The following is a 144,179-nucleotide window of genomic DNA, read 5'->3' as shown; positions in this document are numbered from 1 at the left end:
ACCCCCTCGACCGCCCGCTGCCTGGACCGGCTGATGGCCCCCTTGGCCGTGCCCAGGAGCAGTCCTACGAGGAGGCCCTCGGACCTACCCGCTCCCCTCCGCACAGGGTGCCCAAAGATCAGGAGTGTGGGACTGAAGTGCAGCCAGAAATTGAGGAGCAGCCTCTTTAAATAATGGAACAGGGGCTGCAACCTCGCACAATTCTGTAAAAACATGGAACACGGACTCCTCCAGACCTTCAACAGCTCTACAACACCTGTGAGCATATTCACAGGTGCATACATTGCAGAAACCATTCTGCCTAATTGCGTGAGGCTCAATACACAGTATTTCCTTCCTGAAAGCAGAGGCCTTATCTTGTGAGATGACTATAGCAGCCATAGAACAAGTTAAAAGATTAGCTGCCCCAATTGAAGTAGCTTTTGTCTGATGAATCACACAATATAAAAGCAAGACTTGCATTTAAAGAGGGCAGACGGGGTCTGGGTCTAATATCTTATCTGAAAGACATCATCTCTGACACTGCAGCACTCTCTCAGTATTGCATTAGAGTGTCAGCTAAAACTTTTGCACGTAAGTGTCTGGATTGGGGCTGTGAACCCACAAACTTCTGACCCCAGTGCGAGAGTGTTACCCACTGAGCCTCGGCTGACACTTCATATCCCATACGATGGGCTCAATTTTCCCCAGCGCTGTTTTTTTGGAGCAGGCTGCTCTTTTTGGCCTCAGTTGAAAAAGCACAGTTTCCCCGATCAATTTGCACCAGTGCAACTCAGTTAGTTATGATTTATATAGGCTAGTTTTTTTTTCGGCCAAAGTGGGGCATAACCAGCCACTTGCGCCAATTCTGGCCATTTAGGGAAGTTTGGTCAGCCGAGTGTTACTCTAGTTGTGCTTAGACCAGCGTATGTGGCCTATCCAGAAAAACCTTCCTTAGAGTTAAGGAAATCGGCGCAGCAGATGCCCGGACACACTAAAAAAATTAAAAAAACACATCGCAGCAACTTACCTCCAACCCCGCCCGAAGACTGTCCGGTCCCATGCTCAGACCCCGGTTCACAGAGAGAGAGAGAGGGGAGAGAAGAGAAGAGGAGGAGAGAGCGCGAGATGGCAAGCCCTTCGGGCGGGGTTGGAGGTAAGTTTCTGTGATGTGTTTTTCAATTCTTTTCATGTGTTGGGAGCTGGCTGTATGCGTCACTTTGCAGCCTCAGCTCGCATTGTGTCCCTGGTTACCACGGCAGCCTGATCTTTTTGGCGCAGATCAACGCTCTACCCCCAAAACTAAAGGCCGGGTTAGGCCACGCCAAAATGAAGAAATCCAACGGGGAAACGTAGAACATTGTTTTTTTGGCGTATTTAGGCCCCAAAAAATCGGGTGTAACTCTTCAAGTATGCCAATAAAATGCTTTGGGGAAAATTGAGCCCAATGTCTGTGCATGGGGTATTGCCATGTAAATATGTTTTAGCCCTTAATCACACAGCAGCCACCGCCCCCTTAAATAAAGTTAATTCTTCTCCAGAGTCATTTTCTCCGAATAATGTTAAGGTCTGCTGCTTTCAGATGCCACTTAGTTAAAAGAAACAACTTGTGAAATTTGACTTCAATACAGGAACTATTTTATTACCAGAAATGACGCCTACAGTATAGCTGGAGGCTAACTATATCGTACTGCTGAGATAATGATCTCAAATGACAGAATCTTGTTAGTCATTTTCCAGTAAGCTGAAGATTCACTTACCTACATGCATTTGTTTTAATATAGCTCCTCAATCACAATGTCGCAATGCACCACAGCACTTCACACAATGAAATACTGTTTTTATGTTGACAAGGAGTTACAGCTTAAATGTAGGAGATAAAACATGACGTGAAAGGCCAGTCTAGCTCCAGGCTAGGATTTGAGCACATAATCTAGGCCGATACTTCAGTGCAGCACTGAGGGAGCTGGCTGTAGGCTTCACTTTGCAGCCTCAGCTCGCATTGTGTCCCTGGTTACTATGGCAGTCTGATCTTTTTGGCGCAGGAGGGGCCGTCTTTCAGATGAGACGTTAAACCGAGGTCCTATTTGCCTCTCTAGGTGAATGCAAAAGATTCCCTGCGAGCAATGTCCTTGCTAACATTCATCCCTCAGTCAACACCATCAAAAAGAGGAGAACTGGTCATTTATTTCACTTGTTGTTTGTGGGACTCTGCCGTGTGAACATTGGCTATTGCACTTGTCTACATCTCAAATGTCATACATTGGCTATGAAGCTCTTTGGGGAATGTTGAAGAAGAGAAAGGCATTGAGTGCAATCCCTGTTGGCAAAGTGCGGACATTGGGTGAGGAGACCTTTGGGCTAGTGTTGAGTAACTCAGTGTCTAGGTCCACCTGGGGCGGGGGTGGGGGGGGGCGCATAGGGGGATTGGCAGATGAAGTATAATGTGGATAAATGTGAGGTTATCCACTTTGGTGACAAAAACAGGAAGGCAGATTATTATCTGAATGGTGACAGATTAGGAAAAGGGGAGGTGCAGCGAGACCTGGGTGTCATGGTACATCAGCCATTGAAGTTTGGCATGCAGGTACAGCAGGCAGTTAAGAAAGCAAATGGCATGTTGGCCTTCATAGCTAGGGGATTTGAGTATAAGAGCAGGGAGGTCTTACTGCAGTTGTACAAGGCCTTGGTGAGACCACACCTTGAGTATTGTGTACAGTTTTGGTCTCCGAATCTGAGGAAGGACATTCTTGCTATTGAGGGAGTGCAGCGAAGGTTCACCAGACTGATTCCCGGGATGGCAGGTCTGACATATGAAGAAAGACTGGATGAACTAGACTTATATTCACTGAAATTTAGAAGAATAAGAGGGGATCTCATTGAAGCATATAAAATTCTGACGGGATTGGACAGGTTAGATGCAGGAAGAATGTTCCCGATGTTGGGGAAGTCCAGAACCAGGGGTAAGCCATTTAGGACCGAGATGAGGAGAAACTTTTTCACCCAGAGAATTGTGAACCTGTGGAATTCTCTACCGCAGAGAGTTGTTAAGGCCAGTCCGTTAGATATATTCAAAAGGGAGTTAGATGTGGCCCTTACAGCTAAAGGGATCAAGGGGTATGGAGAGAAAGCAGGAATGGGGTACTGAGGTGAATGATCAGCCATGATCTTATTGAATGGTGGTGCAGGCTCGAAGGGCCAAATGACCTGCTCCTGCACCTATTTTCTATGTTTCTATGTACCAAAGAGTAGCTGATGCCAGATAAACAAACCTCGGCTTGAATCAGCAGTGTCTGAAGGATGGGAAAAAAAATCAAAAACAAAACTGCCAAGATTAGAATACACGAACAAGGTCCCAATGGAAGCACACCTAGTGAAGTTGTTGCAGTAAAATCTCGCTGCCAATTTGACATATGCTGATCTTGGTCCAGACTTTCCATAAAGGCCCTCATCACCCAATTGCCTGCTGAGAAGGATCACTAACGCTCGGCGAAAAAAACGGGCGAGAATTTCCATTTTGAAGGTAAAGGTGTGTGAAACTGATCGCCCGGCGAAAGGAGTCAGCGTTTCACACTCATGCTCAGCGGTCTCTCGGCATCTGAAAAGTTAGCCAAATGGGCGGTCATTATCGGAATGGACAGTAAGTACAAACATTTCGGCCGAAGCTGTGATTGAGCCTACAGAGGGGGGACAACTTAAAGAAAATAGTATAATTATAAAAAAAACTCAGACAAAGCATTCCCGAGGCAGTTTTAAGCCTAATCGCCGCGATAACATTTTAAATAAATAAAGAACCGTTAACTTACCTTTTTTTGCAGGGTCCCCCCTCACCGCCCTGTTTAAGCAGCTTTTACAGGGCAGGTCTCTCGGCGATCCCGACGTCAGCGGCTGAGCCCAAACTTACGCCCTGGTGGTTGTTCTCGGCGTTGCACGTGGGCGGTTTGGTCCCGGCGGGCGACTTCTGATGTGGGCGATAACAAGGAAAAAACTTGCGTGCAAACTCTCGCCGGGCAGAAAAACCAGCTGTAACACTGAGAAAATCGCCGACAATGAAGCAAAAAGTCTGGCCCATAACCTCTGAGCTACATTGTGAAAATGTTATCTCATTTCCAATTGCTGAATAATGTATGCGTCAAAAATTGTCATCATCATTCGGCCTTTGGTATTGAAGAAGACAGACAGAATATCATCTCATTTTTATGCAGTGAGTTCCTTGGTGACCGATGAGACCCATGTTGGCCCGGAATTAATGACCCAGATTGAACAGTGGATCTCGGATACACCAGGTTTGGAGATCTTGATTTTTCAAGTGGGACTTCCTCAGCTCGTGTTTACATTCAGCATCAGCGAAGCAATGAGTCTCATCATAGGATGTGCTACATGGATGGTTTTGCACCAGGCTTTCTTACCTTGAGCAAGTTGCTCCCACTTATGTACGTCCATTTTGCACTGTTTTCAGAATCACTTTAAAGCAGTCTTTATATCTCTTTGCATAGTGCCAGCTGTGTCCCAGTGGGTAGCACTCTCACCTCTGAGTCAGAAGGTTGTGGGTTCAGAGTCCCACTCTAGGGACTTGAGCACAAAAAACTCTCGGCTGACGATCCAGTGCTGTACTGAGGGAGCATTGCACATGTCGGAGGTGCCGTCTTTCGGATGAGACATTAAACCAAGGCTCCGCCTGCGCTCTCAAGTGGAGGTAAAAAGATCCCATAGCACTATTTCAAAGAGAAAAGTTGTAATCCCCGGTGTCCTGGCCAATATTTATCTCTCAATCAACATAAGTGGTTATTATTACTAATGCGCAAATTGGCTGTCACGTTTCCTACATTATAACAGTGATTATACTCCTGAGTACTTCATTGGCTGTAAAGCACTTTGAGATGTCTGGTGGTCGTAAAAGGCGCTATAGAAATGCAAGTCTTTTTCTTTTGCTGATCACCATGAAATTGCTTTCCAGTTATCAATACTCCATTAAAAGATCTTAAACAGAAATATGAGATGAATGGCACCGGTGCGTGACGTTGATTTAAGCAAGGGAAATTTGGGCAGAGATTGCCTCAATCTCGCACCCCCCCCACCGCCCTCCCCGCCCCCCACACCTGCATCCAGTGGCAAGACGAGGTTGAGATGGGGAGGGCTGCACTGGATAGTCTGCAATATCTAATACACCCATACAGAGGACCTGAGCTCTCCTTACAACCATGCCTTCTTAGCAAGAGAAGTTAGCCCAGCTTCCCAGTCTGACTGATTGGTCACAGCAGGCCTCGTGCACTGAGGAGATGGGTGTCACTCTATCACCCGCTAGTTTCCCTCACCTAGGTTAGCCGGCAAGTCGACACAGTTCCTCAGGGTGCGTTCATTACCCCAGGCACAAGCGACCAGCTGGAGTCCCAGGTGAGCGTTGTGTACGCAGAGATAACCAAAGATTGGGAGCCATCTGAGGGATGTGGCATGCCCCCAGTCAGAGGTACAACTCCTTAACACTACACCCAAGAAATAACATAGGGCTGAGTGTATATAACATTACAGAGGAGGTAAAACACAAATGTGTGTCAGGTTCTGAGTTAGTCTCCAAAATAGCATGAATATTTAGCCACATTCAGGGGAAAATAGGTTTTTGTATCATAGGGCTCGACTTTCTGATGAGCCCCTCAATGCCCAATTGCCCGCCCAGAAAAACCGCTAACATTTGGTAAGTGACGCTGATGAGAATTTCCACTTTTAAAAGTTAAAACTAATTAAAACGAATCGCCCGGCGAGAAAATGGATCTTGCACCATTGTTCACGGCGGTTTTCTCGGCAGTTAAGGGGAAACTAAGTAAAACGGGCATTTTAAAAGAAAATTTAGTCCAAGGCTGAGGTTGGACCTAGGGAGGGGGGAAATCTTAAAAAAAAATTTCACTAAAAAAAAAAGTTAAAAAAACATTCCCAAGACACTTTTACATCTAATCGCAGTTTAATTTTAAAATAAATAATGAACCTTTAACTTACCTTTCTTTGTGGGATACTCACCTACTGCCCAGCTTATGCAGCTTTTACAGGACGGTTCCCCTGGCGATCTGGATGGGCTTCCGTTGAGGCCAAACTTACGCCCTGGTAATTTTCTCGGTGGTGCACGTCGGCGCTTTGGTCCTGGCGGGCGTTTTCAGATTTGTGCGATACCATTGATAAACAAAAGGGGAAACTATTGCCAGGCAGAAGAACAGCTGTACCACTGAGAAAATCACCGAGAACCCGCCGAAAATGAAAGGAAAGTTTAGCCCATAGACTCATACAGCACAGAAGGAGGCCATTCGGCCCATCGTGCCTGTACCAGCTCTTTGATAAAGCTATCCAGTTTGTCCCACTCCGCGCTCCTTCGCCATGGTCCTGCAAATTTCTCCTTTTCAAGTATTTAACCAATTGCCTTTTGAAAGTTATTATTGAATCTGCTTCTACCACTCTCAGTGCATTCCAGCATATTTAACAAAAATTTCTCTTTAAAAGAATCCCCCAAAGTCTTTTTATCAGGCGTGACAGCTGGTGTTCTGTTTAGCATCAAGCTGTGCGCTGTGTTTGTACATTTCTTCTCATAAACACCGTGACCCTTTCTCATTACATTGCGTGCAATCAGTTGCAATTCTCTTCTTGACACCCCCCGGTAACTGCAGGCTATTTACAACTCGCCCTCTGTCCACTGGGGCAGGACGAACACTGCTTCGTGGGGAGTTGGCGTAACTGCCTTTTAAAAATGTTCCTTACCCTTTGGCAGAATAACTGAGCAGATCCCCATCCGATGTATTACCCAACAGTGGCCATTTCAGACACTGATGTGGTGCTAGTCATCAAGGAATTTGGGAGTAAAAATAGGGAACAAACAACACAATAACAACTTGTATTTATATAGCGCCTTTAACATAGTGAAATCTCCCAAGGTGCTTCACAGGAGTATTATGAGATTAAAATTTGACACCAAGCTGTATAAGTAGAAATTAACGCAGGTGACCAAAAGCTTGGTCAAAGAGGTAAATTTTAAGGAGCATATTAAAGGAGGAAAGAAAGGTAGAGAGGTGGAAAGGTTTAGGCAGGGAGTTCCAGAGCTTGGGGCCTAGCAACAGAAGGCACGGCCACCAATGGTTGAGCGATTATAATCAGGGATCCTCAGGAGGGCTGGATTAGAGGAGCGCAGAGATCTCGGGGTTTTGTGGGGCTGGATAAGATTACAGAGATAAGGAGGGGGCGAGGCCATAGAGGGATTTGAAAGTAAGGATGGGAATTCTGAAATCAAGGCATTGCTTAACTAGAAGCCAATGTAGATCAGCGAGCACAGGGGTGGTGGGTGAACGGGACTTGGTGTGAGTTAGGACATGAGCAGCCGAGTTTTGGATCACCTCTAGTTTAAGTGGGGTAGAATGTGTGAGGCCAGCCAGGAGTGTGTTGTAATAGTCAATCTAGAGGCAACAAAGGTATGGATGAGGGCTACAGCAGCGGATGAGCCGAGGAAAGGGCGGAGACGGGCGATGTTACGGAGGTGGAAATAGGTGGTCTCAGTTATGCTATGGATATGTGGTCGAAACAACCGAAAGCTCCAGCCAGGTGAAATGTTTTTCTTAGAGAGGGAGCCCATCCTAAAGTCTGCACGCGGATCCCAGCATGTAGCTCCGGTATTTCCAAATATGGCTATTTGAATCGAGGTGACGGAGATGAAGCGACAGTAACTGGGATGATTGGCGGATCCAAATGTGTAAATCGGTTTTCTTTTTATTTTGTTTAGGAGTTAGATTCATAGTTCATTTCTTCAAAACCCTGGGAGATTTCTCAGGCTTGCACAGATATGCCGCGGTTTGTGCAAATCACCAGTGTACTGACTTCCTGCCACTTGGGTCATCATGGAACTGTATCCCAGCAAAAACCAGCACCTTGTGAAGAGGAGGGAATTATTGTAGTTAGGACTACAGCAGCAATGTGGCCTCAGTGTCAGCTGTGGCTCAGTGGGTAACACTCTCGCCTCAGAAGGTGTGGGTTTAGGCCCTGAGCACATAAATCTAGGCTGACACTCCAGTGCAGTGCTGAGGGAGTGCTGCACTGTCAGAGGCCGTCTTTTGGATGAGACATTAAACTGTGCTCCTCTCTGCTCTCTCTTAGATGGACGTAAAAGATATCATGGCACGACTTTGAAGAAGAGCTCGTGAATTATCCTGGCCAACATTTATCCCTCAATCAACATAACAAAAATAGATTATCTGATCATTATCACATTGCTGTTTTGAGAGCTTGCTGTGCACAAGTTGGCTGCCGCGTTTCCAGTGACTACATTCCAAAAGTACTTTGTTGGTTGTAAAGCACTTTGAGATGTCCAGTGGTTGTGAAAGGCGCTATATAAATGCAAGTATTTCTTTCTTTAAGGAATAATGCACATCCAGATAGCAATGATGGAAGCAAGTTGCGTTTATGCAGTGCTTTTTCCTTTGGAGTTTATATTCCAGTGAATGTGGTAGCTTGTTGCTCTGAACTAGTGGGGCAAACACTTCTCTCAGCTAATAGCAAATAGTCTCCAAGTTTACTAATTGCAGTGCTTCAAGCATTGACCTTTCACAGCAGATACATCCATTAAGCTTTAGCCCTTTGTCCCACAAAACATGTGACCTTTGCAATTGTGTTCCTCGGTACCAGAGATTGATGTTGAACAAACATGGGGATTGTTGCTGGAATATTGCTTTTCCAAAGAGGCCTTTACACTTAACTGCAGCCTGTTCTACAAACGTCCTGTGCCATATGATTGGACTGTTCTCTGCATCCTTACTTGAGGAGTGTTTAGATGAGCCTGTCTGTCATTTCCCATTGCTGCTGCTTGCTACGACTGACAGGTCACGTAGAATAGGGTTTGTACACTGCATTTTCTCACAGTCACTTCAATGCTGCCAGGGGCAGAGATACTTGTCTTCAGTCTGCCTTGCCTAGAGACGAGATGGATTAGATCCAACCAGAGCATTTTCTGCCAATCCTTTCGTCTGTGTCCTTTCACACGCTTGAAACAGTAATTATGACATTATAACAGTGACTACACTCCAAAAGTACTTTATTGGCTGTAGAATGCTTTCAATGTCCGGTGGTCGTGAAAGGCACTATATAAATCCAAGTCTTTCTTTTCTTTATGTGTTGACCCCCTATGTGATGCCCCCTTCCCCCCTTTCCCCCACTCCCCTCCCCACCACCCAAGCCTGCTTCACCTTCTGCTATTGGTGGTTTGTACCTCTATCGGAACATAGGAACAGGAGTAGGCCATTCGGCCCCTTGAGCTTGTTCCACCATTCAATGAGATCATGGCTGATCTGCAACCTCACTTCATATATCCTTTAATACCTTTGGTGAACAAAAAGCTCCGATTTAAAATTAGCAATTGATCGAGCATCAACTGCCATTTGCGGAAGAGAGTTCTAAACTTCTCCCACCCTTTGTGTGTCGAAGTTTTTCCTAATTTCACTCCTGAAAGATCTGGCTCTAGTTTTAGACCAGTCCTACTCCCCAACCAACGGAAATCATTTCTCTCTATTTACCCTATCTGTTCCCCCCTTAATATCCTGAAAACTTCAACAACAACAACAACTTGAATTTATATAGCACCTTTAATGTAGTGAAACGTCTCGAGGTGCTTGACAGGAGTGTTATGAGATAAAACATTTGACTGGGCCACATAAGGAGAAATTAGCACAGATGACCAAAAGCTTGGTCAAAGAACTGTTTTAAGGAGCGTCTTGAAGACGGACAGAGAGGTAGAGAGGTGGAGAGGTTTAGGCAGGGAGTTCCAGATCTTGGGAACTAGGCAACAGAAGGCACGGACATTGTGCTTTGATCAAATCACCCCTTAACCTCCTAAATTCTAGGGAATACAACCCATAATTTGTGTAATCTCTGTTGCACAGAGGCCAATTTTGCCCACTTTCATCTTCAGATCTTCATACATCGATCTCGTTTTGCATCATTTGCACTGTTCCTCGATTTCTCACAGAAAGGTTGTGCTCCACAACACAATTGTCTCATCGAGAAATCTTTGTGCCAGTGCAATCACTGTGTTGTAGTTTCAGTAGAAAATTTATAGGCAGTTTCCAATCTAGTTGCTATTTGATGCATCCTAATGCAAGTGATCTTCCAGAAAGGGCACAAAATGTGCAGTCCATGAAGGAAACAGCAATAATTTGAACTTAGGTTTAATCAGCGCCTATACACTCAGAATAATGTCACCAATTGCATGGCATCAGCCATGGCCCAGTGGGTAGCACTCTCTGCCTCTGAAGCAGAAGGTTGTGGGTTCAAGTTCCTTTTCAAAGAATTGAGCACAAAAAATCTCAGTGCAGTACTGAGAGTGCCATCGATCAGATGAGGTGTTAAATGTCTGCCTTCTCAGGTGGATGCAAAAAATCCCATGGTGCTATTTCAAAGAAAGGCAGGGCAGTTCTCCTTGATGTCCTGGCCAATATTTAACCCTAACCAACATCACTAAAATGCTTTATCTCGTTGCTGATTGTGTTGTGCGCAGATTGGCTACCAAGGTCCTAACATTACAACAGTGACTACACTTCAACAGTACTTCATTGGCTGCAAAGCCCTTTACGGTGACCTGAGGTTGTCAAAGGTGCGATGTAAGTGCAAGTCTTTCCTTTTCTTCCTATAATTGTGTACCTTCTCTTTACAAATATCCTTCAGCAAGTGAAAAGCAGTGATTGTTGCTCTATTAAATATGTCATGTACTGTCTGGGAAGGATCAATGCTAACTATGCATGTTGACATATCATGTATCTTTTGTTTTTTATTGCAAATATACACAACCTCAGGAGCAGCTTTTCGGATGTTATCAGTAATAAAGCTCACCGTAGCACTTAGTATTGTCAAGACATGATCCCCGCGCTACCCCTGAGGCACACACTGCTGTCAGCAGTGATTCGGGAGAGGAAGTGCAAGGCGAGTCCCAGATCATGGACATGGAAGGGGCTTGAAGGATGGCTGGCTGTGTTGAGAAACATAATGTACATGCACCCTGTATAGTTGCTTCATTGAAAGTTGGCATACAGGTACAGCAGGCGGTGAAGAAGGCAAATGGCATGTTGCTCTTCATAGCGAGAGGATTTGAGTATAGGAGAAGGGAGGTCTTGCTGCAGTTGTACAGGGCCTTGGTGAAGCCACACCTTGAATATTGTGTACAGTTTTGGTCTCCTAATCTGAGGAAGGACATTCTTGCTATTGAGGGAATACAGCGAAGGTTCACCAGACTGATTCCCGGGATGGCAGGACTGACATGTGAAGAAAGACTGGATCGACTAGGCTTATATTCACTGGAATTTAGAAGAATGAGAGGGGATCTCATAGAAACATATAAAATTCTGATGGGATTGGACAGGTTAGATGCAGGAAGAATGTTCCCGATGTTGGGGATGTCCAGAACCAGGGGTCACAGTCTAAGGATAAGGAGTAAGCCATTTAGGATCGAGATGAGGAGAAACTTTTTCACTCAGAGAGTTGTGAACCTGTGGAATTCTCTACCACAGAAAGTTGTTGAGGCCAGTTCGTTAGATATATTCAAAAGGGAGTTAATTGCGGCCCTTATGGCTAAAGGGATCAAGGGGTATGGAGAGAAAGCAGGAATGGGGTACTGAAGTTGCATGATCATATTGAATGGTGGTGCAGGCTCGAAGGGCCGAATGGCCTACTCCTGCACCTATTTTCTATGTTTCTATGATTGTCATGGGCCAGCTATAGAGCAGTGAGCACAAATAAAGTGCACTAGTCACTTGCAAAACATGTTGAGAACTTGGTTTTTTACTCTTGTGGGTTTTACTAATCAGTTGTGTGGAGGAAACGTTGACTGATAGGCAACTGCCATTGAACAGCAGTGGAGCACCCGAGCACATAGGCAGCAAGCACAGTTGCAGCATCTCTATAATACAATAATAGCTTCAAAGCACTTCAGCCCCGATTTTAACCTAACCGTCCCAGAGGGAACGAGGAGAGTTCAGGTCAGTTCCCTGTTTTACACCCCACCTGATTTAATGCTGCATTGGATGTATTAGGTTGAAATTGGGGCTCATTGGTAAGCATAATGATGTGGCAATGGTCGCAGACCAAGTGCAAGGTCCACTGCCTGGTATCCTTTCCTGTTGAACATAAGAACATAAGAAATAGGAGCAGGAGTAGGCCACTTGGCCATGCGGGTCTACTCCGCCATTCAATAAGATCTGATCTTGCCCTCAACTCCACTTTCCTGATAACCCTTGACTCCCCTGTAGTTCAAGAATCTGTCTATCCAATGACCCAGCTTCCACAGCTCTCTGGGGCCAGAAAATTCCAAAGATTCACGAGCCTCTGCGAGAAGAAATTCCTCCTCATCTCCGTCTAATATGGGCGACCCATTATTCTGAAATGATGCTCCTAGTTCTAGATTCCCCCACGAGGGGAAACATTGTGACAAACTCCATGGAATGTTGCACAGCTGTTGGAATAGCTACACAGGTGCAGTCAGTGGCACCCTGAACCCTAGCAATGATACATCTTTTGAAAAGGCCTGGTTAGCCTCTCTTGCTGCTGCTGTGCCCTGCTACTGATTTCAATACATTCACCAACATGTCGAAATAAGGTATCTATATCCTGGATAATGGTGCAGTGAGCAGTTAATCTTCTGCCATTGGCATTTTTGATATTGACATTTAGAGTGTCAGCTGTGGCTCAATGGGTAGAACCCTAGCCTTTGAAGCTAGAAAGTTGTGGGTTCGAGTCCCCACTCCACCCACAATCTAGACCGATGCTCCAGAGCAGTGCTGAGGGAGTGCTGCACTGTCAAAGGTGCCGTCTTTCGGATGAAACGGTAAACTGAGGGCCTGTCTGCTCTCTCAGGTGGATGCAAAAGATCCCATGGCACTATTTGATGAAGAGTAGGTGAGTTATCCCTGATGCCCTGGACAATATTTATCACTAAAACAGATTATCTGGTCCTTAACTCATTGCTGTTTATGGGACCTTGCAGTGTGCCAATTGGATGCCGCATTTTCTACATCCTAACAGCAACTACACTTCAAAAGTACCTCATTGGCTGTGAAGCGCTTTGGGATGCTCTGAGGACGTGAAAGGCGCCACAGAAATGCAAGTCCTCCTTATTGCCTGAAAAGTGCCAGTGGGAATGCTGAAAGTTGAGTGCTGTTAATTTTATTGGTGCTGGCAGCACAAAGGTCTTTTGATTGAAGATCTGTTTCTAAGAAATGGCACAATTAACTGGTGGCTTTTGAGAGTAACATGTTGTTCCATTGGATGTCGAAGAAGTTTTGTTGCTGGCAGTAGACATGGTGCTGGGACAGGAAGAGATCCAGATCGTCTTTCTACAAGATCTTGGACTTTCACTGCCCTTCTCTTGTCTTCCTCCTCCTTGCCCTCATCCAATAAATTGAAGACTTACTGATGTCATTGTCAGGCTAAAACTGTCAACCCCTGTAGCATTTCCTGCACTGGCTTTCTCCTCAACATCTGCCAACTACCTTATTGCTGTAATACCAGCTTTATAATGAGCTTCATTAATGCAATGTGGGCCAGCAGGCAAGCAAGAGCAAGTTTGAACGGTGGCTGTTAATTGGTGCTTACTCGGTCCTTTATAAGCCAAAAAAACAAATCACTAGACTTGTACGTCCTAAGAGGAATTTGAGAAGCATGGTCTTTTAATACTAATGCAACAAATTACTACACAGTAATATACACTAATCTCCTTACTGTAAATCACAACCAATTTAATATCCATGTCATGATCAGTTATAATCATTCCAGCAGTTACAGGGAGTTGGCAATAACAGCGGAATTTTAAATTGTGCAAGAATGATTGAAACCTGGTTTCTTGTCCGATCCCGACAGAGATTTAGTTGTAGCTACTTGAGTAGGTGAAGGAGTGTGTGATTACAATACCATCATAGCGGTTTGTTTTTAATATACGCTAGGATGGCAGCTGAAGTCAACTGGAACAAGTATTAATCCCTCATAAATTAAAACATGGTGGTTTGTCAGGAACATAGAAAGAGGAGGAAGATCTCCGTTTCACCATTTTGCGTCATTGAATTGGCTAAGTCCTCAATCATGTCTCATCACATTGGGCTAGATTTTCATCTTTTTGTCCTACCATTGCTTTTCCGGTGGATTTTCGGTGCTATTTAAAAAATTAAATTTTTTTTTTTACCACCGAAATACCACTCTTACTCAAAAGACGCTATTTTCATCAAATAAAACCGGTGGTAGAGCTAACTGTATTTCATTCGTATTTTTTAACGTGCAACATGAAAGTAAAATGGGTGGTATTTTTACGCAAGCGTCATCAGTACCCGCCCGCTCTTCCTCTCCCCGACATGGCCTTACCGTGGGCTGCTCCTCCTCCCGCCGGCTCCATTGCTCCGAGGCCGGGATGGCGTGCTGCTCACTGCCGACTCCAGTGCCGACTATGTCCTCGGGCAGGCTGCTACTCCTCTTCCTGGCGCCTCTGGTGCTCTCTCCAAGTCCGGGGCGGCGTGGTCTCCTCTAAGTTCCCCCAATCTCACGCCCACCCCCCACCCCCTACACCAGGTGCTTACGAAGCTCACCCGCTGGGTGCGTCACTCCCCTGCACCCTTGCTGACTCGGTCCCTTCGGCCAGCCGGCCCTTCCCAATGGTGTCCATGGCAACCCTTGGGGGATGGGGACACTGTAGGGACATTGCAACATAGGGACATGGGGACATGGGACATTGGGACATGGGACATTGGGACATGGGACATTGGGACATGGGACATTAGGACATGGGGACATGGAACATGGCACATTGGGACATGGGACATGGGACATGGGACATGGGACATGGCACATTGGGACATGGGACATGGCACATTGGGACATTGGACATGGGACATGGGACATGGCACATTGGGACATTGGGACATTGGACATGGGACATGGCACATTGGGACATTGGGACATTGGACATGGGACATGGGACATGGCACATTGGGACATTGGACATGGGACATGGGACATGGCACATTGGGACATTGGACATGGGACATTGGGACATGGGACATTGGGACATGGGACATGGCACATTGGGACATTGGGACATGGGACATGGCACATTGGGACATTGGACATTGGGACATGGGACATTGCACATTGGGACATGGGACATGGGACATGGCACATTGGGACATTGGACATGGGACATTGGGACATGGGACATTGGGACATGGGACATGGCACATTGGGACATTGGACATGGGACATTGGGACATGGGAACATGGGACATGGTACATTGGGGCATGGGACATGGGGACATGGGACATGGCACATTGGACATGGGACATTGGGACATGGGAAATTGGGACATGGAACATGGTACATTGGGACATTGGGGCATGGGACATGGGGACATGGGACATGGCGACATTGGACATGGGACATTGGGACATGGGAACATGGGACATGGTACATTGGGGCATGGGACATGGGGACATGGGACATGGCACATTGGGACATGGGACATTGGGACATGGAACATGGTACATTGGGACATTGGGGCATGGGACATGGGGACATGGGACATGGCACATTGGGACATGGGACATGGCACATTGGGACATTGGACATGGGGACATGGGACATGGCACATTGGGACATGGGACATGGGACATGGCACATTGGGACATTGGACATGGGACATTGGACATGGGACATGGCACATTGGGACATTGGGACATGGGACATGGCACATTGGGACATTGGACATTGGGACATTGGACATTGGGACATGGGACATGGCACATTGGGACATGGGACATTGGGACATGGAACATGGTACATTGGGACATTGGGGCATGGGACATGGGGACATGGGACATGGCACATTGGGCATGGGACATGGCACATTGGGACATTGGACATGGGACATTGGGACATTGGACATGGGACATTGGGACATTGGGACATGGGACATGGCACATGGTACATTGGGACATTGGGGCATGGGACATGGGGACATGGGACATGGCACATTGGGACATGGGACATGGCACATTGGGACATTGGACATGGGACATTGGACATGGCACATTGGGACATGGGACATGGGACATTGGGACATTGGGACATGGGACATGGCACATGGCACATTGGGACATTGGGACATGGGACATGGCACATTGGGACATTGGGACATTGGACATGTGACATTGGGACATGGGACATGGGACATGGGGACATGGGACATTGGGACATTGGACATGGGACATTGGACATGGGACATGGGACATTGGACATGGGACATGGGACATTGGACATTGGACATTGGGACATTGGGACATGGGGACATGGGACATGGGGACATGGAACTTGGTACATTGGGGCATGGGACATGGCACATTGGGACATTGGACATGGGACATTGGACATGGGACATGGCACATTGGGACATTGGGACATGGGACATGGCACATGGTACATTAGGACATTGGGGCATGGGACATGGGGACATGGGACATGGCACATTGGGACATGGGACATGGCACATTGGGACATTGGACATGGGACATTGGACATGGGACATGGCACATTGGGACATTGGGACATGGGACATGGCACATTGGGACATTGGACATTGGGACATTGGACATTGGGACATTGGGACATGGGACATGGGGACATGGGACATTGGACATGGGACATTGGACATGGCACATTGGGACATTGGACATGGGACATGGAACTTGGGACATTGGGGCATGGGACATGGCACATTGGGACATTGGACATGGGACATTGGACATGGGACATTGGACATGGGACATGGCACATTGGGACATTGGGACATGGCACATGGTACATTGGGACATTGGGGCATGGGACATGGGGACATGGGACATGGCACATTGGGACATGGGACATGGCACATTGGGACATTGGACATGGGACATTGGACATTGGGACATTGGGATATGGGACATGGGGACATGGGACATTGGGACATTGGACATGGGACATTGGACATGGCACATTGGGACATTGGACATGGGACATTGGGACATGGGACATGGGACATGGGACTGGGGACATGGGACATTGGACATGGGACATTGGACATGGGACATGGCACATTGGGACATTGGGACATGGCACATGGTACATTGGGACATTGGGGCATGGGACATGGGGACATGGGACATGGCACATTGGGACATGGGACATGGCACATTGGGACATTGGACATGGGACATTGGACATTGGGACATTGGGATATGGGACATGGGGACATGGGACATTGGGACATTGGACATGGGACATTGGACATGGCACATTGGGACATTGGACATGGGACATTGGGACATGGGACATTGGGACATGGGACATGGGACATGGGACTGGGGACATGGGACATTGGGACATTGGACATGGGACATTGGACATGGGACATTGGACATGGGACATGGCACATGGTACATTGGGACATTGGGGCATGGGACATGGGGACATGGGACATGGCACATTGGGACATGGGACATGGCACATTGGGACATTGGACATGGGACATTGGGACATTGGGACATGGGACATTGGACATGGGACATTGGACATGGCACATTGGGACATTGGACATGGGACATTGGGACATGGGACATTAGGACATTGGACATGGGACATTAGGACATGGGACATTGGACATGGGACATTGGGACATGGGACATGGCACATTGGGACATTGGACATTGGGACATTGGACATTGGGACATGGGACATTGGGACATGGGACATGGCACATTGGGACATTGGGACATTGGACATTGGGACATGGGACATGGGACATTGGGACATGGGACATTGGGACATTGGACATGGGACATTGGACATGGCACATTGGGACATTGGACATGGAACTTGGGACATTGGGGCATGGGACATGGCACATTGGGACATTGGACATGGGACATTGGACATGGGACATGGCACATTGGGACATTGGGACATGGGACATGGCACATGGTACATTGGGACATTGGGGCATGGGACATGGGGACATGGGACATGGCACATTGGGACATGGGACATGGCACATTGGGACATTGGACATGGGACATTGGACATGGGACATGGCACATTGGGACATTGGGACATTGGGACATGGCACATTGGGACATTGGACATTGGGACATTGGACATTGGGACATTGGGACATGGGACATGGGGACATGGGACATTGGGACATTGGACATGGGACATGGGACATTGGACATGGCACATTGGGACATTGGACATGGGACATTGGGACATGGGACATGGGACTGGGGACATGGGACATTGGGAATGGGACATTGGACATGGCACATTGGGACATTGGACATGGGACATTGGGACATGGGACATGGGACTGGGGACATGGGACATTGGACATGGGACATTGGGACATGGGACATTGGGACATGGGACATGGCACATTGGGACATTGGGACATTGGACATTGGGACATGGGACATGGGACATTGGGACATGGGACATTGGGACATTGGACATGGGACATTGGACATGGCACATTGGGACATTGGACATGGAACTTGGGACATTGGGGCATGGGACATGGCACATTGGGACATTGGACATGGGACATTGGACATGGGACATGGCACATTGGGACATTGGGACATGGGACATGGGACTGGGGACATGGGACATTGGGAATGGGACATTGGACATGGCACATTGGGACATTGGACATGGGACATTGGGACATGGGACATGGGACTGGGGACATGGGACATTGGACATTGGACATGGGACATTGGGACATGGGACATTGGGACATGGGACATGGCACATTGGGACATTGGGACATTGGACATTGGGACATGGGACATGGCACATGGTACATTGGGACATTGGGGCATGGGACATGGGGACATGGGACATGGCACATTGGGACATGGGACATGGCACATTGGGACATTGGACATGGGACATTGGACATGGGACATGGCACATTGGGACATTGGGACATTGGGACATGGCACATTGGGACATTGGACATTGGGACATTGGACATTGGGACATTGGGACATGGGACATGGGGACATGGGACATTGGGACATTGGACATGGGACATGGGACATTGCACATGGCACATTGGGACATTGGACATGGGACATTGGGACATGGGACATGGGACTGGGGACATGGGACATTGGGAATGGGACATTGGACATGGCACATTGGGACATTGGACATGGGACATTGGGACATGGGACATGGGACTGGGGACATGGGACATTGGACATGGGACATTGGACATTGGACATTGGGACATTGGACATGGGACATTGGACATGGGACATGGGACTGGGGACATGGGACATTGGGACATGGGACATTGGACATGGCACATGGTACATTGGGACATTGGGGCATGGGACATGGGGACATGGGACATGGCACATTGGGACATGGGACATGGCACATTGGGACATTGGACATGGGACATTGGACATGGGACATGGCACATTGGGACATTGGGACATTGGGACATGGCACATTGGGACATTGGACATTGGGACATTGGACATTGGGACATTGGGACATGGGACATGGGGACATGGGACATTGGGACATTGGACATGGGACATGGGACATTGGACATGGCACATTGGGACATTGGACATGGGACATTGGGACATGGGACATGGGACTGGGGACATGGGACATTGGGAATGGGACATTGGACATGGCACATTGGGACATTGGACATGGGACATTGGGACATTGGGACATGGGACATGGGGACATGGGACATTGGGACATTGGACATGGGACATGGGACATTGGACATGGCACATTGGGACATTGGACATGGGACATTGGGACATGGGACATGGGACTGGGGACATGGGACATTGGGAATGGGACATTGGACATGGCACATTGGGACATTGGACATGGGACATTGGGACATGGGACATGGGACTGGGGACATGGGACATTGGACATGGGACATGGGACATTGGACATTGGACATTGGGACATTGGACATGGGACATTGGGACATGGGACATGGGACTGGGGACATGGGACATTGGACATGGGACATTGGACATGGGACATTGGACATTGGACATTGGACATGGGACATGGGACATTGGACATGGGACATGGGACTGGGGACATGGGACATTGGGACATGGGACATTGGACATGGGACATTGGGACATGGGACATGGCACATTGGGACATTGGGACATTGGACATTGGGACATGGGACATTGGGACATGGGACATGGCACATTGGGACATTGGACATGGGACATTGGACATGGCACATTGGGACATTGGACATGGGACATTGGGACATGGGACATGGGACTGGGGACATGGGACATTGGGACATTGGACATGGGACATTGGACATTGGGACATTGGACATGGGACATTGGGACATGGGACATGGGACTGGGGACATGGGACATTGGACATGGGACATTGGACATTGGACATTGGACATGGGACATGGGACATTGGACATGGGACATGGGACTGGGGACATGGGACATTGGGACATGGGACATTGGACATGGGACATTGGGACATGGGACATGGCACATTGGGACATTGGGACATTGGACATTGGGACATGGGACATTGGGACATGGGACATGGCACATTGGGACATTGGACATGGGACATTGGACATGGCACATTGGGACATTGGACATGGGACATTGGGACATGGGACATGGGACTGGGGACATGGGACATTGGGACATTGGACATGGGACATTGGACATGGCACATGGGACTGGGGACATGGGACATTGGGACATTGGACATGGCACATTGGGACATTGGACATGGGACATTGGGACATGGGACATGGGACATGGGACTGGGGACATGGGACATTGGGACATTGGACATGGGACATTGGACATGGGACATTGGGACATGGGACATGGGACTGGGGACATGGGACATTGGGACATTGGACATGGCACATTGGGACATTGGACATGGGACATTGGGACATGGGACATGGGACATGGGACTGGGGACATGGGACATTGGGACATTGGACATGGGACATTGGGACATTGGACATGGGACATTGGGACATGGGACATGGGACATGGGACTGGGGACATGGGACATTGGGACATTGGACATGGGACATTGGACATGGGACATTGGGACATGGGACATGGGACTGGGGACATGGGACATTGGGACATTGGACATGGCACATTGGGACATTGGACATGGGACATTGGGACATGGGACATGGGACATGGGACTGGGGACATGGGACATTGGGACATTGGACATGGGACATTGGACATGGGACATTGGACATGGGACATTGGGACATTGGGACATGGGACATGGCACATTGGGACATTGGGACATTGGACATTGGGACATGGGACATTGGACATGGGACATTGGGACATTGGACATGGGACATTGGACATGGCACATTGGGACATTGGACATGGGACATGGTGACAAGGGACATGGGGACATGGGGACATGGGACATGGGGACATGGGACATGGGGACATGGGGACATGGGGCTATGGGACATGAGACATGAGACATGGGGACATGGGGATATGGGACATGGCACATTGGGACATGGGACATGGGGACATGAGACATGGGAATATGGGACATGGCACATTGGGACATGGCACATTGGGACATGGGACATGAGACTTTGCACATTGGGACATTGGACATGGGACATGGGACATTGGGACATGGGACATGGGCACATGGTACGTTGGGACATTGGGACATAGCACATTGGGACATTGGACATGGGGACATGGGGACATGGGGACATGGGACATGGGACTTTGCACATTGGGACATGGGACATGGGACATGGGCACATGGTACGTTGGGACATGGGACATGGGACATAGCACATTGGGACATTGGACATGGGGACATGGGGACATGGGGACATGGGACATGGGACTTTGCACATTGGGACATGGGACATGGGACATGGCACATTGGGACATTGGGACATGGGACATGGGACATGGCACATTGGGACATTGGACATTGGGACATGGGACATGGCACATTGGGACATTGGACATTGGGACATGGGACATTGGGACATGGCACATTGGGACATTGGGACATGGACATGGGACATTGGGACATTGGACATTGGGACATGGGACATTGGGACATTGGGACATAGCACATTGGGACATTGGACATGGGGACATGGGGACATGGGGACATGGGACATGGGACTTTGCACATTGGGACATGGGACATGGGACATGGGCACATGGTACGTTGGGACATGGGACATGGGACATAGCACATTGGGACATTGGACATGGGGACATGGGGACATGGGGACATGGGACATGGGACTTTGCACATTGGGACATGGGACATGGGACATGGCACATTGGGACATTGGGACATGGGACATGGGACATGGGACATGGGACATGGGGATATGGGACATGGGGACATGGGGACATGGGGCTATGGGACATGAGACATGGGGACATGGGGATATGGGACATGGCACATTGGGACATGGCACATGGGGACATGAGACATGGGGACATGAGACATGGCACATTGGGACATGGGACATTGGGACATGGGACATGGCACATTGGGACATTGGGACATGGGACATGGGACATGGCACATTGGGACATTGGACATTGGGACATGGGACATGGCACATTGGGACATTGGACATTGGGACATGGGACATTGGGACATGGCACATTGGGACATTGGGACATGGACATGGGACATTGGGACATTGGACATTGGGACATGGGACATTGGGACATGGGACATGGCACATTGGGACATTGGACATGGGGACATGGAACATGGTACATTGGGACATTGGGGCATGGGAACATGGGACATGCACATTGGGACATTGGACATTGGGACATGGGACATTGGGACATGGGACATGGCACATTGGGACATTGGGACATGGGACATGGGACATTGGGACATGGCACATTGGGACATTGGACATGGGACATGGGACATTGGACATGGGACATTGGGACATTGGACATGGGGACATGGAACATGGTACATTGGGACATTGGGGCATGGGAACATGGGACATGCACATTGGGACATGGGACATGGGACATTGGGACATTGGACATGGGACATGGGGACATGGGACATGCGGACATGGGGACCATGGGACCATGGGACATGCAACATGCAACATGCGACATGGTACATGGGACATGGTGACAAGGGACATGGTGACATGGGGACATGGGGACATGGGACATGGGGACATGAGTACATGGGGACATCGGACATGGGGACATGGGGATATGGGACATGGCACATTGGGACATGGGGACATGGGGATATGGGACATGGGGATATGGGACATGGCACATTGGGCCATGGCACATTGGGACATGGGACATGAGACTTTGCACATTGGGACATTGGACATGGGACATGGGACATTGGGACATGGGACATGGGCACATGGTACGTTGGGACATTGGGACATAGCACATTGGGACATTGGACATGGGGACATGGGGACATGGGGACATGGGGACATGGGACTTTGCACATTGGGACATGGGACATGGGACATGGGCACATGGTACGTTGGGACATGGGACATTGGGACATAGCACATTGGGACATTGGACATGGGGACATGGGGACATGGGGACATGGGACATGGGACTTTGCACATTGGGACATGGGACATGGGACATGGGCACATGGTACGTTGGGACATGGGACATTGGGACATAGCACATTGGGACATTGGACATGGGGACATGGGGACATGGGGACATGGGACATGGGACTTTGCACATTGGGACATGGGACATGGGACATGGCACATTGGGACATTGGGACATGGGACATTGGGACATGGGACATGGCACATTGGGACATTGGGACATGGGACATTGGGACATTGGACATTGGGACATGGCACATTGAGACATGGGACATGGGGACATGGGGACATGGGGACATGGCACATTGGGACATGGGACATTGGACATTGGGACATTGGACATTGGGACATTGGGACATGGGGACATGGGACATTGGACATGGGACATTGGACATGGCACATTGGGACATTGGACATGGGACATGGAACTTGGGACATTGGGGCATGGGACATGGCACATTGGGACATTGGACATGGGACATTGGACATGGGACATGGCACATTGGGACATGGGACATGGCACATGGTACATTGGGACATTGGGGCATGGGACATGGGGACATGGGACATGGCACATTGGGACATGGGACATGGCACATTGGGACATTGGACATGGGACATTGGACATTGGGACATTGGGACATGGGACATGGGGACATGGGACATTGGGACATTGGACATGGGACATTGGACATGGCACATTGGGACATTGGACATGGGACATGGTGACAAGGGACATGGGGACATGGGGACATGGGGACATGGGGACATGGGGACATGGGGACATGGGACATGGGACATGGGGACATGGGGACATGGGGCTATGGGACATGAGACATGGGGACATGGGGATATGGGACATGGCACATTGGGACATGGGACATGGGACATGGGAATATGGGACATGGCACATTGGGACATGGCACATTGGGACATGGGACATGAGACTTTGCACATTGGGACATTGGACATGGGACATGGGACATTGGGACATGGGACATGGGACATGGGCACATGGTACGTTGGGACATTGGGACATAGCACATTGGGACATTGGACATGGGGACATGGGGACATGGGACATGGCACATTGGGACATTGGGACATGGGACATGGCACATGGTACATTGGGACATTGGGGCATGGGACATGGGGACATGGGACATGGCACATTGGGACATTGGGACATGGGACATGGCACATGGTACATTGGGACATTGGGGCATGGGACATGGGGACATGGGACATGGCACATTGGGACATGGGACATGGCACATTGGGACATTGGACATGGGACATTGGACATGGGACATGGCACATTGGGACATTGGGACATGGGACATGGCACATTGGGACATTGGGACATTGGACATTGGGACATTGGGACATGGGACATGGGGACATGGGACATTGGACATGGGACATTGGACATGGCACATTGGGACATTGGACATGGGACATGGAACTTGGGACATTGGGGCATGGGACATGGCACATTGGGACATTGGACATGGGACATGGCACATTGGGACATGGGACATGGCACATGGTACATTGGGACATTGGGGCATGGGACATGGGGACATGGGACATGGCACATTGGGACATGGGACATGGCACATTGGGACATTGGACATGGGACATTGGACATTGGGACATTGGGACATGGGACATGGGGACATGGGACATGGGACATTGGACATGGCACATTGGGACATTGGACATGGGACATTGGGACATGGGACATGGGACATGGGACTGGGGACATGGGACATTGGGACATTGGACATGGGACATTGGACATGGGACATTGGACATGGGACATGGGACATGGCACATTGGGACATTGGGACATTGGACATGGGACATGGGACATTGGGACATGGTACATTGGGACATTGGACATGGGACATTGGACATGGCACATTGGGACATTGGACATGGAACTTGGGACATTGGGGCATGGGACATGGCACATTGGGACATTGGACATGGGACATTGGACATGGGACATGGGACATTGGGACATGGGACATGGCACATGGTACATTGGGGCATGGGACATGGGGACATGGGACATGGCACATTGGGACATGGCACATTGGACATTGGACATGGGACATGGGACATGGCACATTGGGACATTGGGACATTGGGACATGGCACATTGGGACATTGGACATTGGGACATTGGGACATGGGACATGGGGACATGGGGACATGGGACATTGGGACATTGGACATGGGACATGGGACATTGGACATGGCACATTGGGACATTGGACATGGGACATTGGGACATGGGACATGGGACTGGGGACATGGGACATTGGCACATTGGACATGGGACATTGGACATGGCACATTGGGACATTGGACATTGGACATGGGACATTGGGACATGGGACATGGGACATGGGACATGGGACATTGGGACATTGGACATGGGACATTGGACATTGGACATGGGACATTGGACATGGGACATTGGGACATGGGACCTGGCACATTGGGACATTGGGACATTGGACATTGGGACATGGGACATTGGGACATGGGACATGGCACATTGGGACATTGGACATGGGACATTGGGACATTGGACATGGGACATTGGACATGGGACATTGGACATGGGGACATTGGACATGGGACATTGGGACATGGGACATGGCACATTGGGACATTGGGACATTGGACATTGGGACATGGGACATTGGACATGGCACATTGGGACATTGGACATGGGACATTGGACATGGCACATTGGGACATTGGACATGGGATATGGGACATGGGACTGGGGACATGGGACATTGGGACATTGGACATGGGACATGGCACATTGGGACATTGGACATGGGACATTGGGACATGGGACATGGGACATTGGGACATTGGGACATTGGACATGGGACATTGGACATGGGACATTGGACATTGGGACATGGGACATGGGACTGGGGACATGGGACATTGGGACATTGGACATGGGACATTGGGACATTGGACATGGGACATTGGACATGGCACATTGGGACATTGGACATGGGACATTGGGACATGGGACATGGGACTGGGGACATGGGACATTGGGACATTGGACATGGCACATTGGGACATTGGACATGGGACATGGGACATGGGACATTGGGACATTGGGACATTGGACATGGGACATGGCACATTGGGACATTGGGACATGGGACATGGGACTGGGGACATGGGACATTGGGACATTGGACATGGGACATTGGACATGGCACATTGGGACATTGGACATGGGACATTGGGACATGGGACATGGGACTGGGGACATGGGACATTGAGACATTGGACATGGGACATTGGACATTGGACATGGGACATTGGACATGGGACATTGGGACATGGGACATGGCACATTGGGACATTGGGACATTGGACATTGGGACATGGGACATTGGGACATGGGACATGGCACATTGGGACATTGGACATGGGACATTGGACATGGCACATTGGGACATTGGACATGGGACATTGGGACATGGGACATGGGACTGGGGACATGGGACATTGGGACATTGGACATTGGACATGGCACATTGGGACATTGGACATGGGACATTGGGACATGGGACATGGGACATGGGACATGGGACATTGGACATTGGACATGGGACATGGGATATGGCACATTGGGACATTGGGACATTGGACATTGGGACATGGGACATGGGACATGGGACATGGGACATGGGACATTGGACATTGGACATGGGACATGGGATATGGCACATTGGGACATTGGGACATTGGACATTGGGACATGGGACATGGGACATTGGGACATGGGACATTGGGACATTGGACATGGGACATTGGACATGGCACATTGGGACATTGGACATGGAACTTGGGACATTGGGGCATGGGACATGGCACATTGGGACATTGGACATGGGACATTGGACATGGGACATGGGACATTGGGACATGGGACATGGCACATGGTACATTGGGGCATGGGACATGGGGACATGGGACATGGCACATTGGGACATGGCACATTGGGACATTGGACATGGGACATTGGACATGGGACATGGCACATTGGGACATTGGGACATTGGGACATGGCACATTGGGACATTGGACATTGGGACATTGGACATTGGGACATTGGACATTGGGACATTGGACATTGGGACATTGGACATTGGGACATTGGGACATGGGACATGGGACATGGGGACATGGGACATTGGGACATTGGGACATGGGACATGGGACTGGGGACATGGGACATTGGGACATTGGACATGGGACATTGGACATGGCACATTGGGACATTGGACATGGGACATTGGGACATGGGACATGGGACTGGGGACATGGGACATTGGGACATTGGACATGGGACATTGGACATGGGACATTGGACATGGGACATTGGGACATGGGACATGGCACATTGGGACATTGGGACATTGGACATTGGGACATGGGACATTGGGACATGGGACATGGCACATTGGGACATTGGACATGGGACATTGGACATGGGACATGGCACATTGGGACATTGGGACATTGGGACATGGCACATTGGGACATTGGACATTGGGACATTGGACATTGGGACATTGGACATTGGGACATGGGACATTGGGACATGGGACATGGGACTGGGGACATGGGACATTGGGACATTGGACATGGGACATTGGACATGGCACATTGGGACATTGGACATGGGACATTGGGACATGGGACATGGGACTGGGGACATGGGACATTGGGACATTGGACATGGGACATTGGACATGAGACATGGGACATTGGACATGGGACATTGGGACATGGGACATGGCACATTGGGACATTGGGACATTGGACATTGGGACATGGGACATTGGGACATGGGACATGGCACATTGGGACATTGGACATGGGACATTGGACATGGCACATTGGGACATTGGACATGGAACTTGGGACATTGGGGCATGGGACATGGCACATTGGGACATTGGACATGGGACATTGGACATGGGACATGGGACATTGGGACATGGGACATGGCACATGGTACATTGGGGCATGGGACATGGGGACATGGGACATGGCACATTGGGACATGGCACATTGGGACATTGGACATGGGACATTGGACATGGGACATGGCACATTGGGACATTGGGACATTGGGACATGGCACATTGGGACATTGGACATTGGGACATTGGACATTGGGACATTGGACATTGGGACATTGGACATTGGGACATTGGACATTGGGACATTGGGACATGGGACATGGGACATGGGGACATGGGACATTGGGACATTGGGACATGGGACATGGGACTGGGGACATGGGACATTGGGACATTGGACATGGGACATTGGACATGGCACATTGGGACATTGGACATGGGACATTGGGACATGGGACATGGGACTGGGGACATGGGACATTGGGACATTGGACATGGGACATTGGACATGGGACATTGGACATGGGACATTGGGACATGGGACATGGCACATTGGGACATTGGGACATTGGACATTGGGACATGGGACATGGGACATGGGACATGGGGACATGGGACATTGGGACATTGGGACATGGGACATGGGACTGGGGACATGGGACATTGGGACATTGGACATGGGACATTGGACATGGCACATTGGGACATTGGACATGGGACATTGGGACATGGGACATGGGACTGGGGACATGGGACATTGGGACATTGGACATGGGACATTGGACATGGGACATTGGACATGGGACATTGGGACATGGGACATGGCACATTGGGACATTGGGACATTGGACATTGGGACATGGGACATTGGACATTGGGACATTGGACATTGGGACATTGGACATTGGGACATTGGACATTGGGACATTGGGACATGGGACATGGGACATGGGGACATGGGACATTGGGACATTGGGACATGGGACATGGGACTGGGGACATGGGACATTGGGACATTGGACATGGGACATTGGACATGGCACATTGGGACATTGGACATGGGACATTGGGACATGGGACATGGGACTGGGGACATGGGACATTGGGACATTGGACATGGGACATTGGACATGGGACATTGGACATGGGACATTGGGACATGGCACATTGGGACATTGGGACATTGGACATTGGGACATGGGACATTGGGACATGGGACATGGCACATTGGGACATTGGACATGGGACATTGGACATGGGACATGGCACATTGGGACATTGGGACATTGGGACATGGCACATTGGGACATTGGACATTGGGACATTGGACATTGGGACATTGGACATTGGGACATGGGACATTGGGACATGGGACATGGGACTGGGGACATGGGACATTGGGACATTGGACATGGGACATTGGACATGGCACATTGGGACATTGGACATGGGACATTGGGACATGGGACATGGGACTGGGGACATGGGACATTGGGACATTGGACATGGGACATTGGACATGAGACATGGGACATTGGACATGGGACATTGGGACATGGGACATGGCACATTGGGACATTGGGACATTGGACATTGGGACATGGGACATTGGGACATGGGACATGGCACATTGGGACATTGGACATGGGGACATTGGACATGGGACATTGGACATGGGACATTGGGACATGGGACATGGGACTGGGGACATGGGACTGGGGACATGGGACATTGGGACATTGGACATGGGACATTGGACATGGGACATTGGACATGGGACATTGGGACATTGGACATTGGGACATGGGACATTGGGACATGGGACATGGCACATTGGGACATTGGACATGGGGACATTGGACATGGGACATTGGACATGGGACATTGGGACATGGGACATGGGACTGGGGACATGGGACTGGGGACATGGGACATTGGGACATTGGACATGGGACATTGGACATGGGACATTGGACATGGGACATGGCACATTGGGACATTGGGACATTGGACATTGGGACATGGGACATTGGGACATGGGACATGGCACATTGGACATGGGACATGGGACATTGGGACATTGGACATGGGACTGGGGACATGGGACATTGGGACATTGGACATGGGACATTGGACATGGGACATTGGGACATGGGACATGGCACATTGGGACATTGGGACATTGGACATTGGGACATGGGACATTGGGACATGGGACATGGCACATTGGGACATTGGACATGGGGACATTGGACATGGGACATTGGACATGGGACATTGGGACATGGGACATGGGACTGGGGACATGGGACTGGGGACATGGGACATTGGGACATTGGACATGGGACATTGGACATGGGACATTGGACATGGGACATGGCACATTGGGACATTGGGACATTGGACATTGGGACATGGGACATTGGGACATGGGACATGGCACATTGGGACATTGGACATGGGACATTGGGACATTGGACATGGGACTGGGGACATGGGACATTGGGACATTGGACATGGGACATGGGACATTGGGACATTGGACATGGGACATTGGACATGGGACATTGGACATGGGACATGGCACATTGGGACATTGGGACATTGGACATTGGGACATGGGACATTGGGACATGGGACATGGCACATTGGACATGGGACATGGGACATTGGGACATTGGACATGGGACTGGGGACATGGGACATTGGGACATTGGACATGGGACATTGGACATGGGACATTGGGACATGGGACATGGCACATTGGGACATTGGGACATTGGACATTGGGACATGGGACATTGGGACATGGGACATGGCACATTGGGACATTGGACATGGGGACATTGGACATGGGACATTGGACATGGGACATTGGGACATGGGACATGGGACTGGGGACATGGGACTGGGGACATGGGACATTGGGACATTGGACATGGGACATTGGACATGGGACATTGGACATGGGACATGGCACATTGGGACATTGGGACATTGGACATTGGGACATGGGACATTGGGACATGGGACATGGCACATTGGGACATTGGACATGGGACATTGGGACATTGGACATGGGACTGGGGACATGGGACATTGGGACATTGGACATGGGACATTGGACATGGGACATTGGACATGGGACATTGGGACATGGGACATGGCACATTGGGACATTGGGACATTGGACATTGGGACATGGGACATTGGGACATGGGACATGGCACATTGGGACATTGGACATGGGACATTGGGACATTGGACATGGGACATTGGGACATTGGACATGGGACATTGGACATGGGACATTGGGACATGGGACATTGGGACATGGGACATGGGACATTGGGACATTGGACATGGGACATTGGGACATTGGACATGGGACATTGGACATGGGACATTGGGACATGGGACATTGGGACATGGGACATGGGACATTGGGACATTGGACATGGGACATTGGACATGGGACATTGGACATGGGACATTGGGACATGGGACATGGCACATTGGGACATTGGGACATTGGACATTGGGACATGGGACATTGGGACATGGGACATGGCACATTGGGACATTGGACATGGGACATTGGGACATTGGACATGGGACATTGGACATGGGACATTGGACATGGGGACATTGGACATGGGACATTGGGACATGGGACATGGCACATTGGGACATTGGGACATTGGACATTGGGACATGGGACATTGGGACATGGGACATGGCACATTGGGACATTGGACATGGGACATTGGACATGGCACATTGGGACATTGGACATGGGACATGGGACATGGGACTGGGGACATGGGACATTGGGACATTGGACATTGGACATGGCACATTGGGACATTGGACATGGGACATTGGGACATGGGACATGGGACTGGGGACATGGGACATTGGGACATTGGACATGGGACATTGGACATGGGACATTGGACATGGGACATTGGGACATGGGACATGGCACATTGGGACATTGGGACATTGGACATTGGGACATGGGACATTGGGACATGGGACATGGCACATTGGGACATTGGACATGGGACATTGGACATGGCACATTGGGACATTGGACATGGGGACATTGGGACATTGGACATTGGGACATGGGACATTGGGACATGGGACATTGGGACATGGGACATGGCACATTGGGACATTGGACATGGGACATTGGACATGGCACATTGGGACATTGGACATGGGACATTGGGACATGGGACTGGGGACATGGGACATTGGGACATTGGACATGGGACATTGGACATGGCACATTGGGACATTGGACATGGGACATTGGGACATGGGACATGGGACTGGGGACATGGGACATTGGGACATTGGACATGGGACATTGGACATGGGACATTGGACATGGGACATTGGGACATGGGACATGGCACATTGGGACATTGGGACATTGGACATTGGGACATGGGACATTGGGACATGGGACATGGCACATTGGGACATTGGACATGGGACATTGGACATGGCACATTGGGACATTGGACATGGGACATTGGACATGGGACATTGGGACATGGCACATTGGGACATTGGGACATTGGACATTGGGACATGGGACATTGGGACATGGGACATGGCACATTGGGACATTGGACATGGGACATTGGACATGGCACATTGGGACATTGGACATGGGACATTGGGACATGGGACTGGGGACATGGGACATTGGGACATTGGACATGGGACATTGGGACATTGGACATGGGACATTGGACATGGCACATTGGGACATTGGACATGGGACATTGGGACATGGGACATGGGACATTGGGACATTGGGACATTGGGACATGGCACATTGGGACATTGTACATTGGGACATTGGGACATGGGACATGGGGACATTGGACATGGGACATGGGACATGGCACATTGGGACATTGGACATGGGACATTGGGACATGGGACATGGGACATGGGACTGGGGACATGGGACATTGGGACATTGGGACATTGGACATGGGACATTGGGACATGCGACATGCGACATTGGGACATTGGGACATGGCACATTGGGACATTGTACATTGGGACATTGGGACATGGGACATGGGGACATTGGACATGGGACATGGGACATTGGACATGGCACATTGGGACATTGGACATGGGACATTGGGACATGGGACATGGGACTGGGGACATGGGACATTGGGACATTGGACATGGGACATTGGACATGGGACATTGGGACATGGGACATGGCACATTGGGACATTGGACATTGGGACATGGGACATTGGGACATGGGACATGGGACATGGGACATGGGACTGGGGACATGGGACATTGGGACATTGGACATGGGGACATTGGACATGGGACATTGGGACATGGGACATGGCACATTGGGACATTGGACATGGGACATTGGGACATGGGACATGGCACATTGGGACATTGGACATGGGACATGGGACATGGGACTGGGGACATGGGACATTGGGACATTGGACATGGGGACATTGGACATGGGACATGGGACATTGGACATGGCACATTGGGACATTGGACATGGGACATTGGGACATGGGACATGGGACTGGGGACATGGGACATTGGACATTGGACATGGGACATTGGACATGGGACATTGGGACATGGGACATGGCACATTGGGACATTGGACATTGGGACATGGGACATTGGGACATGGGACATGGGACATGGGACATGGGACTGGGGACATGGGACATTGGGACATTGGGATATTGGGACATGGGACATGGGACTGGGGACATGGGACATTGGGACATTGGACATGGGACATTGGACATGGGACATTGGGACATGGGACATGGCACATTGGGACATTGGACATTGGGACATGGGACATTGGGACATGGGACATGGGACATGGGACATGGGACATGGGACATTGGACATGGGACATTGGGACATGGGACATGGCACATTGGGACATTGGACATTGGGACATGGGACATTGGGACATGGGACATGGGACATGGGACATGGGACTGGGGACATGGGACATTGGGACATTGGGACATTGGACATGGGACATTGGGACATGGGACATGGGACATGGGACTGGGGACATGGGACATTGGGACATTGGACATGGGACATTGGACATAGGACATTGGGACATGGGACATGGCACATTGGGACATTGGACAATGGGACATTGGGACATGGGACATGGGACATGGGACATGGGACTGGGGACATGGCACATTGGGACATTGGACATGGGACATTGGGACATGGGACATGGGACTGGGGACATGGGACATTGGACATGGGACATTGGACATGGGACATTGGGACATGGGACATGGCACATTGGGACATTGGACATTGGGACATGGGACATGGGACATGGGACATGGGACTGGGGACATGGGACATTGGGACATTGGACATGGGACATTGGACATGGGACATTGGACATGGGACATGGGACTGGGGACATGGGACATTGGGACATTGGACATGGGACATTGGACATGGGACATTGGGACATGGGACATGGCACATTGGGACATTGGACATTGGGACATGGGACATTGGGACATGGGACATGGGACATGGGACTGGGGACATGGGACATTGGGACATTGGACATGGCACATTGGGACATTGGACATTGGGACATGGGACATTGGGACATGGGACATGGGACATGGGACTGGGGACATGGGACATTGGGACATTGGACATTGGACATTGGGACATGGGACATTGGGACATGGGACATTGGACATGGGACATTGGACATGGGACATTGGGACATGGGACATGGCACATTGGGACATTGGACATTGGGACATGGGACATTGGGACATGGGACATGGGACATGGGACTGGGGACATGGGACATTGGGACATTGGACATGGGACATTGGACATGGGACATTGGACATGGGACATTGGGACATGGGACATGGCACATTGGGACATTGGGACATTGGACATTGGGACATGGGACATGGGACATTGGGACATGGGACATTGGGACATTGGACATGGGACATTGGACATGGCACATTGGGACATTGGACATGGGACATGGTGACAAGGGACATGGGGACATGGGGACATGGGACATGGGACATGGGGACATGGGGACATGGGGACATGGGGCTATGGGACATGAGACATGGGGACATGGGGATATGGGACATGGCACATTGGGACATGGGACATGGGGACATGAGACATGGGAATATGGGACATGGCACATTGGGACATGGCACATTGGGACATGGGACATGAGACTTTGCACATTGGGACATTGGACATGGGACATGGGACATTGGGACATGGGACATGGGACATGGGCACATGGTACGTTGGGACATTGGGACATTGGGACATAGCACATTGGGACATTGGACATGGGGACATGGGGACATGGGGACATGGGAAATGGGACTTTGCACATTAGGACATGGGACATGGGACATGGCACATTGGGACATTGGGACATGGGACATGGGACATGGGGATATGGGACATGGGGACATGGGGACATGGGGCTATGGGACATGAGACATGGGGATATGGGACATGGCACATTGGGACATGGGACATTGGGACATGGGACATGGCACATTGGGACATTGGGACATGGGACATGGGACATGGCACATTGGGACATTGGACATTGGGACATGGGACATGGCACATTGGGACATTGGACATTGGGACATGGGACATTGGGACATGGGACATGGCACATTGGGACATTGGGACATGGGACATGGGACATTGGGACATTGGACATTGGGACATGGGACATTGGGACATGGGACATGGCACATTGGGACATTGGACATGGGGACATGGAACATGGTACATTGGGACATTGGGGCATGGGAACATGGGACATGCACATTGGGACATTGGACATTGGGACATGGGACATTGGGACATGGGACATGGCACATTGGGACATTGGGACATGGGACCTGGGACATTGGGACATGGCACATTGGGACATTGGACATGGGACATTGGACATGGGACATTGGGACATTGGACATGGGGACATGGAACATGGTACATTGGGACATTGGGGCATGGGAACATGGGACATGCACATTGGGACATGGGACATGGGACATTGGGACATTGGACATGGGACATGGGGACATGGGACATGCGGACATGGGACCATGGGACATGCAACATGCAACATGCAACATGCAACATGCGACATGGTACATGGGACATGGTGACAAGGGACATGGTGACATGGGGACATGGGGACATGGGACCATGGGACATGCAACATGCAACATGCAACATGCGACATGGTACATGGGACATGGTGACAAGGGACATGGTGACATGGGGACATGGGGACATGGGACATGGGGACATGAGTACATGGGGACATCGGACATGGGGACATGGGGATATGGGACATGGCACATTGGGACATGGGGACATGGGGATATGGGACATGGGGATATGGGACATGGCACATTGGGCCATGGCACATTGGGACATGGGACATGAGACTTTGCACATTGGGACATTGGACATGGGACATGGGACATTGGGACATGGGACATGGGACATGGGCACATGGTACGTTGGGACATTGCACATTGGGACATTGGACATGGGGACATGGGGACATGGGACATGGGACTTTGCACATTGGGACATGGGACATGGGACATGGGCACATGGTACGTTGGGACATGGGACATTGGGACATAGCACATTGGGACATTGGACATGGGGACATGGGGACATGGGGACATGGGACATGGGACTTTGCACATTGGGACATGGGACATGGGACATGGCACATTGGGACATTGGGACATGGGACATGGGACATGGGACATGGGGATATGGGACATGGGGACATGGGGACATGGGGCTATGGGACATGAGACATGGGGACATGGGGATATGGGACATGGCACATTGGGACATGGGACATGGGGACATGAGACATGGGGACATGAGACATGGCACATTGGGACATGGGACATTGGGACATGGGACATGGCACATTGGGACATTGGGACATGGGGCATGGGACATGGCACATTGGGACATTGGACATTGGGACATGGGACATTGGGACATGGGACATGGCACATTGGGACATTGGACATTGGGACATGGGACATTGGGACATGGGACATGGGACATTGGGACATTGGACATTGGGACATGGGACATGGGACATGGCACATTGGGACATTGGACATTGGGACATGGGACATGGCACATTGGGACATGGCACATTGGGACATTGGACATTGGGACATGGGACATTGGGACATGGGGACATGAGACATGGGGACATGAGACATGGCACATTGGGACATGGGACATTGGGACATGGGACATGGCACATTGGGACATTGGGACATGGGACATGGCACTTTGGGACATTGGACATTGGGACATGGGACATTGGGACATGGGACATGGCACATTGGGACATTGGACATTGGGACATGGGACATTGGGACATGGGACATGGCACATTGGGACATTGGGACATGGGACATTGGGACATTGGACATTGGGACATGGGACATGGCACATTGGACATTGGGACATGGGACATTGGGACATGGGACATGGCACATTGGGACATTGGACATTGGGACATGGGACATTGGGACATGGGACATGGCACATTGGGACATTGGGACATGGGACATTGGGACATTGGACATTGGGACATGGGACATGGGACATGGCACATTGGGACATTAGACATTGGGACATGGGACATTGGACATGGGACATGGGACATTGGGACATGGGACATGGCACATTGGGACATTGGACATTGGGACATGGGACATTGGACATTGGGACATGGGACATGGGACATGGCACATTGGGACATTGGACATTGGGACATGGGACATTGGACATGGGACATGGGACATTGGGACATGGGACATGGCACATTGGGACATTGGACATTGGGACATGGGACATTGGGACATGGGACATGGGGACATGGAACATGTTACATTGGGACATTGGGGCATGTGACATGGGGACATGGGACATGGCACATTGGGACATGGGACATTGGGACATTGGACATTGGACATGGGACATTGGACATGGGACATTGGGACATGGGGACATGGAACATGGTACATTGGGAGATGGGACATGGCACATTGGGACATGGCACATTGGGACATTGGACATTGGACATGGGACATTGGACATGGGACATTGGGACATTGGACATGGGGACATGGAACATGGTACATTGGGACATTGGGGCATGGGAACATGGGACATGCACATTGGGACATGGGACATGGGACATTGGGACATTGGACATGGGACATGGGACATGGGACATGCGGACATGGGGACATGGGACCATGGGACATGCAACATGCAACATGCAACATGGTACATGGGACATGGTGACAAGGGACATGGTGACATGGGGACATGGGGACATGGGACATGGGGACATGAATACATGGGGACATGGGACATGAGACATGGGGATATGGGACATGGCACATTGGGACATGGGGACATGGGGATATGGGACATGGGGACGGGGATATGGGACATGGGGACATGGGGATATGGGGACATGGGGACATGGCACATTGGGACATGGGACATGGCACATTGGGACATTGGACATTGGGACATGGGACATTGGGACATGGGACATTGGGACATTGGACATGGGGACATGGAACATGGTACATTGGGACATGGGACATGGCACATTGGGACATGCCACATTGGGACATTGGACATTGGACATGGGACATTGGACATGGGGCATTGGGACATTGGACATGGGGACATGGAACATGGTACATTGGGACATTGGGGCATGGGAACATGGGACATGCACATTGGGACATGGGACATGGGACATTGGGACATTGGACATTGGACATGGGACATGGGGCCATGGGACATGCGGACATGGGGACATGGGACCATGGGACATGCAACATGCAACATGCAACATGCAACATGGGACATGGGACATGGTGACAAGGGACATGGTGACATGGGGACATGGGGACATGGGGACATGAGTACATGGGGACATGGGACATGGGGATATGGGACATGAGACATGGGGATATGGGACATGGCACATTGGGACATGGGGATATGCGACATGGGGACATGGGGATATGGGGACATGGGGACATGGCACATTGGGACATGGGACATGGGGACATGGGGACATGGGGATATGGGACATGGGGACATGGGGACATGGGGCTATGGGACATGAGACATGGGGACATGGGGATATGGGACATGGCACATTGGGACATGGGACATGGGGACATGAGACATGGGGATATGGGACATGGCACATTGGGACATGGCACATTGGGACATGGGACATTGGGACATAGCACATTGGGACATTGGACATGGGGACATGGGGACATGGGGACATGGGACATGGGACTTTGCACATTGGGACATGGGACATGGGACATGGGCACATGGTACGTTGGGACATGGGACATTGGGACATAGCACATTGGGACATTGGACATGGGGACATGGGGACATGGGGACATGGGACTTTGCACATTGGGACATGGGACATGGCACATTGGGACATTGGGACATTGGACATGGGACATGGGGCCATGGGACATGCGGACATGGGGACATGGGACCATGGGACATGCAACATGCAACATGCAACATGCAACATGGGACATGGGACATGGTGACAAGGGACATGGTGACATGGGGACATGGGGACATGGGGACATGAGTACATGGGGACATGGGACATGGGGATATGGGACATGAGACATGGGGATATGGGACATGGCACATTGGGACATGGGGACATGGGGATATGGGACATGGGGACATGGGGATATGCGACATGGGGACATGGGGATATGGGGACATGGGGACATGGCACATTGGGACATGGGACATGGGGACATGGGGACATGGGGATATGGGACATGGGGACATGGGGACATGGGGCTATGGGACATGAGACATGGGGACATGGGGATATGGGACATGGCACATTGGGACATGGGACATGGGGACATGAGACATGGGGATATGGGACATGGCACATTGGGACATGGCACATTGGGACATGGGACATTGGGACATAGCACATTGGGACATTGGACATGGGGACATGGGGACATGGGACATGGGACTTTGCACATTGGGACATGGGACATGGGACATGGGCACATGGTACGTTGGGACATGGGACATTGGGACATAGCACATTGGGACATTGGACATGGGGACATGGGGACATGGGGACATGGGACTTTGCACATTGGGACATGGGACATGGCACATTGGGACATTGGGACATTGGACATGGGACATGGGGATATGGGACATGGGGCTATGGGACATGAGACATGGGGACATGGGGATATGGGACATGGCACATTGGGACATGGGACATGGGGACATGAGACATGGGGACATGAGACATGGCACATTGGGACATGGGACATTGGGACATGGGACATGGCACATTGGGACATTGGGACATGGGACATGGCACATTGGACATTGGGACATTGGGACATGGGACATTGGGACATGGGACATGGCACATTGGGACATTGGGACATGGGACATGGGACATTGGGACATTGGACATTGGGACATGGGACATTGGGACATGGGACATGGCACATTGGGACATTGGACATTGGGACATGGGACATTGGACATGGGACATGGCACATTGGGACATGGGACATGGCACATTGGGACATTGGACATTGGGACATGGGACATTGGGACATGGGACATGGGGACATGGAACATGTTACATTGGGACATTGGGGCATGTGACATGGGGACATGGGACATGGGACATGGGACATGGGACATGGGACATTGGACATGGGGACATGGAACATGGTACATTGGGAGATGGGACATGGCACATTGGGACATGGCACATTGGGACATTGGACATTGGACATGGGACATTGGACATGGGACATTGGGACATTGGACATGGGGACATGGAACATGGTACATTGGGACATTGGGGCATGGGAACATGGGACATGCACATTGGGACATGGGACATGGGACATTGGACATGGGACATGGGGACATGGGACATGCGGACATGGGGACATGGGACCATGGGACATGCAACATGCAACATGCAACATGCAACATGCGACATGGGACATGGTGACAAGGGACATGGTGACATGGGGACATGGGGACATGGGACATGGGGACATGAGAACATGGGGACATGGGACATGAGACATGGGGATATGGGACATGGCACATTGGGACATGGGGACATGGGGATATGGGACATGGGGACATGGGACATTGGGACATGGCACATTGGGACATTGGGACATGGCACATTGGACATTGGACATTGGGACATTGGGACATGGGACATTGGGACATGGGACATGGCACATTGGGACATTGGGACATGGGACATGGGACATTGGGACATTGGACATTGGGACATGGGACATTGGGACATGGGACATGGCACATTGGGACATTGGACATTGGGACATGGGACATGGGACATTGGACATGGGACATGGCACATTGGGACATGGGACATGGCACATTGGGACATTGGACATTGGGACATGGGACATGGCACATTGGGACATTGGGACATGGGACATGGCACATTGGGACATGGGACATGGGGACATGAGACATGGGGACATGAGACATGGCACATTGGGACATGGGACATTGGGACATGGGACATGGCACATTGGGACATTGGGACATGGGACATGGCACATTGGGACATTGGACATTGGGACATGGGACATTGGGACATTGGACATTGGGACATGGGACATTGGACATGGCACATTGGGACATGGGACATGGGACATTGGGACATTGGACATTGGGACATGGGACATTGGGACATGGGACATGGCACATTGGGACATTGGGACATGGGACATTGGACATGGGACATGGCACATTGGGACATGGGACATTGGGACATGGGACTGGGGACATGGGACATTGGGACATTGGACATGGGACATTGGACATGGCACATTGGACATGGCACATTGGGACATTGGAACATGGGACATTGGGACATGGGACATGGGACTGGGGACATGGGACATTGGGACATTGGACATGGGACATTGGACATGGGACATTGGACATGGGACATTGGGACATGGGACATGGCACATTGGGACATTGGGACATTGGACATTGGGACATGGGACATTGGGACATGGGACATGGCACATTGGGACATTGGACATGGGACATTGGACATGGCACATTGGGACATTGGACATGGGACATTGGACATGGGACATTGGGACATGGCACATTGGGACATTGGGACATTGGACATTGGGACATGGGACATTGGGACATGGGACATGGCACATTGGGACATTGGACATGGGACATTGGACATGGCACATTGGGACATTGGACATGGGACATTGGGACATGGGACTGGGGACATGGGACATTGGGACATTGGACATGGGACATTGGGACATTGGACATGGGACATTGGACATGGCACATTGGGACATTGGACATGGGACATTGGGACATGGGACATGGGACATTGGGACATTGGGACATTGGGACATGGCACATTGGGACATTGTACATTGGGACATTGGGACATGGGACATGGGGACATTGGACATGGGACATGGGACATGGCACATTGGGACATTGGACATGGGACATTGGGACATGGGACATGGGACATGGGACTGGGGACATGGGACATTGGGACATTGGACATGGGACATTGGACATGGCACATTGGGACATTGGACATGGGACATTGGGACATGGGACATGCGACATTGGGACATTGGGACATGGCACATTGGGACATTGTACATTGGGACATTGGGACATGGGACATGGGGACATTGGACATGGGACATGGGACATTGGACATGGCACATTGGGACATTGGACATGGGACATTGGGACATGGGACATGGGACTGGGGACATGGGACATTGGGACATTGGACATGGGACATTGGACATGGGACATTGGGACATGGGACATGGCACATTGGGACATTGGACATTGGGACATGGGACATTGGGACATGGGACATGGGACATGGGACATGGGACTGGGGACATGGGACATTGGGACATTGGACATGGGGACATTGGACATGGGACATTGGGACATGGGACATGGCACATTGGGACATTGGACATGGGACATTGGGACATGGGACATGGCACATTGGGACATTGGACATTGGGACATGGGACATTGGGACATGGGACATGGGACATGGGACATGGGACATGGGACTGGGGACATGGGACATTGGGACATTGGACATGGGGACATTGGACATGGGACATGGGACATTGGACATGGCACATTGGGACATTGGACATGGGACATTGGGACATGGGACATGGGACTGGGGACATGGGACATTGGACATTGGACATGGGACATTGGACATGGGACATTGGGACATGGGACATGGCACATTGGGACATTGGACATTGGGACATGGGACATTGGGACATGGGACATGGGACATGGGACATGGGACTGGGGACATGGGACATTGGGACATTGGGATATTGGGACATGGGACATGGGACTGGGGACATGGGACATTGGGACATTGGACATGGGACATTGGACATGGGACATTGGGACATGGAACATGGCACATTGGGACATTGGACATTGGGACATGGGACATTGGGACATGGGACATGGGACATGGGACATGGGACATGGGACATGGGACATGGGACATTGGGACATGGGACATGGCACATTGGGACATTGGACATTGGGACATGGGACATTGGGACATGGGACATGGGACATGGGACATGGGACTGGGGACATGGGACATTGGGACATTGGGACATTGGACATGGGACATTGGGACATGGGACATGGGACATGGGACTGGGGACATGGGACATTGGGACATTGGACATGGGACATTGGACATAGGACATTGGGACATGGGACATGGCACATTGGGACATTGGACAATGGGACATTGGGACATGGGACATGGGACATGGGACATGGGACATGGGACTGGGGACATGGGACATTGGGACATTGGACATGGGATATTGGACATGGGACATTGGACATGGGACATTGGGACATGGGACATGGCACATTGGGACATTGGGACATTGGACATTGGGACATTGGACATGGGACATTGGACATAGGACATTGGGACATGGGACATGGCACATTGGGACATTGGACAATGGGACATTGGGACATGGGACATGGGACATGGGACATGGGACATGGGACTGGGGACATGGGACATTGGGACATTGGACATGGGACATTGGACATGGGACATTGGACATGGGACATTGGGACATGGGACATGGCACATTGGGACATTGGGACATTGGACATTGGGACATGGGACATGGGACATTGGGACATGGGACATTGGGACATTGGACATTGGACATGGCACATTGGGACATTGGACATGGGACATTGGGACATGGGACATGGGACTGGGGACATGGGACATTGGGACATTGGACATGGGACATTGGACATGGGACATTGGACATGGGACATTGGGACATGGGACATGGCACATTGGGACATTGGACATTGGGACATGGGACATTGGGACATGGGACATGGGACATGGGACATGGGACATGGGACATGGGACATTGGACATTGGACATGGCACATTGGACATTGGACATGGGACATTGGACATTGGACATGGGACATTGGGACATGGGACATGGCACATTGGACATTGGGACATGGGACATGGGACATTGGGACATGGGACATTGGGACATTGGGACATTGGACATGGGACATGGGACTGGGGACATGGGACATTGGGACATTGGACATGGGGACATTGGACATGGGACATGGGACATTGGACATGGCACATTGGGACATTGGACATGGGACATTGGGACATGGGACATGGGACTGGGGACATGGGACATTGGGACATTGGACATTGGACATGGGACATTGGGACATGGGACATGGCACATTGGACATTGGGACATGGGACATGGGACATTGGGACATGGGACATTGGGACATTGGGACATTGGACATGGGACATGGGACTGGGGACATGGGACATTGGGACATTGGACATGGGGACATTGGACATGGGACATGGGACATTGGACATGGCACATTGGGACATTGGACATGGGACATTGGGACATGGGACATGGGACTGGGGACATGGGACATTGGGACATTGGACATGGGACATTGGACATGGCACATTGGGACATTGGACATGGGACATTGGGACATGGGACATGGGACTGGAGACATGGGACATTGGGACATTGGACATGGGACATTGGACATGGGACATTGGGACATGGGACATGGCACATTGGGACATTGGACATTGGGACATGGGACATTGGGACATGGGACATTGGGACATTGGGACATTGGACATGGGACATGGGACATGGGACTGGGGACATGGGACATTGGGACATTGGACATGGGGACATTGGACATGGGACATGGGACATTGGACATGGCACATTGGGACATTGGACATGGGACATTGGGACATGGGACATTGGGACATTGGGACATTGGACATGGGACATTGGACATGGGACATTGGGACATGGGACATGGCACATTGGGACATTGGACATTGGGACATGGGACATTGGGACATGGGACATGGGACATGGGACATGGGACATGGGACTGGGGACATGGGACATTGGGACATTGGACATGGGACATTGGGACATGGGACATTGGGACATGGGACATGGGACATTGGGACATGGGACATGGGACATTGGGACATGGGACATTGGGACATGGGACATGGCACATTGGGACATTGGGACATTGGACATTGGGACATGGGACATGGGACATTGGGACATGGGACATTGGGACATTGGGACATTGGACATGGGACATGGGACATGGGACTGGGGACATGGGACATTGGGACATTGGACATGGGGACATTGGACATGGGACATGGGACATTGGACATGGCACATTGGGACATTGGACATGGGACATTGGGACATGGGACATGGGACTGGGGACATGGGACATTGGGACATTGGACATGGGACATTGGACATGGGACATTGGGACATGGGACATGGCACATTGGGACATTGGACATTGGGACATGGGACATTGGACATGGCACATTGGGACATTGGACATGGGACATTGGGACATGGGACATGGGACTGGGGACATGGGACATTGGGACATTGGACATGGGACATTGGACATGGGACATTGGGACATGGGACATGGCACATTGGGACATTGGACATTGGGACATGGGACATTGGGACATGGGACATTGGGACATTGGGACATTGGACATGGGACATGGGACATGGGACTGGGGACATGGGACATTGGGACATTGGACATGGGGACATTGGACATGGGACATGGGACATTGGACATGGCACATTGGGACATTGGACATGGGACATTGGGACATGGGACATGGGACTGGGGACATGGGACATTGGACATGGGACATTGGGACATGGGACATGGCACATTGGGACATTGGACATTGGGACATGGGACATTGGGACATGGGACATGGGACATGGGACATGGGACATGGGACTGGGGACATTGGGACATTGGGACATGGGACATTGGGACATGGGACATGGGACATGGGACATGGGACATGGGACTGGGGACATTGGGACATTGGGACATTGGACATGGGACATTGGGACATGGGACATGGCACATTGGGACATTGGACATTGGGACATGGGACATGGGACATTGGGACATTGGGACATTGGACATGGGACATGGGACATGGGACTGGGGACATGGGACATTGGGACATTGGACATGGGGACATTGGACATGGGACATGGGACATTGGACATGGCACATTGGGACATTGGACATGGGACATTGGGACATGGGACATGGGACTGGGGACATGGGACATTGGACATGGGACATTGGACATGGGACATTGGGACATGGGACATGGCACATTGGGACATTGGACATTGGGACATGGGACATGGGACATTGGGACATGGGACATGGGACATGGGACATGGGACTGGGGACATGGGACATTGGGACATTGGACATGGGACATTGGACATGGGACATTGGACATGGGACATTGGGACATGGGACATGGCACATTGGGACATTGGACATTGGGACATGGGACATTGGGACATGGGACTGGGGACATGGGACATTGGGACATTGGACATGGCACATTGGGACATTGGACATTGGGACATGGGACATTGGGACATGGGACATGGGACATGGGACTGGGGACATGGGACATTGGGACATTGGACATTGGACATTGGGACATGGGACATTGGGACATGGGACATTGGACATGGGACATTGGACATTGGACATGGGACATTGGGACATGGGACATGGCACATTGGGACATTGGACATTGGGACATGGGACATTGGGACATGGGACATGGGACATGGGACTGGGGACATGGGACATTGGGACATTGGACATGGGACATTGGACATGGGACATTGGACATGGGACATTGGGACATGGGACATGGCACATTGGGACATTGGGACATTGGACATTGGGACATGGGACATGGGACATTGGGACATGGGACATTGGGACATTGGACATGGGACATTGGACATGGCACATTGGGACATTGGACATGGGACATGGTGACAAGGGACATGGGGACATGGGGACATGGGACATGGGACATGGGGACATGGGGACATGGGGACATGGGGCTATGGGACATGAGACATGGGGACATGGGGATATGGGACATGGCACATTGGGACATGGGACATGGGGACATGAGACATGGGAATATGGGACATGGCACATTGGGACATGGCACATTGGGACATGGGACATGAGACTTTGCACATTGGGACATTGGACATGGGACATGGGACATTGGGACATGGGACATGGGACATGGGACATGGGCACATGGTACGTTGGGACATTGGGACATTGGGACATAGCACATTGGGACATTGGACATGGGGACATGGGGACATGGGGACATGGGACATGGGACTTTGCACATTAGGACATGGGACATGGGACATGGCACATTGGGACATTGGGACATGGGACATGGGACATGGGGATATGGGACATGGGGACATGGGGACATGGGGCTATGGGACATGAGACATGGGGATATGGGACATGGCACATTGGGACATGGGACATGGGGACATGAGACATGGGGACATGAGACATGGCACATTGGGACATGGGACATTGGGACATGGGACATGGCACATTGGGACATTGGGACATGGGACATGGGACATGGCACATTGGGACATTGGACATTGGGACATGGGACATGGCACATTGGGACATTGGACATTGGGACATGGGACATTGGGACATGGGACATGGCACATTGGGACATTGGGACATGGGACATGGGACATTGGGACATTGGACATTGGGACATGGGACATTGGGACATGGGACATGGCACATTGGGACATTGGACATGGGGACATGGAACATGGTACATTGGGACATTGGGGCATGGGAACATGGGACATGCACATTGGGACATTGGACATTGGGACATGGGACATTGGGACATGGGACATGGCACATTGGGACATTGGGACATGGGACCTGGGACATTGGGACATGGCACATTGGGACATTGGACATGGGACATGGGACATTGGACATGGGACATTGGGACATTGGACATGGGGACATGGAACATGGTACATTGGGACATTGGGGCATGGGAACATGGGACATGCACATTGGGACATGGGACATGGGACATTGGGACATTGGACATGGGACATGGGGACATGGGACATGCGGACATGGGACCATGGGACATGCAACATGCAACATGCAACATGCAACATGCGACATGGTACATGGGACATGGTGACAAGGGACATGGTGACATGGGGACATGGGGACATGGGACCATGGGACATGCAACATGCAACATGCAACATGCAACATGGTACATGGGACATGGTGACAAGGGACATGGTGACATGGGGACATGGGGACATGGGACATGGGGACATGAGTACATGGGGACATCGGACATGGGGACATGGGGATATGGGACATGGCACATTGGGACATGGGGACATGGGGATATGGGACATGGGGATATGGGACATGGCACATTGGGCCATGGCACATTGGGACATGGGACATGAGACTTTGCACATTGGGACATTGGACATGGGACATGGGACATTGGGACATGGGACATGGGACATGGGCACATGGTACGTTGGGACATTGCACATTGGGACATTGGACATGGGGACATGGGGACATGGGACATGGGACTTTGCACATTGGGACATGGGACATGGGACATGGGCACATGGTACGTTGGGACATGGGACATTGGGACATAGCACATTGGGACATTGGACATGGGGACATGGGGACATGGGGACATGGGACATGGGACTTTGCACATTGGGACATGGGACATGGGACATGGCACATTGGGACATTGGGACATGGGACATGGGACATGGGACATGGGGATATGGGACATGGGGACATGGGGACATGGGGCTATGGGACATGAGACATGGGGACATGGGGATATGGGACATGGCACATTGGGACATGGGACATGGGGACATGAGACATGGGGACATGAGACATGGCACATTGGGACATGGGACATTGGGACATGGGACATGGCACATTGGGACATTGGGACATGGGACATGGGACATGGCACATTGGGACATTGGACATTGGGACATGGGACATTGGGACATGGGACATGGCACATTGGGACATTGGACATTGGGACATGGGACATTGGGACATGGGACATGGGACATTGGGACATTGGACATTGGGACATGGGACATGGGACATGGCACATTGGGACATTGGACATTGGGACATGGGACATGGCACATTGGGACATGGCACATTGGGACATTGGACATTGGGACATGGGACATTGGGACATGGGGACATGAGACATGGGGACATGAGACATGGCACATTGGGACATGGGACATTGGGACATGGGACATGGCACATTGGGACATTGGGACATGGGACATGGCACTTTGGGACATTGGACATTGGGACATGGGACATTGGGACATGGGACATGGCACATTGGGACATTGGACATTGGGACATTGGGACATGGGACATGGCACATTGGGACATTGGGACATGGGACATTGGGACATTGGACATTGGGACATGGGACATGGCACATTGGACATTGGGACATGGGACATTGGGACATGGGACATGGCACATTGGGACATTGGACATTGGGACATGGGACATTGGGACATGGGACATGGCACATTGGGACATTGGGACATGGGACATTGGGACATTGGACATTGGGACATGGGACATGGCACATTGGGACATTAGACATTGGGACATGGGACATTGGACATGGGACATGGGACATTGGGACATGGGACATTGGGACATTGGACATTGGGACATGGGACATTGGGACATGGGACATTGGGACATTGGACATTGGGACATGGGACATGGGACATGGCACATTGGGACATTGGACATTGGGACATGGGACATGGGACATGGGACATTGGGACATGGGACATGGCACATTGGGACATTGGACATTGGGACATGGGACATTGGGACATGGGACATGGGGACATGGAACATGTTACATTGGGACATTGGGGCATGTGACATGGGGACATGGGACATGGCACATTGGGACATGGGACATTGGGACATGGGGACATGAGACATGGGGACATGAGACATGGCACATTGGGACATGGGACATTGGGACATGGGACATGGCACATTGGGACATTGGGACATGGGACATGGCACTTTGGGACATTGGACATTGGGACATGGGACATTGGGACATGGGACATGGCACATTGGGACATTGGACATTGGGACATGGGACATTGGGACATGGGACATGGCACATTGGGACATTGGGACATTGGACATTGGGACATGGGACATGGCACATTGGACATTGGGACATGGGACATGGCACATTGGGACATTGGACATTGGGACATGGGACATTGGGACATGGGACATGGCACATTGGGACATTGGGACATGGGACATTGGGACATTGGACATTGGGACATGGGACATGGGACATGGCACATTGGGACATTAGACATTGGGACATGGGACATTGGACATGGGACATGGGACATTGGGACATGGGACATGGCACATTGGGACATTGGACATTGGGACATGGGACATTGGGACATGGGACATTGGGACATTGGACATTGGGACATGGGACATGGGACATGGCACATTGGGACATTGGACATTGGGACATGGGACATTGGACATGGGACATGGGACATTGGGACATGGGACATGGCACATTGGGACATTGGACATTGGGACATGGGACATTGGGACATGGGACATGGCACATTGGGACATTGGACATTGGGACATGGGACATTGGGACATGGGACATGGGGACATGGAACATGTTACATTGGGACATTGGGGCATGTGACATGGGGACATGGGACATGGCACATTGGGACATGGGACATTGGGACATTGGACATTGGACATGGGACATTGGACATGGGACATTGGGACATGGGGACATGGAACATGGTACATTGGGAGATGGGACATGGCACATTGGGACATGGCACATTGGGACATTGGACATTGGACATGGGACATTGGACATGGGACATTGGGACATTGGACATGGGGACATGGAACATGGTACATTGGGACATTGGGGCATGGGAACATGGGACATGCACATTGGGACATGGGACATGGGACATTGGGACATTGGACATGGGACATGGGACATGGGACATGGGACATGCGGACATGGGGACATGGGACCATGGGACATGCAACATGCAACATGCAACATGGTACATGGGACATGGTGACAAGGGACATGGTGACATGGGGACATGGGGACATGGGACATGGGGACATGAATACATGGGGACATGGGACATGAGACATGGGGATATGGGACATGGCACATTGGGACATGGGGACATGGGGATATGGGACATGGGGACGGGGATATGGGACATGGGGACATGGGGATATGGGGACATGGGGACATGGCACATTGGGACATGGGACATGGCACATTGGGACATTGGACATTGGGACATGGGACATTGGGACATGGGACATTGGGACATTGGACATGGGGACATGGAACATGGTACATTGGGACATGGGACATGGCACATTGGGACATGCCACATTGGGACATTGGACATTGGACATGGGACATTGGACATGGGGCATTGGGACATTGGACATGGGGACATGGAACATGGTACATTGGGACATTGGGGCATGGGAACATGGGACATGCACATTGGGACATGGGACATGGGACATTGGGACATTGGACATTGGACATGGGACATGGGGCCATGGGACATGCGGACATGGGGACATGGGACCATGGGACATGCAACATGCAACATGCAACATGCAACATGGGACATGGGACATGGTGACAAGGGACATGGTGACATGGGGACATGGGGACATGGGGACATGAGTACATGGGGACATGGGACATGGGGATATGGGACATGAGACATGGGGATATGGGACATGGCACATTGGGACATGGGGATATGCGACATGGGGACATGGGGATATGGGGACATGGGGACATGGCACATTGGGACATGGGACATGGGGACATGGGGACATGGGGATATGGGACATGGGGACATGGGGACATGGGGCTATGGGACATGAGACATGGGGACATGGGGATATGGGACATGGCACATTGGGACATGGGACATGGGGACATGAGACATGGGGATATGGGACATGGCACATTGGGACATGGCACATTGGGACATGGGACATTGGGACATAGCACATTGGGACATTGGACATGGGGACATGGGGACATGGGGACATGGGACATGGGACTTTGCACATTGGGACATGGGACATGGGACATGGGCACATGGTACGTTGGGACATGGGACATTGGGACATAGCACATTGGGACATTGGACATGGGGACATGGGGACATGGGGACATGGGACTTTGCACATTGGGACATGGGACATGGCACATTGGGACATTGGGACATTGGACATGGGACATGGGGCCATGGGACATGCGGACATGGGGACATGGGACCATGGGACATGCAACATGCAACATGCAACATGCAACATGGGACATGGGACATGGTGACAAGGGACATGGTGACATGGGGACATGGGGACATGGGGACATGAGTACATGGGGACATGGGACATGGGGATATGGGACATGAGACATGGGGATATGGGACATGGCACATTGGGACATGGGGACATGGGGATATGGGACATGGGGACATGGGGATATGCGACATGGGGACATGGGGATATGGGGACATGGGGACATGGCACATTGGGACATGGGACATGGGGACATGGGGACATGGGGATATGGGACATGGGGACATGGGGACATGGGGCTATGGGACATGAGACATGGGGACATGGGGATATGGGACATGGCACATTGGGACATGGGACATGGGGACATGAGACATGGGGATATGGGACATGGCACATTGGGACATGGCACATTGGGACATGGGACATTGGGACATAGCACATTGGGACATTGGACATGGGGACATGGGGACATGGGACATGGGACTTTGCACATTGGGACATGGGACATGGGACATGGGCACATGGTACGTTGGGACATGGGACATTGGGACATAGCACATTGGGACATTGGACATGGGGACATGGGGACATGGGGACATGGGACTTTGCACATTGGGACATGGGACATGGCACATTGGGACATTGGGACATTGGACATGGGACATGGGGATATGGGACATGGGGCTATGGGACATGAGACATGGGGACATGGGGATATGGGACATGGCACATTGGGACATGGGACATGGGGACATGAGACATGGGGACATGAGACATGGCACATTGGGACATGGGACATTGGGACATGGGACATGGCACATTGGGACATTGGGACATGGGACATGGCACATTGGACATTGGGACATTGGGACATGGGACATTGGGACATGGGACATGGCACATTGGGACATTGGGACATGGGACATGGGACATTGGGACATTGGACATTGGGACATGGGACATTGGGACATGGGACATGGCACATTGGGACATTGGACATTGGGACATGGGACATTGGACATGGGACATGGCACATTGGGACATGGGACATGGCACATTGGGACATTGGACATTGGGACATGGGACATTGGGACATGGGACATGGGGACATGGAACATGTTACATTGGGACATTGGGGCATGTGACATGGGGACATGGGACATGGGACATGGGACATGGGACATGGGACATTGGACATGGGGACATGGAACATGGTACATTGGGAGATGGGACATGGCACATTGGGACATGGCACATTGGGACATTGGACATTGGACATGGGACATTGGACATGGGACATTGGGACATTGGACATGGGGACATGGAACATGGTACATTGGGACATTGGGGCATGGGAACATGGGACATGCACATTGGGACATGGGACATGGGACATTGGACATGGGACATGGGGACATGGGACATGCGGACATGGGGACATGGGACCATGGGACATGCAACATGCAACATGCAACATGCGACATGGGACATGGTGACAAGGGACATGGTGACATGGGGACATGGGGACATGGGACATGGGGACATGAGAACATGGGGACATGGGACATGAGACATGGGGATATGGGACATGGCACATTGGGACATGGGGACATGGGGATATGGGACATGGGGACATGGGACATTGGGACATGGGACATGGCACATTGGGACATTGGGACATGGCACATTGGACATTGGGACATTGGGACATGGGACATTGGGACATGGGACATGGCACATTGGGACATTGGGACATGGGACATGGGACATTGGGACATTGGACATTGGGACATGGGACATTGGGACATGGGACATGGCACATTGGGACATTGGACATTGGGACATGGGACATTGGACATGGGACATGGCACATTGGGACATGGGACATGGCACATTGGGACATTGGACATTGGGACATGGGACATTGGGACATGGGACATGGGGACATGGAACATGTTACATTGGGACATTGGGGCATGTGACATGGGGACATGGGACATGGGACATGGGACATGGGACATTGGACATGGGGACATGGAACATGGTACATTGGGAGATGGGACATGGCACATTGGGACATGGCACATTGGGACATTGGACATTGGGACATTGGGACATGGGACATTGGGACATGGGACATGGCACATTGGGACATTGGGACATGGGACATGGGACATTGGGACATTGGACATTGGGACATGGGACATTGGGACATGGGACATGGCACATTGGGACATTGGACATTGGGACATGGGACATTGGGACATGGGACATGGCACATTGGGACATGGGACATGGCACATTGGGACATTGGACATTGGGACATGGGACATTGGGACATGGGACATGGGGACATGGAACATGTTACATTGGGACATTGGGGCATGTGACATGGGGACATGGGACATGGGACATGGGACATGGGACATTGGACATGGGGACATGGAACATGGTACATTGGGAGATGGGACATGGCACATTGGGACATTGGACATTGGACATGGGACATTGGACATTGGGACATTGGGACATGGGACATTGGGACATGGGACATGGCACATTGGGACATTGGGACATGGGACATGGGACATTGGGACATTGGACATTGGGACATGGGACATTGGGACATGGGACATGGCACATTGGGACATTGGACATTGGGACATGGGACATTGGACATGGGACATGGCACATTGGGACATGGGACATGGCACATTGGGACATTGGACATGGGGACATGGAACATGTTACATTGGGACATTGGGGCATGTGACATGGGGACATGGGACATGGGACATGGGACATGGGACATGGGACATGGGACATTGGACATGGGGACATGGAACATGGTACATTGGGAGATGGGACATGGCACATTGGGACATGGCACATTGGGACATTGGACATTGGACATGGGACATTGGACATGGGACATTGGGACATTGGACATGGGGACATGGAACATGGTACATTGGGACATTGGGGCATGGGAACATGGGACATGCACATTGGGACATGGGACATGGGACATTGGACATGGGACATGGGGACATGGGACATGCGGACATGGGGACATGGGACCATGGGACATGCAACATGCAACATGCGACATGGGACATGGGACATGGGACATGGTGACAAGGGACATGGTGACATGGGGACATGGGGACATGGGACATGGGGACATGAGAACATGGGGACATGGGACATGAGACATGGGGATATGGGACATGGCACATTGGGACATGGGGACATGGGGATATGGGACATGGGGACATGGGACATGGGGACATGGGGACATGGGGACATGGGACATGGCACATTGGGACATTGGGACATGGGACATGGCACATTGGGACATTGGACATTGGGACATGGGACATTGGACATGGGACATGGCACATTGGGACATGGCACATTGGGACATTGGACATTGGGACATGGGACATTGGGACATGGGACATGGGGACATGGAACATGTTACATTGGGACATTGGGGCATGTGACATGGGGACATGGGACATGGGACATGGGACATTGGACATGGGGACATGGAACATGGTACATTGGGAGATGGGACATGGCACATTGGGACATGGCACATTGGGACATTGGACATTGGACATTGGGACATGGGACATTGGGACATGGGACATGGGGACATGGAACATGTTACATTGGGACATTGGGGCATGTGACATGGGGACATGGGACATGGGACATGGCACATTGGGACATGGGACATGGGACATGGGACATTGGACATGGGAACATGGAACATGGTACATTGGGACATGGGACATGGCACATTGGGACATGGCACATTGGGACATTGGACATTGGACATGGGACATTGGACATGGGACATTGGGACATTGGACATGGGGACATGGAACATGGTACATTGGGACATTGGGGCATGGGAACATGGAACATGCACATTGGGACATGGGACATTGGGACATTGGACATGGGACAAGGGGACATGGGACATGCGGACATGGGGACATGGGACCATGGGACATGCAACATGCAACATGCAACATGTAACATGCGATATGGGACATGGGACATGGTGACAAGGGACATGGTGACATGGGGACATGGGGACATGGGACATGGGGACATGAGTACATGGGGACATGGGACATGGGGATATGGGACATGAGACATGGGGATATGGGACATGGCACATTGGGACATGGGGACATGGGGATATGGGACATGGGGACATGGGGATATGGGACATGGGGACATGGGGATATGGGGACATGGGTACATGGCACATTGGGACATGGGACATGAGACATGGGGATATGGGACATGGCACATTGGGACATGGGGACATGGGGATATGGGACATGGGGACATGGGGATATGGGACATGGGGACATGGGGATATGGGGACATGGGGACATGGGGACATGGGGACATGGGGACATGGCACATTGGGACATGGGACATGGCACATTGGGACATTGGACATTGGGAAATGGGACATTGGGACATGGGACATGGGACATGGGACATTGGACATGGGGACATGGAACATGGTACATTGGGACATGGGACATGGCACATTGGGACATTGGACATTGGACATGGGACATTGGGACATTGGACATGGGGACATGGAACATGGTACATTGGGACATTGGGGCATGGGAACATGGGACATGCACATTGGGACATGGGACATGGGACATTGGGACATTGGACATGGGACATGGGGACATGGGACATGAGGACATGGGGACATGGGACCATGGGACATGCAACATGCAACATGCAACATGCAACATGCGACATGGGACATGGTGACAAGGGACATGGTGACATGAGTACATGGGGACATGGGACATGGGGATATGGGACATGAGACATGGGGATATGGGACATGGCACATTGGGACATGGGGACATGGGACATGGGGACATGGGGATATGGGGACATGGGGACATGGCACATTGGGACATGGGACATGGCACATTGGGACATTGGACATTGGGACATGGGACATTGGGACATGGGACATTGGACATGGGGACATGGAACATGGTACATTGGGACATGGCACATGGCACATTGGGACATGGCACATTGGGACATTGGACATTGGACATGGGACATTGGACATGGGACATTGGGACATTGGACATGGGGACATGGAACATGGTACATTGGGACATTGGGGCATGGGAACATGGGACATGCACATTGGGACATGGGACATGGGACATTGGGACATTGGACATTGGACATGGGACATGGGACATGGGGACATGGGACCATGGGACATGCAACATGCAACATGCAACATGCAACATGCGACATGGGACATGGTGACAAGGGACATGGTGGCATGGGGACATGAGTACATGGGGACATGGGACATGGGGATATGGGACATGAGACATGGGGATATGGGACATGGCACATTGGGACATGGGGATATGGGACATGGGGACATGGGGATATGGGACATGGGGACATGGGGATATGGGGACATGGGGACATGGCACATTGGGACATTGGACATTGGGACATGGGACATTGGGACATGGGACATTGGACATGGGGACATGGAACATGGTACATTGGGACATGGGACATGGCACATTGGGACATGGCACATTGGGACATTGGACATTGGACATGGGACATTGGACATGGGACATTGGACATGGGACATTGGGACATTGGACATGGGGACATGGAACATGGTACATTGGGACATTGGGGCATGGGAACATGGGACATGCACATTGGGACATGGGACATGGGACATTGGACATTGGACATGGGACATGGGACATGGGGACATGGGACATGCGGACATGGGGACATGGGACCATGGGACATGCAACATGCAACATGCAACATGCGACATGGGACATGGGACATGGTGACAAGGGACATGGTGACATGGGGACATGAGTACATGGGGACATGGGACATGGGGATATGGGACATGAGACATGGGGATATGGGACATGGCACATTGGGACATGGGGATATGGGACATGGGGACATGGGGATATGGGACATGGGGACATGGGGATATGGGGACATGGGGACATGGCACATTGGGACATGGGACATGGCACATTGGGACATGGGACATGGGACATGGGGACATGGGGACATGGGGATATGGGACATGGGGACATGGGGACATGGGGCTATGGGACATGAGACAAGGGGACATGGGGATATGGGACATGGCACATTGGGACATGGGACATGGGGACATGAGACATGGGGATATGGGACATGGCACATTGGGACATGGCACATTGGGACATGGGACATGAGACTTTGCACATTGGGACATTGGACATGGGACATTGGGACATGGGACATGGGACATGGGCACATGGTACGTTGGGACATTGGGACATAGCACATTGGGACATTGGACATGGGGACATGGGGACATGGGGACATGGGGACATGGGGACATGGGACTTTGCACATTGGGACATGGGACATGGGACATGGGCACATGGTACGTTGGGACATGGGACATTGGGACATAGCACATTGGGACATTGGACATGGGGACATGGGGACATGGGACATGGGACTTTGCACATTGGGACATGGGACATGGCACATTGGGACATTGGGACATGGGACATGGGACATGGGGATATGGGACATGGGGACATGGGGACATGGGGCTATGGGACATGAGACATGGGGACATGGGGATATGGGACATGGCACATTGGGACATGGGACATGGGGACATGAGACATGGGGACATGAGACATGGCACATTGGGACATGGGACATTGGGACATGGGACATGGCACATTGGGACATTGGGACATGGGACATGGGACATGGCACATTGGGACATTGGACATTGGGACATGGGACATTGGACATGGCACATTGGGACATGGGACATGGGGACATGAGACATGGGGACATGAGACATGGCACATTGGGACATGGGACATGGGGACATGAGACATGGGGACATGAGACATGGCACATTGGGACATGGGACATTGGGACATGGGACATGGCACATTGGGACATTGGGACATGGGACATGGCACATTGGGACATTGGGACATGGGACATTGGGACATGGGACATGGCACATTGGGACATTGGACATTGGGACATGGGACATTGGACATGGCACATTGGGACATGGGACATGGGACATTGGGACATTGGACATTGGGACATGGGACATTGGGACATGGGACATGGCACATTGGGACATTGGGACATGGGACATTGGACATGGGACATGGCACATTGGGACATGGGACATGGCACATTGGGACATTGGACATTGGGACATGGGACATTGGGACATGGGACATGGGACATGGGGACATGGAACATGTTACATTGGGACATTGGGGCATGTGACATGGGGACATGGGACATGGGACATGGCACATTGGGACATGGGACATGGGACATGGAACATGGTATATTGGGAGATGGGACATGGCACATTGGGACATGGCACATTGGGACATTGGACATTGGACATGGGACATGGCACATTGGGACATTGGGACATGGGACATGGCACATTGGACATTGGGACATTGGGACATGGGGACATGGGGACATGGGGACTTGGGACATGAGACATGAGACATGGGACATGGGACATGGAACATTGGGACATTGGGGCATGGGACATGGGACATGGGACATTGGGACATTGGGACATTGGGACATTGGACATGGGACATTGGGACATTGGGACATTGAGACATGAGACATGAGACATGGGACATTGGGACATTGGGACATTGAGACATGAGACATTGGGACATTGAGACATGAGACATGGGACATGGAACATGGGACATTGGGGCATGGGACATGGGGACATGGGACATGGGACATTGGACATTGGAAATGGGACATGGTACATGGGGACATGGGGACATGGGGACAGGGGGACATGGGGACATGGGACATGGGACATGGGACATGGGACATGGGACATGGGGATATGGGACATGGCACATTGGGACATGGGACATGGCACATTGGGACATTGGACATGGGACATTGGTACATGGGACATTGGGACATGGGACATGGGACATGGCACATTGGGACATTGGGACATGGGACATTGGGACATGGGACATGGCACATTGGGACATGGCACATTGGGACATTGGACATTGGGACATGGGGACATGGGGACATGGGACATTGGGACATTGAGACATGAGACATGGGACATTGGGACATTGAGACATGAGACATGGGACATGGAACATGGAACATGGGACATTGGGGCATGGGACATGGGGACATGGGACATGGGACATGGGACATTGGACATGGGACATGGTACATGGGGACATGGGGACATGGGGACAGGGGGACATGGGGACATGGGGACATGGGACATGGGACATGGGACATGGGGATATGGGACATGGCACATTGGGACATTGGGACATGGGACATGGCACATTGGGACATTGGACATTGGGACATGGGACATTGGGACATGGGACATGGGACATGGCACATTGGGACATGGGACATGGGACATTGGGACATGGGACATTGGGACATGGGACATGGCACATTGGGACATGGGACATGGGACATGGGACATGGCACATTGGGACATTGGACATGGGACATTGGGACATGGGACATTGGGACATGGGACATGGCACATTGGGACATGGGACATGGGACATGGGACATGGCACATTGGGACATTGGACATTGGGACATGGGGACATGGGGACATGGGACATTGGGACATTGAGACATGAGACATGAGACATGGGACATTGGGACATTGGGACATTGAGACATGAGACATGGGACATGGAACATGGGACATTGGGGCATGGGACATGGGGACATGGGACATGGGACATGGGACATTGGACATTGGACATGGGACATGGGACATGGGGACATGGGGACATGGGGACAGGGGGACATGGGGACATGGGACATGGGACATGGGACATGGGGATATGGGACATGGCACATTGGGACATTGGGACATGGGACATGGCACATTGGGACATTGGACATGGGACATTGGGACATTGGGACATGGGACATGGCACATTGGGACATGGGACATGGGACATAGGCACATGGTACGTTGGGACATGGGACATTGGGACATAGCACATTGGGACATTGGACATGGGGACATGGGGACATGGGGACATGGGACTTTTCACATTGGGACATTGGACATGGGGACATGGGGACATGGGACATGGGACATTGGGACATGGTACGTTGGGACATGGGACATTAGGACATAGCACATTGGGACATGGGACATGGGACATGGCACATTGGGACATGGGACATGGCACATTGGGACATGGGACATGGGACATGGGACATTGGGACATTGGGACATGGGACATGGGGACATGGGGCTATGGGACATGAGACATGGGGACATGGGGATATGGGACATGGCACATTGGCACATGGGACATGGGGACATGAGACATGGGGACATGAGACATGGCACATTGGGACATGGGACATGGCACATTGGGACATGGGACATGGCACATTGGGACATGGGACATGGAACTTTGCACATTGGGACATGGGGACATGGGGACATGGGGACATGGGGACATTGGGACATGGGACTTTGCACATTGGGACATTGGACATGGGACATGGGACATGGGACATGGGACATAGCACATTGGGACATGGGACATGGGGACATGGCACATTGGGACATAGCACATTGGGACATGGCACATTGGGACATGGAACATGGCACATTGGGACATGGGACATGGCACATTGGGACATGGGACATGGCACATTGGGACATGGATATTGGGATATTGGTACATGGGACATGGCACATTGGGACATGAGACAAGGAACATTGGAACATGGGACATGATACATTAGGGCATGGCACATTGGGACATTGGGACATGGGATATGGGATATGGGATATGGGATATGGGACATTGGGACATGGGACATGGCACATTGGGACATGGGACATGGGACATGGGACATGGCACATTGGGACATGGGACATGGGACATGGCACATTGGGACATGGGACATGGCACATTGGGACATGGGACATGGCACATTGGGACATGGGACATGGCACATTGGGACATGGGACATGGGTCATGGGACATGGGAACATTGGGACATGGGACATGGGACATGGGACATGGGACATGGCACATTGGGACATGGCACATTGGGACATGGGACATGGCACATTGGGACATGGGACATGGGACATGGCACATTGGGACATGGGACATGGGACATGGCACATTGGGACATGGCACATTGGGACATTGGGACATGGGACATGGGGACATGGGGACATGGGACATGGGACATGGCACATTGGGACATGGCACATTGGGACATGGCACATTGGGACATTGGACATGGGGACATGGGGACATGGGGACATGGGACATGGGACATGGGGACATGGGGACATGGGGATATGGGGACATGGGGATATGGGACATTGGACATGGGACAATGGGACATTGGGACATGGGACATGGGGACATGGGGACATGGGGATATGGGGATATGGGGATATGGGTACATGGGGACATGGGACATGGGGACATGGGGATATGGGACATGGGGACATGGGATATGGGACATGGGGACATTGGGATATGGGGACTTGGGGACATGGGGATATGGGACATGGGGACATGGGGACATGGGGCTATGGGACATGAGGACATGGGGATATAGGACATTGCACATTGGGACATGGGACATGGGACATGGGACATGGGGATATGGGATATGGGACATGGGGACATGAGACATGGGGACATGGGGATATGGGACATGGGGACATGGGATATGGGACATGGGGACTTGGGGACATGGGGATATGGGACATGGGGACATGGGGACATGGGGACATGGGGACATGACACATTGGGACATGGGACATGGGGACATGGGGATATGGGACATGGCACATTGGGACATGGGACATGGGACATGGGACATGGGACATGGGGATATGGGACATGGCACATTGGGACATGGGACATGGGACATGGGACATGGGGATATGGGACATGGCACATTGGGACATGGCACATTGGGACATGGGACATGGGACATGGCACATTTGGACATGGCACATTGGGACATGGGACATTGGGACATGGGGACATGGGGACATGGGACATGGGGACATGGGGACATGGGGACATGGGGACATGGGACATGGGGACATGGGGATATGGGGACATGGGGATATGGGACATTGGGACATGGGACATGGGACATGGGGATATGGGACATGGCACATTGGGACATGGGACATGGGACATGGGACATGGGACATGGGGATATGGGACATGGCACATTGGGACATGGGACATGGGACATGGGACATGGGGATATGGGACATGGCACATTGGGACATGGCACATTGGGACATGGGACATGGGACATGGCACATTTGGACATGGCACATTGGGACATGGGACATTGGGACATGGGGACATGGGGACATGGGACATGGGGACATGGGGATATGGGGACATGGGGATATGGGACATTGGACATGGGACATGGGACATGGGGATATGGGACATGGCACATTGGGACATGGGACACGGGACATGGGACATGGGGATATGGGACATGGCACATTGGGACATGGCACATTGGGACATGGGACATTGGGACATGGGGACATGGGGACATGGGACATGGGGACATGGGGACATGGGGACATGGGACATGGGGACATGGGGACATGGGGATATGGGACATTGGACATGGGACAATGGGACATTGGGACATGGGACATGGGGACATGGGGACATGGGGATATGGGGATATGGGGATATGAGTACATGGGGACATGGGACATGGGGACATGGGGATATGGGATATGGGACATGGGGACATTGGGATATGGGGACTTGGGGACATGGGGATATGGGACATGGGGACATGGGGACATGGGGCTATGGGACATGAGGACATGGGGATATAGGACATTGCACATTGGGACATGGGACATGGGGACATGGGACATGGAGATATGGGACATGGCACATTGGGACATGAGACATGGGGACATGGGGATATGGGACATGGGGACATGGGATATGGGACATGGGGACTTGGGGACATGGGGATATGGGACATGGGGACATGGGGACATGGGGACATGGGGACATGACACATTGGGACATGGGACATGGGGACATGGGACATGGGGATATGGGACATGGCACATTGGGACATGGGACATGGGACATGGGACATGGGACATGGGGATATGGGACATGGCACATTGGGACATGGGACATGGGACATGGGACATGGGGATATGGGACATAGAAACATAGAAAATAGGTGCAGGAGCAGGCCATTCAGCCCTTCTAGCCTGCACCGCCATTCAATGAGTTCATGGCTGAACATGAAACTTCAGTACCCCCTTCCTGCTTTCTCGCCATAACCCTTGATCCCCCGAGTAGTAAGGACTTCATCTAACTCCCTTTTGAATATATTTAGTGAATTGGCCTCAACTACTTTCTGTGGTAGAGAATTCCACAGGTTCACCACTCTCTGGGTGAAGAAGTTTCTCCTCATCTCGGTCCTAAATGGCTTACCCCTTATCCTCAGACTGTGACCCCTGGTTATGGACTTCCCCAACATTGGGAACATTCTTTCTGCATCTAACCTGTCTAAACCCGTCAGAATTTTAAACGTTTCTATGAGGTCCCCTCTCATTCTTCTGAACTCCAGTGAATACAAGCCCAATTGATCCAATCTTTCTTGATAGGTCAGTCCCGCCATCCCGGGAATCAGTCTGGTGAACCTTCGCTGCACTCCCTCAATAGCACATTGGGACATGGCACATTGGGACATGGGACATGGGACATGGCACATTGGGACATGGCACATTGGGACATGGGACATTGGGACATGGGGACATGGGACATGGGGACATGGGACATTGGGACATGGGACATGGCACATTAGGACATGGGACATGGGACATGGCACATTGGGACATGGCACATTGGGACATGGCACATTGGGACATGGGACATTGGGACATGGGACATTGGGACATTGGGACATGGGGACATGGGGACATGGGGACATGGGGACATTGGGACATTGGGACATGGGGACATGGGGACATGGGACATGGCACATTGGGACATGGGACATGGGACATGGGACATTGGGACATGGGACATGGCACATTGGGACATGGCGACATGGGACATGGGACATGGGACATGGCACATTGGGACATGGCACATTGGGACATGGCACATTGGGACATGGGACATTGGGACATGGGACATGGGGACATGGGAAATGGGACATGGGGAATGGGGACATGGGGACATAGGGATATGGGGACATGGGGATATGGGACATTGGACATGGGACATTGGGACATGGGACATGGGGACATGGGGACATGGGGATATGGGGATATGGGACATGGGGATATGGGTACATGGGGACATGGGACATGAGGATATGGGACATGGGATATGGGACATGGGGACATGGGGATATGGGACATGGGGACATGGGATATGGGACATGGGGACATTGGGATATGGGACATGGGGACATGGGGACATGGGACATGAGGATATGGGACATGGGATATGGGACATGGGGACATGGGGATATGGGACATGGGATATGGGACATGGGGACATTGGGATATGGGACATGGGGACATGGGGACATGGGGCTATGGGACATGAGGACATGGGGATATGGGACATTGCACATTGGGACATGGGACATGGGGACATGGGACATGGGGATATGGGACATGGCACATTGGGACATGAGACATGGGGACATGGGGATATGGGACATGGGGACATGGGATATGGGACATTGCACATTGGGACATGGGACATGGGGACATGGGACATGGGGACATGGGAAATGGGACATGGGGAATGGGGACATGGGGACATAGGGATATGGGGACATGGGGATATGGGACATTGGACATGGGACATTGGACATGGGACATGGGACATTGGGACATGGGGACATGGGGACATGGGACATGGGGACATGGGGATATGGGGACATGAGGATATGGGACATGGGATATGGGGACATGGGGATATGGGACATGGGACATGGGATATGGGACATGGGGACATTGGGATATGGGACATGGGGACATGGGGACATGGGACATGAGGATATGGGACATGGGATATGGGACATGGGGACATGGGGATATGGGACATGGGGACATGGGATATGGGACATGGGGACATTGGGATATGGGACATGGGGACATGGGGACATGGGGCTATGGGACATGAGGACATGGGGATATGGGACATTGCACATTGGGACATGGGACATGGGGACATGGGACATGGGGATATGGGACATGGCACATTGGGACATGAGACATGGGGACATGGGGATATGGGACATGGGGACATGGGATATGGGACATGGGGACTTGGGGACATGGGGATATGGGACATGGGGGCATGGGGACATGGGGCTATGGGACATGAGACATGGGGACATGGGGATATGGGACATGGCACATTGGGACATGGGACATGGGGATATGGGACATGGGGACATGGGACATGGGGATATGGGACATGGCACATTGGGACATGGGACATGGGACATGGCACATTGGGACATGGGACATGGGACATGGCACATTGGGACATGGCACATTGGGACATTGGGACATGGGACATGGGGACATGGGGACATGGGACATGGGACATGGCACATTGGGACATGGCACATTGGGACATGGCACATTGGGACATTGGACATGGGGACATGGGGACATGGGGACATGGGGACATGGGACATGGGACATGGGACATGGGGACATGGGGACATGGGGATATGGGACATTGGACATGGGACATGGGACATGGGGACATGGGGATATGGGGATATGGGTACATGGGGACATGGGACATGGGGACATTGGGATATGGGGACTTGGGGACATGGGGATATGGGACATGGGGACATGGGGACATGGGGCTATGGGACATGAGGACATGGGGATATAGGACATTGCACATTGGGACATGGGACATGGGACATGGGACATGGGGACATGGGGATATGGGACATGGGGACATGGGATATGGGACATGGGGATATGGGACATGGGGACATGGGGACATGGGGACATGGGGACATGACACATTGGGACATGGGACATGGGGACATGGGGATATGGGACATGGCACATTGGGACATGGGACATGGGACATGGGACATGGGACATGGGACATGGGGATATGGGACATGGCACATTGGGACATGGGACATGGGACATGGGACATGGGGATATGGGACATGGCACATTGGGACATGGCACATTGGGACATGGGACATGGGACATGGGACATGGCACATTTGGACATGGCACATTGGGACATGGGACATTGGGACATGGGGACATGGGGACATGGGACATGGGGACATGGGGACATGGGGACATGGGACATGGGGACATGGGGATATGGGGACATGGGGATATGGGACATTGGACATGGGACAATGGGACATTGGGACATGGGACATGGGGACATGGGGACATGGGGATATGGGGATATGGGGATATGAGTACATGGGGACATGGGACATGGGGACATGGGGATATGGGATATGGGACATGGGGACATTGGGATATGGGGATTTGGGGACATGGGGATATGGGACATGGGGACATGGGGACATGGGGCTATGGGACATGAGGACATGGGGATATAGGACATTGCACATTGGGACATGGGACATGGGGACATGGGACATGGGGATATGGGACATGGCACATTGGGACATGAGACATGGGGACATGGGGATATGGGACATGGGGACATGGGATATGGGACATGGGGACTTGGGGACATGGGGATATGGGACATGGGGACATGGGGACATGGGGACATGGGGACATGGGGACATGACACATTGGGACATGGGACATGGGGACATGGGACATGGGGATATGGGACATGGCACATTGGGACATGGGACATGGGACATGGGACATGGGACATGGGGATATGGGACATGGCACATTGGGACATGGGACATGGGACATGGGACATGGGGATATGGGACATGGCACATTGGGACATGGCACATTGGGACATGGGACATGGGACATGGGACATGGCACATTGGGACATGGCACATTGGGACATGGGACATTGGGACATGGGGACATGGGACATGGGGACATGGGACATTGGGACATGGGACATGGCACATTGGGACATGGGACATGGGACATGGCACATTGGGACATGGCACATTGGGACATGGCACATTGGGACATGGGACATTGGGACATGGGACATGGGACATGGGACATTGGGACATGGGGACATGGGGACATTGGGACATGGGGACATGGGACATTGGGACATGGGACATGGCACATGGGACATGGGACATGGGACATGGCACATTGGGACATGGCACATTGGGACATGGCACATTGGGACATTGGGACATGGGACATGGGACATGGGACATGGGACATTGGGACATGGGGACATGGGGACATGGGGACATTGGGACATGGGGACATGGGGACATGGGACATGGCACATTGGGACATGGGACATGGGACATGGGACATGGCACATTGGGACATGGCACATTGGGACATTGGGACATGGGACATGGGGACATGGGGACATGGGGATATGGGGATATGGGACATGGGGATATGGGTACATGGGGACATGGGACATGAGGATATGGGACATGGGATATGGGACATGGGGACATGGGGATATGGGACATGGGGACATGGGATATGGGACATGGGGACATTGGGATATGGGACATGGGGACATGGGGACATGGGACATGAGGATATGGGACATGGGATATGGGACATGGGGACATGGGGATATGGGACATGGGGACATGGGATATGGGACATGGGGACATTGGGATATGGGACATGGGGACATGGGGACATGGGGCTATGGGACATGAGGACATGGGGATATGGGACATTGCACATTGGGACATGGGACATGGGGACATGGGACATGGGGATATGGGACATGGCACATTGGGACATGAGACATGGGGACATGGGGATATGGGACATGGGGACATGGGATATGGGACATGGGGACTTGGGGACATGGGGATATGGGACATGGGGGCATGGGGACATGGGGCTATGGGACATGAGACATGGGGACATGGGGATATGGGACATGGCACATTGGGACATGGGACATGGGGACATGGGACATGGGGATATGGGACATGGGGACATGGGACATGGGGATATGGGACATGGCACATTGGGACATGGGACATTGGGACATGGCACATTGGGACATGGCACATTGGGACATGGGGCATGGGACATGGCACATTGGGACATGGGACATGGGGACATGGGACATGGGGATATGGGACATGGGGATATGGGACATGGGGATATGGGACATGGGGATATGGGGATATGGGACATGGCACATTGGGACATGGGACATTGGGACATGGCACATTGGGACATGGCACATTGGGACATGGGGCATGGGACATGGCACATGGGGACATGGGACATGGGGACATGGGACATGGGACATGGCACATTGGGACATGGGACATGGGGACATGGGACATGGGGATATGGGACATGGCACATTGGGACATGGCAAATTGGGACATGGCAAATTGGGACATTGGGACATGGGGCATGGGACATGGGGACATGGGGACATGGGGACATGGGGACATGGGCACATGGGGACATGGGGACATGGGGACATGGGGATATGGGACATGGGCACATGGGGACATGGGGACATGGGGACATGGGGATATGGGACATGGGGATATGGGACATGGGACATGGGGACATGGGGACATGGGGATATGAGACATGGGGACATGAGACATGGGGACATGGGGACATTGGGACATGGGGACATGGGGATATGGGTACATGGGGACATGGGAAATGAGGATATGGGACATGGCACATTGGGACATGGCACATTGGGACATGGCACATTGGGACATGGGGCATGGGACATGGCACATTGGGACATGGGACATGGGGACATGGGACATGGGGATATGGGACATGGGGATATGGGACATGGGGATATGGGACATGGGGATATGGGACATGGGACATGGGGATATGGGACATGGCACATTGGGACATGGGACATTGGGACATGGCACATTGGGACATGGCACATTGGGACATGGGGCATGGGACATGGCACATGGGGACATGGGACATGGGGACATGGGACATGGGGATATGGGACATGGCACATTGGGACATGGGACATGGGGATATGGGACATGGCAAATTGGGACATGGGACATGGGGATATGGGACATGGCAAATTGGGACATGGGACATGGGACATGGCACATTGGGACATGGGGCATGGGGACATGGGGACATGGGGACATGGGGACATGGGGACATGGGGACATGGGCACATGGGGACATGGGGATATGGGACATGGGCACATGGGGACATGGGGACATGGGGACATGGGGACATGGGGATATGGGACATGGGGATATGGGACATGGGACATGGGGACATGGGGACATGGGGATATGAGACATGGGGACATGAGACATGGGGACATGGGGACATTGGGACATGGGGACATGGGGATATGGGTACATGGGGACATGGGACATGAGGATATGGGACATGGCACATTGGGACATGGGACATGGGACATGGGGACATGGGACTTTGCACATTGGGACATTGGACATGGGACATGGGAAATGGTACGTTGGGACATGGGACATTGGGACATTGGGACATGGGACAAGGGGACATGGGACATGGCACATTGGGACATGGCACATTGGGACATGGGACATGGATATTGGCACATGGCACATGGCACATGGCACATGGGACATGGGACATGGGACATGGGACATGGGAAATGGGACATGGGACATGGGACATGGGACATGGGACATGGGACATGGGACATGGGACATGGGACATGGGACATTGGGACATTGGGACATGGGACATTGGGACATGGGACATGGGACATTGGGACATGGGACATGGGACATTGGGACATGGGACATGGGACATGGGACATGGGACATGGGACATGGGACATGGGACATGGGACATGGGACATGGGACATGGGACATGGGACATGGGACATGGGACATGGGACATGGGACATGGGACATGGGACATGGGACATGGGACATGGGACATGGGACATGGGACATGGGACATTGGACATTGGACATTGGACATTGGACATGGGACATTGGGACATTGGGACATGGGACATTGGACATTGGACATGGGACATGGGACATGGGACATGGGACATGGGGACATTGGACATTGGACATGGGACATTGGGACATTGGGACATGGGACATGGGACATGGGACATGGGATATGGGACATTGGGACATGGGACATGGGACATTGGGACATGGGACATTGGGACATGGGACATGGGACATTGGGACATGGGACATGGGACATTGGGACATGGGACATTGGGACATGGGACATGGGACATTGGGACATTGCACATTGGGACATGGGACATGGGACATGGGACATGGGACATGGGACATGGGACATGGGACATTGGGACATGGGACATTGGGACATGGGACATGGGACATTGGGACATGGGACATGGGACATTGGGACATGGGACATGGGACATGGGACATGGGACATGGGACATGGGACATGGGACATGGGACATGGGACATGGGACATGGGACATGGGACATGGGACATGGGGACATTGGACATGGGGACATTGGGACATTGGGACATGGGACATGGGACATTGGGACATGGGACATGGGACATGGGATATGGGACATTGGGACATGGGACATGGGACATTGGGACATGGGACATTGGGACATGGGACATGGGACATTGGGACATGGGACATTGGGACATGGGACATGGGACATTGGGACATGGGACATGGGACATTGGGACATGGGACATGGGACATGGGACATGGGACATGGGACATGGGACATGGGACATGGGACATGGGACATGGGACATGGGACATGGGACATGGGGACATTGGACATGGGGACATTGGGACATTGGGACATGGGACATGGGACATTGGGACATGGGACATGGGACATGGGATATGGGACATTGGGACATGGGACATGGGACATTGGGACATGGGACATTGGGACATGGGACATGGGACATGGCACATTGGGACATGGGACATTGGGACATGGGACATGGGACATTGGGACATGGGACATGGGATATGGGACATTGGGACATGGGACATGGGACATGGGACATGGCACATTGGGACATTGGACATGGGACATTGGGACATGGGACATGGGACATTGGGACATGGGACATGGGACATGGCACATTGGGACATTGGACATTGGGACATGGAACATTGGGAAATGGGCCATTGGGACATGGGACATGGCACATTGGGACATGGGACATGGCACATTGGGACATGGTACATTGGGACATTGGGGCATGGGGACATGGGACATGGGACATAGCACATTGGACATGGGACATTGGGACATGGGACATGGGACATTGGGACATGGAAAATGGTACATTGGGACATTGGGGCATGGGACATGGGGACATGGGACATGGCACATTGGGACATGGCACATTGGGACATTGGACATGGGACATTGCGACATGGGACATTGGGACATGGGACATGGCACATTGGGACATTGGGACATGGGACTTGGGACATTGGGACATTGGACATTGGGACATGGGACATTGGGACATGGGGACATGGAACATGGTACATTGGGGCATGGGACATGGGGACATGGGACATGGGACTTGGGACATTGGGACATTGGGACATGGGACATGGGGACATGGAACATGGTACATTGGGACATTGGGGCATGGGACATGGGGACATGGGACATGGCACATTGGGACATGGGACATGGCACATTGGGACATTGGACATGGGACATTGGGACATGGGACATTGGGACATGGGACATGGCACATTGGGACATTGGGACATGGGACATGGTACATTGGGACATTGGACATGGGACATTGGGACATGGGACATTGGGACATGGGACATGGCACATTGGTACATTGGGACATGGGACATGGCACATTGGGACATTGGACATTGGGACATGGGACATTGGGACATGGGACATGGGGACATGGAACATGGTACATTGGGACATTGGGGCATGGGACATGGGGACATGGGACATGGCACATTGGGACATGGCACATTGGGACATTGGACATGGGACATTGCGACATGGGACATGGGGACATGGAACATGGTACATTGGGACATTGGGGCATGGGACATGGGGACATGGGACATGGCACATTGGGACATTGGACATGGGACATTGCGACATGGGACATTGGGACATGGGACATGGGACATGGCACATTGGGACATTGGGACATGGGACATGGGACATGGCACATTGGGACATTGGGACATGGGACATGGGACATGGGACATTGGGACATGGAAAATGGTACATTGGGACATTGGGGCATGGGACATGGGGACATGGGACATGGCACATTGGGACATGGCACATTGGGACATTGGACATGGGACATTGCGACATGGGACATTGGGACATGGGACATGGCACATTGGGACATGGGACATGGGACATGGGACATGGGATATGGGACATTGGGACATTGGGACATGGGACATTGGGACATGGGACATGGGACATGGCACATTGGGACATGGGACATTGGGACATGGGACATGGGACATTGGGACATGGGACATGGGATATGGGACATTGGGACATGGGACATGGGACATGGGACATGGCACATTGGGACATTGGACATGGGACATTGGGACATGGGACATGGGACAATGGGACATGGGACATGGCACATTGGGACATTGGACATTGGGACATGGAACATTGGGAAATGGGCCATTGGGACATGGGACATGGCACATTGGGACATGGGACATGGCACATTGGGACATGGTACATTGGGACATTGGGGCATGGGGACATGGGACATGGGACATAGCACATTGGACATGGGACATTGGGACATGGGACATGGGACATTGGGACATGGAAAATGGTACATTGGGACATTGGGGCATGGGACATGGGGACATGGGACATGGCACATTGGGACATGGCACATTGGGACATTGGACATGGGACATTGCGACATGGGACATTGGGACATGGGACATGGCACATTGGGACATTGGGACATGGGACTTGGGACATTGGGACATTGGACATTGGGACATGGGACATTGGGACATGGGGACATGGAACATGGTACATTGGGGCATGGGACATGGGGACATGGGACATGGGACTTGGGACATTGGGACATTGGGACATGGGACATGGGGACATGGAACATGGTACATTGGGACATTGGGGCATGGGACATGGGGACATGGGACATGGCACATTGGGACATGGGACATGGCACATTGGGACATTGGACATGGGACATTGGGACATGGGACATTGGGACATGGGACATGGCACATTGGGACATTGGGACATGGGACATGGTACATTGGGACATTGGACATGGGACATTGGGACATGGGACATTGGGACATGGGACATGGCACATTGGTACATTGGGACATGGGACATGGCACATTGGGACATTGGACATTGGGACATGGGACATTGGGACATGGGACATGGGGACATGGAACATGGTACATTGGGACATTGGGGCATGGGACATGGGGACATGGGACATGGCACATTGGGACATGGCACATTGGGACATTGGACATGGGACATTGCGACATGGGACATGGGGACATGGAACATGGTACATTGGGACATTGGGGCATGGGACATGGGGACATGGGACATGGCACATTGGGACATGGCACATTGGGACATTGGACATGGGACATTGCGACATGGGACATTGGGACATGGGACATGGGACATGGCACATTGGGACATTGGGACATGGGACATGGGACATGGGACATGGCACATTGGGACATTGGGACATGGGACATGGCACATTGGGACATTGGACATTGGGACATGGGACATGGGGACATGGAACATGGTACATTGGGACATTGGGGCATGGGACATGGGGACATGGAACATGGTACATTGGGACATTGGGACATGGGGACATGGGACATTGGGACATTGGACATTGGGACATGGGACATTGGGACATGGGACATGGGGACATGGAACATGGTACATTGGGACATTGGGGCATGGGACATGGGGACATGGAACATGGTACATTGGGACATTGGGACATTGGGACATGGGGACATGGGGACATGGGACATTGGGACATTGGACATTGGGGACATGGGACATTGGGACATTGGACATTGGGACATGGGACATTGGGACATGGGACATGGGGACATGGAACATGGTACATTGGGACATTGGGACATGGGGACATGGGACATTGGGACATTGGACATTGGGACATGGGACATGGGGATATGGGACATGGGGATATGGGACATGGGGATATGGGACATGGGGATATGGGGATATGGGACATGGCACATTGGGACATGGGACATTGGGACATGGCACATTGGGACATGGCACATTGGGACATGGGGCATGGGACATGGCACATGGGGACATGGGACATGGGGACATGGGACATGGGACATGGGACATGGCACATTGGGACATGGGACATGGGGACATGGGACATGGGGATATGGGACATGGCACATTGGGACATGGCAAATTGGGACATGGGACATGGCACATTGGGACATGGGGCATGGGACATGGGGACATGGGGACATGGGGACATGGGGACATGGGGACATGGGCACATGGGGACATGGGGACATGGGGACATGGGGATATGGGACATGGGCACATGGGGACATGGGGACATGGGGACATGGGGATATGGGACATGGGACATGGGGACATGGGGACATGGGGATATGAGACATGGGGACATGAGACATGGGGACATGGGGACATTGGGACATGGGGACATGGGGATATGGGTACATGGGGACATGGGAAATGAGGATATGGGACATGGCACATTGGGACATGGCACATTGGGACATGGCACATTGGGACATGGGGCATGGGACATGGCACATTGGGACATGGGACATGGGGACATGGGACATGGGGATATGGGACATGGGGATATGGGACATGGGGATATGGGACATGGGGATATGGGACATGGGACATGGGGATATGGGACATGGCACATTGGGACATGGGACATTGGGACATGGCACATTGGGACATGGCACATTGGGACATGGGGCATGGGACATGGCACATGGGGACATGGGACATGGGGACATGGGACATGGGGATATGGGACATGGCACATTGGGACATGGGACATGGGGATATGGGACATGGCAAATTGGGACATGGGACATGGGGATATGGGACATGGCAAATTGGGACATGGGACATGGGACATGGCACATTGGGACATGGGGCATGGGGACATGGGGACATGGGGACATGGGGACATGGGGACATGGGGACATGGGCACATGGGGACATGGGGATATGGGACATGGGCACATGGGGACATGGGGACATGGGGACATGGGGACATGGGGATATGGGACATGGGGATATGGGACATGGGACATGGGGACATGGGGACATGGGGATATGAGACATGGGGACATGAGACATGGGGACATGGGGACATTGGGACATGGGGACATGGGGATATGGGTACATGGGGACATGGGACATGAGGATATGGGACATGGCACATTGGGACATGGGACATGGGACATGGGGACATGGGGACATTGGGACATGGGACTTTGCACATTGGGACATTGGACATGGGACATGGGAAATGGTACGTTGGGACATGGGACAAGGGGACATGGCACATTGGGACATGGGACATGGGACATGGGACATGGGACATGGGACATGGGACATGGGACATGGGACATGGGACATGGGACATGGGACATGGGACATGGGACATGGGACATGGGACATGGGACATGGGACATGGGACATGGGACATGGGACATGGGACATGGGACATGGGACATGGGACATGGGACATGGGACATGGGACATGGGACATGGGACATGGGACATGGGACATGGGACATGGGACATGGGACATGGGACATTGGGACATTGGGACATGGGACATTGGGACATGGGACATTGGACATGGGACATGGGATATGGGACATTGGGACATGGGACATGGGACATTGGGACATGGGACATTGGGACATGGGACATGGGACATTGGGACATGGGACATGGGACATTGGGACATTGCACATTGGGACATGGGACATGGGACATGGGACATGGGACATGGCACATTGGGACATGGAACATGGCACATTGGGACATGGATATTGGCACATGGCACATGGCACATGGCACATGGCACATGGGACATGGGACATGGGACATGGGACATGGGACATGGGACATGGGACATGGGACATGGGACATGGGACATGGGACATGGGACATGGGACATGGGACATGGGACATGGGACATGGGACATGGGACATGGGACATTGGACATGGGACATGGGACATTGGGACATTGGGACATGGGACATTGGGACATGGGACATTGGACATGGGACATGGGACATGGGGACATGGGGACATTGGACATTGGACATTGGGACATGGGACATTGGGACATGGGACATGGGACATGGGACATGGGATATGGGACATTGGGACATGGGACATGGGACATGGGACATTGGGACATGGGACATGGGACATTGGGACATGGGGACATTGCACATTGGGACATGGGACATGGGACATGGGACATGGGACATGGGACATGGGACATGGGACATGGGACATGGGACATGGGACATGGGACATGGGGACATGGGGACATGGGACATGGGACATTGGGACATGGGACATGGGACATTGGGACATGGGACATGGGACATTGGGACATTGCACATTGGGACATGGGACATGGGACATGGGACATGGGACATGGGACATGGGACATGGGACATGGGACATGGGGACATTGGACATGGGGACATTGGGACATTGGGACATGGGACATGGGACATTGGGACATGGGACATGGGACATGGGACATGGGATATGGGACATTGGGACATGGGACATGGGACATTGGGACATGGGACATTGGGACATGGGACATGGGACATGGCACATTGGGACATGGGACATTGGGACATGGGACATGGGACATTGGGACATGGGACATGGGATATGGGACATTGGGACATGGGACATGGGACATGGGACATGGCACATTGGGACATTGGACATGGGACATTGGGACATGGGACATGGGACATTGGGACATGGGACATGGGACATGGCACATTGGGACATTGGACATTGGGACATGGAACATTGGGAAATGGGCCATTGGGACATGGGACATGGCACATTGGGACATGGGACATGGCACATTGGGACATGGTACATTGGGACATTGGGGCATGGGGACATGGGACATGGGACATAGCACATTGGACATGGGACATTGGGACATGGGACATGGGACATTGGGACATGGAAAATGGTACATTGGGACATTGGGGCATGGGACATGGGGACATGGGACATGGCACATTGGGACATGGCACATTGGGACATTGGACATGGGACATTGCGACATGGGACATGGCACATTGGGACATTGGGACATGGGACTTGGGACATTGGGACATTGGACATTGGGACATGGGACATTGGGACATGGGGACATGGAACATGGTACATTGGGGCATGGGACATGGGGACATGGGACTTGGGACATTGGGACATGGGACATGGGACATGGGGACATGGAACATGGAACATGGTACATTGGGACATGGGACATGGGACATGGGACATGGGACATGGGACATGGGACATGGGACATGGGACATGGGACATGGGACATGGGGACATGGGGACATTGGGACATGGGACATGGGACATTGGGACATGGGACATGGGACATGGGACATGGGATATGGGACATTGGGACATGGGACATGGGACATTGGGACATGGGACATTGGGACATGGGACATGGGACATGGGGACATGGGGACATGGAACATGGTACATTGGGACATGGGACATGGGACATGGGACATGGGACATGGGACATGGGACATGGGACATGGGACATGGGACATGGGACATGGGGACATTGGACATGGGGACATTGGGACATGGGACATGGGACATTGGGACATGGGACATGGGACATGGGACATGGGATATGGGACATTGGGACATGGGACATGGGACATTGGGACATGGGACATTGGGACATGGGACATGGGACATGGCACATTGGGACATGGGACATTGGGACATGGGACATGGGACATTGGGACATGGGACATGGGATATGGCACATTGGGACATTGGACATGGGACATTGGGACATGGGACATGGGACATTGGGACATGGGGACATGGGACATGGGACATAGCACATTGGACATGGGACATTGGGACATGGGACATGGGACATTGGGACATGGAAAATGGTACATTGGGACATTGGGGCATGGGACATGGGGACATGGGACATGGCACATTGGGACATGGCACATTGGGACATTGGACATGGGACATTGCGACATGGGACATTGGGACATGGGACATGGCACATTGGGACATTGGGACATGGGACTTGGGACATTGGGACATTGGACATTGGGACATGGGACATTGGGACATGGGGACATGGAACATGGTACATTGGGGCATGGGACATGGGGACATGGGACATGGGACTTGGGACATTGGGACATTGGGACATGGGACATGGGGACATGGAACATGGTACATTGGGACATTGGGGCATGGGACATGGGGACATGGGACATGGCACATTGGGACATGGGACATGGCACATTGGGACATTGGACATGGGACATTGGGACATGGGACATTGGGACATGGGACATGGCACATTGGGACATTGGGACATGGGACATGGTACATTGGGACATTGGACATGGGACATTGGGACATGGGACATTGGGACATGGGACATGGCACATTGGTACATTGGGACATGGGACATGGCACATTGGGACATTGGACATTGGGACATGGGACATTGGGACATGGGACATGGGGACATGGAACATGGTACATTGGGACATGGCACATTGGGACATTGGACATGGGACATTGCGACATGGGACATGGGGACATGGAACATGGTACATTGGGACATTGGGGCATGGGACATGGGGACATGGGACATGGCACATTGGGACATGGCACATTGGGACATTGGACATGGGACATTGCGACATGGGACATTGGGACATGGGACATGGGACATGGCACATTGGGACATTGGGACATGGGACATGGGACATGGGACATGGCACATTGGGACATTGGGACATGGGACATGGCACATTGGGACATTGGACATTGGGACATGGGACATGGGGACATGGAACATGGTACATTGGGACATTGGGGCATGGGACATGGGGACATGGAACATGGTACATTGGGACATTGGGACATGGGGACATGGGACATTGGGACATTGGACATTGGGACATGGGACATTGGGACATGGGACATGGGGACATGGAACATGGTACATTGGGACATTGGGGCATGGGACATGGGGACATGGAACATGGTACATTGGGACATTGGGACATTGGGACATGGGGACATGGGGACATGGGACATTGGGACATTGGACATTGGGGACATGGGACATTGGGACATTGGGACATGGGACATGGGGACATGGAACATGGGGACATGGAACATGGTACATTGGGACATTGGGGCATGGGACATGGGGACATGGAACATGGTACATTGGGACATTGGGACATTGGGACATGGGGACATGGGGACATGGGACATTGGGACATTGGACATTGGGGACATGGGACATTGGGACATTGGACATTGGGACATGGGACATTGGGACATGGGACATGGGGACATGGAACATGGGACATTGGGACATTGGGACATGGGGACATGGGACATTGGGACATTGGACATTGGGACATTGGGACATGGGACATGGGGACATGGAACATGGTACATTGGGACATTGGGGCATGGGACATGGGGACATGGAACATGGTACATTGGGACATTGGGACATTGGGACATTGGGACATGGGGACATGGGACATTGGGACATTGGACATTGGGACATGGGACATTGGGACATGGGACATGGGGACATGGAACATGGTACATTGGGACATTGGGGCATGGGACATGGGGACATGGAACATGGTACATTGGGACATTGGGACATGGGGACATGGGACATTGCGACATGGGACATTGGGACATGGGACATGGGACATGGGACATGGCACATTGGGACATTGGGACATGGGACTTGGGACATTGGGACATTGGACATTGGGACATGGGACATTGGGACATGGGACATGGGGACATGGAACATGGTACATTGGGACATTGGGGCATGGGACATGGGGACATGGGACTTGGGACATTGGGACATGGGACATTGGGACATGGGACATGGGGACATGGAACATGGTACATTGGGGCATGGGACATGGGGACATGGGACATGGCACATTGGGACATGGGACATGGCACATTGGGACATTGGACATGGGACATTGGGACATGGGTCATGGGGATATGGGACATTGGGACATGGGACATGGGACATGGGACATGGGATATGGGACATTGGGACATGGGACATTGGGACATGGGATATGGGACATTGGGACATTGGACATGGCACATTGGGACATGGGACATGGGACATGGGACATGGGACATGGGACATGGGGACATTGGACATGGGACATTGGGACATTGGGACATGGGACATTGGGACATGGGACATGGGACATGGGACATGGGATATGGGACATTGGGACATGGGACATGGGACATTGGGACATGGGACATTGGGACATGGGACTTGGGACATGGGACATTGGGACATGGGACATGGGACATTGGGACATGGGACATGGGATATGGGACATTGGGACATGGGACATGGGACATGGGACATGGCACATTGGGACATTGGACATGGGACATTGGGACATGGGACATGGGACATTGGGACATGGGACATGGGACATGGCACATTGGGACATTGGACATTGGGACATGGGACATTGGGAAATGGGCCATTGGGACATGGGACATGGCACATTGGGACATGGGACATGGCACATTGGGACATGGTACATTGGGACATTGGGGCATGGGGACATGGGACATGGGACATAGCACATTGGACATGGGACATTGGGACATGGGACATGGGACATTGGGACATGGAAAATGGTACATTGGGACATTGGGGCATGGGACATGGGGACATGGGACATGGCACATTGGGACATGGCACATTGGGACATTGGACATGGGACATTGCGACATGGGACATTGGGACATGGGACATGGCACATTGGGACATTGGGACATGGGACTTGGGACATGGCACATTGGGACATTGGACATGGGACATTGCGACATGGGACATTGGGACATGGGACATTGGGACATGGGACTTGGGACATGGCACATTGGGACATTGGACATGGGACATTGCGACATGGGACATTGGGACATGGGACATGGCACATTGGGACATGGGACTTGGGACATTGGGACATTGGACATTGGGACATGGGACATTGGGACATGGGGACATGGAACATGGTACATTGGGGCATGGGACATGGGGACATGGGACTTGGGACATTGGGACATGGGACATGGGACTTGGGACATTGGGACATTGGGACATGGGACATGGGGACATGGAACATGGTACATTGGGACATTGGGGCATGGGACATGGGGACATGGGACATGGCACATTGGGACATGGGACATGGCACATTGGGACATTGGACATGGGACATTGGGACATGGGACATTGGGACATGGGACATGGCACATTGGGACATTGGGACATGGGACATGGTACATTGGGACATTGGACATGGGACATTGGGACATGGGACATTGGGACATGGGACATGGCACATTGGTACATTGGGACATGGGACATGGCACATTGGGACATTGGACATTGGGACATGGGACATTGGGACATGGGACATGGGGACATGGAACATGGTACATTGGGACATTGGGGCATGGGACATGGGGACATGGGACATGGCACATTGGGACATGGCACATTGGGACATTGGACATTGCGACATGGGACATTGGGACATGGGACATGGGACATGGGACATGGCACATTGGGACATTGGGACATGGGACATGGGACATGGGACATGGCACATTGGGACATTGGGACATGGGACATGGCACATTGGGACATTGGACATTGGGACATGGGACATGGGGACATGGAACATGGTACATTGGGACATTGGGGCATGGGACATGGGGACATGGAACATGGTACATTGGGACATTGGGACATGGGGACATGGGACATTGGGACATTGGACATTGGGACATGGGACATTGGGACATGGGACATGGGGACATGGGACATGGTACATTGGGACATTGGGGCATGGGACATGGGGACATGGAACATGGTACATTGGGACATTGGGACATGGGGACATGGGACATTGGGACATTGGACATTGGGACATGGGACATTGGGACATGGGACATGGGGACATGGAACATGGTACATTGGGACATTGGGGCATGGGACATGGGGACATGGAACATGGTACATTGGGACATTGGGACATGGGGACATGGGACATTGGACATTGGGACATGGGACATTGGGACATGGGACATGGGGACATGGAACATGGTACATTGGGACATTGGGGCATGGGACATGGGGACATGGAACATGGTACATTGGGACATTGGGACATGGGACATGGGGACATGGAACATGGTACATTGGGACATTGGGACATGGGACATGGGGACATGGAACATGGTACATTGGGACATTGGGACATGGGGACATGGGACATTGGACATTGGGACATGGGACATTGGGACATGGGACATGGGGACATGGAACATGGTACATTGGGACATTGGGGCATGGGACATGGGGACATGGAACATGGTACATTGGGACATTGGGACATGGGGACATGGGACATTGCGACATGGGACATTGGGACATGGGACATGGGACATGGGACATGGCACATTGGGACATTGGGACATGGGACTTGGGACATTGGGACATTGGACATTGGGACATGGGACATTGGGACATGGGACATGGAACATGGTACATTGGGACATTGGGGCATGGGACATGGGGACATGGGACTTGGGACATTGGGACATGGGACTTGGGACATTGGGACATTGGGACATGGGACATGGGGACATGGAACATGGTACATTGGGACATTGGGGCATGGGACATGGGGACATGGGACATGGCACATTGGGACATGGCACATTGGGACATTGGACATGGGACATTGGGACATGGGACATTGGGACATGGGACATGGCACATTGGGACATTGGGACATGGGACATGGTACATTGGGACATTGGACATGGGACATTGGGACATGGGACATTGGGACATGGGACATGGCACATTGGTACATTGGGACATGGGACAAGGCACATTGGGACATTGGACATTGGGACATGGGACATTGGGACATGGGACATGGGGACATGGAACATGGTACATTGGGACATTGGGGCATGGGACATGGGGACATGGGACATGGCACATTGGGACATGGCACATTGGGACATTGAACATGGGACATTGCGACATGGGACATGGGACATGGGACATGGCACATTGGGACATTGGGACATGGGACATGGGACATGGGACATGGAACATGGGACATTGGGACATGGGACATGGGACATGGGACATGGGACATGGCACATTGGGACATTGGGACATGGGACATGGGACATGGGACATTGGGACATTGGGACATGGGACATGGCACATTGGGACATTGGACATTGGGACATGGGACATTGGGACATGGGACATGGGACATGGCACATTGGGACATTGGGACATGGGACATGGGACATGGCACATTGGGACATTGGGACATGGGACATGGCACATTGGGACATTGGACATTGGGACATGGGACATGGGGACATGGAACATGGTACATTGGGACATTGGGGCATGGGACATGGGGACATGGAACATGGTACATTGGGACATTGGGACATGGGGACATGGGACATTGGGACATTGGACATTGGGACATGGGACATTGGGACATGGGACATGGGACATGGGGACATGGAACATGGTACATTGGGACATTGGGGCATGGGACATGGGGACATGGAACATGGTACATTGGGACATTGGGACATGGGGACATGGGACATTGGGACATTGGACATTGGGACATGGGACATTGGGACATGGGACATGGGGACATGGAACATGGTACATTGGGACATTGGGGCATGGGGCATGGGGACATGGAACATGGTACATTGGGACATTGGGACATGGGGACATGGGACATTGCGACATGGGACATTGGGACATGGGACATGGGACATGGGACATGGCACATTGGGACATTGGGACATGGGACTTTGGGACATTGGACATTGGGACATGGGACATTGGGACATGGGACATGGGGACATGGAACATGGTACATTGGGACATTGGGGCATGGGACATGGGGACATGGGACTTGGGACATTGGGACATGGGACTTGGGAATTGGGACATTGGGACATTGGGACATGGGACATGGGGACATGGAACATGGTACATTGGGACATTGGGACATGGGGACATGGGACATTGCGACATGGGACATGGGACATGGGACATGGCACATTGGGACATTGGGACATGGGACTTGGGACATTGGGACATTGGACATTGGGACATGGGACATTGGGACATGGGACATGGGGACATGGAACATGGTACATTGGGACATTGGGGCATGGGACATGGGGACATGGGACTTGGGACATTGGGACATGGGACTTGGGAATTGGGACATTGGGACATTGGGACATGGGACATGGGGACATGGAACATGGTACATTGGGACATTGGGGCATGGGACATGGGGACATGGGACATGGCACATTGGGACATGGGACATGGCACATTGGGACATTGGACATGGGACATTGGGACATGGGTCATGGGGACATGGGATATGGGACATTGGGACATGGGACATGGGATATGGGACATTGGGACATGGGACATTGGGACATGGGATATGGGACATTGGGACATTGGACATGGCACATTGGGACATGGGACATGGGACATGGGACATGGGACATGGGACATGGGACATGGGGACATTGGGACATGGGACATGGGACATGGGATATGGGACATTGGGACATGGGACATTGGGACATGGGACATTGGGACATGGGACATGGGACATGGCACATTGGGACATGGGACATTGGGACATGGGACATGGGACATTGGGACATGGGACATGGGATATGGGACATTGGGACATGGGACATGGGACATGGGACATGGCACATTGGGACATTGGACATGGGACATTGGGACATGGGACATGGGACATTGGGACATGGGACATGGGACATGGCACATTGGGACATTGGACATTGGGACATGGGACATTGGGAAATGGGCCATTGGGACATGGGACATGGCACATTGGGACATGGGACATGGCACATTGGGACATGGTACATTGGGACATTGGGGCATGGGGACATGGGACATGGGACATAGCACATTGGACATGGGACATTGGGACATGGGACATGGGACATTGGGACATGGAAAATGGTACATTGGGACATTGGGGCATGGGACATGGGGACATGGGACATGGCACATTGGGACATGGCACATTGGGACATTGGACATGGGACATTGCGACATGGGACATTGGGACATGGGACATGGCACATTGGGACATTGGGACATGGGACTTGGGACATGGCACATTGGGACATTGGACATGGGACATTGCGACATGGGACATTGGGACATGGGACATGGCACATTGGGACATTGGGACATGGGACTTGGGACATTGGGACATTGGACATTGGGACATGGGACATTGGGACATGGGGACATGGAACATGGTACATTGGGGCATGGGACATGGGGACATGGGACTTGGGACATTGGGACATGGGACATGGGACTTGGGACATTGGGACATTGGGACATGGGACATGGGGACATGGAACATGGTACATTGGGACATTGGGGCATGGGACATGGGGACATGGGACATGGCACATTGGGACATGGGACATGGCACATTGGGACATTGGACATGGGACATTGGGACATGGGACATTGGGACATGGGACATGGCACATTGGGACATTGGGACATGGGACATGGTACATTGGGACATTGGACATGGGACATTGGGACATGGGACATTGGGACATGGGACATGGCACATTGGTACATTGGGACATGGGACATGGCACATTGGGACATTGGACATTGGGACATGGGACATTGGGACATGGGACATTGGGACATGGGACATGGCACATTGGGACATTGGACATGGGACATTGGGACATGGGACATTGGGACATGGGACATGGCACATTGGGACATGGGACATGGTACATTGGGACATTGGACATGGGACATTGGGACATGGGACATTGGGACATGGGACATGGCACATTGGTACATTGGGACATGGGACATGGCACATTGGGACATTGGACATTGGGACATGGGACATTGGGACATGGGACATGGGGACATGGAACATGGTACATTGGGACATTGGGGCATGGGACATGGGGACATGGGACATTGGGACATGGCACATTGGGACATTGGACATGGGACATTGCGACATGGGACATTGGGACATGGGACATGGGACATGGCACATTGGGACATTGGGACATGGGACATGGGACATGGGACATGGCACATTGGGACATTGGGACATGGGACATGGCACATTGGGACATTGGACATTGGGACATGGGACATGGGACATGGCACATTGGGACATTGGGACATGGGACATGGCACATTGGGACATTGGACATTGGGACATGGGACATGGGGACATGGAACATGGTACATTGGGACATTGGGGCATGGGACATGGGGACATGGAACATGGTACATTGGGACATTGGGACATGGGGACATGGGACATTGGGACATTGGACATTGGGACATGGGACATGGGGACATGGGGACATGGGACATTGGGACATGGGACATTGGGACATGGGACATGGGGACATGGAACATGGTACATTGGGACATTGGGACATGGGGACATGGGACATTGCGACATGGGACATTGGGACATGGGACATGGGACATGGCACATTGGGACATTGGGACATGGGACTTGGGACATTGGGACATTGGGACATGGGACATTGGGACATGGGACATGGGGACATGGAACATGGTACATTGGGACATTGGGGCATGGGACATGGGGACATGGGACTTGGGACATTGGGACATGGGACTTGGGAATTGGGACATTGGGACATGGGACTTGGGACATTGGGACATTGGACATTGGGACATGGGACATTGGGACATGGGACATGGGGACATGGAACATGGTACATTGGGACATTGGGGCATGGGACATGGGGACATGGGACTTGGGACATTGGGACATGGGACTTGGGAATTGGGACATTGGGACATTGGGACATGGGACATGGGGACATGGAACATGGTACATTGGGACATTGGGGCATGGGACATGGGGACATGGGACATGGCACATTGGGACATGGGACATGGCACATTGGGCATTGGGACATGGGACATTGGGACATGGAACATGGTACATTGGGACATTGGGGCATGGGACATTGGGACATGGGACATGGGACAATGGGACAATGGGACATTGGGACATGGGACATGGGACATGGGACATGGGACATGGGACATGGGACATGGGACATGGGACATGGGACATGGGACATGGGACATGGGACATGGGACATGGGACATGGGGACATGGGGACATGGGACATGGGACATTGGGACATGGGACATGGGACATTGGGACATTGCACATTGGGACATGGGACATGGGACATGGGACATGGGACATGGGACATGGGACATGGGACATGGGGACATTGGACATGGGGACATTGGGACATTGGGACATGGGACATGGGACATTGGGACATGGGACATGGGACATGGGACATGGGATATGGGACATTGGGACATGGGACATGGGACATTGGGACATGGGACATTGGGACATGATACATGGGACATGGCACATTGGGACATGGGACATTGGGACATGGGACATGGGACATTGGGACATGGGACATGGGATATGGGACATTGGGACATGGGACATGGGACATGGGACATGGCACATTGGGACATTGGACATGGGACATTGGGACATGGGACATGGGACATTGGGACATGGGACATGGGACATGGCACATTGGGACATTGGACATTGGGACATGGAACATTGGGAAATGGGCCATTGGGACATGGGACATGGCACATTGGGACATGGGACATGGCACATTGGGACATGGTACATTGGGACATTGGGGCATGGGGACATGGGACATGGGACATAGCACATTGGACATGGGACATTGGGACATGGGACATGGGACATTGGGACATGGAAAATGGTACATTGGGACATTGGGGCATGGGACATGGGGACATGGGACATGGCACATTGGGACATGGCACATTGGGACATTGGACATGGGACATTGCGACATGGGACATTGGGACATGGGACATGGCACATTGGGACATTGGGACATGGGACTTGGGACATTGGGACATTGGACATTGGGACATGGGACATTGGGACATGGGGACATGGAACATGGTACATTGGGGCATGGGACATGGGGACATGGGACTTGGGACATTGGGACATGGGACATGGGACTTGGGACATTGGGACATTGGGACATGGGACATGGGGACATGGAACATGGTACATTGGGACATTGGGGCATGGGACATGGGGACATGGGACATGGCACATTGGGACATGGGACATGGCACATTGGGACATTGGACATGGGACATTGGGACATGGGACATTGGGACATGGGACATGGCACATTGGGACATTGGGACATGGGACATGGTACATTGGGACATTGGACATGGGACATTGGGACATGGGACATTGGGACATGGGACATGGCACATTGGTACATTGGGACATGGGACATGGCACATTGGGACATTGGACATTGGGACATGGGACATTGGGACATGGGACATGGGGACATGGAACATGGTACATTGGGACATTGGGGCATGGGACATGGGGACATGGGACATGGCACATTGGGACATGGCACATTGGGACATTGGACATGGGACATTGCGACATGGGACATTGGGACATGGGGACATGGAACATGGTACATTGGGACATTGGGGCATGGGACATGGGGACATGGGACATGGCACATTGGGACATGGCACATTGGGACATTGGACATGGGACATTGCGACATGGGACATTGGGACATGGGACATGGGACATGGCACATTGGGACATTGGGACATGGGACATGGGACATGGGACATGGCACATTGGGACATTGGGACATGGGACATGGCACATTGGGACATGGCACATTGGGACATTGGACATTGGGACATGGGACATGGGGACATGGAACATGGTACATTGGGACATTGGGGCATGGGACATGGGGACATGGAACATGGTACATTGGGACATTGGGACATGGGGACATGGGACATTGGGACATTGGACATTGGGACATGGGACATTGGGACATGGGACATGGGGACATGGAACATGGTACATTGGGACATTGGGGCATGGGACATGGGGACATGGAACATGGTACATTGGGACATTGGGACATTGGGACATTGGGACATGGGGACATGGGGACATGGGACATTGGGACATTGGACATTGGGGACATGGGACATTGGGACATTGGACATTGGGACATGGGACATTGGGACATGGGACATGGGGACATGGAACATGGTACATTGGGACATTGGGACATGGGGACATGGGACATTGGGACATTGGACATTGGGACATGGGACATTGGGACATGGGACATGGGGACATGGAACATGGTACATTGGGACATTGGGGCATGGGACATGGGGACATGGAACATGGTACATTGGGACATTGGGACATTGGGACATTGGGACATGGGGACATGGGACATTGGGACATTGGACATTGGGACATGGGACATTGGGACATGGGACATGGGGACATGGAACATGGTACATTGGGACATTGGGGCATGGGACATGGGGACATGGAACATGGTACATTGGGACATTGGGACATGGGGACATGGGACATTGCGACATGGGACATTGGGACATGGGACATGGGACATGGGACATGGCACATTGGGACATTGGGACATGGGACTTGGGACATTGGGACATTGGACATTGGGACATGGGACATTGGGACATGGGACATGGGGACATGGAACATGGTACATTGGGACATTGGGGCATGGGACATGGGGACATGGGACTTGGGACATTGGGACATGGGACATTGGGACATTGGGACATGGGACATGGGGACATGGAACATGGTACATTGGGGCATGGGACATGGGGACATGGGACATGGCACATTGGGACATGGGACATGGCACATTGGGACATTGGACATGGGACATTGGGACATGGGTCATGGGGACATGGGATATGGGACATTGGGACATGGGACATGGGACATGGGATATGGGACATTGGGACATGGGACATTGGGACATGGGATATGGGACATTGGGACATTGGACATGGCACATTGGGACATGGGACATGGGACATGGGACATGGGACATGGGACATGGGGACATTGGACATGGGACATTGGGACATTGGGACATGGGACATTGGGACATGGGACATGGGACATGGGACATGGGATATGGGACATTGGGACATGGGACATGGGACATTGGGACATGGGACATTGGGACATGGGACTTGGGACATGGGACATTGGGACATGGGACATGGGACATTGGGACATGGGACATGGGATATGGGACATTGGGACATGGGACATGGGACATGGGACATGGCACATTGGGACATTGGACATGGGACATTGGGACATGGGACATGGGACATTGGGACATGGGACATGGGACATGGCACATTGGGACATTGGACATTGGGACATGGGACATTGGGAAATGGGCCATTGGGACATGGGACATGGCACATTGGGACATGGGACATGGCACATTGGGACATGGTACATTGGGACATTGGGGCATGGGGACATGGGACATGGGACATAGCACATTGGACATGGGACATTGGGACATGGGACATGGGACATTGGGACATGGAAAATGGTACATTGGGACATTGGGGCATGGGACATGGGGACATGGGACATGGCACATTGGGACATGGCACATTGGGACATTGGACATGGGACATTGCGACATGGGACATTGGGACATGGGACATGGCACATTGGGACATTGGGACATGGGACTTGGGACATGGCACATTGGGACATTGGACATGGGACATTGCGACATGGGACATTGGGACATGGGACATGGCACATTGGGACATGGGACTTGGGACATTGGGACATTGGACATTGGGACATGGGACATTGGGACATGGGGACATGGAACATGGTACATTGGGGCATGGGACATGGGGACATGGGACTTGGGACATTGGGACATGGGACATGGGACTTGGGACATTGGGACATTGGGACATGGGACATGGGGACATGGAACATGGTACATTGGGACATTGGGGCATGGGACATGGGGACATGGGACATGGCACATTGGGACATGGGACATGGCACATTGGGACATTGGACATGGGACATTGGGACATGGGACATTGGGACATGGGACATGGCACATTGGGACATTGGGACATGGGACATGGTACATTGGGACATTGGACATGGGACATTGGGACATGGGACATTGGGACATGGGACATGGCACATTGGTACATTGGGACATGGGACATGGCACATTGGGACATTGGACATTGGGACATGGGACATTGGGACATGGGACATGGGGACATGGAACATGGTACATTGGGACATTGGGGCATGGGACATGGGGACATGGGACATGGCACATTGGGACATGGCACATTGGGACATTGGACATGGGACATTGCGACATGGGACATTGGGACATGGGACATGGGACATGGGACATGGCACATTGGGACATTGGGACATGGGACATGGGACATGGGACATGGCACATTGGGACATTGGGACATGGGACATGGCACATTGGGACATTGGACATTGGGACATGGGACATGGGGACATGGAACATGGTACATTGGGACATTGGGGCATGGGACATGGGGACATGGAACATGGTACATTGGGACATTGGGACATGGGGACATGGGACATTGGGACATTGGACATTGGGACATGGGACATTGGGACATGGGACATGGGGACATGGGACATGGTACATTGGGACATTGGGGCATGGGACATGGGGACATGGAACATGGTACATTGGGACATTGGGACATGGGGACATGGGACATTGGGACATTGGACATTGGGACATGGGACATTGGGACATGGGACATGGGGACATGGAACATGGTACATTGGGACATTGGGGCATGGGACATGGGGACATGGAACATGGTACATTGGGACATTGGGACATGGGGACATGGGACATGGGACATTGGGACATGGGACATGGGGACATGGAACATGGTACATTGGGACATTGGGGCATGGGACATGGGGACATGGAACATGGTACATTGGGACATTGGGACATGGGGACATGGGACATTGCGACATGGGACATTGGGACATGGGACATGGGACATGGGACATGGCACATTGGGACATTGGGACATGGGACTTGGGACATTGGGACATTGGACATTGGGACATGGGACATTGGGACATGGGACATGGAACATGGTACATTGGGGCATGGGACATGGGGACATGGGACTTGGGACATTGGGACATGGGACTTGGGACATTGGGACATTGGGACATGGGACATGGGGACATGGAACATGGTACATTGGGACATTGGGGCATGGGACATGGGGACATGGGACATGGCACATTGGGACATGGCACATTGGGACATTGGACATGGGACATTGGGACATGGGACATTGGGACATGGGACATGGCACATTGGGACATTGGGACATGGGACATGGTACATTGGGACATTGGACATGGGACATTGGGACATGGGACATTGGGACATGGGACATGGCACATTGGTACATTGGGACATGGGACAAGGCACATTGGGACATTGGACATTGGGACATGGGACATTGGGACATGGGACATGGGGACATGGAACATGGTACATTGGGACATTGGGGCATGGGACATGGGGACATGGGACATGGCACATTGGGACATGGCACATTGGGACATTGAACATGGGACATTGCGACATGGGACATGGGACATGGGACATGGCACATTGGGACATTGGGACATGGGACATGGGACATGGGACATGGAACATTGGGACATGGGACATGGGACATGGGACATGGGACATGGCACATTGGGACATTGGGACATGGGACATGGGACATGGGACATTGGGACATTGGGACATTGGGACATGGGACATGGCACATTGGGACATTGGACATTGGGACATGGGACATTGGGACATGGGACATGGGACATGGGACATTGGGACATGGGACATGGGACATGGGACATGGCACATTGGGACATTGGGACATGGGACATGGGACATGGGACATTGGGACATTGGGACATTGGGACATGGGACATGGCACATTGGGACATTGGACATTGGGACATGGGACATTGGGACATGGGACATGGGACATGGCACATTGGGACATTGGGACATGGGACATGGGACATGGCACATTGGGACATTGGGACATGGGACATGGCACATTGGGACATTGGACATTGGGACATGGGACATGGGGACATGGAACATGGTACATTGGGACATTGGGGCATGGGACATGGGGACATGGAACATGGTACATTGGGACATTGGGACATGGGGACATGGGACATTGGGACATTGGACATTGGGACATGGGACATTGGGACATGGGACATGGGGACATGGAACATGGTACATTGGGACATTGGGGCATGGGACATGGGGACATGGAACATGGTACATTGGGACATTGGGACATGGGGACATGGGACATTGGGACATTGGACATTGGGACATGGGACATTGGGACATGGGACATGGGGACATGGAACATGGTACATTGGGACATTGGGGCATGGGACATGGGGACATGGAACATGGTACATTGGGACATGGGGACATGGGACATTGCGACATGGGACATTGGGACATGGGACATGGGACATGGGACATGGCACATTGGGACATTGGGACATGGGACTTGGGACATTGGGACATTGGACATTGGGACATGGGACATTGGGACATGGGACATGGGGACATGGAACATGGTACATTGGGACATTGGGGCATGGGACATGGGGACATGGGACTTGGGACATTGGGACATGGGACTTGGGAATTGGGACATTGGGACATTGGGACATGGGACATGGGGACATGGAACATGGTACATTGGGACATTGGGACATGGGGACATGGGACATTGCGACATGGGACATTGGGACATGGGACATGGGACATGGGACATGGCACATTGGGACATTGGGACATGGGACTTGGGACATTGGGACATTGGACATTGGGACATGGGACATGGGGACATGGAACATGGTACATTGGGACATTGGGGCATGGGACATGGGGACATGGGACTTGGGACATTGGGACATGGGACTTGGGAATTGGGACATTGGGACATTGGGACATGGGACATGGGGACATGGAACATGGTACATTGGGACATTGGGGCATGGGACATGGGGACATGGGACATGGCACATTGGGACATGGGACATGGCACATTGGGACATTGGACATGGGACATTGGGACATGGGTCATGGGGACATGGGATATGGGACATTGGGACATGGGACATGGGACATGGGATATGGGACATTGGGACATGGGACATTGGGACATGGGATATGGGACATTGGGACATTGGACATGGCACATTGGGACATGGGACATGGGACATGGGACATGGGACATGGGACATGGGGACATTGGACATTGGGACATTGGGACATGGGACATGGGACATTGGGACATGGGACATGGGACATGGGATATGGGACATTGGGACATGGGACATTGGGACATGGGACATTGGGACATGGGACATGGGACATGGCACATTGGGACATGGGACATTGGGACATGGGACATGGGACATTGGGACATGGGACATGGGATATGGGACATTGGGACATGGGACATGGGACATGGGACATGGCACATTGGGACATTGGACATGGGACATTGGGACATGGGACATGGGACATTGGGACATGGGACATGGGACATGGCACATTGGGACATTGGACATTGGGACATGGGACATTGGGAAATGGGCCATTGGGACATGGGACATGGCACATTGGGACATGGGACATGGCACATTGGGACATGGTACATTGGGACATTGGGGCATGGGGACATGGGACATGGGACATAGCACATTGGACATGGGACATTGGGACATGGGACATGGGACATTGGGACATGGAAAATGGTACATTGGGACATTGGGGCATGGGACATGGGGACATGGGACATGGCACATTGGGACATGGCACATTGGGACATTGGACATGGGACATTGCGACATGGGACATTGGGACATGGGACATGGCACATTGGGACATTGGGACATGGGACTTGGGACATGGCACATTGGGACATTGGACATGGGACATTGCGACATGGGACATTGGGACATGGGACATGGCACATTGGGACATTGGGACATGGGACTTGGGACATTGGGACATTGGACATTGGGACATGGGACATTGGGACATGGGGACATGGAACATGGTACATTGGGGCATGGGACATGGGGACATGGGACTTGGGACATTGGGACATTGGGACATGGGACATGGGACTTGGGACATTGGGACATTGGGACATGGGACATGGGGACATGGAACATGGTACATTGGGACATTGGGGCATGGGACATGGGGACATGGGACATGGCACATTGGGACATGGGACATGGCACATTGGGACATTGGACATGGGACATTGGGACATGGGACATTGGGACATGGGACATGGCACATTGGGACATTGGGACATGGGACATGGTACATTGGGACATTGGACATGGGACATTGGGACATGGGACATTGGGACATGGGACATGGCACATTGGTACATTGGGACATGGGACATGGCACATTGGGACATTGGACATTGGGACATGGGACATTGGGACATGGGACATTGGGACATGGGACATGGCACATTGGGACATTGGACATGGGACATTGGGACATGGGACATTGGGACATGGGACATGGCACATTGGGACATGGGACATGGTACATTGGGACATTGGACATGGGACATTGGGACATGGGACATTGGGACATGGGACATGGCACATTGGTACATTGGGACATGGGACATGGCACATTGGGACATTGGACATTGGGACATGGGACATTGGGACATGGGACATGGGGACATGGAACATGGTACATTGGGACATTGGGGCATGGGACATGGGGACATGGGACATGGCACATTGGGACATGGCACATTGGGACATTGGACATGGGACATTGCGACATGGGACATTGGGACATGGGACATGGGACATGGCACATTGGGACATTGGGACATGGGACATGGGACATGGGACATGGCACATTGGGACATTGGGACATGGGACATGGCACATTGGGACATTGGACATTGGGACATGGGACATGGCACATTGGGACATTGGGACATGGGACATGGCACATTGGGACATTGGACATTGGGACATGGGACATGGGGACATGGAACATGGTACATTGGGACATTGGGGCATGGGACATGGGGACATGGAACATGGTACATTGGGACATTGGGACATGGGGACATGGGACATTGGGACATTGGACATTGGGACATGGGACATGGGGACATGGGGACATGGGACATTGGGACATTGGACATTGGGACATTGGGGCATGGGACATGGGGACATGGGACTTGGGACATTGGGACATGGGACTTGGGAATTGGGACATTGGGACATTGGGACATGGGACATGGGGACATGGAACATGGTACATTGGGACATTGGGGCATGGGACATGGGGACATGGGACATGGCACATTGGGACATGGGACATGGCACATTGGGACATTGGACATGGGACATTGGGACATGGGACATTGGGACATGGGACATGGCACATTGGGACATTGGGACATGGGACATGGTACATTGGGACATTGGACATGGGACATTGGGACATGGGACATTGGGACATGGGACATGGCACATTGGTACATTGGGACATGGGACAAGGCACATTGGGACATTGGACATTGGGACATGGGACATTGGGACATGGGACATGGGGACATGGAACATGGTACATTGGGACATTGGGGCATGGGACATGGGGACATGGGACATGGCACATTGGGACATGGCACATTGGGACATTGAACATGGGACATTGCGACATGGGACATGGGACATGGGACATGGGACATGGCACATTGGGACATTGGGACATGGGACATGGGACATGGGACATGGAACATGGGACATTGGGACATGGGACATGGGACATGGCACATTGGGACATTGGGACATGGGACATGGGACATGGGACATTGGGACATTGGGACATTGGGACATGGGACATGGCACATTGGGACATTGGACATTGGGACATGGGACATTGGGACATGGGACATGGGGACATGGAACATGGTACATTGGGACATTGGGGCATGGGACATGGGGACATGGAACATGGTACATTGGGACATGGGGACATGGGACATTGCGACATGGGACATTGCGACATGGGACATTGGGACATGGGACATGGGACATGGGGACATTGGGACATGGGACATGGGACATGGGACATGGGGACATTGGGACATTGCACATTGGGACATTGGACATTGGGACATGGGACATGGTACATTGGGACATTGGGGCATGGGACATTGGGGCATGGGACATGGGGACATGGAAAATGGTACATTGGGACATTGGGGCATGGGACATGGGGACATGGGACATTGGGACATTGGGACATGGGGACATGGAAAATGGTACATTGGGACATTGGGACATGGGGACATGGGACATGGGACATGGGACATGGGACATGGGACATGGGGCATGGGACATGGGACATGGGACATGGGACATGGGACATGGGACATGGGACATGGGACATGGGACATGGGACATGGGACATGGGACATGGGACATGGGACATGGGACATGGGACATGGGACATGGGACATGGGACATGGGACATGGGACATGGGACATTGGACATTGGACATTGGACATGGGACATTGGGACATTGGGACATTGGGACATGGGACATGGGACATGGGATATGGGACATTGGGACATGGGACATGGGACATTGGACATGGCACATTGGGACATGGGACATTGGGACATGGGACATGGGACATTGGGACATGGGACATGGGATATGGGACATTGGGACATGGGACATGGGACATGGGACATGGCACATTGGGACATTGGACATGGGACATTGGGACATGGGACATGGGACATTGGGACATGGGACATGGCACATTGGGACATTGGACATTGGGACATGGGACATTGGGAAATGGGCCATTGGGACATGGGACATGGCACATTGGGACATGGGACATGGCACATTGGGACATGGTACATTGGGACATTGGGGCATGGGGACATGGGACATGGGACATAGCACATTGGACATGGGACATTGGGACATGGAACATGGGACATTGGGACATGGAAAATGGTACATTGGGACATTGGGGCATGGGACATGGGGACATGGGACATGGCACATTGGGACATGGCACATTGGGACATGGGACATTGGGACATGGGACATGGCACATTGGGACATTGGGACATGGGACTTGGGACATTGGGACATTGGACATTGGGACATGGGACATTGGGACATGGGGACATGGAACATGGTACATTGGGGCATGGGACATGGGGACATGGGACTTGGGACATTGGGACATGGGACATGGGACTTGGGACATTGGGACATTGGGACATGGGACATGGAACATGGTACATTGGGACATTGGGGCATGGGACATGGGGACATGGGACATGGCACATTGGGACATGGGACATGGCACATTGGGACATTGGACATGGGACATTGGGACATGGGACATTGGGACATGGGACATGGCACATTGGGACATTGGGACATGGGACATGGTACATTGGGACATTGGACATGGGACATTGGGACATGGGACATTGGGACATGGGACATGGCACATTGGTACATTGGGACATGGGACATGGCACATTGGGACATTGGACATTGGGACATGGGACATTGGGACATGGGACATGGGGACATGGAACATGGTACATTGGGACATTGGGGCATGGGACATGGGGACATGGGACATGGCACATTGGGACATGGCACATTGGGACATTGGACATGGGACATTGCGACATGGGACATTGGGACATGGGACATGGGGACATGGAACATGGTACATTGGGACATTGGGGCATGGGACATGGGGACATGGGACATGGCACATTGGGACATGGCACATTGGGACATTGGACATGGGACATTGCGACATGGGACATGGGACATGGGACATGGGACATGGCACATTGGGACATTGGGACATGGGACATGGGACATGGGACATGGCACATTGGGACATTGGGACATGGGACATGGCACATTGGGACATTGGACATTGGGACATGGGACATGGGACATGGCACATTGGGACATTGGGACATGGGACATGGCACATTGGGACATTGGACATTGGGACATGGGACATGGGGACATGGAACATGGTACATTGGGACATTGGGGCATGGGACATGGGGACATGGAACATGGTACATTGGGACATTGGGACATGGGGACATGGGACATTGGGACATTGGACATTGGGACATGGGACATTGGGACATTGGGACATGGGACATGGGACATGGGACATGGCACATTGGGACATTGGGACATGGGACATGGCACATTGGGACATTGGACATTGGGACATGGGACATGGGGACATGGAACATGGTACATTGGGACATTGGGGCATGGGACATGGGGACATGGAACATGGTACATTGGGACATTGGGACATGGGGACATGGGACATTGGGACATTGGACATTGGGACATGGGACATTGGGACATTGGGACATGGGGACATGGGACATTGGGACATGGAACATGGTACATTGGGACATTGGGGCATGGGACATGGGGACATGGAACATGGTACATTGGGACATTGGGACATGGGGACATGGGACATTGGGACATTGGACATTGGGACATGGGACATTGGGACATTGGGACATGGGGACATGGGACATTGGGACATTGGACATTGGGACATGGGACATTGGGACATGGGACATGGGGACATGGAACATGGTACATTGGGACATTGGGGCATGGGACATGGGGACATGGAACATGGTACATTGGGACATTGGGACATGGGGACATGGGACATTGCGACATGGGACATTGGGACATGGGACATGGGACTTGGGACATTGGGACATTGGACATTGGGACATGGGACATTGGGACATGGGACATGGGGACATGGAACATGGTACATTGGGACATTGGGGCATGGGACATGGGGACATGGGACTTGGGACATTGGGACATGGGACATTGGGACATTGGGACATGGGACATGGGGACATGGAACATGGTACATTGGGGCATGGGACATGGGGACATGGGACATGGCACATTGGGACATGGGACATGGCACATTGGGACATTGGACATGGGACATTGGGACATGGGTCATGGGGACTTGGGACATGGGACATTGGACATGGGACATGGGATATGGGACATTGGGACATGGGACTATGGGACATTGGGACATTGGACATGGCACATTGGGACATGGGACATGGGACATGGGACATGGGACATGGGACATGGGACATGGGGACATTGGACATGGGACATTGGGACATTGGGACATGGGACATTGGGACATGGGACATGGGACATGGGACATGGGATATGGGACATTGGGACATGGGACATGGGACATTGGGACATGGGACATTGGGACATGGGACTTGGGACATGGGACATTGGGACATGGGACATGGGACATTGGGACATGGGACATGGGATATGGGACATTGGGACATGGGACATGGGACATGGGACATGGCACATTGGGACATTGGACATGGGACATTGGGACATGGGACATGGGACATTGGGACATGGGACATGGGACATGGCACATTGGGACATTGGACATTGGGACATGGGACATTGGGAAATGGGCCATTGGGACATGGGACATGGCACATTGGGACATGGGACATGGCACATTGGGACATGGTACATTGGGACATTGGGGCATGGGGACATGGGACATGGGACATAGCACATTGGACATGGGACATTGGGACATGGGACATGGGACATTGGGACATGGAAAATGGTACATTGGGACATTGGGGCATGGGACATGGGGACATGGGACATGGCACATTGGGACATGGCACATTGGGACATTGGACATGGGACATTGCGACATGGGACATTGGGACATGGGACATGGCACATTGGGACATTGGGACATGGGACTTGGGACATGGCACATTGGGACATTGGACATGGGACATTGCGACATGGGACATTGGGACATGGGACATGGCACATTGGGACATGGGACTTGGGACATTGGGACATTGGACATTGGGACATGGGACATTGGGACATGGGGACATGGAACATGGTACATTGGGGCATGGGACATGGGGACATGGGACTTGGGACATTGGGACATGGGACATGGGACTTGGGACATTGGGACATTGGGACATGGGACATGGGGACATGGAACATGGTACATTGGGACATTGGGGCATGGGACATGGGGACATTGGGAAATGGGCCATTGGGACATGGGACATGGCACATTGGGACATGGGACATGGCACATTGGGACATGGTACATTGGGACATTGGGGCATGGGGACATGGGACATGGGACATAGCACATTGGACATGGGACATTGGGACATGGGACATGGGACATTGGGACATGGAAAATGGTACATTGGGACATTGGGGCATGGGACATGGGGACATGGGACATGGCACATTGGGACATGGCACATTGGGACATTGGACATGGGACATTGGGACATGGGACATTGGGACATGGGACATGGCACATTGGGACATTGGGACATGGGACTTGGGACATGGCACATTGGGACATTGGACATGGGACATTGCGACATGGGACATTGGGACATGGGACATGGCACATTGGGACATGGGACTTGGGACATTGGGACATTGGACATTGGGACATGGGACATTGGGACATGGGGACATGGAACATGGTACATTGGGGCATGGGACATGGGGACATGGGACTTGGGACATTGGGACATGGGACATGGGACTTGGGACATTGGGACATTGGGACATGGGACATGGGGACATGGAACATGGTACATTGGGACATTGGGGCATGGGACATGGGGACATGGGACATGGCACATTGGGACATGGGACATGGCACATTGGGACATTGGACATGGGACATTGGGACATGGGACATTGGGACATGGGACATGGCACATTGGGACATTGGGACATGGGACATGGTACATTGGGACATTGGACATGGGACATTGGGACATGGGACATTGGGACATGGGACATGGCACATTGGTACATTGGGACATGGGACATGGCACATTGGGACATTGGACATTGGGACATGGGACATTGGGACATGGGACATGGGGACTTGGAACATGGTACATTGGGACATTGGGGCATGGGACATGGGGACATGGGACATGGCACATTGGGACATGGCACATTGGGACATTGGACATGGGACATTGCGACATGGGACATTGGGACATGGGACATGGGACATGGGACATGGCACATTGGGACATTGGGACATGGGACATGGGACATGGGACATGGCACATTGGGACATTGGGACATGGGACATGGCACATTGGGACATTGGACATTGGGACATTGGGACATGGGACATGGCACATTGGGACATTGGACATTGGGACATGGGACATGGGGACATGGAACATGGTACATTGGGACATTGGGACATGGGACATGGGACATGGCACATTGGGACATTGGGACATGGGACATGGCACATTGGGACATTGGACATTGGGACATGGGACATGGGGACATGGAACATGGTACATTGGGACATTGGGGCATGGGACATGGGGACATGGAACATGGTACATTGGGACATTGGGACATGGGGACATGGGACATTGGGACATTGGACATTGGGACATGGGACATTGGGACATTGGACATTGGGACATGGGACATGGGGACATGGAACATGGTACATTGGGACATTGGGACATGGGACATGGGACATGGCACATTGGGACATTGGGACATGGGACATGGCACATTGGGACATTGGACATTGGGACATGGGACATGGGGACATGGAACATGGTACATTGGGACATTGGGGCATGGGACATGGGGACATGGAACATGGTACATTGGGACATTGGGACATGGGGACATGGGACATTGGGACATTGGACATTGGGACATGGGACATTGGGACATGGGACATGGGGACATGGAACATGGTACATTGGGACATTGGGGCATGGGACATGGGGACATGGAACATGGTACATTGGGACATTGGGACATGGGGACATGGGACATTGGGACATTGGACATTGGGACATGGGACATTGGGACATGGGACATGGGGACATGGAACATGGTACATTGGGACATTGGGGCATGGGACATGGGGACATGGAACATGGTACATTGGGACATTGGGACATGGGGACATGGGGACATGGGACATTGGACATTGGGACATGGGACATTGGGACATGGGACATGGGGACATGGAACATGGTACATTGGGACATTGGGGCATGGGACATGGGGACATGGAACATGGTACATTGGGACATTGGGACATGGGGACATGGGACATTGCGACATGGGACATTGGGACATGGGACATGGGACATGGGACATGGCACATTGGGACATTGGGACATGGGACTTGGGACATTGGGACATTGGACATTGGGACATGGGACATTGGGACATGGGACATGGAACATGGTACATTGGGACATTGGGGCATGGGACATGGGGACATGGGACTTGGGACATTGGGACATGGGACTTGGGACATTGGGACATTGGGACATGGGACATGGGGACATGGAACATGGTACATTGGGACATTGGGGCATGGGACATGGGGACATGGGACATGGCACATTGGGACATGGCACATTGGGACATTGGACATGGGACATTGGGACATGGGACATTGGGACATGGGACATGGCACATTGGGACATTGGGACATGGGACATGGTACATTGGGACATTGGACATGGGACATTGGGACATGGGACATTGGGACATGGGACATGGCACATTGGTACATTGGGACATGGGACAAGGCACATTGGGACATTGGACATTGGGACATGGGGACATGGGACATGGGGACATGGAACATGGTACATTGGGACATTGGGGCATGGGACATGGGGACATGGGACATGGCACATTGGGACATGGCACATTGGGACATTGAACATGGGACATTGCGACATGGGACATGGGACATGGGACATGGGACATGGCACATTGGGACATTGGGACATGGGACATGGGACATGGGACATGGAACATGGGACATTGGGACATGGGACATGGAACATGGGACATTGGGACATGGGACATGGGACATGGGACATGGGACATGGCACATTGGGACATTGGGACATGGGACATGGGACATGGGACATTGGGACATTGGCACATTGGGACATGGGACATGGGACATGGGACATGGGACATGGGACATGGGACATGGGGACATTGGACATGGGACATTGGGACATTGGGACATGGGACATTGGGACATGGGACATGGGACATGGGACATGGGATATGGGACATTGGGACATGGGACATGGGACATTGGGACATGGGACATTGGGACATGGGACTTGGGACATGGGACATTGGGACATGGGACATGGGACATTGGGACATGGGACATGGGATATGGGACATTGGGACATGGGACATGGGACATGGGACATGGCACATTGGGACATTGGACATGGGACATTGGGACATGGGACATGGGACATTGGGACATGGGACATGGGACATGGCACATTGGGACATTGGACATTGGGACATGGGACATTGGGAAATGGGCCATTGGGACATGGGACATGGCACATTGGGACATGGGACATGGCACATTGGGACATGGTACATTGGGACATTGGGGCATGGGGACATGGGACATGGGACATAGCACATTGGACATGGGACATTGGGACATGGGACATGGGACATTGGGACATGGAAAATGGTACATTGGGACATTGGGGCATGGGACATGGGGACATGGGACATGGCACATTGGGACATGGCACATTGGGACATTGGACATGGGACATTGCGACATGGGACATTGGGACATGGGACATGGCACATTGGGACATTGGGACATGGGACTTGGGACATGGCACATTGGGACATTGGACATGGGACATTGCGACATGGGACATTGGGACATGGGACATGGCACATTGGGACATGGGACTTGGGACATTGGGACATTGGACATTGGGACATGGGACATTGGGACATGGGGACATGGAACATGGTACATTGGGGCATGGGACATGGGGACATGGGACTTGGGACATTGGGACATGGGACATGGGACTTGGGACATTGGGACATTGGGACATGGGACATGGGGACATGGAACATGGTACATTGGGACATTGGGGCATGGGACATGGGGACATTGGGAAATGGGCCATTGGGACATGGGACATGGCACATTGGGACATGGGACATGGCACATTGGGACATGGTACATTGGGACATTGGGGCATGGGGACATGGGACATGGGACATAGCACATTGGACATGGGACATTGGGACATGGGACATGGGACATTGGGACATGGAAAATGGTACATTGGGACATTGGGGCATGGGACATGGGGACATGGGACATGGCACATTGGGACATGGCACATTGGGACATTGGACATGGGACATTGGGACATGGGACATTGGGACATGGGACATGGCACATTGGGACATTGGGACATGGGACTTGGGACATGGCACATTGGGACATTGGACATGGGACATTGCGACATGGGACATTGGGACATGGGACATGGCACATTGGGACATGGGACTTGGGACATTGGGACATTGGACATTGGGACATGGGACATTGGGACATGGGGACATGGAACATGGTACATTGGGGCATGGGACATGGGGACATGGGACTTGGGACATTGGGACATGGGACATGGGACTTGGGACATTGGGACATTGGGACATGGGACATGGGGACATGGAACATGGTACATTGGGACATTGGGGCATGGGACATGGGGACATGGGACATGGCACATTGGGACATGGGACATGGCACATTGGGACATTGGACATGGGACATTGGGACATGGGACATTGGGACATGGGACATGGCACATTGGGACATTGGGACATGGGACATGGTACATTGGGACATTGGACATGGGACATTGGGACATGGGACATTGGGACATGGGACATGGCACATTGGTACATTGGGACATGGGACATGGCACATTGGGACATTGGACATTGGGACATGGGACATTGGGACATGGGACATGGGGACATGGAACATGGTACATTGGGACATTGGGGCATGGGACATGGGGACATGGGACATGGCACATTGGGACATGGCACATTGGGACATTGGACATGGGACATTGCGACATGGGACATTGGGACATGGGACATGGGACATGGGACATGGCACATTGGGACATTGGGACATGGGACATGGGACATGGGACATGGCACATTGGGACATTGGGACATGGGACATGGCACATTGGGACATTGGACATTGGGACATTGGGACATGGGACATGGCACATTGGGACATTGGACATTGGGACATGGGACATGGGGACATGGAACATGGTACATTGGGACATTGGGACATGGGACATGGGACATGGCACATTGGGACATTGGGACATGGGACATGGCACATTGGGACATTGGACATTGGGACATGGGACATGGGGACATGGAACATGGTACATTGGGACATTGGGGCATGGGACATGGGGACATGGAACATGGTACATTGGGACATTGGGACATGGGGACATGGGACATTGGGACATTGGACATTGGGACATGGGACATTGGGACATTGGACATTGGGACATGGGACATGGGGACATGGAACATGGTACATTGGGACATTGGGACATGGGACATGGGACATGGCACATTGGGACATTGGGACATGGGACATGGCACATTGGGACATTGGACATTGGGACATGGGACATGGGGACATGGAACATGGTACATTGGGACATTGGGGCATGGGACATGGGGACATGGAACATGGTACATTGGGACATTGGGACATGGGGACATGGGACATTGGGACATTGGACATTGGGACATGGGACATTGGGACATGGGACATGGGGACATGGAACATGGTACATTGGGACATTGGGGCATGGGACATGGGGACATGGAACATGGTACATTGGGACATTGGGACATGGGGACATGGGACATTGGGACATTGGACATTGGGACATGGGACATTGGGACATGGGACATGGGGACATGGAACATGGTACATTGGGACATTGGGGCATGGGACATGGGGACATGGAACATGGTACATTGGGACATTGGGACATGGGGACATGGGGACATGGGACATTGGACATTGGGACATGGGACATTGGGACATGGGACATGGGGACATGGAACATGGTACATTGGGACATTGGGGCATGGGACATGGGGACATGGAACATGGTACATTGGGACATTGGGACATGGGGACATGGGACATTGCGACATGGGACATTGGGACATGGGACATGGGACATGGGACATGGCACATTGGGACATTGGGACATGGGACTTGGGACATTGGGACATTGGACATTGGGACATGGGACATTGGGACATGGGACATGGAACATGGTACATTGGGACATTGGGGCATGGGACATGGGGACATGGGACTTGGGACATTGGGACATGGGACTTGGGACATTGGGACATTGGGACATGGGACATGGGGACATGGAACATGGTACATTGGGACATTGGGGCATGGGACATGGGGACATGGGACATGGCACATTGGGACATGGCACATTGGGACATTGGACATGGGACATTGGGACATGGGACATTGGGACATGGGACATGGCACATTGGGACATTGGGACATGGGACATGGTACATTGGGACATTGGACATGGGACATTGGGACATGGGACATTGGGACATGGGACATGGCACATTGGTACATTGGGACATGGGACAAGGCACATTGGGACATTGGACATTGGGACATGGGACATTGGGACATGGGACATGGGGACATGGAACATGGTACATTGGGACATTGGGGCATGGGACATGGGGACATGGGACATGGCACATTGGGACATGGCACATTGGGACATTGAACATGGGACATTGCGACATGGGACATGGGACATGGGACATGGGACATGGCACATTGGGACATTGGGACATGGGACATGGGACATGGGACATGGAACATGGGACATTGGGACATGGGACATGGAACATGGGACATTGGGACATGGGACATGGGACATGGGACATGGGACATGGCACATTGGGACATTGGGACATGGGACATGGGACATGGGACATTGGGACATTGGGACATTGGGACATGGGACATGGCACATTGGGACATTGGACATTGGGACATGGGACATTGGGACATGGGACATGGGACATGGCACATTGGGACATTGGGACATGGGACATGGGACATGGCACATTGGGACATTGGGACATGGGACATGGCACATTGGGACATTGGACATTGGGACATGGGACATGGGGACATGGAACATGGTACATTGGGACATTGGGGCATGGGACATGGGGACATGGAACATGGTACATTGGGACATTGGGACATGGGGACATGGGGACATGGGACATTGGGACATTGGACATTGGGACATGGGACATTGGGACATGGGACCATGGAACATGGTACATTGGGACATTGGGGCATGGGACATGGAACATGGTACATTGGGACATTGGGACATGGGGACATGGGACATTGGGACATTGGGACATGGGACATTGGGACATGGGACATGGGGACATGGAACATGGTACATTGGGACATTGGGGCATGGGACATGGGGACATGGAACATGGTACATTGGGACATTGGGACATGGGGACATGGGACATTGCGACATGGGACATTGGGACATGGGACATGGGACATGGGACATGGCACATTGGGACATTGGGACATGGGACTTGGGACATTGGGACATTGGACATTGGGACATGGGACATTGGGACATGGGACATGGGGACATGGAACATGGTACATTGGGACATTGGGGCATGGGACATGGGGACATGGGACTTGGGACATTGGGACATGGGACTTGGGAATTGGGACATTGGGACATTGGGACATGGGACATGGGGACATGGAACATGGTACATTGGGACATTGGGGCATGGGACATGGGGACATGGGACTTGGGACATTGGGACATGGGACTTGGGAATTGGGACATTGGGACATTGGGACATGGGACATGGGGACATGGAACATGGTACATTGGGACATTGGGACATGGGGACATGGGACATTGCGACATGGGACATTGGGACATGGGACATGGGACATGGCACATTGGGACATTGGGACATGGGACTTGGGACATTGGGACATTGGACATTGGGACATGGGACATTGGGACATGGGACATGGGGACATGGAACATGGTACATTGGGACATTGGGGCATGGGACATGGGGACATGGGACTTGGGACATTGGGACATGGGACTTGGGAATTGGGACATTGGGACATTGGGACATGGGACATGGGGACATGGAACATGGTACATTGGGACATTGGGGCATGGGACATGGGGACATGGGACATGGCACATTGGGACATGGGACATGGCACATTGGGACATTGGACATGGGACATTGGGACATGGGTCATGGGGACATGGGATATGGGACATTGGGACATGGGACATGGGACATGGGATATGGGACATTGGGACATGGGACATTGGGACATGGGATATGGGACATTGGGACATTGGACATGGCACATTGGGACATGGGACATGGGACATGGGACATGGGACATGGGACATGGGGACATTGGACATTGGGACATTGGGACATGGGACATGGGACATTGGGACATGGGACATGGGACATGGGATATGGGACATTGGGACATGGGACATTGGGACATGGGACATGGCACATTGGGACATGGGACATTGGGACATGGGACATGGGACATTGGGACATGGGACATGGGATATGGGACATGGGACATGGGACATGGGACATGGCACATTGGGACATTGGACATGGGACATTGGGACATGGGACATGGGACATTGGGACATGGGACATGGGACATGGCACATTGGGACATTGGACATTGGGACATGGGACATTGGGAAATGGGCCATTGGGACATGGGACATGGCACATTGGGACATGGGACATGGCACATTGGGACATGGTACATTGGGACATTGGGGCATGGGGACATGGGACATGGGACATAGCACATTGGACATGGGACATTGGGACATGGGACATGGGACATTGGGACATGGAAAATGGTACATTGGGACATTGGGGCATGGGACATGGGGACATGGGACATGGCACATTGGGACATGGCACATTGGGACATTGGACATGGGACATTGCGACATGGGACATTGGGACATGGGACATGGCACATTGGGACATTGGGACATGGGACTTGGGACATGGCACATTGGGACATTGGACATGGGACATTGCGACATGGGACATTGGGACATGGGACATGGCACATTGGGACATTGGGACATGGGACTTGGGACATTGGGACATTGGACATTGGGACATGGGACATTGGGACATGGGGACATGGAACATGGTACATTGGGGCATGGGACATGGGGACATGTGACTTGGGACATTGGGACATGGGACATGGGACTTGGGACATTGGGACATTGGGACATGGGACATGGGGACATGGAACATGGTACATTGGGACATTGGGGCATGGGACATGGGGACATGGGACATGGCACATTGGGACATGGGACATGGCACATTGGGACATTGGACATGGGACATTGGGACATGGGACATTGGGACATGGGACATGGGACATTGGGACATGGGACATGGTACATTGGGACATTGGACATGGGACATTGGGACATGGGACATTGGGACATGGGACATGGCACATTGGTACATTGGGACATGGGACATGGCACATTGGGACATTGGACATTGGGACATGGGACATTGGGACATGGGACATTGGGACATGGGACATGGCACATTGGGACATTGGACATGGGACATTGGGACATGGGACATTGGGACATGGGACATGGCACATTGGGACATTGGGACATGGGACATGGTACATTGGGACATTGGACATGGGACATTGGGACATGGGACATTGGGACATGGGACATGGCACATTGGTACATTGGGACATGGGACATGGCACATTGGGACATTGGACATTGGGACATGGGACATTGGGACATGGGACATGGGGACATGGAACATGGTACATTGGGACATTGGGGCATGGGACATGGGGACATGGGACATGGCACATTGGGACATGGCACATTGGGACATTGGACATGGGACATTGCGACATGGGACATTGGGACATGGGACATGGGACATGGCACATTGGGACATTGGGACATGGGACATGGGACATTGGGACATTGGACATTGGGACATGGGACATGGCACATTGGGACATTGGGACATGGGACATGGCACATTGGGACATTGGACATTGGGACATGGGACATGGGACATGGGGACATGGAACATGGTACATTGGGACATTGGGGCATGGGACATGGGGACATGGAACATGGTACATTGGGACATTGGGACATGGGGACATGGGACATTGGGACATTGGACATTGGGACATGGGACATTGGGACATGGGACATGGGGACATGGAACATGGTACATTGGGACATTGGGGCATGGGACATGGGGACATGGAACATGGTACATGGGACATTGGGACATGGGGACATGGGACATTGGGACATTGGACATTGGGACATGGGACATTGGGACATGGGACATGGGGACATGGAACATGGTACATTGGGACATTGGGGCATGGGACATGGGGACATGGAACATGGTACATTGGGACATTGGGACATGGGGACATGGGACATTGCGACATGGGACATTGGGACATGGGACATGGGACATGGCACATTGGGACATTGGGACATGGGACTTGGGACATTGGGACATTGGGACATGGGACATGGGACATGGGGACATGGAACATGGTACATTGGGACATTGGGGCATGGGACATGGGGACATGGGACTTGGGACATTGGGACATGGGACTTGGGAATTGGGACATTGGGACATTGGGACATGGGACATGGGGACATGGAACATGGTACATTGGGACATTGGGGCATGGGACATGGGGACATGGGACATGGCACATTGGGACATGGGACATGGCACATTGGGACATTGGACATGGGACATTGGGACATGGGACATTGGGACATGGGACATGGCACATTGGGACATTGGGACATGGCACATTGGGACATTGGGACATGGGACATGGGACATTGGGACATGGGACATTGGGACATGGCACATTGGTACATTGGGACATGGGACAAGGCACATTGGGACATTGGACATTGGGACATGGGACATTGGGACATGGGACATGGGGACATGGAACATGGTACATTGGGACATTGGGGCATGGGACATGGGGACATGGGACATGGCACATTGGGACATGGCACATTGGGACATTGAACATGGGACATTGCGACATGGGACATGGGACATGGGACATGGGACATGGCACATTGGGACATTGGGACATGGGACATGGGACATGGGACATGGAACATGGGACATTGGGACATGGGACATGGGACATGGGACATGGCACATTGGGACATTGGGACATGGGACATGGGACATGGGACATTGGGACATTGGGACATTGGGACATGGGACATGGCACATTGGGACATTGGACATTGGGACATGGGACATTGGGACATGGGACATGGGGACATGGAACATGGTACATTGGGACATTGGGGCATGGGACATGGGGACATGGAACATGGTACATTGGGACATGGGGACATGGGACATTGCGACATGGGACATTGGGACATGGGACATGGGACATGGGACATGGGGACATTGGGACATTGCACATTGGGACATTGGACATTGGGACATGGGACATGGTACATTGGGACATTGGGGCATGGGACATTGGGACATTGGGGCATGGGACATGGGGACATGGAAAATGGTACATTGGGACATTGGGGCATGGGACATGGGGACATGGGACTTGGGACATTGGGACATTGGGACATTGGGACATGGGACATGGGGACATGGAAAATGGTACATTGGGACATTGGGGCATGGGACATGGGGACATGGGACTTGGGACATTGGGACATTGGGACATTGGGACATGGGACATGGGGACATGGAAAATGGTACATTGGGACATTGGGGCATGGGACATGGGGACATGGGACTTGGGACATTGGGACATTGGGACATTGGGACATGGGACATGGGGACATGGAAAATGGTACATTGGGACATTGGGGCATGGGACATGGGGACATGGGACTTGGGACATTGGGACATTGGGACATGGGGACATTGGGACATTGGGACATGGGACATGGGACATTGGGACATGGGACATGGGGACATGGAACATGGTACATTGGGACATTGGGACATGGAAAATGGTACATTGGGACATTGGGGCATGGGACATGGGGACATGGGACTTGGGACATTGGGACATTGGGACATGGGGACATTGGGACATTGGGACATGGGACATGGGACATTGGGACATGGGACATGGGGACATGGAACATGGTACATTGGGACATTGGGGCATGGGACATGGGGACATGGGGACATGGGACATTGGGACATGGGGACATTGGGACATTGGGACATGGGACATTGGGACATGGGACATGGGGACATGGAACATGGTACATTGGGACATTGGGGCATGGGACATGGGGACATGGGACATTGGGACATTGGGACATTGGGACATTGGGACATGGGGACATTGGGACATTGATACATGGGACATGGGACATGGGACATGGGACATGGGGACATGGAACATGGTACATTGGGACATTGGGGCATGGGACATGGGACATTGGGACATTGGGACATTGGGACATGGGGACATTGGGACATTGGGACATGGGACATTGGGACATGGGACATGGGGACATGGAACATGGTACATTGGGACATTGGGGCATGGGACATGGGGACATGGGACATTGGGACATTGGGACATTGGGACATGGGACATTGGGACATTGGGACATGGGACATGGGACATTGGGACATGGGACATGGGGACATGGAACATGGTACATTGGGACATTGGGGCATGGGACATGGGGACATGGGACTTGGGACATTGGGACATTGGGACATGGGACATGGGGACATGGAACATGGTACATTGGGACATTGGGGCATGGGACATGGGGACATGGGACTTGGGACATTGGGACATGGGGACATTGGGACATGGGACATGGGACATTGGGACATGGGACATGGGGACATGGAACATGGTACATTGGGACATTGGGGCATGGGACATGGGGACATGGGACATTGGGACATTGGGACATTGGGACATGGGACATGGGGACATTGGGACATTGGGACATGGGACATTGGGACATTGGGACATGGGACATGGGGACATGGAACATGGTACATTGGGACATTGGGGCATGGGACATGGGGACATGGGACTTGGGACATTGGGACATTGGGACATGGGACATGGGGACATGGAACATGGTACATTGGGACATTGGGGCATGGGACATGGGGACATGGGACTTGGGACATTGGGACATTGGGACATGGGACATGGGGACATTGGGACATGGGACATTGGGACATGGGACATGGGGACATGGTACATTGGGACATTGGGGCATGGGACATGGGGACATGGGACATTGGGACATTGGGACATGGGACATGGGGACATTGGGACATTGGGACATGGAACATGGTACATTGGGACATTGGGGCATGGGACATGGGGACATGGGACATTGGGACATTGGGACATGGGACATTGGGACATTGGGACATGGGACATGGGACATTGGGACATGGGACATGGGACATGGGACATGGGGACATGGAACATGGTACATTGGGACATTGGGGCATGGGACATGGGGACATGGGACTTGGGACATTGGGACATTGGGACATTGGGACATGGGACCATGGAACATGGTACATTGGGACATTGGGGCATGGGACATGGGGACATTGGGACATTGGGACATGGGACATGGGGACATGGGAATTGGGACATTGGGACATTGGACATGGGGACATGGAACATGGTACATTGGGACATTGGGGCATGGGACATGGCACATTGGGACATGGCACATTGGGACATTGGACATGGGACATTGGGACATGGGACATTGGGACATGGGACATGGCACATTGAGACATTGGGACATGGGACATGGTACATTGGGACATTGGACATGGGACATTGGGACATGGGACATGGCACATTGGTACATTGGGACATGGGACATGGCACATTGGGACATTGGACATTGGACATTGGAACATGGGACATTGGGACATGGGACATGGGGACATGGAACATGGTACATTGGGACATTGGGGCATGGGACATGGGGACATGGGACATGGCACATTGGGACATGGCACATTGGGACATTGGACATGGGACATGGGACATTGCGACATGGGACATTGCGACATGGGACATGGGACATGGGACATGGGACATGGGACATTGGACATTGGACATTGGGACATGGGACATGGGGACATGGAACATGGTACATTGGGACATTGGGGCATGGGACATGGGGACATGGGACATGGCACATTGGGACATGGCACATTGGGACATTGGACATGGCACATTGGGACATTGGGACATGGGACATGGGACATGGCACATTGGGACATTGGACATTGGGACATGGGACATTGGGACATGGGACATTGGGACATTGGGACATTGGGGCATGGGACATGGGGACATGGGACATGGCACATTGGGACATGGCACATTGGGACATTGGACATGGCACATTGGGACATTGGGACATGGGACATGGGACATGGCACATTGGGACATTGGACATTGGGACATGGGACATTGGGACATGGGACATTGGGACATGGGACATGGGGACATGGAACATGGTACATTGGGACATTGGGGCATGGGACATGGGGACATGGGACATGGCACATTGGGACATTGGACATTGGGACATGGGACATTGGGACATGGGACATGGGGACATGGAACATGGTACATTGGGACATTGGGGCATGGGACATGGGGACATGGGACATGGCACATTGGGACATGGCACATTGGGACATTGGACATGGGACATGGGACATTGGGACATGGGACATGGGGACATGGAACATGGTACATTGGGACATTGGGGCATGGGACATGGGGACATGGGACATGGCAAATTGGGACATGGCACATTGGGACATTGGACATGGGACATGGGACATGGGACATTGGGACATGGGACATGGGACATGGAACATGGAACATGGTACATTGGGACATTGGGGCATGGGACATGGGGACATGGGACATTGGGACATTGGGACATGGGACATGGGGACACTGGGACATTGGGACATGGGACATGGGACATTGGGACATGGGGACATGGAACATGGTACATTGGGACATTGGGGCATGGGACATGGGGACATGGGACATTGGGACATTGGGACATGGGAACATTGGGACATGGGACATGGGGACATGGAACATGGTACATTGGGACATTGGGGCATGGGACATGGGGACTTGGGACATTGGGACATTGGGACATGGGACATGGGACATGGGGACATGGGACTTGGGACATTGGGACATGGGACATGGGGACATGGAACATGGTACATTGGGACATTGGGGCATGGGACATGGGGACATGGGACATGGCACATTGGGACATGGCACATTGGGACATTGGACATGGGACATTGGGACATGGGACATTGGGACATGGGACATGGCACATTGGGACATTTTGACATGGGACATGGTACATTGGGACATTGGACATGGGACATTGGGACATGGGACATGGCACATTGGTACATTGGGACATGGGACATGGGACATTGGGACATGGAACATGGTACATTGGGACATTGGGGCATGGGACATGGGGACATGGGACATGGCACATGGGACATTGGACATTGGGACATGGGACATTGGGACATGGGACATGGGGACATGGAACATGGTACATTGGGACATTGGGGCATGGGACATGGGGACATGGGACTTGGGACATTGGGACATGGGACATGGGACATGGGGACTTGGGACATTGGGACATGGGGACATTGGGACATGGGACATGGGACATTGGGACATGGGACATGGGGACATGGAACATGGTACATTGGGACATTGGGGCATGGGACATGGGGACATGGGACATTGGGACATTGGGACATTGGGACATGGGACATGGGGACATTGGGACATTGGGACATGGGACATTGGGACATTGGGACATGGGACATGGGGACATGGAACATGGTACATTGGGACATTGGGGCATGGGACATGGGGACATGGGACTTGGGACATTGGGACATTGGGACATGGGACATGGGGACATGGAACATGGTACATTGGGACATTGGGGCATGGGACATGGGGACATGGGACTTGGGACATTGGGACATTGGGACATGGGACATGGGGACATTGGGACATGGGACATTGGGACATGGGACATGGGGACATGGTACATTGGGACATTGGGGCATGGGACATGGGGACATGGGACATTGGGACATTGGGACATGGGACATGGGGACATTGGGACATTGGGACATGGAACATGGTACATTGGGACATTGGGGCATGGGACATGGGGACATGGGACATTGGGACATTGGGACATGGGACATTGGGACATTGGGACATGGGACATGGGACATTGGGACATGGGACATGGGACATGGGACATGGGGACATGGAACATGGTACATTGGGACATTGGGGCATGGGACATGGGGACATGGGACTTGGGACATTGGGACATTGGGACATTGGGACATGGGACCATGGAACATGGTACATTGGGACATTGGGGCATGGGACATGGGGACATTGGGACATTGGGACATGGGACATGGGGACATGGGAATTGGGACATTGGGACATTGGACATGGGGACATGGAACATGGTACATTGGGACATTGGGGCATGGGACATGGCACATTGGGACATGGCACATTGGGACATTGGACATGGGACATTGGGACATGGGACATTGGGACATGGGACATGGCACATTGAGACATTGGGACATGGGACATGGTACATTGGGACATTGGACATGGGACATTGGGACATGGGACATGGCACATTGGTACATTGGGACATGGGACATGGCACATTGGGACATTGGACATTGGACATTGGAACATGGGACATTGGGACATGGGACATGGGGACATGGAACATGGTACATTGGGACATTGGGGCATGGGACATGGGGACATGGGACATGGCACATTGGGACATGGCACATTGGGACATTGGACATGGGACATGGGACATTGCGACATGGGACATTGCGACATGGGACATGGGACATGGGACATGGGACATGGGACATTGGACATTGGACATTGGGACATGGGACATGGGGACATGGAACATGGTACATTGGGACATTGGGGCATGGGACATGGGGACATGGGACATGGCACATTGGGACATGGCACATTGGGACATTGGACATGGCACATTGGGACATTGGGACATGGGACATGGGACATGGCACATTGGGACATTGGACATTGGGACATGGGACATTGGGACATGGGACATTGGGACATTGGGACATTGGGGCATGGGACATGGGGACATGGGACATGGCACATTGGGACATGGCACATTGGGACATTGGACATGGCACATTGGGACATTGGGACATGGGACATGGGACATGGCACATTGGGACATTGGACATTGGGACATGGGACATTGGGACATGGGACATTGGGACATGGGACATGGGGACATGGAACATGGTACATTGGGACATTGGGGCATGGGACATGGGGACATGGGACATGGCACATTGGGACATTGGACATTGGGACATGGGACATTGGGACATGGGACATGGGGACATGGAACATGGTACATTGGGACATTGGGGCATGGGACATGGGGACATGGGACATGGCACATTGGGACATGGCACATTGGGACATTGGACATGGGACATGGGACATTGGGACATGGGACATGGGGACATGGAACATGGTACATTGGGACATTGGGGCATGGGACATGGGGACATGGGACATGGCAAATTGGGACATGGCACATTGGGACATTGGACATGGGACATGGGACATGGGACATTGGGACATGGGACATGGGACATGGAACATGGAACATGGTACATTGGGACATTGGGGCATGGGACATGGGGACATGGGACATTGGGACATTGGGACATGGGACATGGGGACACTGGGACATTGGGACATGGGACATGGGACATTGGGACATGGGGACATGGAACATGGTACATTGGGACATTGGGGCATGGGACATGGGGACATGGGACATTGGGACATTGGGACATGGGAACATTGGGACATGGGACATGGGGACATGGAACATGGTACATTGGGACATTGGGGCATGGGACATGGGGACTTGGGACATTGGGACATTGGGACATGGGACATGGGACATGGGGACATGGGACTTGGGACATTGGGACATGGGACATGGGGACATGGAACATGGTACATTGGGACATTGGGGCATGGGACATGGGGACATGGGACATGGCACATTGGGACATGGCACATTGGGACATTGGACATGGGACATTGGGACATGGGACATTGGGACATGGGACATGGCACATTGGGACATTTTGACATGGGACATGGTACATTGGGACATTGGACATGGGACATTGGGACATGGGACATGGCACATTGGTACATTGGGACATGGGACATGGGACATTGGGACATGGAACATGGTACATTGGGACATTGGGGCATGGGACATGGGGACATGGGACATGGCACATTGGGACATGGCACATTGGGACATTGGACATGGGACATGGGACATTGCGACATGGGACATGGGACATGGGACATTGCGACATGGGACATTGGGACATGGGACATGGCACATTGGGACATTGGGACATGGGACATGGGACATTGCGACATGGGACATTGGGACATGGGACATGGGACATGGCACATTGGGACATTGGGACATGGGACATGGGACATGGCACATTGGGACATTGGACATTGGGACATGGGACATTGGGACATGGGACATTGGGACATGGGACATGGGACATGGGACATTGCGACATGGGACATTGGGACATGGGACATGGGACATGGCACATTGGGACATTGGGACATGGGACATGGGACATTGCGACATGGGACATTGGGACATGGGACATGGGACATGGGACATGGCACATTGGGACATTGGGACATGGGACATGGGACATGGCACATTGGGACATTGGACATTGGGACATGGGACATTGGGACATGGGACATTGGGACATGGGACATTGGGACATGGGACATGGGACATGGGACATTGCGACATGGGACATTGGGACATGGGACATGGGACATGGCACATTGGGACATTGGGACATGGGACATGGGACATTGCGACATGGGACATTGGGACATGGGACATGGGACATGGCACATTGGGACATTGGGACATGGGACATGGGACATGGGACATGGCACATTGGGACATTGGACATTGGGACATGGGGACATTGGGACATTGGGACATGGGACATGGGACATGGCACATTGGGACATTGGACATTGGGACATGGGACATTGGGACATGGGACATGGGGACATGGAACATGGTACATTGGGACATTGGGGCATGGGACATGGGACATGGCACATTGGGACATTGGGACATGGGACATGGGACATTGCGACATGGGACATTGGGACATGGGACATGGGACATGGCACATTGGGACATTGGGACATGGGACATGGGACATGGCACATTGGGACATTGGACATTGGGACATGGGACATTGGGACATGGGACATGGGGACATGGAACATGGTACATTGGGACATTGGGGCATGGGACATGGGACTTGGGACATTGGGACATTGGGACATTGGGACATGGGACATTGGGACATTGGACATTGGGACATGGGACATTGGGACATGGCACATTGGGACATTGGACATGGGACATTGGGACATGGGACATTGGGACATGGGACATGGCACATTGAGACATTGGGACATGGGACATGGTACATTGGGACATTGGACATGGGACATTGGGACATGGGACATTGGTACATTGGGACATGGGACATGGCACATTGGGACATTGGACATTGGGACATGGGACATTGGGACATGGGACATGGGGACATGGAACATGGTACATTGGGACATTGGGGCATGGGACATGGGGACATGGCACATTGGGACATGGCACATTGGGACATTGGACATGGGACATGGGACATGGGACATTGCGACATGGGACATGGGACATGGGACATTGCGACATGGGACATTGGGACATTGGGACATGGGACATGGCACATTGGGACATGGGACATGGGACATGGGACATGGCACATTGGGACATTGGACATTGGACATTGGACATGGGACATGGGACATGGGACATTGGACATGGAACATGGAACATGGAACATGGGACATTGGGACATTGGGGCATGGGACATGGGGACATTGGGACATGGGACATGGGGACATTGGGACATGGGACATGGGACATTGGGACATGGGACATGGGGACATGGAACATGGTACATTGGGACATTGGGACATTGGGCATGGGACATGGGGACATGGAACATGGTACATTGGGACATTGGGCATGGGACATGGGGACATGGGACTTGGGACATTGGGACATTGGGACATGGGACATGGGGACATTGGGACATGGGACATTGGGACATTGGGGCATGGGACATGGGGACATTGGGACATTGGGACATGGGACATGGGGACATTGGGACATTGGGACATGGGACATTGGGACATGGGACATGGGGACATGGAACATGGGACATTGGGGCATGGGACATGGGGACATGGGACTTGGGACATTGGGACATGGGACATGGGGACATTGGGACATGGGACATGGGGACATGGAACATGGTACATTGGGACATTGGGGCATGGGACATGGGGACATGGGACTTGGGACATTGGGACATTGGGACATGGGACATGGGGATATGGGACTTGGGACATTGGGACATGGGGACATGGAACATGGTACATTGAGACATTGGGGCATGGGACATGGGGACATGGGACATGGCACATTGGGACATGGCACATTGGGACATTGGACATGGGACATTGGGACATGGGACATTGGGACATGGGACATGGCACATTGGGACATTTTGACATGGGACATGGTACATTGGGACATTGGACATGGGACATGGGACATGGGGACATGGAACATGGTACATTGGGACATTGGGGCATGGGACATGGGGACATGGGACATGGCACATTGGGACATGGCACATTGGGACATTGGACATGGGACATGGGACATGGGACATGGGACATTGCGACATGGGACATTGGGACATGGGACATGGCACATTGGGACATTGGGACATGGGACATTGGGACATGGAACATGGTACATTGGGACATTGGGGCATGGGACATTGGGGCATGGGACATGGGGACATGGGACATGGCACATTGGGACATGGCACATTGGGACATTGGACATTGGACATGGGACATGGGACATGGGACATGGGACATGGGACATTGGACATGGAACATGGAACATGGTACATTGGGACATTGGGGCATGGGACATGGGGACATTGGGACATTGGGACATGGGACATGGGGACATGGGGACATTGGGACATTGGGACATGGGACATGGGACATTGGGACATGGGACATGGCACATTGGGACATGGCACATTGGACATGGGACATGGGACATGGGACATGGGACATTGGACATGGAACATGGAACATGGTACATTGGGACATTGGGGCATGGGACATGGGGACATTGGGACATTGGGACATGGGACATGGGGACATGGGGACATTGGGACATTGGGACATGGGACATGGGACATTGGGACATGGGACATGGGACATGGGGACATGGAACATGGTACATTGGGACATTGGGCATGGGACATGGGGACATGGAACATGGTACATTGGGACATTGGGCATGGGACATGGGGACATGGAACATGGTACATTGGGACATTGGGGCATGGGACATGGGGACATTGGGACATTGGGACATGGGACATGGGGACATGGGGACATTGGGACATTGGGACATGGGACATGGGACATTGGGACATGGGACATGGGACATGGGGACATGGAACATGGTACATTGGGACATTGGGCATGGGACATGGGGACATGGAACATGGTACATTGGGACATTGGGCATGGGACATGGGGACATGGAACATGGTACATTGGGACATTGGGGCATGGGACATGGGGACATGGGACTTGGGACATTGGGACATTGGGACATGGGACATGGGGACATTGGGACATGGGACATGGGGACATGGAACATGGTACATTGGGACATTGGGGCATGGGACATGGGGACATGGGACTTGGGACATTGGGACATTGGGACATGGGACATGGGGACATGGGACTTGGGACATTGGGACATGGGGACATGGAACATGGTACATTGAGACATTGGGGCATGGGACATGGGGACATGGGACATGGCACATTGGGACATGGCACATTGGGACATTGGACATGGGACATTGGGACATGGGACATTGGGACATGGGACATGGCACATTGGGACATTTTGACATGGGACATGGTACATTGGGACATTGGACATGGGACATTGGGACATGGGACATGGCACATTGGTACATTGGGACATGGGACATGGGACATGGGGACATGGAACATGGTACATTGGGACATTGGGGCATGGGACATGGGGACATGGGACTTGGGACATGGGGACATGGGACTTGGGACATTGGGACATGGGGACATGGAACATGGTACATTGAGACATTGGGGCATGGGACATGGGGACATGGGACATGGCACATTGGGACATGGCACATTGGGACATTGGACATTGGGACATGGGACATGGCACATTGGGACATGGTACATTGGGACATTGGACATGGGACATTGGGACATGGGACATGGCACATTGGTACATTGGGACATGGGACATGGGACATGGGGACATGGAACATGGTACATTGGGACATTGGGGCATGGGACATGGGGACATGGGACATGGCACATTGGGACATGGCACATTGGGACATTGGACATGGGACATTGGGACATGGGACATGGCACATTGGTACATTGGGACATGGGACATGGGACATGGGGACATGGAACATGGTACATTGGGACATTGGGGCATGGGACATGGGGACATGGGACATGGCACATTGGGACATGGCACATTGGGACATTGGACATGGGACATGGGACATGGGACATGGGACATTGCGACATGGGACATTGGGACATGGGACATGGCACATTGGGACATAGGGACATGGGACATGGGACATGGCACATTGGGACATTGGACATTGGGACATGGGACATGGGGACATGGAACATTGGGACATGGGGCATGGGGACATGGAACATGGTACATTGGGACATTGGGGCATGGGACATGGGGACATGGGACTTGGGACATTGGGACATTGGGACATGGGGACATGGGACTTGGGACATTGGGACATGGGGCATGGGGACATGGAACATGGTACATTGGGACATTGGGGCATGGGACATGGGGAAATGGGACTTGGGACATTGGGACATTGGGACATTGGGACATGGGGACATGGGACTTGGGACATTGGGACATGGGACATGGGGACATGGAACATGGTACATTGGGACATTGGGGCATGGGACATGGGGACATGGGACATGGCACATTGGGACATGGGACATGGCACATTGGGACATTGGACATGGGACATTGGGACATGGGACATTGGGACATGGGACATGGCACATTGGGACATTGGGACATGGGACATGGTACATTGGGACATTGGACATGGGACATTGGGACATGGGACATTGGGACATGGGACATGGCACATTGGTACATTGGGACATGGGACATGGCACATTGGGACATTGGACATTGGGACATGGGACATTGGGACATGGGACATGGGGACATGGAACATGGTACATTGGGACATTGGGACATGGGACATGGGGACATGGGACATGGGGACATGGGACATGGCACATTGGACATGGGACATTGGGACATGGAACATGGTACATTGGGAAATTGGGGCATGGGACATGGGGACATTGGACATGGCACATTGGGACATGGGACATGGCACATTGGGACATTGGACATGGCACATTGGGACATTGGACATTGGGACATGGCACATTGGGACATTGGGACATGGGACATGGGACATGGCACATTGGGACATTGGACATTGGGACATGGGACATTGGGACATGGGACATGGCACATTGGGACATTGGACATTGGGACATTGGGACATTGGGACATGGGACATGGGACATGGCACATTGGGACATGGGACATGGCACATTGGGACATTGGACATTGGGACATGGGACATTGGGACATGGGACATTGGGACATGGGACATGGGACATTGGGACATGGGACATGGGACATTGGGACATGGGACATGGCACATTGGGACATGGCACATTGGGACATGGGACATTGGGACATGGGACATGGGGACATGGGGACATGGGGACATGGGACATGGCACATTGGGACATTGGACATTGGGACATTGGGACATGGGACATGGGACATGGCACATTGGGACATTGGACATTGGGACATGGGACATTGGGACATGGGACATGGCACATTGGGACATTGGGACATTGGGACATGGGACATGGGACATGGCACATTGGGACATGGGACATGGCACATTGGGACATTGGACATTGGGACATGGGACATTGGGACATTGGGACATGGGACATTGGGACATTGGGACATGGGACATTGGGACATGGGACATGGCACATTGGGACATTGGACATTGGGACATGGGACATTGGGACATGGGACATGGCACATTGGGACATGGGACATGGCACATTGGGACATTGGACATTGGGACATGGGACATTGGGACATTGGGACATGGGGACATTGGGACATGGGACATTGGGACATGGGACATGGCACATTGGGACATTGGACATTGGGACATGGGACATGGGGACATGGGACATGGGGACATGGGACATGGCACATTGGGACATTGGGACATTGGGACATTGGGACATTGGACATGGGACATGGCACATTGGGACATGGGACATGGCACATTGGGACATTGGGACATGGGACATTGGGACATGGGACATTGGGACATGGGGACATGGGACATGGCACATTGGGACATTGGACATTGGGACATGGGACATTGGGACATGGGACATGGGGACATGGAACATGTTACATTGGGACATTGGGGCATGTGACATGGGGACATGGGACATGGGACATGGCACATTGGGACATGGGACATGGGACATGGGACATTGGACATGGGGACATGGAACATGGTACATTGGGACATGGGACATGGCACATTGGGACATTGGGACATGGCACATTGGGACATTGGACATGGGACATGGGACATTGGACATGGGGACATGGAACATGGTACATTGGGACAGGGACATGGCACATTGGGACATTGGGACATGGCACATTGGGACATTGGACATGGGACATTGGACATGGGACATTGGGACATTGGACATGGGGACATGGAACATGGTACATTGGGACATTGGGGCATGGGAACATGGGACATGGCACATTGGGACATGGGACATGGGACATTGGGACATTGGACATGGGACATTGGACATTGGGACATGGAACATGGTACATTGGGACATGGGATATGCGGACATGGGACATTGGACATGGGGACATGGAACATGGTACATTGGGACATGGCACATTGGGACATTGGGACATGGCACATTGGGACATTGGACATGGGACATTGGACATGGGACATTGGGACATTGGACATGGGGACATGGAACATGGTACATTGGGACATTGGGGCATGGGAACATGGGACATGGCACATTGGGACATGGGACATGGGACATTGGGACATTGGACATGGGAAATTGGGACATGGAACATAGTACATTGGGACATGGGATATGCGGACATGGGACATGGGGACATGGGACATGGTACATTGGGACATGGGATATGCGGACATGGGACATGGGGACATGGGACATGCGGACATGGGGACATGGGACCATGGGACATGCAACATGCAACATGCAACATGGGACATGGGTCAAGGTGACAAGGGACATGGGGACATGGGGACATGGGGACATGGGGACATGGGACATGGGGACATGAGTACATGGGGACATGGGACATGGGGATATGGGACATGAGACATGGGGATATGGGACATGGCACATTGGGACATGGGGATATGGGGATATGGGACATGGGGACATGGGGATATGGGACATGGGGACATGGGGATATGGGGACATGGGGACATGGCACATTGGGACATGGGACATGGGGACATGGGGATATGGGACATGGGGACATGGGGCTATGGGACATGAGACATGGGGACATGGGGATATGGGACATGGCACATTGGGACATGGGACATGAGACATGGGGATATGGGACATGGCACATTGGGACATGGCACATTGGGACATGGGACATGAGACTTTGCACATTGGGACATGGGACATTGGGACATGGGACATGGGACATTGGGACATGGGACATTGGGACATGGGACATTGGGACATAGCACATTGGGACATTGGACATGGGGACATGGGACATGGGGACATGGATATTGGGACATGGCAAATTGGGACATGGGACATGGGACATGGGACATGGGACATGGGACATGGGACATGGGACATGGGACATGGGACATGGGACATGGGACATTGGGACATGGGACATGGGACATGGGACATGGGACATTGGGACATGGGACATGGCACATTGGGACATTGGACATTGGGACATGGGACATTGGGAAATGGGCCATTGGGAAATGGGACATGGGATATGGCACATTGGGACATTGGGACATTGGGACATGGTACATTGGGACATTGGGGCATGGGGTCATGGGACATGGGACATGGCATATTGGACATGGGACATTGGGACATGGGACATGGGACATTGGGACATGGAACATGGTACATTGGGACATTGGGGCATGGGACATGGGGACATGGGACATGGCACATTGGGACATGGCACATTGGGACATTGGACATGGGACATTGCGACATGGGACATGGGACATGGCACATTGGGACATTGGGACATGGGACATGGCACATTGGACATTGGGACATGGGACATTGGGACATGGGACATTGGGACATGGAACATGGTACATTGGGACATTGGGGCATGGGACATGGGGACATGGGACATGGCACATTGGGACATGGCACATTGGGACATTGCGACATGGGACATTGCGACATGGGACATTGCGACATGGGACATTGCGACATGGGACATGGGACATGGCACATTGGGACATGGGACATTGCGACATGGGACATGGGACATGGCACATTGGGACATTGGGACATGGGACATGGCACATTGGGACATTGGACATTGGGACATGGGACATTGGGACATGGGACATGGGGACATGGGACATGGTACATTGGGACATTGGGGCATGGGACATGGGGACATGGGACTTGGGACATTGGGACATTGGGACATGGGACATGGGGACATGGAACATGGTACATTGGGACATTGGAGCATGGGACATGGGGACATGGGACATGGCACATTGGGACATGGGACATGGCACATTGGGACATTGGACATGGGACATGGGGACATGGGACATTGGGACATGGGACATGGCACATTGGGTCATTGGGACATGGGACATGGCACATTGGGACATTGGACATGGGACATTGGGACATGGGACATTGGGACATTGGGACATGGGACATGGCACATTGGGACATTGGGACATGGGACATGGGGACATGGAACATGGTACATTGGGACATTGGGGCATGGGATATGGGGACATGGGACATGGCACATTGGACATGGGACATTGGGACATGGGACATTGGGACATGGAACATGGTACATTGGGAAATTGGGGTATGGGACATGGGACATGGGACATGGCACATTGGGACATGGGACATGGCACATTGGGACATTGGACATTGGACATTGGGACATGGGACATTGGGACATGGCACATTGGGACATTGGGACATGGGACATGGGACATGGGACATTGGACATGGGGACATGGAACATGGTACATTGGGACATGGGACATGGCACATTGGGACATTGGGACATGGCACATTGGACGTTGGACATTGGACATGGGGACATGGAACATGGTACATTGGGACATTGGGGCATGGGAACATGGGACATGGCACATTGGGACATGGGACATGGGACATTGGGACATTGGACATGGGACATTGGACATTGGGACATGGAACATGGTACATTGGGACATGGGATATGCGGACATGGGACATTGGACATGGGGACATGGAACATGGTACATTGGGACATGGGACATGGCACATTGGGACATTGGGACATGGCACATTGGTACATTGGACATGGGACATTGGACATGGGACATTGGGACATTGGACATGGGGACATGGAACATGGTACATTGGGGCATGGGAACATGGGACATGGCACATTGGGACATGGGACATGGGGACATGGGGACATGGGGATATGGGACATGGGGACATGGGGCTATGAGACTTTGCACATTGGGACATTGGACATGGGACATGGGACATGGGACATTGGGACATGGGACATGGGACATGGGCACATGGTACGTTGGGACATGGGACATTGGGACATAGCACATTGGGACATTGGACATGGGGACATGGGGACATGGGGATATTGGAACATTGGGACATGGGACATGGGACATTGGGACATGGGACATGGGACATGGCACATTGGGACATGGCACATTGGGACATGGAACATGGCACATTGGAACATGGCACATTGGGACATGGCACATTGGGACATGGATATTGGGATATTGGTACATGGGACATGGCACATTGGGACATGTGACAAGGGACATTGGAACATGGGACATGATACATTAGGGCATGGCACATTGGGACATTGGGACATTGGGACATGGGACATGGGATATGGGACATTGGGACATGGGACATGGGACATGGGACATGGCACATTGGACATGGGACATTGGGACATGGGACATTGGGACATGGGACATGGGACATTGGACATTGGACATTGGACATGGGATATGGGACATGGGACATGGGACATGGCACATTGGGACATTGGACATGGGACATTGGGACATGGGACATTGGGACATGGGACATTGGGACATGGGACATTGGGACATGGGATATGGGACATTGGGACATGGGACATTGGGACATGGGACATTGGGACATGGGACATGGGACATTGGACATGGGACATTGGGACATGGGACATTGGGACATGGGATATGGGACATTGGGACATGGGACATGGGACATGGGATATGGGACATTGGGACATGGGACATGGCACATTGGACATGGGACATGGGACATTGGGACATGGGATATGGGACATTGGGACATGGGACATGGGATATGGGACATTGGGACATGGGACATGGGACATTGGGACATGGGATATGGGACATTGGGACATGGGACATGGGACATGGGACATGGGACATGGCACATTGGGACATTGGACATGGGACATTGGGACATGGGACATTGGGACATGGGATATGGGACATTGGACATGGGACATGGGATATGGGACATTGGGACATGGGACATGGGACATGGGACATGGCACATTGGGACATTGGACATGGGACATTGGGACATGGGACATTGGACATTGGGACATGGGACATTGGGACATGGGACATTGGGACATGGGATATGGGACATTGGGACATTGGGACATTGGGACATGGGACATGGGACATGTGATATGGGACATTGGGACATGGGACATGGGACATGGCACATTGGGACATTGGACATGGGACATTGGGACATGGGACATTGGACATTGGACATGGGACATGGGACATGGGACATGGCACATTGGGACATTGGACATGGGACATGGGACATGGGACATGGGACATGGGACATTGGGACATGGGATATGGGACATTGGACATGGGACATTGGACATGGGACATTGGGACATGGGACATGGGACATTGGGACATGGGACATGGGACATGGGACATGGGACATTGGGACATGGGACATTGGACATTGGGACATGGGACATGGGACATGGGACATGGCACATTGGGACATTGGACATGGGACATTGGGACATGGGACATGGGACATTGGGACATGGGACATGGGACATGGGACATGGGACATTGGGACATGGGATATGGGACATTGGACATGGGACATGGGATATGGGACATTGGGACATGGGACATGGGACATGGGACATGGCACATTGGGACATTGGACATGGGACATTGGGACATGGGACATTGGACATTGGGACATGGGACATTGGGACATGGGACATTGGGACATGGGATATGGGACATTGGGACATTGGGACATTGGGACATGGGACATGGGACATGTGATATGGGACATTGGGACATGGGACATGGGACATGGCACATTGGGACATTGGACATGGGACATTGGGACATGGGACATTGGACATTGGGACATGGGACATGGGACATGGGACATGGCACATTGGGACATTGGACATGGGACATTGGGACATGGGACATGGGACATTGGGACATGGGACATGGGACATGGGACATGGCACATTGGGACATTGGACATGGGACATTGGGACATGGGACATGGGACATTGGACATGGGACATGGGACATGGGACATTGGGACATTGGACATGGCACATTGGGACATTGGACATTGGGACATGGGACATTGGGAAATGGGCCATTGGGACATGGGACATGGCACATTGGGACATGGGACATGGCACATTGGGACATGGTACATTGGGACATTGGGGCATGGGGACATGGGACATGGGACATGGCACATTGGACATGGGACATTGGGACATGGGACATGGGGACATGGAACATGGTACATTGGGACATTGGTGCATGGGACATGGCACATTGGGACATGGCACATTGGGACATTGGACATGGGACATTGCAACATGGGACATTGCGACATGGGACATGGGACATGGGACATGGCACATTGGGACATTGGGACATGGGACATGGCACATTGGGACATTGGACATTGGGACATGGGACATTGGGACATGGGACATGGCACATTGGACATTGGGACATTGGGACATTGGGACATGGGACATGGGACATGGCACATTGGACATTGGACATTGGGACATGGGACATTGGGACATGGGGCATGGGGACATGTTACATTGGGACATTGGGGCATGTGACATGGGACATGGGGACATGGGACTTGGGACATTGGGACATTGGGACATTGGGACATGGGACATGGGACTTGGGACATTGGGACATTGGGACATGGGGACATGGGGACATGGGGACATGGCACATTGGTACATTGGGACATGGGACATTGGGACATGGGACATTGGGACATTGGGACATGGGACATGGCACATGGGACATTGGACATTGGGACATGGGACATGGAACATGGTACATTGGGACATTGGGGCATGGGACATGGGGACATGGGACTTGGGACATTGGGACATGGGACATGGGGACATGGAACATGGTACATTGGGACATTGGGGCATGGGACATGGGGACATGGGACTTGGGACATTGGGACATTGGGACATTGGGACATGGGACATTGGGACATGGAACATGGTACATTGGGACATTGGGGCATGGGACATGGGGACATGGAACATGGTACATTGGGACATTGGGGCATGGGACATGGGGACATGGGACTTGGGACATTGGGACATTGGGACATTGGACATTGGGACATGGAACATGGTACATTGGGACATTGGGGCATGGGACATGGGGACATGGGACTTGGGACATTGGGACATTGGGACATTGGGACATGGGACATGGGACATGGGACATGGGACATGGGGACATTGGGGCATGGGACATGGGGACATGGGACTTGGGACATTGGGACATTGGGACATTGGGACATGGGACATGGGGACATTGGGACATGGGACATGGGGACATGGAACATGGTACATTGGGACATTGGGGCATGGGACATTGCGACATGGGACATTGGGACATGGGACATGGGACATGGCACATTGGGACATTGGGACATGGGACATGGCACATTGGACATTGGGACATGGGACATTGGGGCATGGGACATTGCGACATGGGACATTGGGACATGGGACATGGGACATGGCACATTGGGACATTGGGACATGGGACATGGCACATTGGACATTGGGACATGGGACATTGGGGCATGGGACATTGCGACATGGGACATTGGGACATGGGACATGGGACATGGCACATTGGGACATTGGGACATGGGACATGGCACATTGGACATTGGGACATGGGACATTGGGACATGGGACATTGCGACATGGGACATTGGGACATGGGACATGGGACATGGCACATTGGGACATTGGGACATGGGACATGGCACATTGGACATTGGGACATGGGACATTGGGGCATGGGACATTGCGACATGGGACATTGGGACATGGGACATGGGACATGGCACATTGGGACATTGGGACATGGGACATGGCACATTGGACATTGGGACATGGGACATTGGGACATGGGACATTGCGACATGGGACATTGGGACATGGGACATGGGACATGGCACATTGGGACATTGGGACATGGGACATGGCACATTGGACATTGGGACATGGGACATTGGGACATGGGACATGGGGACATGGAACATGGTACATTGGGACATTGGGGCATGGGGACATGGGGACATTGGGACATTGGGACATTGGGACATGGTACATTGGGACATTGGGGCATGGGACATTGGGACATTGGGGCATGGGACATGGGACATGGGGACATGGAACATGGTACATTGGGACATTGGGGCATGGGACATGGGGACATGGGACATTGGGACATGGGACATGGGGAAATGGTACATTGGGACATTGGGGCATGGGGACATGGAACATGGTACATTGGGACATTGGGGCATGGGGACATGGGACATTGGGACATGGGACATGGGGAAATGGTACATTGGGACATTGGGGCATGGGACATGGGGACATGGGGACATGGGGACTTGGGACATTGGGACATTGGGACATTGGGACATGGGACATGGGACATGGGACATGGGAAATGGGACATGGGACATGGGGACATTGGGACATTGGGACATGGGGACATTGGGACATGGGACATGGGGACATGGAACATGGTACATTGGGACATTGGGGCATGGGACATGGGGACATGGGACTTGGGACATTGGGACATTGGGACATGGGACATGGGACATGGGACATTGGGACATTGGGACATGGGACATGGGACATGGGGACATTGGGACATTGGGACATGGGGACATTGGGACATTGGGACATGGGACATGGGGACATGGAACATGGTACATTGGGACATTGGGGCATGGGACATGGGGACATGGGACTTGGGACATTGGGACATTGGGACATTGGGACATGGGACATGGGACATTGGGACATTGGGACATGGGACATGGGACATGGGACATGGGACATGGGGACATTGGGACATGGGACATGGGGACATGGAACATGGTACATTGGGACATTGGGGCATGGGACATGGGGACATGGGACTTGGGACATTGGGACATTGGGACATTGGGACATGGGACATGGGACATGGGGACATGGGACATTGGGACATTGGGACATGGGACATGGGACATGGGGACATGGAACATGGTACATTGGGACATTGGGGCATGGGACATGGGGACATGGGGCATGGGACATGGGGACATGGGGACATGGGACATTGGGACATTGGGACATTGGGACATGGGACATGGCACATGGGACATTGGACATTGGGACATGGGACATTGGGACATGGGACATTGGGACATGGGACATGGCACATGGGACATTGGACATTGGGACATGGGACATTGGGACATGGGACATGGGGACATGGAACATGGTACATTGGGACATTGGGGCATGGGACATGGGGACATGGGACTTGGGACATTGGGACATGGGACATGGGACATGGGGACATGGAACATGGTACATTGGGACATTGGGGCATGGGACATGGGGACATGGGGACATGGGACATTGGGACATGGAACATGGTACATTGGGACATTGGGGCATGGGACATGGGGACATGGAACATGGTACATTGGGACATTGGGGCATGGGACATGGGGACATGGGACATGGGACATTGGGACATTGGGACATGGGACATGGGACATGGGGACATTGGGACATGGGACATGGGGACATGGAACATGGTACATTGGGACATTGGGGCATGGGACATTGCGACATGGGACATTGGTACATGGGACATGGGACATGGGACATTGGGACATTGGGACATGGGACATGGCACATTGGACATTGGGACATGGGACATTGGGACATGGGACATGGGACATGGGGACATGGAACATGGTACATTGGGACATTGGGGCATGGGGACATGGGACTTGGGGACATTGGGACATTGGGACATGGGACATGGTACATTGGGACATTGGGGCATGGGACATGGGGACATGGGACTTGGGACATGGGACATGGGGACATGGAACATGGTACATTGGGACATTGGGGCATGGGACATGGGGACATGGGACATTGGGACATGGGGAAATGGTACATTGGGACATTGGGGCATGGGACATGGGGACATGGGGACATGGGGACATGGGGACATGGGACTTGGGACATTGGGACATTGGGACATGGGACATGGGACATGGGACATGGGACATGGGGACATTGGGACATTGGGACATGGGACATGGGACATGGGACATGGGACATTGGGACATTGGGACATGGGACATGGGACATGGGGACATGGAACATGGTACATTGGGACATTGGGGCATGGGACATGGGGACATGGGACTTGGGACATTGGGACATTGGGACATTGGGACATGGGACATGGGACATTGGGACATTGGGGCATGGGACATGGGGACATGGAACATGGTACATTGGGACATTGGGGCATGGGACATGGGGACATGGGACTTGGGACATTGGGACATTGGGACATTGGACATTGGGACATGGAACATGGTACATTGGGACATTGGGGCATGGGACATGGGGACATGGGACTTGGGACATTGGGACATTGGGACATTGGGACATGGGACATGGGACATGGGACATGGGACATGGGGACATTGGGGCATGGGACATGGGACTTGGGACATTGGGACATTGGGACATTGGGACATGGGACATGGGGACATTGGGACATGGGACATGGGGACATGGAACATGGTACATTGGGACATTGGGGCATGGGACATTGCGACATGGGACATTGGGACATGGGACATGGGACATGGCACATTGGGACATTGGGACATGGGACATGGCACATTGGACATTGGGACATGGGACATTGGGGCATGGGACATTGCGACATGGGACATTGGGACATGGGACATGGGACATGGCACATTGGGACATTGGGACATGGGACATGGCACATTGGACATTGGGACATGGGACATTGGGGCATGGGACATTGCGACATGGGACATTGGGACATGGGGACATGGGACATGGCACATTGGACCATGGGACATGGGACATTGGGACATGGGACATGGGGACATGGAACATGGTACATTGGGACATTGGGGCATGGGGACATGGGGACATTGGGACATTGGGACATTGGGACATGGTACATTGGGACATTGGGGCATGGGACATGGGGACATGGGACTTGGGTCATGGGACATGGGGACATGGAACATGGTACATTGGGACATTGGGGCATGGGACATGGGGACATGGGACATTGGGACATGGGACATGGGGAAATGGTACATTGGGACATTGGGGCATGGGGACATGGAACATGGTACATTGGGACATTGGGGCATGGGGACATGGGACATTGGGACATGGGACATGGGGAAATGGTACATTGGGACATTGGGGCATGGGACATGGGGACATGGGGACATGGGGACATGGGACTTGGGACATTGGGACATTGGGACAATGGGACATGGGACATGGGACATGGGACATGGGACATGGGGACATTGGGACATTGGGACATGGGGACATTGGGACATTGGGACATGGGACATGGGGACATGGAACATGGGACATGGGGACATGGAACATGGTACATTGGGACATTGGGGCATGGGACATGGAACATGGTACATTGGGACATTGGGGCATGGGGACATGGGACATGGGGACATTGGGACATTGGGACATGGGACATGGGGACATGGAACATGGTACATTGGGACATTGGGGCATGGGACATGGGGACATGGGACTTGGGACATTGGGACATTGGGACATGGGACATGGGACATGGGACATTGGGACATTGGGACATGGGACATGGGACATGGGACATGGGGACATTGGGACATTGGGACATGGGGACATTGGGACATTGGGACATGGGACATGGGGACATGGAACATGGTACATTGGGACATTGGGGCATGGGACATGGGGACATGGGACTTGGGACATTGGGACATTGGGACATTGGGACATGGGACATGGGACATTGGGACATTGGGACATGGGACATGGGACATGGGACATGGGACATGGGGACATTGGGACATGGGACATGGGGACATGGAACATGGTACATTGGGACATTGGGGCATGGGACATGGGGACATGGGACTTGGGACATTGGGACATTGGGACATTGGGACATGGGACATGGGACATGGGGACATGGGACATTGGGACATTGGGACATGGGACATGGGACATGGTACATTGGGACATTGGGGCATGGGACATGGGGACATGGAACATGGTACATTGGGACATTGGGGCATGGGACATGGGACATGGGGACATTGGGACATTGGACATTGGGACATGGGACATTGGGACATGGGACATGGGGACATGGAACATGGTACATTGGGACATTGGGGCATGGGACATGGGGACATGGGGACATGGGACATTGGGACATGGAACATGGTACATTGGGACATTGGGGCATGGGACATGGGGACATGGAACATGGTACATTGGGACATTGGGGCATGGGACATGGGGACATGGGACATGGGACATTGGGACATTGGGACATGGGACATGGGACATGGGGACATTGGGACATGGGACATGGGGACATGGAACATGGTACATTGGGACATTGGGGCATGGGACATTGCGACATGGGACATTGGTACATGGGACATGGGACATGGGACATTGGGACATTGGGACATGGGACATGGCACATTGGACATTGGGACATGGGACATTGGGACATGGGACATGGGACATGGGGACATGGAACATGGTACATTGGGACATTGGGGCATGGGGACATGGGACTTGGGGACATTGGGACATTGGGACATGGGACATGGTACATTGGGACATTGGGGCATGGGACATGGGGACATGGAACATGGTACATTGGGACATTGGGGCATGGGACATGGGGACATGGGACATTGGGACATGGGGAAATGGTACATTGGGACATTGGGGCATGGGACATGGGGACATGGGGACATGGGGACATGGGGACATGGGACTTGGGACATTGGGACATTGGGACATGGGACATGGGACATGGGACATGGGACATGGGACATTGGGACATTGGGACATGGGACATGGGACATGGGACATGGGACATTGGGACATTGGGACATGGGACATGGGGACATGGAACATGGTACATTGGGACATTGGGGCATGGGACATGGGGACATGGGACTTGGGACATTGGGACATTGGGACATTGGGACATGGGACATGGGACATGGGACATGGGGACATGGGACATTGGGACATTGGGACATGGGACATGGGACATGGGGACATGGAACATGGTACATTGGGACATTGGGGCATGGGACATGGGGACATGGGGCATGGGACATGGGGACATGGGACATTGGACATTGGGACATGGGACATTGGGACATTGGGACATGGGACATGGCACATGGGACATTGGACATTGGGACATGGGACATTGGGACATGGGACATTGGGACATGGGACATGGCACATGGGACATTGGACATTGGGACATGGGACATTGGACATGGGGACATGGAACATGGTACATTGGGACATTGGGGCATGGGACATGGGGACATGGGACTTGGGACATTGGGACATGGGACATGGGACATGGGGACATGGAACATGGTACATTGGGACATTGGGGCATGGGACATGGGGACATGGGGACATGGGACATTGGGACATGGAACATGGTACATTGGGACATTGGGGCATGGGACATGGGGACATGGAACATGGTACATTGGGACATTGGGGCATGGGACATGGGGACTTGGGACATTGGGACATTGGGACATTGGACATTGGGACATGGAACATGGTACATTGGGACATTGGGGCATGGGACATGGGGACATGGGACTTGGGACATTGGGACATTGGGACATTGGGACATGGGACATGGGGACATTGGGACATGGGACATGGGGACATGGAACATGGTACATTGGGACATTGGGGCATGGGACATTGCGACATGGGACATTGGGACATGGGACATGGGACATTGGGACATTGGGACATGGGACATGGCACATTGGACATTGGGACATGGGACATTGGGACATGGGACATGGGACATGGGACATTGGGACATTGGGACATGGGACATGGCACATTGGGACATGGGACATGGGACATGGGGACATGGAACATGGTACATTGGGACATTGGGGCATGGGGACATGGGACTTGGGGACATTGGGACATTGGGACATGGGACATGGTACATTGGGACATTGGGGCATGGGACATGGGGACATGGGACTTGGGACATGGGACATGGGGACATGGAACATGGTACATTGGGACATTGGGGCATGGGACATGGGGACATGGGACATTGGGACATGGGGAAATGGTACATTGGGACATTGGGGCATGGGACATGGGGACATGGGACTTGGGACATTGGGACATTGGGACATGGGACATGGGGACA

Source organism: Pristiophorus japonicus, chromosome 11, assembly GCF_044704955.1.
Source record: "Pristiophorus japonicus isolate sPriJap1 chromosome 11, sPriJap1.hap1, whole genome shotgun sequence".
Lineage (NCBI taxonomy): Eukaryota > Metazoa > Chordata > Chondrichthyes > Pristiophoridae > Pristiophorus > Pristiophorus japonicus.
This window is presented reverse-complemented; position numbering follows the sequence as displayed.